This window comes from Chiloscyllium plagiosum, chromosome 22 (genome assembly GCF_004010195.1).
Source record: "Chiloscyllium plagiosum isolate BGI_BamShark_2017 chromosome 22, ASM401019v2, whole genome shotgun sequence".
NCBI classification, from domain to species: Eukaryota; Metazoa; Chordata; class Chondrichthyes; order Orectolobiformes; family Hemiscylliidae; genus Chiloscyllium; species Chiloscyllium plagiosum.
In genome coordinates, this window is record NC_057731.1 from 11,773,510 (window position 1) to 11,894,343 (window position 120,834).

At 42.4% G+C, this 120,834-nt stretch overlaps 1 protein-coding gene across 1 annotated transcript; it reads left to right on the plus strand.

Moving 5' to 3' along the window:
* The first annotated feature begins 22,216 nt into the window (after positions 1 to 22,216).
* Positions 22,217 to 96,496, plus strand: papss2b (3'-phosphoadenosine 5'-phosphosulfate synthase 2b). The gene is made up of 12 exons (XM_043712392.1): positions 22,217 to 22,482; positions 53,578 to 53,692; positions 54,562 to 54,797; positions 57,350 to 57,488; positions 59,855 to 59,973; positions 63,174 to 63,287; positions 65,415 to 65,526; positions 76,212 to 76,417; positions 78,491 to 78,626; positions 81,143 to 81,411; positions 88,921 to 89,150; positions 93,293 to 96,496. Exons 1-12 carry the CDS (start codon positions 22,456 to 22,458, stop codon positions 93,432 to 93,434), a joined length of 1,845 nt encoding a protein of 614 aa, XP_043568327.1. The 5' UTR covers positions 22,217 to 22,455; the 3' UTR covers positions 93,435 to 96,496.
* Positions 96,497 to 120,834: the final 24,338 nt, after the last annotated feature.

The window sequence follows — 120,834 nt, forward strand, 5'->3', positions numbered from 1 at the left end:
CAGGAGAATCGACGTTTCGGGCATAAGCCCTTCTTCCTGAAGAAGGGCTTATGCCCGAAACGTCGATTCTCCGTATACTTGGATGCTGCCTGACCTGCTGTGCTTTTTCAGCAACACATTTTCAGCTCTGATTTCCAGCATCTGCAGTCCTCACTTTCTCCCCAGAGAACAAACGGGACCAACACCTTCAACATACTGTCTAGCTATCACCATTGTTAACAGCTAACCCGAGAATGCAACTTTTTAAAAAAAGGTTTTGTGATTTACACATGAAAGAAGTGAAACTATCATGGTATTCAAACAGATGAAAGGCTTAACAGACAATCAATTTTTCAATGTATAATTTCAGTTACATCACACTGTCAATTTTTGCTATAAATTCTGTGTGTTAGGATTGAGCCCTCCACTACCACCTGATGAAGGAGCGTCGCTCCGAAAGCTAGTGTGCTTCCAATTAAACCTGTTGGACTATAACCTGGTGTTGTGTGATTTTTAACTTTGTACACCCCAGTCCAACACCGGCATCTCCAAATCATGACCCCTTTGTTTAACATTGACTCTAAAAGACTTTAAATGTACCACCCCAAAATTTATTTGTGGACTTCTAAAATTCTGAAGGGGAAAGCTGAGGAGATTATGGAGGCATTGGTGGTAATCTTTCAGGAAATTGGCTAATGTTACACCCTGTTCAAGAAGGAAGGGAGGGAGGCAGAAGACAGGAAACCAAAGGCTGGTGATCCTGACCTCAGTTGTTGGTAAGATTTTAAAGATCCATTATTAAGGATGAGATTGCAGAGTACTTAGAAGTGCACAGTAAAATAAGGTTGAGTCAGCACAGCTTCATCAACGGAAGGTCATGCCTGACAAATCAGTTGGACATCTTTGAGGAAGTAATGAGCAAATTAGTCAATTTGTGGACGTTGTCTATTTGGATTTCCAGAATGCCTTTGATAAGGTTCCACACTGGAGACTACTAAATAAGATGTTGTTAGGGGCAGGTTTCTGACACGGGTACAGGATTGGCTGACTAGCAGAAGGTGGAGCATAGGGATACAGGAATCTTTTTTAGGATGGCAGCCAGTGATAGGGGAGTTCCACAGGGATCAGTGTTGAGACCACAACTATTCACATTATATATTAACGATCTGGATGAATGAACTGAAGGCATTATTTGCAGATGATACAAAGATGGGTGGCAGGACTGGTAGCATTGAGGAAGCGGGAGGCTGCAGAAGAAGTTGGAGAGCTATGAGAATAGCCAAAGAAATGGCAGATGGAATACAATTTTGGAAAGTGTGCAGTTATGAACTTTGGCAGCAAAAGTAGTGGTGTAGACTATTTTCCAAAAGGCAAACACTTTGGAAATCTGAAGCATAAAGGGACTTGGAAGTCCTGGTTTAGGATTCTGTTAAGGTTAGCTTGCAAATTCAGTTGGCAGTTAGGAAGGCAAATGCAATGTTCACATTAATTTCAAGTGGACTAGAATACAAGAGCAGAAATGTACTACTAAGGCTGTATCAGGCTCTGGGAGGACTGCATTTGGAATATTGAGAGCAGTTGTGGGCCCTGTGTGAAACAAAGGACTTTTCTAGCACTGGAGGGTGTTCAGAGGAAGTTTACAAGAATGTTCCTAAGTATGAAGGGCTAATTATATGAGGAGTGGTTGACAACTTTGGGTCTGTACTCGATGGAGTTTAAAAGGATGAGGGTGGATCTGAATGAGACTGATAGAATACTGAGAGGCCTGGATAGAATAGATGTGGAAAAGATGTGTCCACTAATAGGAGAGACTAGGACCTGAGGGCAAAGCCACAGAGTGAAGGGATGACCGATTAGAACTGAGATGAGGAATTTTTTTTCAGCCAGAGGATGGTGAATCTGTGGAACTCATTGCTGCAGAGGGCTGTGGGGGCCAAGTCATTGAATGTATTTAAGACAAAGATAGATAGTATCTTGTTAAGTAAGGGGATTAAGGGTTATGGGCAAAAGGCAGGAGAATGGGGTTGAAAAACATATCATCAACGACCGAGTGCCAGAGCCAAATCACTTAATTCCGCTCCTATATCTTTCAGTCTTATAGTCTAATATATTTCCAAGTCAGGATGGTGAGTGGTTTATCTCTTCATGTTTTGTGTTCCATATTCCAATTTACCCTTGATTATCTTTGATTCCCTTGACCAATAAGAATGCAGCTACCTCCATCTTACAAGTATTCAGTGCCCCTCCTCCACTGCTTTCTGAAGCAGAGAGTTCCAAAGTCTCTCAATCGTCTGTGAGAAAGAAACGTTCTCAGTACTGTCCTAAAAGGATGACCCCTAATTTTAAAAGAGTGGCCCTGGACTGAACTGCAAGATGAAACATCCTTTCCATGTCCATTTTGCCAAGACCAATCAGGATCAAATGCATTTCAAACAAATCACTCCTCACTCTTCTAACTTCCAGTAAAAACAAACCCAGTGTGTCTAACCTTTCATCATAAGTCGATTCACTTATTCCAGGTATCAATCTAGTAAAGCTCCTCAGAACTGCCTCCAGTGCGTTTATAGCCCTTCTTAAATAAGGGGACTAAACTTCCACTCAGTGCTTGAGAGGTTATCTCACCAGTGCCTTGCATTATTAAAGCAAAGCATCCTTCCTTCAATGATTATTTTTTCTTGTAATAAAGGATCGCAATCCTTGAGTCTTCTTCATTACTTGCTGAAACTATACACTAACTTTACTTGATTGTTCCACGAGAATATCCAAATCCCTCTGCACTTAGGAAGACTTTCGTTGTTTAAGCAATTTGCTTGTGCTTTGCTTTTTTCATTTTTCTTGCTAAAGTAAATTAGTTCATATCTTCCCACTTTATATTTCATCATCAGATTTTTGTCCACTCACCTGCCCTACCTATGTCAGTCTGCAACGATGTTGTAGCCTCTTCATGACATACCAGGTAAAAACTGATGAAGGGCTTTTGCCCGAAACGTCGATTTTGCTGCTCCTCGGATGCTGCCTGAACTGCTGTGCTCTTCCAGCACCACTAATCCAAAATCTTCATGACATACCGTCCTATCTATCTTTGTATCATCTGCAAATTTAGCCATCATACCTTCACTAAGTTGAGTGCCAGCTAACCAATCTTATATCTGTGTTATTATGTTACCCTCTTCACCAAGAGTGCCCATGTTCCACAGTAACCGTTAATGTGGGACCTTGTCAAATGCCTTCTGGAAATCCAAATACTGTACATCAATGGGCTCCACTTTAACCACAGCACACATCCCCCTTAAAATTATTCCAATAATCTGCGTTTCATAAAACCCTGCTGACTTTTCACAATTACTGTGATGTTTACTAACTAACAATTAGAATTAGATTTTCTGGTCACGTTATCTCAAGTACAGAAGTACACGAGTACGGAGAAAAATGTACCATGTCAACATTCTTGGCACCATCTTATGTACAAAGTACCTTGGTACTAAATCTTTGGTAGAAAATCCAAGATACAAAGTAGAAAAGTACAGAAACAAAGTTAAAAGTTAAATATTACAGTCCTTCTTAATATAAAGTTGAAAGTTAAAATGTTGTCATTCTTAGAATAGTACAGGTTAAAGGTTAATTCAAGCACTTAATTTAAACTTAAGCAAGTATTTTCCAACTAAAATAAATCAAGTTACATGTTCAAATGAATGTCCTTCAACAGATATGACTGCCTTAATGCTCGATTCTAATAGTTTCTCCACAACAGATGCCAAGTTAACTGAATGATCATGGTGTTGTTTTCTGGCTCCCTCTCTTCTAGAATATAGGAATTATCTTTGCCACTTTACAGTGAGATGCGACATTTCCAGAATCTCATAACTTTTAGAAAATTAACATCATCGCATCAATCACCTCATTATCCACCTCTTTAAAACTCAAGGATGAAGTCCATCAGTTCCATCAATTTATTCATTACTGCTCCACTAATGAATGAAATAAGTGAGTAAGGAAAATGACTAAGGGAAAAGGACCAGGGGCACACCCCTGCAGCAACAGACACACCCTCGGCCGCGGTGCCAGCCTCCGCGAATGTCCCAGGTGACTTACCTGTGGAGCAGAGCCTGGTCTTGGAGTTTGTGAAACTCGGGAGGAGACTCGAACCAGGATGGAACCGATCTCGACCATGCTGCAGAAGCATGACCAGGAGATCCAGTGTCCCAAGCAGCGCGACGTGGAGGTGGAGCAGCGGACCGTGGCTTCCGAAACCGTGGCAGAATCCTCGGTGGGTTGGGTCCAGGCTCTCGAACCTGCAGTAGAGCAGGTTGATGATGTTAAAAATTGAGAACGTCGGAAGAACATCTGCTTGGCCGGGCTGCCGGAACGAGAAGAAGGAGGCCAGCTCGTCAGCTTCTTAGGAGCAATGGCTGCCACAAAAATGCGGGTCGAGCGGGCCCACCAGGTTGCAGTATGCATGCCCGAATCGGACCAGCATCCCCACCCGATCTTAGTGCGACTCCAGAGCACTGGGGAAGGATCCCCTGGCTATGGTATATAAAGGATCACAAATTATGTTTCTCCAAGACTTTTCTGTGGCCATGATCCACAAGAGGAAGGCCTTCGATGAAGTAAAAAGGAGGCTGAGGGACTTGAATATTCAGTACTCCTTAAGATATCCAACAATATTACTTTTCAGCCACAGAGGGTTCGTGTTTAATTTTGATTCACCGGAAAAGGCAAAGGACTTCCTGGACACCTTAAAATAGACTGGCTGGCACAAATAATATGGACAATAGTGTTCACTTAGTTTTCTCTGTGGTTTGCCTGGTTTACCTGGTTTTGGGGATTTTTTTTAATAGGTGGGGATCCCATTTTTTTCTTTCTCTCTCTTCTCCCTTCTTCCTCCCTTCCATCACCCTTTCTTTTATCATTTCCTTTCGTTTCTCTCTTTCAGTATGGGATTGGTTGGGGAGGGGGTCTATGGGGGAGGCGGGAGGATTATTTTTTTTACCAGGATTGCCTAGGGTCAAAGTATGAATAGGACAGGTTGAATGCCCATTTTTAATTTTCTTGTTGTATGATGTGTATAATCTTTTTTACTTTGTTTTGCCTGGGTTTGAGGTGCAGCTTCAGCTAAAAGGAGCCATGGAGGGGTTGATGGGTAGTATGAGTGCCCCCTGTGGACAACGGGGAGAGTCTCCTCTTATTTGTGTTGTATGTTGGTTCATTGTAGAAGTAGTTGTTATAAGTTTCGATTTGATAGTTTTGGTCGTTGTATTTTCAAGTTTATACAAACTGTTTGCTGTTTTCTCTTGGCATGCTATGAGTGGGGTTCATCCTCCCGGGGGGGGGAGTCATGAGTTGTTTCAGATGGCTATGGCTAACCGTTCATTTAAATGGTGTACCTGGAACATTAAGGGGAGTCATTCACCGACTAGGAGAAAAAAAGACACTTTCAAGCCTTAGAAAAGAAAGAGTCGATGTAGCCTTGCTGCAAGAAACACATCTAACTGATAAGGAGCACTTAAAGTTACAGCAGGGAGGGTTTGGACAGGTGTTTTTCTCATCCTTTAATTCAAAAGTAGAGGAGTTGGTATACTCATCCAGAAGAATCTCCCATTTCAGCTGTTAGAGCAAATTAAGGATGAATATGGCGGCTTATGATCCTTAAAGGTTTAATACGTGGAGAGGAGTATGAGATCTTGAATGTATATTGTCACCTGGCACGCCCCTTCAAATTTTTAATGGATGCACTTTCCAGGTTGATGGCCCTTGGGGCACGTCATACAGTTACAGGGGGAGACTCTAACTGACATACAGGCCCCAAAGTGGACTGGATGCTGAGGGGTCTTGCAGGTATGTCCCTGCAATCCAGGCAGTTGGTGGACCTGAACAGGGAGCTGGGGGTGGTGGATGTGTGGAGATGTTTTCACCCTGAGGGTAGGGATTTCACCTTTTTCTCTAAACTACTTAAGTGCTATACTAGGATTGACATGTTTTTTGCCCCATCTGCCTTTTTGAATTCTGTGCTGTCCTGCAGAATTGGGAACATAGCCATTTCTGATCATGCGGCACGGTACATGGAGGTTAAGGCCAATTGGCGCATGGATCCTTTCCTCCTGAAGGATAGCAAGTTTATTGAGTATTTTTTGTGGGAATTTAAAATTTTTTGGACATTAATTCGGGTAGGGCCAGTAATCTGTCGGTGCTCTGGGAGACTGCCAAGGCCTATGCAAGGGTTTGATTATTTCTTATTCGGCGACCCAGAAGCAGCAGAAGGGAGAGCAGCAGCATCTGCTGAAGGCTTGCCTGAAGGCAGATGAGACAGCCAGCTTTGACAGACTGTCTGTAACCAGGTTGCAGTGGATTACAGCCCTCAGGGCTACTCTGAATGCTGCACTCATCCAGACAGCAAAGAGGGAAATTTCCTTTGCAAAACAGAGGTTATTCAAGTAAGGTGATAAACTGGGTAGATATATCTAGTGTACCTGGTCAGAAAGAAGAATGCCCGCCAATCTAGCATATCCATTAGAGAGCGTGCTGGTAATCTCACTTGCGATTCCAAAAAAATTAATGCAGCATTCAGAAAGTTCTACTCTGAGCTGTACTGGTCAGAGAGCTGTGAGGACAGATTGATGAAGATGGAGTCATTTTTAAAGATCTTGGACCACCCAGGTGTAACTTCAGAGCAGGCGTCTCTTTTGAATGCCCCTCTAACAATCCAAGTGATATGGGAGGCAGCGAGGCAGCTCCAGACTGGTAAATCCAGATGGAGTTCAGAGTTTTATAAGGCGTTTATAAACATCCTGGCAGGGCCAATGTTGGATATGTACAATTATTTGTACAGTTAGGACTACCTCCCACCCTCTCTGAGAGAAGCAAATATTTCTCTTATTCTCAAGAGAGGGACAGCACCAGAGGATTGTACTTGGTTCAGGCCCATTTCATTATTAAGCATGGATTTTAAAATTTCGTCGAAAATGCTGGCGTTGAGGTTGGAGAAAGCTTTGCCCTTCATCGTAAAGGAGGACCATACAGGTTTTATTAGGGGCTGCAGGTCTTCTAATAATATTGGAAGGGTATTAAATATGGTTCAGGTATGCCAGCAAGGGTTGATTCTGGGCTTGGTAGTTCTCCCTGGATGCAGAGAATGCCTTTGATTGGGTGGATTGGCCATACCACTTTTATGTCCTGGAACGGTTTGGTCTTGGAGGGGTCTTTGCCAGGTGGGTGGCAGTGTTATACAGTGACCCTAAGGCAGCAGTTCTCACGAATGGTATAAGGTCTGACAGTTTTAGTATTGGTAGAGGCAGCCGACAAGGGTGCCCCCATTCCCTGTTACTATTTACATTGGTGATTGAGCTGTTGGCAGAGGCCATGCAGAGGGACCCCAATATAATTGCCCGGAAGTAGGATCAGGCAGGCATAAGATCAACCTTTATGCAGATGGTTAAAAATCACACAACACCAGGTTATAGTCCAACAGGTTTAATTGGAAGCACACTAGCTTTCGGAGCGACGCTCCTTCATCAGGTGATAGTGGAGGGCTCGATCCTAACTCAGAATTTATAGCAAAAATTGACAGTGTGATGTAACTGAAATTATACATTGAAAAACTGATTCTCTGTTATGCAGATGATGTTCTTCTCCTTCTAACTGACCCAACGATATCTGTGCTTTGTTTAATACAAATGATTAATCTATTTGGTTCTTTCTCAGGGTATAAAATCAATTTTATGAAGACAGAGGCCACGCCTGTGGGGGGTCTTAGAGTTTCCAATCTTGGGGGTGGAATCCAATTCTCTTTCAGGTGGTCACAGAGAGGTTTCCTGTATTTAGGCATTTTTATTACCCTAGCCTTTGATCAACTTTCTAAAGCTAGAGAAGATAAGATAGGACCTTCTGCACTGGGAAAATCTTCCGATATCCTGGTTGGTAGAATAAGCTCTGGTCAAAATCAATGTTCTTCCTCGTTTATTATATCCCAAGCGAATGCTCCCTTTGATGCTGCCTGGGCAAGCACTAGGGAGGCTTAACAGTTGGCTTGGATCTTTCATCTGGCGTCATAGGTGACCTCTTACTAAACTGGCCAAATTGCAGCTTCCGCAGGGGATGGGAGGTGTGGATTTCCCAGATTTTAAGAAATATCAATTAAGTTTCCGATTACCACATGTGGCTGACTGGGCTTGCCAGGACCAGCGGTCAATCTGGCGGGACATCGAGGCCTCCCAGACAAAATGTCCCCCTCATTAATTTGTTGTTTATGGACAAGATGAGGACTGTTATGGACCATTGCAGAAATCCGATTGTCCTTCACATGGTTAAAGCAGGGGGAATGATGCGACAAGGTGAGGGGAATTTACAAAAAAACTTCCCTTTTCACCCCCACAGTGCGAGTGTTAGAATTCCAGGCGGGATCGATGGATTCTGGCTTTAGGCTCTGGGAGTTTAGAGGAGTCTCCTGTTTGGGAGATTTATTTGGAGATCATGCTTCTTTCAAGCAGCTGAGACAGAAATATGACCTATCTAGGAGGGATCTCTTCCGTTACTTTCAGATTAGAGACTTTATACGGAAAAGAACTACATTAATGGTTAGTCCCTGTAAGTCGGATATGGAGAGGAGAGTACTTTGGTCCACGGGTACTCTCTCGGTCAGCACCCTCTATCATTTATTAGGAGGTAGTGTCTTGAAGGACATTGAGCAGCTGGGCAGAATCTGGACTCAGGAATTGGGGGTGGAGATCTCGTCAGAGGCATGGGAGGATATTTGGGAGAACGTAAGGAAGATTTTGATTTTCAATAGTACACAGGCTATGCAACTGAATGTACTCCACAGGGTTTATTTGGCACCGGAGGGGCTTGTGAAATTTAAGACAGGAGCATCCCCAGTGTGCCCCAAATGTAAAACAGATATTGGTACTCTTACTCATTGCTTGTGGTCATGCCACAAGCTTCGTAGGTATTGGGGTGCTATAGCGAGGGTTTTGGAAGGGGTCTTGGGAACCAAGGTCAAGGTAGATCCAGTGTCCCTTGTCTTGGGTCTGCCGAATCTCCCCTCTATGGATGCGCATGGGAAGAAACTGTTTAATATTCTTTCATTTTGTGTGAGGAAGAACATTCTGATGAGCTGGGTGTCAAAACATCCCCCAGGACTCTCAGTTACGGAGCACATCTCCCTGGACATCCTGGAGGGTGGCAAGGTGACTTGGTGGTTAGCACTGCTACCTCACAGTGCCAGAGACCCGGGTTCAATTCCCACCTCAGGCAACTGTCTGTGTGGAGTTTGCACATTCTCCCCGTGTCCAGGAAACTGGATCCATCAAAATTGCCACCCGAGTTGACAAGGTTATTAAGAAGGTGTATGGTGTTTTGGCTTTCATTAACAGGGAAATTGAGTTTAAGAGCTGTGAGGTTTTGCTGCAGCTCTATAAAATCCTGGTTAGATCACACTTGGAACTATGTCCAGTTCTGGTTGCCTCTCTATAGGAAGGACATAGAGGGTCTAGAGAGGGTGCAGAGGAGATTGACCAGGATGCTGCCTGGATTGGAGGACTTGTCTTATGAAGAGAGGTTGAGTGAGCTTGGGCTTTTCACACTGGAGAGAAGAAGGAAGAAAGGTGACTTGATAAAAGTGTACAAGGTAATGAGAGGCATAGATGGAGTAAATAGCCAGAGACTTTTCCCCAGGGCAGAAATGGCTGTCATGAGGGGTCATAATTGTGATTGGAGAAGGTATGGGGGGATGTCCGAGGTAGATTCTTTATTCAGAGAGTGGTGGGTGTGTGGAATGCAATGCCAGCGGTAGGACATTAGGGACATTTAAGCGACTGCTGGACAAGCACACGGACGATAGTAAATTGAGGGGTGTGTGGGTTAGGTTGATCTTAGATTAAGATAAATGCTCAGCACAACATCATGGGCTAAAGGGACTGTACTGTGCTGTACTGTTCTATGTTCAAAAATATTATTCTTGGAGCCACTTTTCTCCTTTTTCAAGCTGGATTAAAAAACTCCATTATATTATGGTCACTGCTAACTTGAGGCAATTTACTTTGAGGCAATTAATTAATCCTGTTGCGTGCCACAATACTAAATCCAACCTACTCTTTGGTTGAGTACACAGTGTGCTGCTAAGAAATTATCTTGATTGCATTCTACGAACTCTTCATTCAAACTGTCAGTGCCAATCTGATTTTTCCAGTTTGTACCAGGCTAAAATCACTCATTATTGCTGTTCCTTTTTCTTCTTGTGTACATTTTCATACCTTGTGGTTACTGTTAGCTGACCTGTAGAATGCTCCTGTTCCTTACCTCCACAAACCAATTCTACATCCTAATTTCCTAAACCAAGGTCACTTCTAACTATTAAACAAATGCCATCTTAGATTAAGCATGATACCCTTCCACCAATCTACTCTTCTTGAATGTCATTTATACCTCAAAATCCAAACATAATCTGTCACCTTGCAGCCATGTCTCTGTAAAGGCTATCAGACCATATATGTTTTCTTCGATGTGAGCTATCAGACTGTTTATAGAATCATAGAGTCACACAGCATGGAAATAGACTCTTCAGTCCAACCAATCCATGCTGACCACAATCCCAAACTAGTCCCACCTGCCTGCACTTGGCCCATATCCCTCCACACATTCCTTTTTCATGAACTTATCTAAATATCTTTTAAATGTTGTAACTGTACCTGCATCCACTGGAAGTTCATACTCCCACAGAAGAAAAAAATCAATAGTTATTTCAAACAATAGATTAAAAGCATATATGTGAATGAGTTCATGTATTTAAAATGGGTAATGTTACCATAGTGATTTAACAAGACAGTGTAACTAATACATTTAAGAATTACAGAATTGCATAATTACAGAACTAAACTACTGCTGTGAATGTATTTTTATCTATAAGCTAAATTTAAAGTACACGTTCCAGATTGAAAAAAAAATGTCTTGTTATTTCAGTATATAAGAAAAGATCCTTAATATGGAACAGCTTCCCTTTAATGCAATGTTGAGGTTTTCGATGTAGGCAGGAGCTCTATACGGGTTGAGGGAAATGAAGTAATAGAACAAATCAAAATGAACAAGTCCTACCTTGGAAAGTGTAGCAATCCATGACCATCTTTATACATCCATCTTAGCCCACTGTACTGGCAGCTTTGGGGTGAAATTTTCTCTTAGAAATTTGAAATAATTGTCCAAGATGGAACAAAGTGAATTAATTAATTGAATATGGTGTTGACTTGAGGTATTTTTGCAGTGGCTGCATAACCTATTTATTGATTTTTTAAATTCACTTATGGGATGTAGTCATCATTGGCTGGGCCAACATTTATTGTCCATCTTAGTTGCCTTGCTGAACTGCTGCAGTCCATGTGCTGTAGATTCACAATTCCCTTAGGAAGGGAATTCCAGGATTTTGACCCAGCACTGGCGAAGGAACGGCAAAATGGTTCCAACTCAGGATAGTGAATGTGTTGGAGGTGAGCTTGCAGGTTGTGGTGTTCCCATGTATCCCCTGCCCCCGTTATTCCAGATGGAAGTCATCGTGGATTTGGAAGGTGTGTCATATTTTGTTCTATAATGATCCTGTGAAGCATCTTGGGTTGTTTTATTGTGTTAAAGGTGGTAATAATAAGTATAAGGTGGTGTTGTAATGCATTAGACAGGCTTTGGAATGTCAGAACTAGGTGAGATAAAGACATTGACTGTGTTTTCCTTCCACATAACACATTGACTTTTCCACTGTCTGGGTGGACTCTGCATTTGGTCAGAAATCTATTTGGCTATGAGACCATAAGATATGCAGTTATAGAGTCATAGAGATGTACAGCATGGAAACAGACCCTTCAGTCCAACTCATCCATGCCAACCAGATATCCTAAATAAATCCAGTCCCATTTGCCAGCATTTAGCCCATATCCCTCTAAACCCTTCCTATTCACATATCTATCCAGATACCTTTTAAATGTTGTAATTGGATCAGCCTCCACCACTTCCTCTGGCAACTCATTCCCTACATGCACCACCCTCTGCGTGAAAAAGTTGCCCCTTAGTCCCTTTTAAACCTTTCCCCTCTCATCCTTAACCTATGCCCTCTAGTTTTCGACTCCCCGACCCTGGTTAAAGTCCTTGTCTATTTACCCTATCCCTGCCCCTCATGATTTTATAAACCTCTGTAAGGTTACTCCTCAGCCTCTGACACTCCAGGGAAAACAGCCCAGCTTATTCAGTCTTTCCCGATAGCTCAAACCCTCAAACCCTGGCAACATCCTTGTAAATATTTTCTGAACCTTTTCAAGTTTCACAATATCATTCCTATAGCAGGGACGCCAGAATTGCACACAGTATTCCAACAGTAACCTAAGCAATGTGCTTTACAGTCACAACATGACCATCCAACTCCTATAAACAAAGCGGGGTGGCATGGTGGCTCAGTGGTTAGCACTGCTGCCTCACAGTGCCAGGGACCCTGGTTCGATTCCAAATTCGGGCAACTCTCGGTGTGGAGTTTGCATGTTCTCCCCATGTCTGCATGAGTTTCCTTTGAGTGCTCTGGTTTCCTCCCACAATCCAAAGATGTGCAGGTTAGGTGAATTGGCCATGCTAAATTGCCTGTAGTGTTCAGACACGTGTGGGTTAGGTGCATTAGTCAGGGGAAATAGAGGATAATAGGGTAGGGGACTGGGTATGGGTGGGTTACTCTTTGGAGGGTCAGTATGGACTTGTTGGGCTGAAGGGCCTGTTTCCACACTGAAGGGATTCTATGATTCAATGTGCTGACCAATAAAGGAAAGCATTCTAAACGCCTTCTTCACTATCCTATCTACCTGTGATTCCTCTTTCAAGGAACTCTGAATCTCTTGCTCAACAACACTCCCCAGGACCTTGCCATTATAGGAACAGAATTGGGCCATTTAGCCCATTGAGTTTTCTCTGCCATTCAATCATTGCTGATATGTTTCTCAATTCCCTTCCTTGCCTTCTCTCTGTAAGGAGAAAGTGAGGACTGCAGATGCTGGAGATCAGGAAGAAGGGCTCATGCCCGAAACATCGATTCTCTTGCTCCTTGGATGCTGCCTGACCTGCTGCGCTTTTCCAGCAACACATTTTCAGCCCTTCTCTCTGTAAGCTTTGATTCTCTTGCTAATCAAAAACCTCTCAATTTCTGTCTTAAAAATTCTGAATGCCTTGGCCTTCCCAGCCTTTTGCCTCAATAGGTTCCACAGATTAATCACTCTGTGGCTGAAGAAATTCCTCCTCACCTCATTTCTAAAGAGTTGCCCCTTCATTCTGAGCCTGTGTTCTTGGGTCTTAGTCTCACCTACTAGTAGAAATATCTTCTTCCTGGACCCTCTATCCAGGCCTTTCAGTACCCTGTAAGTTTCAATTAGATATTCCCCCACCCATCCTTCTAAACACCATCGAGTACAGACCCAGAATCCTCAGCCACTCCTCATAGAACATAGAACATAGAACATAGAACAATACAGCACAGAACAGGCCCTTCAGCCCACGATGTTGTGCCGAACATTTGTCCTAGCTTAAGCACCCATCCATGTACCTATCCAATTGCCGCTTAAAGGTCACAAAGATTCTGACTCTACCACTCCCACAGGCAGCCTCGTACGACCTATTCTCCATTCCAGGCAACATCCTGGTAAATCTTCTCTGCACCCTCTCCAAAGCTTCCATATCTTTCCTAAAGTGAGGCGACCAGAACTGCACACAGTACTCCAAATGTGGCCTAACCAAAGTCCTGTACAGTTGCAACATCACTTCACGATTCTTGAATTCAATCCCTCTGCTAATGAACGCTAATACACCATAGGCCTTCTTACAAGCTCTATCCACCTGAGTGGCAACTTTCAAAGATCTATGAACATAGACCCCAAGATCCCTCTGTTCCTCCACCTCACTAAGAACCCTACCGTTAACCCTGTATTCCGCATTCTTATTTGTCTTTCCAAAATGGACAACCTCACTCTTGGCAGGGTTGAACTCCATCTGCTACTCCTCAGCGCAGCTCTGCATCATATGTAAGTCTCTTTGCAGCCGACAACAGCCCTCTTCACTATCCACAACTCCACCAATCTTCGTATCATCTGCAAATTTACTGACCAACCCTTCGACTCCCTCATCCAAGTCATTAATAAAAATTACAAACAGCAGAGGACCCAGAACTGATCCCTGCGGAACTCCACTTGTAACTGGGCTTCAGGCTGAATATTTGCTATCTACCACTACTCTCTGACTTCGACCGGTTAGCCAGTTTTCTATCCAAGCCTATGACAAGCCTACATGATCATTCCTGTAAATCTCATCTGGACTCCCTCCAAAGCCAACCTTCCTTAGATCTTGGGGCTCAAAGGCTGCTCCCGATATTTCAAATGGGGTCTGACTAGAGCTCTATAAACATGGGAATCAGGTCTGCAACCAGTTAGTGGTAATATTAGAATGGAACATAAATGTTATGAATATTATGAGCCCAAACCTGCACTTTCTCCAGTTAAGCTGATGAAAGGCTGTCAAAAGTGAGTTCATCACAGACAATGATTTCTACTGGTGCACTCACTTTCCCCAGATACTTTTTCCAGCATCTTTAACCGATATTTCAGCTCTGAATATTTCACCCACTTTATGATACTGTCGTGCTCACAGCCACAACATATTTCTCTGTTTGTGTTCATGCAGGTGTTCAAATCATACAATGGATCTAATGATTTTCTATAATTTTGTTGCACCCTTTAAATTCCATCCAAATTCTTTCCACAGGTATTTCAAAGTGAATAAGCTCCCGAAACAATAGGTGAAGAAAACTCAAAGGTCAGAGACAACCTGTAATGATATGGCAATTTAAGTTTACAAGTACCCTTAGGCTGTTGTCATGCATTGATGTATTATACTATAAAAAATTTACTTTCAATGTAAAGTTTAGTGATAAAAATCTGAGGCTTTTTATCTGAGGTTTAAAAGGAAATAAGGCAGAAGGAGGTGATCACTAGCAAAGAAAAGTAACCATTAGCCATCAAAAGTGATAACTAAGTATCAAAAGCAATCATTAGACATAAAGTGATCATTATTCCACCCCACCCACAGACTGATCCATAGCCTATATCCCATACCATGGACACCCAATCTCTCATTTACACTCACTCAATCCATTCTCTCATTCATGGTATCCCACGTGACCTGTCGTAACTGCACCTCATGGTGGGACCTTTATAGCAGTGAGAGTCACTCCATATGGAACCCTTATGTTATGAGAGCCAGTGTTTGCAGAACCCATACTTCAGTGAGAGTCAATGCATGTGGAGCTTGTACTCCAGTGCAAGTCAATGCGTTTGGAACTCATACTCTAGTCAGAGTCAATGCATGTGGCACTTGTACCCCAGTGAAAGTTAATGCATGTGGAACCCACAATCTAGTGAGAATCAATGCGTGTGGAACCCATACCCCAGTGAGAGTCAATGCATGTGGAACCCTTACTCCAGTGAAAGTCATTGTGTTTGAAACCTGTACTCCAGAGAGAGTTAACGTGGGTGGAACCCGTACCCCAGTGAGAGTCAATGCGAATGAAACCCATATTCCAGCGAGAGTTAGTGTATGTGAAACCCATACTCCAGTGAGAGTCAATGTGTGCAGAACTTGTACCCCAGTCAGAGTCAATATGTGTGGAACCTGTACCCCAGTGAGGGTCAATGTGTGTGGAACTGTACCCCAGTGAGGGTCAATGTGTGCGGAACCTGTACCCCAGTGAGGGTCAATGTGTGTGGAACTGTACCCCAGTGAGGGTCAATGTGTGTGGAACTGTACCCCAGTGAGGGTCAATGAGTGTGGAACTGTAACCCAGTGAGAGTCAATGTGTGCGGAACCTGTACCCCAGTGAGGGTCAATGTGTGTGGAACTGTACCCCAGTGAGGGTCAATGTGTGCGGAACCTGCACCCCAGTGAGAGTCAATGTGTGTGGAACTGTACCCCAGTGAGGGTCAATGTGTGTGGAACTGTAACCCAGTGAGGGTCAATGTGTGCGGAACCTGCACCCCAGTGAGGGTCAATGTGTGTGGAACTGTACCCCAGTGAGGGTCAATGTGTGTGGAACTGTACCCCAGTGAGAGTCAATGTGTGTGGAACCCGTTTCCAAGTGATAGTCGATGCATTTGGAAGTCATACCCCAGTGACAGTCAATGCGTGTGGGACCTATATCCCAGTGAGAATCAATGCATATGGAACCGATGGTGGTAAACCTCATCTTCCTGAAAGTTGCATTTTTTCCAGTCCCCTGAGTGAGTAAGAGAAATTGGAATATACCCAACCCCTCACACCACCATGCGAAAAGATTTGTTGATTCTTGTATTTATCCTTAGGCTTCCCTGTATGTCAGTCTCAGAGGAACCACTTAGATTCTGAAAAGGAGGGATATGAAATGGCTATGGCAGGAATCCAGTAAACTACTGCCTTCATGACATGATTGGTCAAGGCATCTTATTGGGATTGATCAGAATTGATGAGGTGAGACACTGGAAAAAAAAGTTGGAGTAGGTTGGGTCATGTTTGTTCTCTCATTGTTTTATGCGCTAACGCTCTGATTAACAATATATGTAATGCTTCTGTATAGCATTGTCAGCGGGATCTTACAGGGATCTGAGGAACGAGGGCTGAGGTGAGATTTCTGGCAGACTCGGGTGGGAAATGAGGTGTGGTTGGGGACATTTCACGCCATCCTTTACACTGTTGCGGAGCGGCGAGGTGAGTTCCTCGCAAGGCAGCAGATAGTTTTCAATTCAGGTGTACTAGAGATTGTTAAATTTTGTTAACAGCCATGCTCATCACATTAATTTCCAGCTTCTTAATTTACTAGATGCATCAAATGAATCATACTTCTTCTCCAGTATGATCAATACATGATCAATATGATCTGAGATTCTGAAGAAGAGTCATACCAGACTTAAATGTTAACTCTTTCTCTCTCACACTGAAGATGCTGAAAGGCCTAATGAGTTTCTCCATCATTCTATATGCTTGTGGCAGTCGATTTGCATAATTTATCATCAAATGAAATCACACAATGTTCAAGTAATGTCTCTTATGATTATTTAGAATACTCTAGTTATCTTCAATATGGAAGTCAGAGAGGGTACTTCATGACTTCAGTCAGGCTGTGAAAGACCTCCATTTTCCTCAGCACTAAATAGCACTTCATGGCACGATCCATGGGCACCAGCCGCACTCGTTCCCTCATCCACAGATATTGACATCCAGCATTAGCCAACATCTCTCAACCATCATGGCACCTCTCCAAACTACTTGTTTGCAGCTCAGGAAGACCCACTGTTAACTAAAATTGAAAGGCTGCAATGAAGACACTATGTGCAAGGACAGGCACCCAGCTCACAGATCGGATGAGGCTGCCACTCAGGGATTCTTGCTTACCCACTTAGCACCTACTTTGCCCTGTCATGCCTGTCACCACATTGGCACCTCAGCCAGAGCCAAAGGTTATCAGTACTGCCATATTGATTTGCCCTTTTGCACAAACACATGGACAGGCAGCTTGTCAAGCTGGTCAGTCAGAATCTGCCAGAGGTAGGAGTGTGAAACATGATGTAACATTAATTTAGCATCGACAGTAGATGTCAGCAGCATGGCAAACACACCACAAAAAAGACATTACTTGAACATTGTGTGATTTCATTTGATGATAAATTATGCAAATCGACTGCCACAAGCATATGGAATGCTGGAGAAACTCATTAGGTCTTTCAGCATATTCAGTGTGAGAGAGAAAGAGTTAATATTTAAGTCTGGTATGACTCTTCTTCAGAATCTCAGATCATATTGATCATGTACTGATCATACTGGAGAAGAAGTATGATCAATTCTGAAGAAAAGTCATACCAGAGGCAAATTTTAACTCTGTTTCTCTCTCCACAGAAGCTGCCAGACCTGCTGAGTTTCTCCAGCATTCTCTGTGTTTGTTTCAGATTTCCAGCACCAGCAGTATTTTGCCTTTATTCAGCTGATTGCGACTTTTCTTAGCTAATGATAGCTGAAAGGTTGCTTTTGAGTGCAATTATGTCAATGATGGTTCACCAGTACTTCTGTGCTCTGATTACTACAAATCAATACAAGTGATGGACTGTTGAATGTTCTAATGTCAAAATTTCCAGGTTTATAATGTGGAATGTAAATGTCAGTTTGATTGAATGGCCAGTTTCTGAGTTCGATTTCTACACAATCTGCTATGTCCTAAAAACAATTTCCCCTGTAAAATATGAAGTAAGAGACTACATTCAGATGCTGGTTCTCAAAGTAAAGCAAGTTTAGAAAGCAAGCCTTATAAGTGTTGCATCGTCAGGAGGCTCTGATGTAATCGAGGGACCTACTTGTAGAATCCTGCCACTTCAATGAAATGCTAAGTGAACATCTGAATTGAGTAAAAGGAACAAGAGAAGCTATAAGGGTTTTTTTTAACATGAACTATTTGAAGGTTCTTTTAAAGTTTAAAAATCCCTCTTGCTGCCCTACAAACATACAATTTGTTTCTTAATAAATTTTAGATGAAATTTTAGCCCTACCTGATTTGATTCCAACAATATTTCTCATTTTCAAGTAACAGCCTTGATATATGTTTTGAAAGTAATCGTGTCACAAGCAATTGCTGTTCTGTTCAAAATAATTATTCTGACCCTAATTTGACTTTTAATTGTTCAAAAGAACAATCTCACAGGTTCTGATAGATATCATATCACCATTTGGCTTAAGCACCTCCCAATTTAAACAAAGCACCATTTAAACTTGCCAGAGAAATTTCAAACCCAATTTTTTGCTAAATGGTGCTGAGCCCAACAGCAGCCCAGTGCCACATTGAAGAATGAATTCTTTCTTTAATTTCTGCCTTGCAACAGCCTCTTCAATTATTCCCTTAGACTGTAACTATTCTTTGAGATATTACCGCTTTGATTTGACCTGTAATTGTAATTGGCAAAAGAAGCAAAAATAGAATGAGACACAATGTCCTTTCCAGCACTGAGGAACTGGGTCTGGAATGACTAAGGTGGAAGTGATTTCAACTAATTCATTTAGAAATGAATTCGTTTATGGAAAAGGCACAATGTGCAGGGTTATGAGGAGAGGGCTGAAGAATTAACTGAAACGTTCATTTGTTGGGCGAATTTAAGTATGATGAGCTGACGGCCGCCTCTGTGCTGTCTGTGATTGAAGTAATGAAGATTTGCATTTGGCAAAATTGAGCTATCCAAACATTTGCTTGTAAACTCTTGTAAACACTTTCTTTTCACTCCCCACAAGTTCCCCTCCAAAGGTTTTTTTCCTTGTGTATAAAATATGATGAAATTGAATGATTTCTAACAGCCCCTTTTAGAGATGTACAGAACGGAAAGAGACCCATCAGTTCAGCTCGTCCATGTCAACCAGATATCCTAAATTAATCTAGTCCCATTTGTCAGCATTTGGCCGAAATCCCTCTAAACCTTCCCATTCATATACCCATCCAGATACCTTTTAAATGTCGTATTTGTACCAGCCTCCAGCACTTTCTCTGGCAACTCATTCCATACACACACTACCTTCTGTGTGAAAACGTTGCCCCTTCGGTCTATTTTAAATCTTTCCGCTCTCACTTTAAACCTATGTCCTCTAGTTAATTAGAATTCCTACACTGTGGAAACAGGACATTAGGTCCAATAAGTCCACGCTGATCCTCTAAAGAGCATCCCACCCAGACCCATTCCCCTATATATCTCCTGACTAATGCACCTAACTTGCACATCCCTGAATACTATGGGCAATTTAGCTTGGGAAGCTTAGTTTGGCCAATTCACCTAACCTGGACATCTTTGGATTGTGAGAGGAAACTGGAGCACCTGGAGGAAACCCATGCAGATATGGGGAGAATGTGCAAACCCTACACAGACATTCACACGAGGCTGGAATCCAACCTGGGTCCCTGGCGCTGTGAGGCAGCAGTGCTAACCACTGAGCCACCCCACCCCAATGGTTGGATAGTTGTGGACTCCCCCACTCCAGGGAAATGACCTTGTCTATTTATCCTATCCATACCCCTCATGATTTTATAAACCTTTATAAGGTCACCCCTCAGCCTCCGACGTTCCAGGGAAAACAGCTCTAGCCTATTCAGCTTCTCTCTATTGCTCAAATCCTCCAACCCTCACAACATCCTTGTAAATATTTTCTGAACCCTTTCAAGTTTCACAACATCCTTCCTGTAGGAAGACTAGAATTGCACACAATGTTCCAAAAGTGCCTAACCAATGTCCTGTACAGCTGCAATAAGACTTCTCAACTCCTCTACTCAAACCTTTGACCAATAAAGGCAAGCAGACTAAACATCTTCTTCGCCTTCACATTTACCTAAACTAAACTCCATCAGCATTCCTCAGCCCATTGGCCCAGCTGATCAAGATCTTGTTGTACTCTGAGGTAACCTTCTTCTCTGTCCACTATACCTCCAATTTTGCTGTCATCTGCAAACTTACTAACTGTACCTCTTATGCTCACAGCCAAATCATTTATATAAAAGTCAAAAAGCAGTGGACCAAACACCAATCCTTATGGCATACCACTGGTCACAGGCCTCCAGTCTGAAAAGCAACCCTCCACCACCACCCCCTGTCTTATACCTACAAGCCAGTCCTGTATCCAAATGGCTAGTTCTCCTGTATTCCATGTCTTACTAACCAGTCTACTATGGGGAACCTTGTCGAAAACCTTACTGAAGTCAACTATTGTTCTATTGGGTCACAGAACCCAAAACGTTGACTCTGAATTCTTTCCACAGTTGCTGCTAGACCTGCTGAGCTTTTCCAGCAATTTCTGTTTATTTTGCCTGTTTTTTTGCACAGGCCCAAATAAACCAGCTGTGCTGACAGCAATCTTCATATTGCCTTTAATTAGAAAATGATCACACAGCACTTCACTGAATAAAACAGCTCTCTGTCCTTTTGAGCGATGTGGGTGCTGACCTGATTGTAGAGATGAACTTTGTGGAAGAGAGCTGAAGAAGATGGGGGGACAGGGAAAGGAGGGAAGGAAGTTTGGTCTTGCTGAGTGAGGAATTAGCTGGAGACAATATGGTCAACTGCTTGCAAGCTCCTGCTTGCAGATTTAATTTCCCTATTTCCTACAATCGTTCTATGCTTTTTAAACTTAATAGCATATTTTCACCTGTACCTGTGTTTTTGTTTTTGCTGCTGATTACCTATTATTTACTATCTTTGCTATTTAACTCTGTGATCTGCCTGTATCGCTCGCAAGACAAAGCTTTTCATTGTGCCTCGGTACACGAGACAATAAATTCAATTAAATTCAATTCCAGTATATACTTGGTGCTTTGAATGGGGCTTAATCAAATGCAATAAGTTGTCATTACTTATTATTCCAAATAGGGGAGGTGATGGCCTAATGGTATTATTGTCAGACTGTTGATCCAGACAATATTCTGGGGACCAGGGATCAAATCCTGCCATGGCTGATGGTGGAATTTGAATTCAATTTTTAAAAGTCTGCAATTAAGGATCTAACAATAACCAAGAATCTATTGCTGATTGTTGGAAAAACCCATCTGGTTTACTAATGTCTTTTAGGGAAGGAAACTGCCATCCTTACCTGGTCTAGACTATATGTGACTCCAGACCCAGGGCAATGCAGTTGACACTTATCTGTCCTCTGGGCAATTAGGGATGGGCAATAAATGCTGGCCTAGCCAGTGATGCCCACATCCCATGAATGAATGGCTTTTTTAAAAATTCAGTGGGAGAACTGGGTGCACATTCCTTCCAGTCTGACATATGACTCACTTTACACGAAATGGTACGAGGGGAGAAACAAGTTTTTTTTTCTAAAACGGACACTTGGAAATGAAGTCTTGATCATACTAGAGCACTGTTCTGAGGTAAGCAGGAGAAGTCAGACCACTAAACGTCTTTGGCAAGTAGAGTTCCCTTGGCAAACCTTTGAGGGGCAGCCTGCACGCGAGAAAAATTAAGTTCAGTAAAATGCAGAAGTCCTGGTTCTGGGATTCAACATGAATTTCCACTGCTTTCCCGGGAGGTTCTTTGTGATTTTTCGACCTCAGCCAAACAGATTATTGCTCAGCTTTCTGAAGACCTCTTTGAAAAGCAGCCCTCTTCCTCTATTTTTTTTCTCTCCCCCTCGCTCTTTTCCAACTAGATGAGCAACTGGTTTCCTGTGTTTCAGCACAGCCGGCAATGACGTGGCTGGTGTGAATATGCAGATTGTGGCTCTGGGGCTGCTGAGAGGGCAATGCTACGTGCCTGGGTGATTTAAAAAGCAAACGGAGTCTCCATCTCTCCAACCAGCCTGCTCCATTAAGACAGGCACACACACATATACATATACACATACATACATAGATACAGACACACAGTGGGGACTGGTAGGGAGAGGAAGAGAGATTCTGTCCAAACCGCTCCTCATCCCAACATGTCAGGCAACAAGAAGCTGTGCACGGTAAGACAATGGGGGAGTATTTGTTTTATTTGGGGCGGGAGGGGGTATTCACGTTCAGCTGCCGGATGTGGCAAGGCGTTCTGCTGAAAGTTCTTCGGTTTGTGGAGCTCTCAGACAGTTATTCCCCGTCCAGCTTTGTTTACGAAGTGCCAGCGTGCTCCACCGAAGGCGCACCGGACCCACAGGTCTTCAGCAACAGCCTGCCTCGGGTTGTTTTAGACTGGGAGCTGAGACAGGAAAAAGAAATTGGCAACTTTTTTTGCGGATGCATCTGAGTACAACAGAGGACTTATTATGTGTACCATATATATTTATGATAACGCAGTGTGAATACAGGGATTAATGTGAATGTGTTTATGTTCAGAACAATGTTGGTTTGAATAGACTTTCAATGCATTAAATGTGAATATATTTAAGAATAGCAGAATAGTGTTGATGTCAAAATACACAACAGAGCAACATTCGTTTCTGAAAGTTGATTAACACTGTACCTTGTTCAGTACAGCCAGTGATCTGAACAGGTCAGTACTTCGTTAAGAATATGTCGGTGTCCATTACCTAGGCTGGTATTATCAACACAAAGTTGCTATTTGGAATAATTTCTATGCACAGATTGTGCTTGTCTGATCTATGTAGGGTGTAATTTGTATTCCCATGCACACTGCAACAAACATTGATTGTGCGTTATGAATAGTGGCTCATTCATGAATGCAAACCTTTCATAGTTTAGGATGAAATCAGACCTATTCCCCAGTGATGTTGGGACTTTTGGTATTTCTTTCCATGGATACCAAGTAGAGATTGGCTGGTGGTTAGCTACCTACTGACAAGGGGACTCATCAAGGGAAAAAATGAAGTACTTGTATAAGGGGAAAAGAAACTATGCTAAACTATAGTTTTTTTAAAATGTGAGACAGTGCTGGTTTGCCAACAGTCAGTATGGACAGTGTATCATTGTGGTGAAGCAGACAGGTCTCCTGTCTGGTGAAAAAACACTTGTCAAGAAAGTTTTACCCTTTACAATGTGCTATTCAGATCTACGGTTGTAACATGCTCTAGTTAGTTTCTCGAGTGCATTTTATCAGCCCACAGCTGAAATGTGTGTACAGTGTTTCCATTCTAACATGCCTTGGTAGGAAGGAGGGAAATAGATTTTAATTCAGCTTCTGCAAGTACACAACATGGTTTAAAAGACCATTCCATATGGTGATAAAGCATTTCTTTGAGAGCTGAAGATGCTGTCTAACTGTGGTTTTTCAATTCTTTGATCAGCCTTATTGCTGAGAAAGAGAACTCCCATCTCTTTTTGAACTGGTCATTCAGATTTAAACACTTGATTGAAAATTTGGAAACACCCACAGAGATGTATTCTTATGATCAGAGGATGCAAATTAGCAGCAGCAGCAGCAGCAGGAGGCCATTGGGCCCCTCGATGGAGCTTCACTACTTGTAGCTGACCCAATTGTGGCCCCAACTCCATATTCCCATCAACAATCTGTTTTTTGAAATCTCTCCTCTACTGCAGTGGGAAAGGGAGTTTCAAAGACTCACGAGCATCTTGAGAGGAAAAACAACTCTTGTCTCTGTGTTAAATGGGAGACTCCTTGAGAGGAAAAACAACTCTTGTCTCTGTGTTAAATGGGAGACTCCTTTTTTAAACTGTGCCCTTTAGTTCTCACAGCTCCCAAAGGAGACACATTCTTTTGGCATCTAACCTGTCGAGTCCTCAATGACCTGTATGTGTCAATACTGTCACCTCTCATTCTTCCCAACTCTACTGGATGCAGGCCCAGCCTGTCCAATCTTTCTTCTTACTGGGTAGCAGGAGAATAACCTTCTCTCCTTGAACTGTTCCTAGCTCATTTATATCCTTTCTTAAATTAAGCTGAACATTTACACAGTATGCCAGAATTTCTAATTACTAAGTGGAGTTCACATCCCTCTCTTTGCAACCCATATTGAGGTACTGAATTCAGGCTGGATACAATACCACCAGAGAGCCCTGGAAGGTGCTCCAATGTATACATGCCAAAGACGATTAAAACTTGCCTGAAGCCAAGCAATAGCCTCATAACTTGCTGAGTTTAAGTTGATTAGTTAGCCATTGTGGACAGGACAATCTTTTGGAATATGCGGCACTGGTTGTGTCTCTCCCCAAGTGGAGAAGGGGAGTTTCCAAGATTGGAAGTTGGCTGTAGAATTATATTTTACCACAATGTGTAGAGTAGCCCTGAATTACCATCACTATAATGTCAGTCTCTTGGGTAACTAAGCCAGATTCATTCACTCGGAGCAGTACCAACCACAACTGAAAGCATACAAGCAACCTGGTGACTCTTGTTTTTCAAAATAAAATCTTTAATCCTTCATCAATTGTACGAGGTGCGCATGAATTTAGAAGGTGGATTTGCCAATCCAGTATATGTATTTAACTGTTTGTTGTGCTGGTTGTAAAGAATTTGGGCGGTCAGATTTTCTTAAATAAAAGCAGAAGGTGCTAGATAAACTTGGTCTGACAGCATCTGTGGAGTGAGAACCAGAATTGATGTTTTGAGAGCAAAATTACTCTTCATTGGAATTGAAGAGGGATGGAAAGGGGTATCGCAAAAGCAGGTAAGGGAAATGTTAAGACAATGAGGGGGATTAGATATCGTAGATCAAAGGGAGTAATACCAGGTGTACTAAGAAAGAGCAAAAGTTCAAAGTGTTAATAGCAGAGTAAGATCAACTTTGACTGAAAGTAAAAGCATGAAAACAAAATGCAAACACTTGGTTGTAGTGGTGTGTTTGGAGTATGGATAAAATATCAAAATGGAACACAGAGTTCATGGTTTGAAGGAGCTGAACGCAGTGCTGACTCCAGATCGTTGTAAGATTCCTAATCAGAAATGAGGTGCTGTTCCTCCTGCTTAAGTGGGCTTCACTCGAATGCTGCAGCAGAAATGCAAGCGAGAGAGCCAGAAGGTTTTCTTATGTTTTTATCAAGGTGAAAGGTCAAATCTAATACTCTTAAGCTGACCACAGTTAAAAACAATCTGAGTCCCAAACTGCAACACGTGGACTCTAAGTACACACACGCAATTGCAGATTCAAAATATAGGTATGCAAAATTAGCCAAATTCTAAATTTGCAAGCAAGTGTTAGCTAATGGCCGGTATCCTGATCCTCTTTTAATTTGCAAGTTTTCAGTTCTCAACTTGGGTGATGTTTCCAAAAACAATTAGAATGTTTCTCTTCCTTTTGAAGACATTGCTGTAGAGATTCAAAGGCTTCTCCTGTAGTAGAATCCGCTGTCAACAATGTAGACACAATGCACAGTTCAGACAGATCTCAAAGCTTAAACTGATAGTAGCTTGTGATAAGGCAACAGCTTGCTCACCTATTTCTAGGTATGGAAAAGGCAGTAGCTATGAGGTAACTGGCTTTCAAATTGCAAGTCACGATCTTGAAGAGCATCTCATAATAATCCCATCCAACGGTTGATCACTCTCTTACCTGGAACAAAGTGTGGCTCAAGGAGCCCCAGAAAGATTGAAGTTTATTGGCATTGGGGTGATGGAGGGGCAGGTGGACCTTCCATTGGTGAGAGTCATGCCAAGCACAAAAGAAAATAGTACTTGTTTCGACGGGTGTTCATCAGGACAGTGTTGTAGGTTCAAACATCTCCAGCTGCTTCATCAATGACCTTCCAACCAAAATAAATCAGCAACAAGAGCTGAGCAACAACCAGCTGATAACATTCATGCCATGTGAATGCCAAGCAATCGCCACTTTGCACAAGGGATCTGATTATCTCTGTTTAACATTCAGTGGCATTATTGGTGCTGAATCCATCACTGTAAAACATCCTGGTGATCACAGTTGATCAGAAGCTTAACCGTCTAGTCACCTAAATGCTGTGACTTCAAAAGCAGCTTGAGGTTAGGTACCTGCCAACTGATTCCGCAAAGTCATTCCACCAACTGTAGTGCACAGGAGAGTGATTTTATTCTCTCCACTTCTTGGATGAATGCAGTTCCAAGAACTCTCAAGAAGCTAGACATTATTCATCAGCATAGTCAACAGCTCCGCCGTTTCCGCCTACTACAAACCGACCTCACCACCGGAGATATATATCCCTCCTCACCCCCATCTGTGTTTCGGAGAGACCACTCCCACCGCGACTCCCTTGTCAGGGCCACCCTACCTCTCCCCCGACCCCCCCCCCCCCTCCCCACTAACCTACACTCCATTTCCGGCACCTTTCCCTACCGCCTGCAGAAAGTACAAAACCTGCTCCTCACCTCCATCCAAGGCCCCAAAGGATCCTTCCTCATCCAGTATAAAAATTACCGGTACTTCCACATGTCATCCACTGGATCCACTGCCCCCAATGTAGTCTCCTCTAACTTAGGGAGACAGGACGCCAACTTGCAGATCGTTTCAGAGAACATCTCTGGGACACCTGCACTAACCAACCCCACTACCCCGTGGCTGAACACTTTAACTCCCCCTCCATTCTGCCAAGGACATGCAGGTCCTGGGTCTCCTCCATCACCAAACCCGAACCACCCGATGTCTGGAGGAAGAACACTTCATCTTCTGCCTTGGGACCCTCCAATGTGGATCAATGTGGATTTCACCAGTTTCCTCATTTCCCCATCCCCACCTTATCTCAGGCCCAATCTTCCAACTTGCCACCACCCTCTTAAACAGGCCTACCTGTCCATCTTCCTTTCCACCTATCCACTCCACCCTCCTCTCTGACCCATCACTTTCACCCCAACCTTCATCTACCTATTTGCATTTTCAGCTACTTTCCCCCCAGCCCCACCACCTCCTCCCATTTATCTTTCAGCCCCCTTGGCCCACAAGCCTCATTCCTGATGAAAGACTTATGCCCGAAATGTCGACTCTCCTGCCCCTCAGATGCTACCTGATCAGCTGTGCTTTTCTAGCGCCACATTCTTTGACACTAGCATCTGCAGTCCTCACTTTCTCACGGTCAACATCCCCCACTCACTATTTTAAATAAAGTTGCTCTGCAGCAACTCACTAAGACCTTTACATAAGCAACTAGCATAGCTGCAATCTCTGTCAACTAGAAGGACAATGGATGCAGACTATTGAGAACGGCACCACTGTAAGAGTCGCACACAGTCCTGACTTGAAAAGATCAATGTGTCTTCATGGTTGCTGGACTAAAATTGCAAAACTACATGCCTCCACCATGTAGATTGTAGGAGCTCAAGGCAACTGCCCATTACCACCCATTTAAATGCAGTTAGGAATAGGCAATAAATATTGGCTGCTCACATTCCACATCTGAGTAACTTAATTTGCAAAAAGGTGAGGATTTGTTGCACAAATGTGGATTGTATTCCCTTGAATTTGAGTGGTGATCTAAGCGATGTGTTGGTAATGTTTAAAATGAATCAATAAAATCAGTAAAGAGCAGGGGCCAGTTAGATTCTGTCAACAGGAGCATGGTGCCTAATAATGGGTTTAAATCCTTGACTGGCTGCACTTGGCTACCTCTTATTGACGGTGCAGAGAAGTGTGGTGTATAATTAGCAACCATTGGACAATGAGAATGCAATGTGCAATGTATAGGAGGTGGAAAAGCTATTGCTAATAATAAGGCATTCCAGAAATTCAGAGCAATTTTAGCATCTTCATTGTCATTGGTTCTTCCACCACCTACATATTTCTCCATGGCAACCCAGAAGAAGACTTCTAGAATGCTACATTTTCTTCAAATGTTGATTGAAAATAGCCCTCAATTGGGAGAAGCAAATGATGCACTTCTCTCCAAGCTTTCTGCACTGCAATAATTTCAAAACTATTTAACTTGTGTTTCCCAACCACTCCCGCACTTGCAATCTTCCAAGTGCAGTACAGTATTAGCTCATGTAACGATCAAGGTTAATGCAAAGAAAATTCTTTTTAATTGGAGGATTATGGTAGCTACATTTTCATTAGTCTAACCAATGAATGAACTCATCGCGATCAGTCTGGTGTGTCACTTCCCTTTGGAAAGCTCTGAACTAAGTACTTTTTATAGTCCCTTTATTAGGAGTGCTTTGTAGCAAATGAGCCTGATTAACTCGGGAGGGTCATGATAATCATGTTAGTGTGGAGCACTCCATATCAGAAACCAGCCGGCTATACAAAAACATGCTGCATACACCACCCCCACACCCAATGCAATCACACACCTACACACCAATCTGTGTACACCCCCTGTTTGTTTATAGCAGACAATGAATCAGCTGGTCTCATTGCTGACCAAATGAACTTTGACTCCAGTATCTTCATTTTTCTCATCTTGCTCATTTTTCTCCATCTTGATGTTTGCATGTTTTAAATGATATGATATTAATGGTGTTTGGATATATACATGGTCTACACAAGCCTGACTTCGATTTTCAAGGTAACAGCCTTATCTTGAAGAAACAGGTACATACACACACACACCAAAATATGACCTTTGCCCCTAAAGCAGCTTTCATTTAACTATTGAGCATGTTATGGACCAGGCCAGACTCCCTCAAAACATTTCAAGAAGGTAGCCCAGACCTTAACTTTTCTGGTTGTTTTAAGCAGGTGTACAGTGGATATTCCAGGAGCAATGCAGCTGGCCCAACCACTCAGTTTTAAACAAGACAGAATTTATTTGCATACAGACAAATGAAAACCAAATTTGGAATCACATAACTATTTGAAAACCCAACCAGCAGGAAAACGCAACCTAACAAAGAATTGTTCCAAATACTTGCAACATCCCCATAAACACTCTTTTGGCAAAAAAAGGCGAGATCCTACGCAGGTTCCTACAGGAGAGAGATGTCAGTGAGAGTCAGGATCAGCATGGAGCTGTTTCTTTGACCACTCGTCTCAAATCCAAAACAGCTTGCTAAAACCAAACCAAACCAACCATGAACTAGGTGAACTGGCCACTCCCCTTTCATTGTACAAATGCTTTTAAAAAAAAACACTTAATCATCTTCACGTAGATAAATCCATACATATCGGAACTTCTGGCTTTACTATCCCTCCAGAAAAAAAACAAGGACAACATAACCTTGTTCAAGGAGCAGCATTGTCACAAGCTGAATAATCAAAGATAACCATGTTGCCATTTTGATGCAGTATCCAAGAATTTAATGAATTTGCAACTTCACTTCACATTATGAATGAATTAAGAATCCTCCATGTATAGTGGAATGACGTCTGTCATGTATTACACCACATACACATTCAGAATTCTGTTCTATTCATTTGGAAATCCCATGGGTGCAACCACACAACATTGGTAAATAATTAACATGCTAGATATAAAGTAGAGAGGTTCAAAGATTAATCAATACAGAGATAACTAGGCAACTGTAAATTAACCATTTTAAATGGTGATAACAAAGCTAGAAAGTATACACTAGGTAATTATGCTAAGGCTAAAGGGAAATGGAGTGATGTAATCTAAATGGATCAAAAACCTTAAAAATATTCTCGTATTTAAAAGTGCAATGTCATTCTTCTGTTGCACAGCCGAATGAATGGGAAAGACCTTTATATTGTTTGAATTAAGCAAAAGGAGAAGTGCATCCAAAGTTTGGTTGATAAAATTGGGCCACTATAGTGCACACAGTATGTTTCCACAAATGTGATGAGATGTTTATGAATGACATGGTACAATGTGTTCTTAATGACATTTGTTCAGAGCTAAAGATTGGCCAGATCACCCCTGTTCTTTTTCAAACGTTGCCATGGGATTTTTTTCCCTCCACCTGATCACACAAATAGGACTTCAGTTCAGGACAGCATATCCAACAGTGTGATACTGCCTTCACCCTGGACTGGAATGTCAGCCTTCTTTTGTGTCCCTTTGATCAGTAAGGCAGGTGATAGCCCTCATGGTATTATCGCAAGACTGTTAATCTAGTGACCCAGGTAATGTTCTGGGTACCCAGCTTCAAATTCTGCAAAAGCTGATGGTGGAATTAAAATTCAATAAATATTTGGAATTAAGAGAGTGATGATGACTGTGAAACAATTGTCAATAGGGTGCTTTAGTTTGGAAAAAGCCATCTGGTTCACTAATGTTTTTCAGGCAGGAAGCTGCCTTCCTTACCTGGTCTGGTCTACATGTGACTTCAGACCCACAGTAATGTGGTTGACTCTTAAATTCCCCCCCTGGGGAATTAGGGATAAAGAATAAACCTTGGCCTAGCCAGTGATGCTCTCACCCTGTGTATAAATAATAAAAAGATTTCAAGCAATGGAGTATGACTGAAATTATTTTACTTTTCAACTGTTGAGGGATATGGACTGTTGAATTTCTTAAACTGTTTTGATCCAAGCCTGCTTACAGATATAGCAGCAGATAATGCAAGCATAGACATTGGTTAAGGACAAAAAGAATTCAGATAAGCTGCAGAAAATAGCGAGTGGCAGTTTTAGTTGGCTAGAAATATTGGGCAAGCACGTTAATTAAAAGACAGGTCATGTTACAAAGCTTTCACAATTGTTCAAGAAATTACAGTTATGGGGGACCTTCCAATACTTAGCAATCGGAACATTCATGAAGATTACAACATTATTTTCATTTGAACATTCAGGCGTTATAGAGTTTTCACACAAAAGGCTTGTACTACACATTGGGAGGAACCTTGTTATTTTGAGACTTAAGTGGACGTACTTCTTCAGGATCAGTTGGATATTCTCAAGTACTAATATCCTTCTTGGAATAATCATGTGTGGGTAAAATGACTAATTTTATGGGAAGGCAGGAAATTCTGCCATCTATCGGGACCTTCACCTTCCAGACTTTGTATCCCAAAGGCACCCAGACAGCATTTTATCCTCTGCAACCCTGGAGCATCATTCAGACTCTGTCAACCACCCCACTGTATGTCAAACAAACAACAAACAGCAAGATTTAGCAATGCCTCCTGTGAGGTTCTCTTGAAGGCTGTCCAGAAGAGAAGGGAAATGTTTCTTCCCCCCCAGGATAGTAACAGGAGACCAACCTGAATGAGAAAGAAAGCCTGGACAGTGGTTGATGAATAGGTCAGCGCCTGTAGATAGTTCCAGAGAACCAATGCTGCCAGATGGTGAATGATCTGCTGTTCTCTGCCAGGGTGTGTGCCACTGTCTACTCACCGCTTCATGTCCCTATGAGTTTGAGTTAGCATTACAAGCTTGCTAATGGACAGGACTATTTCAACAGTGGTTTAGGTGCCAGACACCTCCTGCAGCTATCTGTCACTTCATGGCAGCTACCTTTGTACCATTACTCACACAACAGTGGAAATGTCTCTCACACATAGTCATACAGCATGGAAACAAACACAGAACATAGTACATTACAGTGCAAGACAGGCCCTTCGGTCCTCGATAGTTTCACAGGTCGGTGCAACAATCTAAAGCCCATCTAACCTACATTATTTCATTATCATCCATAAAACTATCCAATGATCATTTAAATGCCCTTAGTGTTGGTGCGTCTACTGCTGTTGCAGGCAGGGCATTGCAAGCCCTTACTAATCTCTGAGTAAAGAACGTACGCCTGACATCTGTCCGATATCTATCACCCTGAATTTAAAGCTGTGTCCCCTCATGCTAGCCATCACGATCCAAGGAAAAAGGGTCTCACTGTCCATCTTAACTAATCCTCTGATCGTCTTGTATGCCTCGATTAAATCACCTCTTAACCTCCTCTCTAATGAAAACAGCCTCAAATCCCTCAGCCTTTCCTCATAAGACCTGCCCTCCATACCAGGCAAAATCCAGCTAAATCTCCTCTGCACCCTTTCCAAAGTTTCCATATCCTTCCATATCCATATGCGGCGACCAGAAATGTACGCAATACTCCAACTGTGGCCACACCAGAGTCTTGTACAGCTGCTATATGACCTCGTGGCACAACTTGTCCACACCGACCAAGTTTCCCAAACCAAACTAAACCGGTCCCATTTGCCTCTGCCGGGATTCGTCCTTAAAATATAAAGGGAGCTCCAACACTCAGCAGCTCACATGTCGTCACCACCTTCCACCACAACTACAACATACCCATCTTCTCGCTTCGCACCAAGAGCTGGCACAAAAGCTCGACCACGAGAGGTGTCTTCAGGTTGAACACCTCACAGTGTTCTCAGGCATACGCACATATTTCATTCCGTACTTTGTAGATTTACATCAGCTCCAGCTCTTTGATGACACTGAATCACCTACCATGCAGAATGCATTAACTCCTGTCATCCCCATTCCACATTAATTTTAGTACAAAAGCACACAACAGTCATAGTTCTGGGGATTGACATCACTCCCTGTGCCCTGGAATGCAAGGGAAGTGTTCATGCTAAAGTCTCTTAACACGTCTCTCTTTCTGCAGAAGAGCACACACATGGACTGCACCAAGAGGGGAAGATGGCATGCCTGACATTAGGCTCCTGATCCCTTAGGGAAGAAAACAATCAAACAAGGGGAGTGTGTTAATAGGAGATTGGATACCATCAGCCTTCTAGTGAGGAAGCTTCCATTTGCTGTACATCATGCAGCAGCATCTCAATAAAACCATGTGTCGGGGATAAGGGTGACAGATTGTGACTATAACAGATCTTGAACTTTCTCTACACAGCCTCTGGATCCAACTACTGGACCAGAACCAAAAGAAGAAGGGCCCAGCCCTGAGGTACATCTTTATCAGCCCCTCTGAGAGGGAACAGCCTCAAAGGTCACACTGCCAAGATCGTCTCCGCACCTTCCACCAGCATAGAGATACTTACATAGTGATTTATCTAGACTAGGCTCAGGGTCACCTTCTGGTGGGCACAGTACTGATGTGACACACAGCTATAGGAGGAAGAGACTGAGGCCTCTGACACTCTACTGAAGAATAGGCTCCTGCCAAGTCCATTACAGAGGATGAGCTTTTGGAGCCGATGGAGATGCCCGGACAAGCAAGTGGAGGTCTGGCAGAGCTGCCAGGAGTCATGTGGAGCAGAAGGCAGAGGGGTCTGCCCATGCTCTGTCTGATGACACCCGAGAGTTGGCAGCCATCTTGGACGGCCTGGTGCAGCAGAATGATCATTGTGTGCTGGGTATGTACACTCCATTCTCAAGCCACAGATGGTTTCATTCACTGACTACACAAGGGACAGTCAGGTGGTGCAACGGACTTTTTCCACCTCTAGAGGAATAGGAGGGTGCTATGCGAGCCTAAATTGAGGAGGAAATGCTGCACCATTTCCCCTCTACCTGGAACCCAAATACCTCTATCAACTCAGGCCGAGGTAGTTGCACCAGGAGATACCCTCTGGGACGTGTGCCCCTATGGTGTGCCTGCCAAGTTGTCTGAGCCAAGTTGGCAAAGCAGCCTGGAAGCTTCCTCAAGCTCAGCTGGGGCTACTGAAGTGGCACTAAGTCAGAGCCAGAGGGCAAGAAACAGCCTTGAAGTTACTTTGGATGTGTGAGTATCAACATTATACTTTACATGCTTGTAGCAATTTGTATAACAGCCCTGTGCTCATGCAATATGTTTAAGGCTTATGATTACAAGACATAAGAGTGGAAGTAAGGCCATTTGGCCCATCAAGATCACTCTGCCATTTAATCATGGCTGTTGGGCATTTCAACTCCACTCACCTGCACTCTCCCCGTAACCCTTAATTCCTTGCGAGATCAAGAATTTATCAATCTCTGCCTTGAAGACATTTAATATCTTAGCCTCCACAGCACTCCGTGGCAACTTTACATTAAAGCAAGAGTCTCATTTTTGGTTACTTAGCAGCTCCATTCTTGCCAGTGATGATCTATTTATGCGATTATTTATAATAATCATGAATCATTAAATAATCATACATACCCTAATGGGGTATTGACCATCGCACATGCTCACATTGCAAATCATGTGCAGCATTGTAAAGAGCTCTGAGCATCACATTCACTGCCGTACTCTTGGAGGAATGATGTGGAGGTGCCGGTGATGGACTGGGGTAGACAAGGTCAGAAGTCACATAACACCAGGTTATGGTCCCAACAGGTTTATTTGAAATCACAAGCTTTCTGAGCGCTGCCCATTTTGTCAGGTGAAGTAAAGAAAATCACACAAGCACAGAATTTATTGGCAGAGAGATCCAAAGGTCACACAGATGGTGTGAATGGCATGTCAATAATAAGTCTCTGCAGGTGATCAAAAGTGTCAGGCGGTGTGAGTAAACTGTCAGACAGTGAATACTAAGTGAAGGCGATAATCTATAATTCCATTAATTGAGGCAGAGAGAAAAATTACAAAATATTAATCAGAGACAAATCAAACTGCTGGAATAACATGGTAGGTATATGCCGAGGGTCTAACCAAAGCAACAAGTAATCCAAAACTGTATAAACTAGGTAAGGTAGAGAGATCATAACAAGTTATCAAAGTGATGGTGTTAAAACAGGACAATAAGGAAAATTTTACAAATACAGAACGGTATAGTGGGATTACATGTAGCATGAGATGAACCTAAGATCACTGTTGAATGTTATTCAACACTCCACTCAGACCATTTGTATGATCTTTTGATGTCTCTGCCTATATTCTTTTCGTCATTTCACCTGATGAAGGGGCAGCGCTTCGAAATCTTGTGATTTCAAATAAACCTGTTTGGACTGTAACCTGGTGTCGTGTGACTTCTGTTCTCGGAGGAACACAACCTCTGGAAAGCTACTGGATGTTACGCTTAGTGGGTGGATTCTGGAAGTCAGTCAACATAGTCATTCTTGAAGAAGGGCTTATGCCCGAAACGTCGATTCTCCTGTTCCCTGGATGCTGCCTGACCTGCTGCGCTTTTCCAGCAACACATTTTCAACATAGTTTAGTCCCTTGGTATCTCAGTGACAGGCATATGCCCCCTTGCAAGTCAAGATTTGACTCCCACGTGATCCTGCATCACTCCACACTGATGTACCGTCCAAGAAACTGAACAGAAAATTCAAAGGCAACAAATTCGTGTCCAATATATGCAAAAACAAAATGATTTTAAGGCATAAGTCAAGCATTCCCTTCAGGGTAGGCACAGCTCTGCATAATTATTAATTTATATTTTAAGAAGAATTTAGATAGACGCACGAACAGGCAGAAAATTGAGGGATAAAGACCACAGCAGTGGCTCAGTGGTAAGCACTGCTGCCTCACAGCACCAGTGACCCAGGTTCGATTCCAGCCTCAGGCGCGTGTCTGTGTGGAGTTTGCACATTCTCCCTGTGTCTGCGTGGGTTTCCTCCCACAATCCAAAGATGTGCAGGTTAGGTGAATTAGCCATGCTAAGTTGCCCATAGTGTTCAGTGAGGCCCATTAGTTAGGGGTAAATGTAGATTAATAGGTTTGGGGAATAGGTCTGGTTGGTTACTCTTCAGAGGGTGTGGACTTGTTGGGCCTGTTCCACACTGTAGGGATTCCATTCTATGAAATGCAGGCAAATGGGATTAGCTTTGACTAGATCACGGTCAGCAGACATTGTGGGCTGAAGGACCTGTTCCTATGCTGTGCTGTTCTATATGTTCTAGATTGCTAATTGGGCACACTCCTTAATGCAAAGGTGTTCGCCCTAACATCTCACTGCTCTGAAATTCTCTCAGGACTTTCTGCCTCATCTCACTATTGCTGTGACTTGACGATTGTCTTCATCATCAGCGGTGGCTCCTTTAACCTCTTCCTCAGATTCGCCTTCCTCCCTGGCTGGTCCGTTTCCCTCTCTTTCAAGTTATGGCCCATTGTTGAGTGAGGTTGTGCGGGTCACAGCAAACAACCACCATTCTGGACACCATAGTCAGTGTGTACTGGAGTACCCCTCCTGAGAAGTCCAGAAAACAGAAGCACATCTTCAGCAGACCAGTCATCTGTCCACTGATGGTCATTGTAGGTGTATGGTTAGCATTGTAGCACTGTTCAGTATCAGTCTGAGGGCTGGACACTGGGATCGTTACATCTTGCGGAAGTGCCCTTGTCATCCACAAGCCAGCCCTGGAGATGGTGTTAACAATAATTTTTTGAAGAGCCAGCGATGGGTGCTATTCCCACATCTCTGGCTGTCTGGGTCTGAGGCGAACTGGACAAACTGTCGCTTTCCTGTGAATGGTATCAATTAACTCATGAATGCATTTGAGGCTTGACAATTGGGAGATGCTACAGGTGACTCCACTTGAGATTTGAAAGGAGCCCATAGCAAGAACTTTTATAACCACCGTAATCCTCAGCGTGATAGTGCTGCCTCCCAACCCAAGCAGCTCCAGATCTACCTGCCGAAGGTGGCACATGTAGATGACAGCTACCCTCATCTTGCAATGCCACCTCCAGCACTGCCCTTCCCTCATTTACAGGTGACTGGGACCCATCGCTCTGAAGACTTCTGAATTAAGCCTTATTCCTGTCTTCAGCTGCTACTAGCTCATTCGCAGCTTTAGCCCCAAGTCTAGTGTTTCTGGTTCTGTTGACATTGTTCAGCTGCCTCTTCCTCCTCCTTTAATCGAAGTAAAGCTGATGAAGTTGCAGCATTTTCCATTTGAGATACCAGTCTGACCTCTGTGCCTTCATCAGGCAGCCCATGTGTTGGATGAAAGTCTGCCCTACAAATCCCTCTACATGGAGAGGTGGATTCTCTATGTCCCATGAGTGGTTATCCTTTTCCTCATTCTGTTCCTGGCCACGATCTTTGCATTGCTTTCCATTAGCTCGATCCAGTTCTCAGTGGCCTGCATTATCCCCTGTGATACAGACCTTCAACCCTGGAATCTGCAGGCTGCATAATAGTTTCATCCCCATGTCCTTAACTTTCAGATACATGGGTCTGGGAAAGTTCCTGCATTTTTTTAAATTGCAAAATATACTTAATTTGTTATGAATAATCTTTATGTACTAAAGCAGTTCTGTACTCAGTCTTTGGCATATAAAGAAAAAATAAACAATGAAATTTGATAGTTGCAAAACTATCATTGCCCACTTATGGAGGATACTATTTGCTTACATTGAGACAAAGAGGGGGTCTGATAACTGCTCAGACCCTTCAGCAGAAAGACCTTAAACAACGGTCTTTTCCCCTTGTGCTTGGAGGGAAGCTGCCCCAAGCTTTAGTGTGTTCCTCAGCACATAGTCCTGGACCTTGGAATGTGCCAGTCCGCAACACCTGAGGTCAAGGAAATGTTCCTATGGAATGGCCAAGCCAGGCACCATCACCACAGCTGGAGATTCTTAGGTGGCCTATTACTTCCAGTTAAAAAAGTCCTAGAGCATGGTGGGGATATCAGTGTTTGGAGTTGGAAAAGCTTATTCATGTTATTTTTGTGGTGAGTGCTTATCTTCACTACTAAGCTCTTAACCCAGAGCTGTGCAATAGTATTTTTCAGTTTGTTTCAATTCCCTTAGTTTGGTGCATTAGTGCTCTGTTGCACCATATCCAAATGGATCCCTGCCATTTGAACTGTGCGTTCTCTGTGAGGCCTCCTTTTGCGAGCTGTTTTAGAGAAAATGCTGGGTGTGAACTTTTCCTTTGAGTCATTCTCCCTCTGCCCTCCCCTGTGCAATGTAGTGTTCCCCTCATAAATGTAGGTAAGCTTTCTCCTTCCCTCTGGAGTCCCCTCTGTCCTTCTTCCGTCTCCCATGACTGACAAGCCTTTCACTATCTCCCCTGGTGTTCCTACTCTTCTCTCTCAGCCCACTCCCTCCCAGATTCTCCCCTTAGCCTTACACTACCACTTATTCAATTCACTTATTCCCCAGCATGCCTAATTCCTCTGTTGTGTTCCCCATCCTTAATGTGCCCTTCCTACCCTTCCTGTCTCCCTTACCTCATCACTTTTTGATTCTCTCCTGTGCATCCCAGTTTGTTCCCATCTTCCTTCCAATATCCCCACAACACCCTTTAAGTTCCATTTCCTCCTGTGCCATTCCATTCAGCTACCCCTTTCTGTGAAGCTATTCTCCTAAAACTCCTTTCCTAGGGAGCATCTTTTTCATTTCAGACTCTTTCTTCATTTGAGCCCCACCTACTTGCTCTGGTCGCGTTTTCTGGTGCTAGTTCGTGTGGCTGGCTTTCATGGTCAGGCTTTACCTCTTATCCTTAAGCATTTAACTACAACAAGCAAGAATGTGTATGGCTGAGACTTCATATCAGCTGATTGGTGTGTAGAGTCTTCACAACTTGATTCTGAAGGAATCAAGAAATGGAAGGAGTTTGTACTGAACAGAGCTTGAAGGAAGCAATCTATGTACATGCCTCGTATGTATAGTCAGGTTTGTGAATCTGCATGTTTCCCATTTTTAGCTAACAAGATGAACATGTTTCCAGTGGGCTGGGTCTTAATGAGTATTCATAACATGCTAATGAATTCATAAGTGTTTCCCAAAGCTCAGCTGTCTGAAAGGATCTTAAGCAAAGCTTTAACCCTCTGATTATATAGATCCCCTACTCCACCCCACAGCCGAGGATTGGTTCAGAAATGTGGTCTGCATAAAGTTTGATTCTTAACATGCCTTTATTTCATTCTGAGGATCAATCAAGGGTGGCCCAATGGCTTGGTGGTTAGCACTGCTACCTCACAGCCCCAGGGACCTGGGTTTGATTCCCTCCTTGGGTGACTGTCTGTGTGGAGTTTGCACATTCTCCCTGTGTCTGTGTGGGTTTCCTCCCACATCCAAAGATGTACAGGCCAGGTGAATTGGCTGTGCTAAATTGCCCATAGTATGGTTATACTAACCATAGTGTTAGATGGGGTGTGGCTCTGGGTGGGTTGCTCATTGGAGGGTCGGTGTGGACTTGTTGGGCTGAGGGGCCTGTTTCCATACAGTAGGGACTCTAAGCTGTACTGGATGCCCCCCTGAATTGGAGTTTTCCTCTAGGTCAGAGCCTGAGTTTTTTTTTATTGCCAAAGCAGCCAGCAGGTTTTGGTTGAATTGTAGAATATTGTAGATGCTTTAAATCTGAAGTTAAAACGCACACAGTACTGGAAATACCAAGCAGGTTATGACAGCATATAACAGTGAAGGAAACCGAATTTGCACTTTAGCTCTGTAATCTTTCCCCATTGATTTGAATCATCATTTTACTTTTGCATAAATTTACATTGAAAGGTTGAGCTGCATCACTAAGTGTAATACAAAATAGATTTGAAGTCAAGAAAATGTCACCATCTGTTTTGGGTCTAAAAAGGGACACATCAGGGTCTTTTTTCCTAAAAGATGAAATGCTTTGGGATTGAGTTACAAGTGCAGATTATCCAAAGAAGTGGGTGGCACAGTGGCTTAGTGCTTAGCACTGCTACCTCACAGCACCAGGTACCTGGGTTCAATTCCAGCCTTGGGTGACTGGCACATTCCAAGGTCCAGGACTACGTGTTGAGGGACACGGTGAAGCTTGGGGCAGCTGCTGCCAAGGCATGGTGGGGAAAGACCACTGTGTAACGCCTGCCTAAGCATAGGGGGCTGACGCAGTCAGGGGGCTCTGCTGACCCCCCTGCTAAATATGTGAATAGTAATTGTACAGACCTGTATATATGAATGATTACTCTGTCTCTATATGCAAAGAAATAGAATGTTTACATATGTATGGCATGACCAATTGTACAGATCATCAAAATATTTTATGAATAAAGTATATTTTTGAAATAAAAAAGAAATGTGCAATTTGCACATTCTTCCCCCTGTCTGTGTGGGTTTCCTCTCACAGTCCAAAGATGTACAGGTTAGTTCGATTGGCCATGGGAAACACAGGGCTGGGTCTGGATGGGATTTTCTTTAGAAGACCGGTGTACACAAAATGGGCCAAATGGCCAGTGTCCACACTGTTATGATTCTATGTTACCATTCTTGAAGGTGTGTAACCTGCTATCCTGGCAGCTGTCACCACCCCTACATTCTGGAGCACACTTGTGTACCTGGTGTGTTTGAGGGAGTCCAGGGGCCTTACGAAGCTGGTTACTGGGAGTAAGGGATACCCACTGTGCCCATGGCCCATGACACCATTGAGCACCCCCCAGGCTGATGCAGACACCGTCACAATGCTGCCCGTGCCCTGATCAGGGCCGTGTGGAGTAGACAATGGAGCTGCTGAAGATGGCGTCCCACTGCTTGGACAGGACTGGGGGGGGGGCCCACCAGGATAGTCTGGACAGAATGTGCTGCAGCATCCTGGGGTGGGGTGCTCTGCACAATTGGAGCAGGTAACATGATGATGGCGATAGATGCTGAAGGAACCAGGGGAATGGGAGCAGTCCTCTGAGGAGGAGCAGCAACATAAGGACATTGTGAAGGAGGAAGCTCTCCTTTCCATGACAGAACCCAGCTGCATTGGGTGCTATAACGCAGACAGCATCTGACTGCCACTCCAGTATAGTAGATAGGAACTGGGTGCAGCAGACCATTGTAGACTGTATTGTAGTCATTGGCCATTGTGCCAGCCTTTGGTTTTCTTTTTAACCTTAACAACAAAACTGAACAGCACTTGAGAAAAGTGAGATTTCAGAATCTGATGACCATGTCGTGTGAACAGTGCAAGTATTCAGTATTGCAGAGTATTGGATAACACTCAGAGCTGAAAGCATTAGCACCAGTTTTTCTTCTTAAAAAAAAACTTTCAAACACTGCGTTAGTGTTTCAGACACCTGGCACACCAAAGTGTCAAACTGTTTAAAATGAGATCAGCAGACTAGGTCAACAAGGACTGTCAGTGAAGTAATGACTGCAATTCTGGCTAACTCTGTAAAGAGGGAAATGCCTGCACATTTAACTTTGTTTTTGCAATGGGTGTTTTTTATTAAGTCCTTCACTGGCATTTTATGCTGGTTGCTTTTCCTGAAAGACTTGCTTTATAATTTTCCCACAAGGGAAGCTGATTCTGTGACTCAACCATCTCTGAGGTTTTCAAATGTAAAGGGCCTAGATTGTCCAAATCATCTTGAATTCTGGCCGATAAAACACTGCTACCCTCAGAAAAAAGGTTTAATTGATATTTTGCAACAGGCTCATTGATAAAAGTAAAATCAGAAAGACTTTGTCCATGAGTTAGGTTCCAGTTATAAATAACTCGGAAAATATCGCAAATTAATTTTTCAGCCATAACAAAGTAAATAAGCATAAATGTAATCTTTAGTACAGACTAATAACAAATGCTCTTGATATATGGACTATGCTTTTGTACTAAATGTATGCCTATTAAATCTAAGGAGATTAGTGCTGAGGGATGCAACATTTCCTTTTTCTGCTTTATAAAGGTCTTGAAGGTTGCTCATATAGGAAATTGAACTGTTCATCTTGGTGCAGTGAGGTTTGAGTGGAATAGTAGCTGTTGTGAGGCTGTTTGAGATGTACCTTGTTATAATCCCAAAGGCAGGAATGTCTGAGTCCGATTGAAGGGGAGGAGGTATTGGTTATGTTTTATTGAAGGGCTAATTGGGTGAGAACACAGTGTTAAATAGGAGGAACAAGTCATCACTGTGATGGAGTTTTGAGATCTGTGAACCAAATTAAAACTCATGACTAGAACATGTAAAATTGCTGCTCAACCTGACCTGTTGGCTTCCTGCAAGGTGAGTTCAATAAAAGTAATTGGCATATATGTCTCCATGGAGCATATCTGGTACAACTTGACTGATCTCCACTTAACCTGCCTTGGTCTAGCTCTCAACAGTATCCACTATTGCAGCAAGGTGAATACAGTCAGTTCTGATATAACGCAGTAGGTCTATTTTTGTGCGATCACACGTTATAACAAAATCACGCAGTAGCCGTACCATTTAAACTAATGGGGCCAGAACTGCATTATCGCCAGTACAGGTAAGGAAAGTTCGCGTTCTACAAATAACGGTCTAAATTCTTCAATCATATTAAAGCCAATTTGCGTTGAAGAAACATACATTATAGCAGAAGTGACTGTATTTCCAAATCAGCCATCTTCATCATTTTTCTGGGATTGCTTGCCAACTTTGATTGAGGTGAGGAGTCAGTTTGCCATGTGGATTGAAACTCAACCAAAACAGGTTCAGGTTAAGTCGCTTCTAAAGGGCCCTTGTTGAAGACAGAGAGAAAGGATTTTCGGTCTGTATGTCAGGGTGATGTTCAATGCAATCTCACATACAGGTGGTTAATACCAGAAAAATAATACAACTTCACAATTAGCAGTGGGGATTCAGTGGGTTCCCAGCTGGGGGTTGAATATGTTGGCTTGTTTCACACTAGCAACTCTCCACCACATTTTCACATTAGAATAGAACTAGTATGCAGACTTGGAAACTACTAATTTTGCAACTATGCTTTATCAACTTGATCAACTTTTGCCATTACTGTATCCATCCATTTTCTTTTGCTTTCCCTGAAAGAGAACTCAGCAGCATTTCATGAACCACGACCCCATGTTAGTCTGCTGAAATACTATTTTCTTTCATTCATGGGATGTGAAGGCATCACTGGCCAGGCCAGCATTTATTGCCCATCCCTAATTACCCAGAGAGCAGTTGAGAGTCAACCACATTGCTATGGGTCTGGAGTCACATGTAAGTCAGACCAGGTAAGGATGGCAGCTTCATTCCCTAAAGGACATTCATGAACCAGATGGGTTTTCCCAACAATCGACAATGGTTGTCGCTGGACTGTTAAATCCAGATTTTTATTGAATTCAAATTCCACCATCTGCCGCTGCAGAATTCATACCTGGGTCCTCAGAACATTACCTGGGTCTCTGAATTAATAGTCTGGTGAAAGGCCATTGTCTTTCCTCATTTTACTACCATGTATCCTAAAAGCCCTCCAGCTATTGCTGCCTCAGTACAGCAGGCATCTCCCTGGTCTCAAGTTTATGCGTTAGATATTTGAGCGTATGGAGAACATTCAGTTTGCTACTTTATTGCCTGAGTCATCTTGAATGAAGCAAATCTTCCAAAAGTTCAATATCAGCTCAATGAAAGTCACCCTGTCAGTACTCAGCAATGAACTGTGCTCCTGACTCTATCAGCCTCCATGCAGCTTGCTTGATGGTGCATAAACTCAGCAATGTATCGAAACCTGACCTGAAATTTCAACTCTGTACAGAATCCTCAGGAAATCTGACTGCTTTTTCTTCTAGAATCCCAGACAAGCTCTCAATTTGTCATGTCCAGTCCCTGGACAAAGTTCCCCAAATTGTTCCAGGTCCAGACAGGATACCCTGAATCATTGACCTGTCAGGTGAGGAGGAACAAACTGATTGCCCTTCATTCACCCAACCACTCGCTTTGTTGCAAAAACATTAATTTTAAAATAGGGCCCTCCCATGTGGATTGTGTTCTCTCAGACCCAAATGAACTTATGCTTTAAAAGGGGATAATTCAATATATTTTCTTGCATTAACAAAGAGTGAGGTTATTAGTTATTAAACATAAGAAGAATTAATGTGCAACACTCAGATTTGAAATTGGTGGTGACTCCAAAACAACAATGGTTAAAGAAAATATACAAATCAGTCTCTGAATAGTTCATGAAGAGTAGGTAATTGAATATTTTAACAGCTGCAATAAAGATTACTAATAGAATTGACATTGGTAGTTGAACATTTTCAAGATTGAGTTTTGCAGGTGAGTTGAGATTCTGTTGTTCTACTGAATTCCAGCATTCAGGGTGACAGTCCCTTTGCTGTCCTGTCTCCTTTTGTTTGGTTAGTTAACAAGGTGACTGCTAGCACTCATAAAAGAGAGAGTTAATTGACCTGCAACACAGGGGACACGTGGAGTAGTTCTTCAACTGTGTCCTTTATGGCACGCTAGTGCTCAGACACAGACCATACTACACATGGATATCTTAACCCACTGGCATACACCAGAAAGTGCAGTCCAACTAACAGACTCAAGTTGTGTTGAACTGGCTTTTGAACCTCTGAACTGACACCATGCATTCCCACCATGTTTGCTAGTCCTGTGGTTTCGAGCAAATCTGGAATTCTGTCTTCATCCTAAAATTGCTTCCAAAGCATGCCCCACCTTGGTAATCATTTCCAGCTGAGCATCCCAGCCCAAATTACTCACTTACTCAATTCTCAATCACTTCTGCATCTCCATTCCTTCTGGCCCACATCAAAGACTGATCTTCTGGCTGTGTCCATGTCCTCTGAAATATCCTTTCAATGCTGTCACAATACACTGTCTTACTATTTGGTGCGAAATATTGATGAACTGATTCAAAATCTCTCTTTCTTTAACATTCCAGTGCCCCTCTTTCACTCCCCACACATTCTAGCTTCCCATTGTGGTGCATCTTATCCCCATCCTATCAACCTCATTGAACCTGTGCACGTTGTTGTTAGCACTTGATATTCATTTGATATTTTGACTCTTCCGAATTAACATTGTTCCACAGGTAGTATGAATATTTGTTTAGCCATCCATTATATTTAATAAAATTCACACATTTAAGCTCAAGAATATTGTGAAGGTTAAATAACCTAGAGACAATATTGTAAACCAGTTTCTAAATGAGATTTCCATTCCCCTTCTAACCCAATGGTATAGCTGGTAGATAGAAAAGATGCAAAAATTATTTTTGTTTGCTTGCTGCCGAAACATAACATGCTTTGAATTTTTTTTGTCTCCACTTTGTTATATCTAGTCACCAGAAACTTTGGTAGGAGTACTTCTTTTGGAAACAATTAGACTGGGTTGTTCATTTAGAGTTAGTGTTCCCTTAAAGTTGGTGCAATCACATAAAATGTTTCCCAAATGTAAAATTAATCAGTTTGGAATGTTGTACTTGTTGAGCTGAATTTATAAAAAGGAGCAATTTCATGAAATTATACTCTGATGTGAAAAGTTATTGTTTCAATGATGGAAATGGTAATTCAGTTCCATTTAATCTTCGCCAGAGTGAAATTGGTGTGATATCCTAGTTCCAGTTGTTACTTATTACAGCTTTCATTTTATCACCCTATCAGTTGTCATGCAAAGGGCTCAATTTACAGTGAGCTATGACCTAGATTTTATAATGCTCAAATTAACAATATGCACAGTTGTAGACCTGAAACTTCAAGATTGTAAAACAATGGCACAGTGTAAGATCAAACTTTCTAAATGACTTAAGTGTCAGCCTCTATTCATACAGTTCCTTTGTGAAAACTGTCTTATGTTTTCAGAGACTGTTGAATGAATGCCCTCGCTTTGTTCCTACTGTGAAGTGCTTCTTGTTTAACCAATGCATTGTTCCCCAGCTTCACCTTTTTTGGATTTCTGAAATTATCACAGTGATACCAATCTCCACTTTGCTCATTGAAAACTGAGCTCTCACTCACTCACATCTTTTCAGTCTGCCGTTTCACTCTCATTTGGCACTATTTTCTATCAATATGTTGTCTGCAGCTAGGGATCGCTACAACAAGGCATAAATGAAACAGACCAGAACAATTTCTGAAACTGTAATTAGCACAAACTTCACTAACAATGACTAAGAAATTAGGTGAAGTAATAATAGCTACCATTGCAGTGCATGAACAATGCCCCAAAGTGCTTAACATGAGTATTATCAGACACGTAAGGAGATACTCGGTGTATAAAGATCTGGGCAACGGGGGAAAAAAATACACCCAATGCCACCCTCACCCTGATGGCCACCTTTGTGTGTGGTTGCATCAAGCTGTGCGTGGATCCCCGGTACGCAAACACCAAGTGTCACTACGTACTGAGGTTCTACCTGTCCCCGGTGTTGCGAAGGATGGGCCTGGCCCCGCTGCCGCGGAACGCTCCGAGTAGTTGGACCGTTCAGTATCACCTATCCTTCGTGGAGAAATTTATCAAGAAAAACACCTTTGACCACAAGTCAATCAGGAAGTGGACAGCACGTAGTGTCCTTGAGACCCTTCGGGAAAAGGAGAGGGCAGATCCTGTCGGGGACGAGACTGTCACACACTTCCTTCTGGAATGTGCCTACGCAGAGGGAGTCTGGAGAGGAATGCAGTGGTGTTTGTCGAGGTTCGTCCCGAGCAGCGCCGTGACGCGGGACTCCGTGCTCTACGGTCTGTTCCCCGGGACGCACACCGAGACGAACATCAACTGTGCCTGGAGGATCATCAACTCGGTGAAGGACGCTCTCTGGGTGGTCCGAAACCTGCTGATCTTCCAGCTGAAGGAGTTGACCCCGACTGAGTGTTGCAGACTGGCACATTCCATGGTGCAGGACTACGTGTTGAGGGACGCGCTGAAGCTTGGGGCAGCTGCCGCCAAGGCGCGGTGGGGAAAGATCACTGTGTAAAGCCTGCCTGCCTAACGAAGAACAGGGGCCCATGCAGTCATTTGGGCTCTGCTGACGCCTCAGTTAATTATATGGGCATATGATTGAAAAATGTACAGACCTGTATAAAAATGATAAGTTTTGATCTCTGTATGTACATGTTTACATATGTATGGCATGACCAACTGTACAGACCATCAAATTATTTTATGAATAAAGTATATTTTTGAAATTAAAAAAAAGTAAGGAGATACTCGGTCAGGTGGTCAAAAGCTTGGTTAGCAAGCAAGCTGAAGGCATGTCTTAAAAAAAGAATGAGGTATTGAGGATTAGCCAAGTATGTTAAATCCATGGCTGCCAGTGGTGGGGCAAAAGAAACAGGGAATATGGAAAAGATAAGAATTGAGGAATGCAGAGATCCTAGAGAGAAAGATGTCTTTTCTTACCTTCTACAACTAACTAAAGCAAGACACTTAAGATAGTTTTGTATCCTGTGTCCAGAGAGTATTGGCTTGCCACATTTTATTTGGTAGTTAGATTCAATCAATCAAAAATGTCATTTTGTATTTGTTTGTCAATGGTGTAACAATGATTAGATTCCGAAAGTCAAGGAGAAACCAGCCCCTAAACTAGTGAAGACTTAAGCTTGAAGTCACAAGCATGGTATGAGTAAATGACCTTTCATATGAAGTTATGATCCCAGCTAATGTTACTACTGGACAAGTCAGATCCTAGAATGAAATATAGCTTAATGGTTTTGTTTTGCTTAACTTAATGTGGTGGTCTTTCATTGAGCTATAAGCATGAAGCCAGGCTGCAAAACAGACGTTTATGATGTAAATGAAAGAAAAAGAAAAAGGAAACAAACTAAGATATCCATATTTAACATAATTTAAAACAGTTCCAACATCTGGCAAAACAAAATTTAATCCATTCCCCCAATACCATTGTTTTACATTAATCAAAAGCCAGTGAGATTTTCCTCCCTATCAAACCTGTAGGTTGAGTTAACTGCTTTTTTTCAGTTCCAGTAGTGTGAGCTATGAGGTCTTTTTCTTTGGCTCATACAACTGAGTCTTTAGGCTTTCTCAGCTTCAAATACTCAATGCTGATTTCTAACCAAACATCCCTGGTCTAGATGCTTTCACAAACTGCACTGATTACACTGAGCTAACATATTCCCTTAACAGCTCTGAATAAACTCCTCATCCTAGGAGAAACTATTCTTACATCTGATTTTAGTTAGCTCTCCTTTGAACTAGAGAAGCTTTTAACTAAATTTTTGCAAATTTGCTCAGACATGGCTAATGCCTTAATATTTCAACTATGTCTGCTAACACCCAAGACACGTTAAAAAAAAACTGTCAATGCGTAACAATGAAAAGAATTGCATGAAAGAATATATTCATAAATGTAAAGAAGTGTCAAGTAGACTGTTTAGAACAAAATTTTGCATTTTTTTTATTGCACATGCGCAGAATAAGAAAATCTAAAGGTGAGCATGCAGAGTCAGTAATTACCAGTTGATTGCTGGTGTCATTAAACCCCAACATATAAACAAACTCCCATTAACCTTCCAAGAGGATTTTAGTCATCTGCACTCTGACACACACTGTGACACTTGATTTTAAAATCAGGGTTTGAATAAGGCTGACCTAGTTGAAAATTAAATTCCTTCACACCCACATACCACCATAAAGTCGCAGATAGATGACTCAATGGTAGTATGTGGGTGTGAATAAGTTTACTAGAAACAACAGCAATTTTTGCGTATATCTAAATCACACATTTTTCGCAGGAGACCTGAAGTAACTCTGCATTATACCTTTAAAAAATGTGTAATTTGTGTTATGGTAACTTAAAATTATTGACAAACTGTATCCTATTTACTAGTTCCCTCCATTCCAGGCCACTCCCATTTCTCTTAATGACAACATCTATCGGAACAATGTTGCAAAACTTGAAATGGTTCAGAAAAGATTTACAAGGATGTGGCCGGGGTGGAGGATTTGAGCTATAAGGAGAGGCTGAACAGGCTGGGGCTGTTTTCCCATGAACGCCGGAGGCTGAGGGATGACCATATAGAGGTTTATGAAGTAATGAGGGGCATGGATAGGATAAATAGACAAAGTCTTTTTCTGGGGGTGGGGGCTTCCAGAGCTAGAGGGCATAGGTTTAGGGTAAGAGAAGAAAGATATAAAAGAGACCTAAGGGGCAACTTCTTCATGCAGGGGGTGGTATGTGTATGGAATGAGCTGCCGGAGGAAGTGGTTGAGGCTAGTGCAATTGCAACATTTAAAAAGCATCTGGATGGGTATATGAATAGGAAGGGTTTGGAGGATTAGGGGTCAGATGCTGGCAAGTGGGGCTAGATTGGGTTGGGATATCTAGTCGGCATGGATGGATTGGACCAAAGGGTCTGTTTCCGTGCTGTACATCTCTATGACTCTATGTTCATGGAATAACATGCAGTGCACGTTTCATAGGCGATTGCATTAGTTAAGATAACCTGACATCTCAAACTCTAACTCATTCAAAACTCATATGACAGGCTCATAACGGACAATACAGAATGAAATGTCCCAGTACATCATCCAGTGCTGACTACAAATTTCAATACATTGTAAATCTTCCACTGACCTATTTAAAAAATACCTTTTAATTTCTTTATTGCCTTTATTTTTAATCATAGTAGTCTTTAAACCCCTCAAGCAGTGATGCAATACAAATGCAATACTCATTATCTTGTTAGCACTTCCATCGTTCAACATAAGGAGCAAAATGCTCCCTATGGGTATTATTCCATCACTTATTGATTGCTACAATAAGAAATATAAGAATTCAGTTGAGAGCTGTTAAATTAAGTAGTCATGCCAAATAAAGCTTATATTTATATAACAAATTTCACAGCTTCTAAAAGCCCAATTCACAACCAGGGAATTACTTTTGAAGCTGACATACTGTTGCTTTATAGAAATATATGACAATCATTTCATGCACAACAAATTTTGCATGAAAACAAGCTTGTTGTACAAGTGAACACAGCATTAAGCTGCCCAGGAATTCAGATGGATATCCTCCTCCATGATTGTTTTATATTTTGCACCATGTTCCACACAGATTGTGATTGCACCAATATCTCCCGTGTTCTCTTGCAGTATATATTGGGAGAAGCACAGGGAAGTGAGATTTACTAGAGGAATGCTGTAAGAAGAATTTAATGATTCCATGTTTGAGTTTGATTTGATATGCACCACTAATAATTGGTTAAGAAAGCAGCAGCCTGAAGTCAAGGCTTTAAGAATTGCATTGTGGTAGAGCCCAAATGCAAAAGGGAGGAGTTAGTGCAGAAATACGATGTTATTGAAAGACCTTTTTCATTATGAAAGAATCTCATAATTAGCCATAGGTCCTGTTGCTTCAGGATGGGATTATTGAATAACAAATAAGCTTGATTGAATGGTGCCACAATGTATGTTGAAAAATCATTCTTTATCCAAAATGTTTTACCTTTGTCTTTGGTTTCTATTTAAAACTGATGAAAAGCAATCAATTTATCTTTGAAGTGTAGTCAACCAGGTGAATGTTCCATCTGAACCTTCTCCAGTGGTTCCCCCATATCACAGATACCAGTCTTCAGCCAATTCAACTCACTCCAATGATATGAAGAAATGGTTGAAGGCACTGGATACTGCAAAGGCTAAGGGCTGTGACAGCGTTCTGGTAATAGTACTAAAGGCCTGAGTTGCAGAACTGGTCACACCCTGAGCCAAACTGTTCCAGTCCAGCTACAACATTGGCATGTACCCAACAATGTGTAACATTGTCCAAGAATGTCTTGTGCGTGAAAAGTTGGAAAAATCCAAACCAGCAATTAGCAACCAATAAGTCTACTTTGAATCATCAACAACATGATAGAAGGAGTCGACAGCAGTGCTATCAAAAGCTACTTGCAAAGCAAGTGCTCAGAGACATTCACATTGTGTTCTGGCATTGTCACTCAGCTCCTCACCTCACTTCAGCCTTGGTCCACACATGGACAGCAAAGCTGAACTCCAGAGGAGAGGTGAGAGTGACTGCACTTCACCTTAAGACAGCATTTGACCCCGTACAACATCCAGGAAGTCTAGCAAAACTGGAGTCAATGGGAATGGGTGATGTATGGTGGATGAAATATAATGTGAATAAATATGAGGTTATCCACTGTGGTAGCAAAAGCAGGAAGGCAGATTATGTTTGGATGGCAAGGAGGCAGGACAATGAGTCCTGGATCTCCTTGTACATTAGCTGCTGAAAGTAAGCATGCAGGTGCTGTAGGTAGTGAAGGAAGCAAATGGTATGTTGGTATTCATAGCAAGATGATTCAAGTACAGAAACAGGAATGTCTTCCTGATTGTACAGGACTTTGGTGAGACCAAATCTGGTGTATTGTATACAATTTTGCTCTTATCTGAGGAAGGGCATTAGAAGGAGTGCAACAAAGATTTACCAGACAGATTGCTGGGATGTCAGGACTGACGTTTCAATAGACTAAATCTATTATAACTATATTTACCAGGTTTAGAAAGAGTGGAGATCTCCTTCTAAACCTTCATGGTAACCTATGAAATTCTAGTCCAGTTCAGTTTCTGGTGAAAGAACAGAATCATAACCCTTGATATTGGGGATGTGGACTGCTTCAGTATTTGGAGTTGCAAATGATGCTGAACATTGTCTAATGATTAGTGAACATCCCCACTTCTGACTTTAAGTTGAGGGAAGGCTATTGATAAAATAACTGAAGCTGGTTGAACCGAGAACACTACCCTAAGGAACGCTTGCAATCATATTATCCGACTGAGATGTCCAGCAAACCACAACCTTCTTCCTTTGTGCCATGTTTGACTCCAACCAGTGGAGACTTTAAACAGGGTAAATGCAGGAAGAATGTTCTCAATGAGCAGGGGTTCCAGGACCAGGGATCAGATTCTAAGGATAAGGGGGAGACCATTTAAGATGGAGACTAAGAGAAATGTCTTCACCCATGTTGTGGTGAGTCTGTGGAATTCACTACCACAAAAAGTGGTTGAGGCCAATGTATTGAATGTTTTCATGACTGAATTAGATATAGTTCTTAGGGCTATATCTTCAGATCAAAGGTTATGGGGAGAAAGTGCAGACAGAGTACTGAGTTGGATGGCTAGCCAGGATTGTAAGCTCAAAGGATCAAGTGGCCTACGACTGCTCCTATTTTCCATGTTCTATGAATCGAGGGAAAACTCTCCACAGGTTGGAGTCATACATGGCACAAAGGAAGATGGTTGTGGTTTGTTGGAGGTCACTCATCTCAGTCGGATAATATGACTGCAAGAGTTCCTTAGGTTAGTGTCCTAGGCCCAACCAGCTTCAGTTATTTTATCAATAGCCTTCCCTCAACTTAAAGCCAGAAGTGGGAATGTTCACTAATGATTAGAGAATGTTCAGCACCATTTGCAACTCCTCAAATACTGAAACAGTCCATCTCCCCCACTATCAAGCAGTAAGGCTCTATTCTGTGACCAGAAACTGAACTGGACCAGTCATATACATATTGTGGCTTCAAAAACAGGTCAAATGATAGGAATTTTGCAGTGAGGTACTCATTTCCTGTCTCTCCAAAACCTGTCAACCTTTTAGAAGGCATAAGTCAGGAGTGTGGTGGAATATGCTGCATTTGTCTGGATGAGTGCAGCATCAACTATGCTCCAAAAGCTCAACATGATCCAGGAGAATGCAGCCTGCTTGATTTGCACCTCATCCACACCATCAACATTCAGTCACTTCACCACCTATGCACAGTGACAGCAGAATGTGCCATTTACAAGATGCAACAAAGTAATTCATCAATCCTTCTTTAGACTGCACCTTCCAACCCCGTAATGTCTATCATCCAGAAGGACAAGACAAGCAGATACATGGATGCACCACCATCTGCATGTTTCCCCCAAAGCCACGTGCCATCCTGTCTTGGAAGTATATTACTGTCACTGGATCAAAATCCTGGAACTCGCTTCTTAACATCATTGCGGGTCTCCAGAATTAATCTTTTAAATCCAATATATCACTTCTTCAGAACCCTAGTCTTTGACAACATATTTATTGTCAGTCAGACAGTGCAACCATGGAATCCATTACTTGTGCCAACAATTTGGCTTAATTTACTGGAGGCAATGGTGCAGTGTTAATATCACTGGACCTAGTAATCCAGAATCCAGAGTTAATGTACTGGGGAATGAGTTCAAATCCTGCCAATGCAGATGGTGAAATTAAATGTAAAGAAAGTATCTGGAATAGATCAGAAATCTTATGGTGACCATGACACCATTGTCAAACTTTTCTTTAAAAAAACTGGTTCACTCATATCCTTTAGGGAAGGAAATCTGCTGACTTTACTTTTGTCTTGTCAACTCATGAACTCCAGAGCCATTGCAATGTGGTTGACTCTTTAACTGCGGCCCTTGATGTTTTTTAAGATTTTATGTGAACGCTTTATGTTTGTATTCGGAGACTGTAGATCTGCATGTGTTTTACACTGAAGTTGATAAGCATCCAGCATTCCTGTTTTACGATTGCAGATTAGTTTTAGTAAGTAAACATATGGGAATGGTATCTCCTAAATGACTGCATCCTGTTTTTGTTAATCAGCTAGGACAAGTTTAAACAAACAGAAGTCTTCAATCATTCTTTTTCCAGTATCATTCATCAAAGAATGTGTCTCATGATTGTGCCTTTGCTTTATTTCGGCACAAATAGAATTTTCATTTATTTTCTCTTTGTTAGTCTTCTAATATATAGTAATTCTGGAAAACTGGGTGTATTTCTGGTAAAGTGTCCTGTCAGAAAATTGCTGATATGTAACACTTTTTTTTCCCTTACAGGAAATTCACAAATCCACCAATGTGGTTTACCAGTCCCATCACGTTAGTCGAAACAAGAGAGGCCAAATAGTTGGCACCCGTAGTGGATTCCGTGGTTGTACAGTCTGGCTGACAGGTAATGCATTGTCCAAGACTAGGATTCCAAAGAGAGGTTATATTGCACTCCATGGTAATTCTGTTTCTGTCTCCACTGATACCAAGCTCTGCTGAGTTTGTCCAGCATCTTCTGTTTTAATTGTCTGTGACTATTTCTGAGCACGTGATTTTTCATCAACATAACTAAGATAAAGACGTCACATTCTTCACTCCAGAACATTTTATTAATCTTATAATGTCCAAGACACAAAGAGCCCTGTACTCTTCCAATCAGTTTATACAGTATTGTGCTGGTCCTACTCCTGCTCCTGAAACTACAGCTCAAGCCTGCAGCACCAAAACTAGAAAGGGAGGACAGTAATCTCAGATTGTAGTAAAAGTGAGAATCAATTTAATAGGAAGGAGAATGTTGCCTGGAACAATGGTGCTGGCACCACTGGGTTTTATTGTAAATGTGTGGAGTAATATAGAATCATATAACCCCTACACTGTGGAAACAGGTCCATCACTCTAATAAGTCCACACAAGCCCTTCAAAGAGTTTCCCACCCAATCCCATTTCCCCACACTAATGCTCTACATTTATTCCTGACTAATGCACCTAACCTACACATCCCTGAATACTATGATCAATCCACCTAACTTCACATCTTTGAACTGTGGGAAGAAACTCACACAGATGCAGGGAAAATGTGCAAACTCCACACAGACAGTCACCCGAGGCTGGAATCATGCTCAGGTCCCTGGCACTGTGAGACAGCACTGCTAACCAATGAGCCACCGTGCCACCCCATGGTGATATAGACATGGTGATTATACTTGTGGATCTTTCCTTTGGGAATTTTAGAAAGCTCATTCCATCTCATTGACATCAGTACTTCCTGTTCAGGTCTATCGGGTGCTGGAAAGACCACCATTGGATTTGCACTGGAGGAGTACTTGGTAACCCACGGTATTCCTTGTTACTCTTTGGATGGTGATAATATCAGACAAGGACTGAATAAAAACCTGGGGTTCACCTCTGAGGACCGTGAGGAGAATATCCGGCGTATTGCTGAGGTGGCCAAACTGTTTGCAGATGCTGGTCTTGTCTGCATCACTAGTTTCATCTCTCCCTTTGAAAAGGTAAGCTCATTGGACAGAAGTGTTCTAGACATGAAAGACCTAGCTATCTTTTCTTCCATGTCTTGACTGACTGAAGTCAATGCGTTTTAAAACAAATCTTTAACCCCTGAGTTCCATAATTTCCAGAAGCAGATAACAGACAGGTCTTCTGAAAAAGCGAAAGAACTGCGAATGCTCTAAATCAGAAACAAAGACAGAAATTGCTGGAAAAGCTCAGCAGGTCTGGCAGCATCTGTAAAGGAAAATCAGAGTTAACATTTCAGGTCCAGTGACTGTTCCTCAGAAACATTAACTCTGATTTCGCTTCATGGATGCTGCCAGACCTGCTGAGCTTTTCCAGCAACTTCTGTTTGTGTGCCACATTTTCTTGTAAGCTTTCAAGAAAGAGAAATGTTAATAAATTAGCAGCCAAATGTGTACATGACCATACCCAGTTGCACAGATAAACTCGCACTCAAGAAAAGATTGGATTTACAGAATTGGTATGCATTTGGCTTCAGGATTCCAAGCATTCTCTCTTACATTTGTTCTGGGCTAAAGATATTGCCATTTGGTTTAACGTCCTGTAGGAACGGAAATCTGCCATTCTTACCTGGCCTGACCTGCCCTACACGTGACTCCAGACCTACAGCAATGTGGTTGACACGTAGCTGCCTTCTGGACAATTAGGGACAGGCAATAAATGCTGACCTAACCCTGATCCCATGCACAAATATAAACAAAAATTATGTTTCAGGAATATATTCAGAGAGGGTATTTGTATTTAAGTGACTTCAAGAAGCCTTGACCAGACAAGATTAGCTTCGACAGTTGTAGTTCCATGTGTGCCAACGGGAAAGAAAAAGTCAACTCCATGTTCTTTTCCAGTGAAGTTTCTCTTTTGGGTTTAACCTTCGTTAGCTCATATTTAACTTGTACATTCGTGAGGGGTGAGCATGACAGAAGAAAATGACATGTTCTATTATGTAAGTTCATTTTGGTCTCCATCCTCCAGACAACCAAGGTACTTATATATTGAGGTTGCTGACCATCTTCCTCTTAAAACAATGTCTAATTCAACATATCAGCATTATACTTTTGAATCTGAAATTTAACAACCTGCATGAATTTTCTGTAAACTGTTGCTATTGGCCAAACGTTTTGAGAGGAGGGAAAATGCCTGCTGGAAAGGAATTTCTCAAGAAATTCACATCCTGGGAATAAATGAAGACGCAACATTTTATGGTGCTATGGAGTTGCCTGCAGAATAGGTTTATCCAACCTCTTAATCAAAGAGGAATGTTTGGGTCGGAGGCTCAAAAAACAGGAGAGTAGGAGAGAGAAGTGGTACACCTTTTGAAAGCTCCAGATATACTGAACTCCTCCATATACAGCTATTGTACATTGGAAAGTTAATTACCAACATACCAAAGTCCCTTTTACATGGAATATGCAGGAGACATAATGGCCTAGTAGTATTATCACTAGTTTACTAATCCAAAGATGACCCAGGAAATGTTCAGAGGACCTGGCTTCAGATCCTGCCATGGCAGATGGTGGAATTTGAATTCAGTAATAACCTGGAGTTAAGAGTCTAATGAAGATCATGAAATTGTTGTTGGTTGTTTAAAGCACCCTTCTGATTCACTAATGTCCTTAATGGAAGGGAAGCTGATGTCTTTAACTGCTCGGGTTGACACGTGACTCCAGACTCCCAGCAATCTGGTTGTCTGTTAATGTCCTCTGGACAATTAATGGACAATAAATGTTGACATAGCCAATGTTGCCCAAATCCTGTGAATGAATAAAAAAAGTTAACACTAGTTTCTATCAAAAAATGGTATGTTTCTAAAATCTACCTTTCTGTTTGAAAAATCAATGTTTTTTAGAAATATATTAATAAATGTTGGGTACATCCAATCCATTGACCCTTACTTCCTGAATTTCAGATTTGATAAATGATTGTTCACAACCAGAGATGTAATTGTTGGATGAATAAGTACATTTAACTGTTCAGAACTGTCAATTTAAAAGAAACTAATGTCCAAGCTTCTCTCTAATTGTTAAATGCCAATGCAGAAAGAAGCAAATTGATCTTTAAGATATTATTTTCAAATGTTTCAGTCAAGGTCATTTAGGAGGGAGACACCTCATTTGATGCCTTCATTACAGTGCTCACTATAATGGGTGTTTTAATTATTGAAGCCGTCACCAGCTCTTATATTAATGTGTTATCATGAAAAGCTGAAGATATGTATAAAATACATCCATAGAGATTATCAGACAGAACATTTGCTGCTGACTTCAAGTGTTGCTGTGTATTGTTAACAGGACATGTTTTAACAAAGACCACTTAAACCATATATTTGAAATACTGAGAAGGGCAATGTTATCCTAAACCATGGAGTACAATTAAAACAACCTGATTTATTATCTGAATAATTTGCTTTGCATTGACTTCAGCACAATATGGTTACTTCCTGGGCTGACTGGATCACAAGACAGCGTCAGTGGCCTCTGACAACTATCACAAATAAACAGTATTAATTTGGTATATTCATTTCCATCTTCAGGATCGTGAAAAAGCAAGAAAAATTCATGAGACCTCCAGACTTCCATTTTTTGAAGTCTTTGTCGATGCTCCTTTAGATATCTGTGAAAGTCGTGATGTGAAAGGTCTCTATAAGAAGGCTAGAGCAGGAGAAATCAAAGGTATCAATCTCGTACTATCAATGAAGAGCTGTTGTGATAATACCATTGACTCAATATTCTCTGATAGCTGTGAGACCTTTCTCTACTACTGCAAATTATAAGTTTGAGGATTGTTGATGGTTATCAGTTAAGTGAAGAGTTTCAAGAGTATCTGCACAGTAAACACGCAGCCCCATTTCGTGCAGTGAAACAGTGTTCATTTAGTTTTTTTACGTAAGACACGTAAAAAAATGTATTGGTATTTTACTTCTAATATACAGCATGACCTTGCAGTGGCTTTGCAAAGAGAATGCAGGAACATTAAACAACTGCAGCCAAAGTTGCACTGATTTTGAACTTTGAGCAGAGACAATGCAAATCTTAGAAAACTATTTGTGAGGAAATGGCCATTCCAGTTTAATGTCCAAAGGGACAAGTTCACTCTGCTGCCCCATTGCCATAATGCACAAGCATGAGTGCTCAAGTTTTCCAAACCTAGATTTTCAGTACGGGTTAATTAACCCAACTGTTTATGCTTCACTAGGCAGAAGTGGGTACTGAGATGCTGGAGATTAGAGTGGTGCTGGAAAAGCACCATAGGTCAGGCAGCATCCGAGGAGTAGGAAAATCGACGTTTCGGGCAAAAGCCCTTCATCAGGTTGTTGATTCCTGATGAAAATACCAATACATTTTCCCCGGAACATTGATTTTCCTGGTCCTCGGATGCTGCCTGACATGCTGTGCTTTTCCAGCACCACTCTAACCTTGTTTATGCTTCACATGTCTCCACTTGCCCACTCCGTCTCACAGTATGCCTTAATGGTCCTTCCACACTCATGGATAATTCTAAATATTCATGAAGTGGATCTGTACTATCGACCTCAGCCTGTCCATATGGTAGTGAGTTCCATTTTCTAAACACTCTCTGGACTAAAAGATTTCTCCTAAAATCCTGGCAGGATTTCTTAGTGCCTATCCTACTTTAATGACCCTGGGGCAGAGTGTCAGGATTTTCAGCACCAAAAAGACCATCAGACATAGGCTGAATAGCCTAATTCTGTTCCTATTTGCTCCATTATTTGATTATGGCTGATATGTCACTCACCCCACTGCAATCTCCCAGCTCTCTGGTCCCAGTACCACATTCAGGCTGATGGTCATACTGAAACTGTATCTAAGTTTCCAAGAAAAGAACTAGCTAAGGGCCTTCCACTGGGACCAAGACAGAAGACACTGCTGGAATGTGACAGGGTGAGGAACATTGTTGCAAAGGAGTTGGGGAGCGGATGGTGGTAACCTCCACGAGGTAGAGCTTGACATGATAGGGTGGTGGGGGTTGGATTCTAATTGGAAAAGGGAGCCTATGAAGCAGAAATAACTCCACTCCCTTTCCCTCTAACCTTCTGAGTGTCTGCCTCCCATCCTGGTCACCAACCTATTCCCGCTAAATAAAGATTTGTGGCCAATGTTGAGTGTCCCTTAAGTGACCTGTAATTTATCTCTTAAGAGCCTCAGTGGGGGACAGGGTGTATGGGTCACCCTTAGGCTTGTCATTTTGGCCATAGAATTGCAAGGAGATCAAGCATTGGGAAGTAGGTAGCAAGAAAACCAATTGTAGAATTTGGCAACATACCCCTCAAAAACCCTTCCACCACACCAACCACAAATACATGTCCTCAGAATTCTAACGTAAAAATGTAAAATTCTTGCATTTAGCTGGCTCCACAAGTGGAAACATCTTCTACCCAGGAAACACTTTCCCTACTAAATTAGCCCTCAGCCTTTTTTTTCAAGGATCATGAATGGAGCTCCGGTCATATCACTCCAGATGCAAACACAGGAGTTGCATGTTCTATCTTTTTAAAGTTAATAGGTGAAATATAAAGTATGAGACTCCTGAGCTTTCTAGACCATCTCAGAAATGCATCATCCTCTGTACACCACTTCTGGGGCCAGGATGTGACCTGGGCTCATGGTGCAAGCACACAAAGACGAACTAAATTGCTGCGGGGATCACAATGAAATGCTGATGGTGTTTTTAACTCACATTCACTCCGAGTACAAATTGAGAGCAGAAACACGTGTCCCCTGGCCAAGTGTCTCCAAGTTAAATTGTCATGCTTTGTCCTAATGCCCTGATTCAGACAGCTAACTCAGCACATGGGCACTTTTGGTTTATGTAATGGTACCCAGTGACCTTGTAATCCATTGGGCTTTTAGGGTAGATGAATGGTTGGTGTTATATAATGTTAGATAAGCTATTTTGTTTGGAAGTGTCTTAGGTCAATAACAAGTCTGCTAACAGTTTAGGGATTTGCATATGCATGTCTTCAAGTCACAGAGTATTCTCCACTGCTTCACCCAGTTTCTTTTATTCATTTGTTTAGGATTTACCGGCATTGATTCAGAATATGAGAAGCCAGAAAGTTCAGAGCTGGTGCTGAAAACAAACCTCACATCTGTAAATGAATGTATCCAACAACTGGTTGAGCTTTTAGAAGAGAGGGTAGGTAAAATGTCTCAGTATTGTTGAAAGTTATACCTAGCTTTCTGAAAATGAAATAGCTGCTTACAAGTCAACAGCTGTTTCAGAGAGAACATTATTTTTTTTTATATATTTCTGAAAACACACAAATAATGATAAGACAGTCTTTGCTATGAAGCTCGTTGCTCTGTATTTTACATTCCTGACCCCATCCAAAACCATGGGATCCACCTAGAAATGTGAAAATCCAAGGAAATAAAAGCAAAAATTCTCTTTCTGACCCACTTTGGCAGTCAAAACCAGAGCAATTACTCTGGCTGATGTGAGATATTGTGTTATAGGTTATCTTTGCTAACTCACTCATCAGAGCTGAAAATGTGTTGCTGGAAAAGCGCAGCAGGTCAGGCAGCTTCCAAGGAGCAGGAGAATCGACGTTTCGAGCATGAGCCCTTCTTCAGCCCTTTTCCAGCAACACATTTTCAGCTCTGATCTCCAGCATCTGTAGTCCTCATTTTCCCCCCTAACTCACTCATCAGCTCACTATATTCATTAATACTGAGCTCCTGTTCATTTATTCATAACCCTTTACTAACCCGTTCTTTAATATAACACGGTTTCATTCATTCATTCATGAAACCACGGTTCTGTAGTGTATTTTACTATTGCAAGATAGACTAAACTAACTGTCAACACAGGGCTTATGTGAAATTGCATGCATGAATGAAACTCACATTGGCAAATAGTAAACAAATCTCACATCCCAGCTGTGGTAATCAGTTTAATACCCTTTATTCATTTAAGTACAGGTACAAGTTCTAACTTATTTACAGCATATAGGCCTAGTATTTTTTACTAACATTTACTAACCTAAAAGACAAAAAGGACTAACACCTCTCCATTATACAAGCAGACTGGACAGACACTCTTAATCCCATCAAGAGTTAGCACTTAGCACCCGTTTTAACCCAACGCCTGTCTCCCAGGACAGAAGCCCCTCAGACCTTTGTGTACTATAGATAAAACAACATAACACCATAGCAATGGAATTTTGATATATGTAAGAACTGTGTATAAAGAGGCTACTGTAAAAACTATATTTCGGGATTCTATTGCCGCCCTGAACTACTGCAACTACTGAATAAAGAGGCTATTTTTGCCACTCACTAATTTTGGTCATTACTTGAACATGATCCCACACCGAAATGAACAGCACAATATTTTTCTAAGTTAAATATTATTCACCAAATGTGGGTTCAATTCCTCAACAGACTGAGAACTGTTTGTAGTAAGTCAAGCAAATGCAGTTTCAGGTAGTTCCCTCATCACCATAATCAATAATAGACTCAGTGATAAAATTTGTTCCAATAAAAATTGCAAAAAAGTTGTTAAAGAATTAATTATTTTTAGTTTCCTTCCTTTGAATGTGGAGCAGTTTAGAGAAAACAACAATTTAGTATTTCAAATTGTTTCTTGGTAATATGAACTTGCGTATTGCTGAAAAATACACATTTCATTGAAGCATTTAATCTTGAAATCATCAGGATAGTCCCAATAATATCAATGTAAAGGGGAATAAGGTATGAGGAGAGAATATTGATCAGTTGACAAATGAATGTGATTGGTAGCAGTGTTGCCATGGAGATCGCATTAGTAAATGATGATTGACAGTTAAACGCTGAACTTTGTTCATGTTTAAAGTTGGCAGATTGGCTGTGACCAATCAAAGAATTGCCCTTAGGACTGAATCAAAGAATAGCTATTACTTATTGTGTTAAGGTGAAGCAGGTCCAATGCGTGTACATTTGTTTTTCTGTACAGGGTTTTGTGCATTAATATGTGCTTAGATTTCAATCCGCAGAAGTGTGCAGGATTGTCAGTCCAACTGTCGTTCATAAATTGGTTGTCAGTGTAATTCTTAGCACACCTGGGATTGTTTGGCAGATGCTTTCCAATTGCAGAATCATGACACTCCTTCATGTACCACATTACTCATGTAGGCTATAGGCAGAACATTTATTTGGCTTGACAGCAGCAACAGCAGTTAGTGGCAAACACTACCTGTGTTGCTGCTGTGTATGTCACAATTTGCTCAACCTTTCTGAGATACATTACCTCAGATTGCCCTGGAAGGATAGATGGGACACTATTTAGGATTGAAACTGACAGCCTTAGACTCATCATGGGTTTGTACAATATAAGCCAGAAATAATCAGACCAAGGTAGCCATTACCTTGCAGGATGATTTTGAAGTGCCTTATTTCGGCATCAAGCTTTCATGGTGAGCAAATAACTCAGGCCCTAGTTAAAAATATAGAAATCCCAACTAGTGAATTAGTGAAAATAGGTTTCTAGTAATTAGTAGTAGTGAAAGGCCTTGCAGATTTCTCAACTCAGATATCAAAGAATGGGGAACTCATTTGGACTGCTGCATTTCAAAATCAATCTGCATGCAGGACGGAGCCCAGGAATGTAAACGATAGTTTTCTGGTAGTTACTCATGAATAGGTAAAAGGTCTTCACTTCCAGTTCTAAAAAGAACCAATTCATTTTATAACAAACATGAAGTGAAAGTAGTTAGAGAGTGAATGGGGAAGAGGACAGTTCATACGCATCAGTGGAGAGAAAGAGTTCAGGTATCTGTAAGCAGTGAGGAATATCTAGAACTCCCTGCTATGGATGAGATGCTGTGATTGTGGCCTTGAGCCATGAGAGTGCAGTTTGGATTTTGAGCTAGAAGCTAGAATTTTTGTTTATATAAATTCTGGGACAGCAGAGGCCACTGTAGTGATGTTAGTTTGGACCCATACACTAGTTATTCGTTCTGATTGTTAAACTGTGAACAGTTTAATGAACAACATGAGATGGACTGATTTAAAAAAAAAACAAACAAATTGCAAATGCTGGAAGTATAAAAACATGAAACAGAAACTGCTGGAAAGTCTCAGCAGGTCTGGCAGCATCTATGGGGAGAAATCAGAGTTAACATTTTGAGTCCAGTGACCCTTTTTCAGAATGGTTCTGAGGAAGGATCACTGGACCTGAAATGTTAACTCTGATTCTCTGCACAGGTCTGCTCAGCTTTTCCAGCAGTTTCTGTTTTTAATTAGATGGACTCACTCTGGAACCCATTCTGAAATGAAAATTAATTATGTGTTACATTCATAGTTTCTAGGAGGCAAGCCAGCAGAGTATAGAGCTAATGTATTTATTGTTACTCAAAGGGCATTGTACCTCCAGCTGCAAATGAAGAAGTGAAGGAACTCTTTGTCTTTGAAAACAAGCTGGACTTGGCATGTGCTGCTGCCCAAGTTCTGCCCACATTGCAGATAACACAGGTACCTTTTGCTTTATTCCACCCTTATCATTGTTCTCTTACCTAACAATGCAGTTAAACAAAAAGCAGGTGTATATTAGAACACAGAACAGTGTAGCACAGGAATGAGCCACCATGTCTGTGCTGACCATGATGTCATTCTAAACTAATCCCATCTGCCTGCATGTGATCAAAATGCAAAGAATTTTTCACAAAAAGTGATTGAACATTTACTGATGTCCGATACCTGCATGGTAACTGTTAATATTGTGCAACAGGAAGAAGCCATATTGCTTTCTACCAACTCTCTCCTATCAGTCTATATCTATAACTGTGTGATTTAACTGTGTCACTATCTGCATGTTTGAAGTATTTTGAAAGGCCTAAGATTGTGGTTACCATTATGGCATGTACAAGTATCAGACCATTATAGACCAGAGCAATGAAGTTTAAAACAGGCATTTTGTAGAAAACAAGGGGGCTTCAGTTTTATGAGGAATATTAGATTAGATTAGATTACATACAGTGTGGAAACAGGCCCTTCGGCCCAACAGGTCCACACCGCCCCGCCGAAGCGCAACCCACCCATACCCCTACATTTACCCCTTACCTAACACTACGGGCAATTTAGCATGGCCAATTCACCTGACCTGCACATCTTTGGACTGTGGGAGGAAACCGGAGCACCCGGAGGAAACCCACGCAGACACGGGGAGAACGTGCAAACTCCACACAGTCAGTCGCCTGAGGCGGGAATTGAACCCAGGTCTCTGGCGCTGTGAGGCAGCAGTGCTAACCACTGTGCCACCGTGCCGCCCACTATTGTTATATCTCAGTCATCCATTTACTGAAACAGGAGACAATCTGCCTTTTTTTTTTAAAGATTAGATTAGATTAGATTAATTGAGTGTGGAAAATGGCCCTTCGGCCCAACAAACCCACACCGACCCACCGAAGCGCAACCCACCCAGACCCATTCCACAACATTTACCCCTTCACCTAACACTATGGGCAATTTAGCATGACCAATTCACCTAACCTGCACATTTTTGGACTGTGGGAGGAAACCGGAGCACCCGGAGGAAACCCACGCAGACACGGGGAGAATGTGCAAACTCCACACAGTCAGTTGCCTGAGGTGAGAATTGAACCCAGATCTCTGGCGCTGTGAGGCAGCAGCGCTAACCACTGTGCCACCGTGCCACCCTTCCGCAACTTTTTTTTGCATTTCATTCTTCAGGGCAAATTGCAGTCTACTCTCTCCCTTTCTTGAATTACTTCCCATTACTGGAGAAAACGAGCCCTTCTTTATTGAAAAATTCACCACTGAATTAGCCAATTAACTGATGAAACAAACAACAATTAACAAAGTTAAAAATCTAGTGCTTCCAATTAAACCTGTTGGACTATAACCTGGTGTTGTGTGATTTTTAACTTTGTACACCCCAGTCCAACACCGGCATCTCCGAATCATAACAATTAACAAGTAATAGTAGTTAACTATTCACACAATCCAATCAAAGTAAGCCCCTTTATTCAATAGGTAATTAGATTAGATTCCCTACAGTGTGGAAACAGGCCCTTTTGCCCAAAAAGTTCACACTGACCCTCTAAAGAGCGACCCACTCCCCCACCCTATATTTACCCCTAACCCACGCAGACACAGGGAGCATGTGCAAACTCCACACAGTCGCCCAAGGCAGGAATTGAACTCAGCTCCCTGGCACTGTAAGGCAGCAGTGCTAACCACAGAGCCACTGTATCACCCCAAATTATTTTAACGTTAGCAGAATTTGCAATGAAGTGTTCAACCCTGTATCCATATCCAATTAAATCTAATTAGAAGTTGAAAAAATGCAGGTCACCGTATGAACTAGTGTCATAGGACAAGTAAATTTCGGGCTGTGTTCACATTACCATCAACCAAAAAGCACTGAAAAAGGAGGCAGAAGACATAATGTTATTCAAATGAAAGTTAATGAATTTCATTATTTAAAACTTAATTTAGATATTGTGATAAATTCTGGTACTAAATCTACCTCTGAATACATATGACTAGAAGAAATTGAAATCATTATGTTAATATTTGTTGTAAATACAGTGAGCTAATTGCACATTGGATTCACTCAATAGTTTGCTTTGTCTACAGTTGGATCTCCAGTGGGTGCAGGTCTTGTCTGAAGGTTGGGCCACTCCCTTATCAGGCTTCATGAGGGAAAGAGAATTCCTACAGGTTCTGCACTTTGGGACTCTGTTAGATGGTAAGAATTGCTGAATGCCACTGTAACTGCCAGTATACTGCTACAGTCAACTTCCATACTATTTGAAGTTTTCCGAGAATTCTTTTGCGTTTTTATTTACCAATGTTGAAAGGCTATTGAAAGAAAAATTAAGTTGGGGCTATAGATCAGCAGTCAAGCTCACAGATTTCATTGCACAATGATCTTTGCAAGAAGAAGAGTGTCTGATCAGTTCCTCCCTGCACCATTGGTTCTTGAAGTGAAGAATTAGCAGGTGTTTAACAAGCCACTGTTGCAGAGATGAAGACTCATGCTGTTGGAGAACTTAACTGCATGAATCAAGATTATCAAACAATCTGAAAACTGACAGTGGATTTGTCTGTGGTTTTGATTTAACTTCTGATGCCTCTCAAGGGATCAGTGCTGTGACGGCTTAACTTTCTATTTCTATGAATGATTTTCCCAAAGACACAATAGGAATGACATTGCCGAGTGCGGAAATGGCATCAAGTTGGGGATGGTGGTAAACTATGAGAAAGAGGACCAGAACACATTGCTCAGTGGGAGTTGGGAGCGAAGTATTAGATGCATAAAAACACACTGAATGCTGGAAAAGATAACATCCTAAATGGTAAAAGAAAGAAGGATGCATATAGCATTTGTCATGATCTCAGGACATCCTAAGTCAATTCATTACCGGTGAAGTATTTTAAAAATGTAATTGTTGCTGTTATGTAGACAATATTCCAGTTCACTTGCACACAATGTTGCACAAATAGTAAAGGAAAAGTATCTTTAATGGAGTTGGTTGAGCAATTAATATTGGCCAGGAAAATGAGATAATTCCATTGCTGTACTGCTGATATGTTGCCATGGAATCATTTACAATCATCCAGGAGGGAGTTTAAATCTTGGTTAAACATCTCACCTGAAAGAATGGACCTCTAGCAGTGCAGCAGTCCCCCAGAACAGCTTTAGAATGTTACAGTTTTCATTTTTCTGGTGTAGAACTTTACAATGCAAACTTCTAAGGCCAATGCGAGAGCCTGTGAGCCACAGCTGACATCTATGACTCATACTAAAGTGGAGAACTAGGGAGCAGATGGGAAAATCTAATGATCTAAACCAAGACTGACAAAAACATTCACAAAGCACAAAGATTTTCTAGGTTTCATATGTGGGAGCAGTTAGTATAACAGACAAGAAAGACACATTGGCTTTGTACAAGTCAATGGTTAGCCTCCAGGTTTATTGTCTGAGTTTCTGGACACAACATTATTGAAAGACTATTAAACCCATGGAATAGATGCAACAAAGATGAACTTGAAAAGAGTACAACTGTTTGAAAATATAGTTATGGAAAATTGTAACTGTTTGCTGTAACAGAGCAGAAATAGCCTAATAGCAGTTTATGAATTTATGAAAGGTTTTGAGAGGGTAGAGGTTGTTTCCATTGGCTGGTACATCAAAAACTAAAGCTGTGTACTCAGAGTTATAATAAAGAACAGAAGAAGCAGATTAAAAGAGTCTAATCTAGAATTCACACTTTAACACAGGCTACGCTACTGTGCAAGAGAATTGAATACATATTTGAAACTATGGAAAAATAAATGGATATGTGGAAAGGGCTGGAATTAAGATGAGAATAAATGATTTAAGTTGAAGAAATACAGCTGTTGTATTGGGTGGAATGGCCTCCTATATTATGAACACTAGAATTCAATTTCCTTATCCAACTCAATGCAGTGTAAAACTCTTGTTGGATGGAGAAAAGACTTTCACTGGAGGGAAGGTCACGTGATGAAACCAAGCAGAGCTGGTAACTCCATTTGTATGGCTTGTGAAGACAGGAAATTAATTTGAGTGACAACAGAGCAAAGAGATTGTGTAGTACATGGATATCACAAGGCAAGAGCTTAGTAAATTATTGTCATTCTGTGGGAGATTAGCAAAGAGTGGATGCGTCGCACTGTTCAGCAGGAAATACTGAGAGCAAGCTGTAAAGGTATTTAGTTAGCACATAACAATCAGCAATGTAACTATGCTCCCCATCACACTTGCCCCCAATTATATTACCTGTACATTACAATGTCTCAAACAGTTTTTTTTCCCATTGCTGGCCTTTCTGCACTCACCACAGAAGATGAAATATTGCAGAATAAAATTATCAATGCAACTTTTGATTGCCAGCTTTTGCTGTTGCTGAGGTGGGTTATATAAATGAGGAAGCAGCACTGTGAGATAATGGTATCATCTTCAACAAGTTATACATCAAATTACACAAAATAGATGGCACGGAGGTAGGCCATTTGGCCCATAATTTCCTTGATGGTATTAATGCTGCACCTCAGCAACCTACAATTTCTCTTCATTTAACCCAATCAGCAAAACTTTACTTTTCCCTCTCTGTGTTAATCTTTTCCTTAAATAATGTCAATACTATTCCATCAACTATTGCATACAATAGCAAGTTCCTCATTCTCATTACTGCCTGGGTGAAGAACCCTCATTTGAATTCTCTTTCCTCAGCAATCCCTCAGGATTATGAATCACTTGCTTCGTCAGCTCCATTTGATGGCTTCTCAGCACAACCTGCAGGCTCTCCCCCATGCAGAGCAGGTGATGCGCAAAGAGATAGGTGGATTGGATAGATAAGGGGAAAGCAGTGAATGTAATATATTTGGATTTCCAAAACGTGTTTCAAAATGTACCGCATATTAAACTACTTAATAAACTGAGAGCCTGTGGTGTTTAAGGTGGTATATTGACATGGATAAAGATTGGTTAGCTAGTAAAAGACAGAGAGTTAGGATAAAGGGGGCATTTTCAGGATGGCAGCTTGTAGCTAGTGACGTGCCACAGGAAATACTGCTGGGGCAACAACGAATACTGATGGCTTGGATGAGGAATGTGAATGTACTATAGCCAAGTTTATGGATGACACAAAAAAACGGTAGGAATGCAAGAGCTGAGGATGGAACAGGGATATAGACAGTGTAAGTGAGTGGGCGAAAACTTGCCAGAAGGAATATAATGTGGGAACACATGGGGCTATGCATTTTGGCAGGAAGAATAGTGGAGCTGAATATTGTTTAAATAGAGAGAGACTGCAGAAACCTATAGCACAGAGGGATTTGGGATTCCCCATGTATGTCACAAAAAGCTAGTATACAAGTTCATTGGCTAAGAAGTCTTCCCAAAACTTTACAAGGCACCACAGCTGGAATACTGTGATCAGTTTTGGTCCCTTTACCTAAGGAAAAATATATTGGTTATGGAAGCGGTCCAGAGAGGTTTAGTAGTTTGATCCCAAGTATGGATAGGCTGCCTTATGAGGAGAGGTTGAGTAAGTTAGGCATGTACTCAATGGAATTTAGAAGAATGAGAATGAATCTCTTTGAAAAATACAAGATTCTGTGGGGGCTTAACAGGGTGAATGCAGACTGTTTGTTTCCACTTGTTAGAGAGTCTAAGACCAGAGGGCATAATCTCAGAATAAGTGGTCACACTTTTAAGAAAGAGGAAAAGAAATATTTCTTCTCTGAAGTTTGTCAATCTTTGTCATTCTTTAGTGCAGAGAATGTAGAAGCTGAGTCATTAAGTATATTTAAGCCTGAAATAGACAGATTTTTAAAGTAAGGGTACCAAGGGTGACAGGGAAAAAAACAAGAAAGTGGAGGGGAGGATGATCAGATCAGCCATTATCTCATTGAATGGCAGAGTGGAGTCAATGGGCTGAATTGTGTGTTGCTGCTCCTACCTCTTATTGGTTGTTCATAGGTTTGTGCACTCATACTGATGCCTTACTTTGCCTCTACCCAGTCTGTCTATAAGTTGGAGCCTTCCCAAATGTATCTGCTTCATATTGATCAGTCAAAAGCCAGAGACTTCCATGAGTCGGCAAGTGTGCTTGATCTTTCAGTGATGTTTGGAAGACATCTGTAAAGTATTTCCCTGCCCTTCTGGAGTCTCCTGCTGTGACCAAGCTCCAAGTGGAACAGTTGTTTGGTATTGGGCCAATAATGACGTCTGCTCAGTGGAGCTGGTTTTGAATGATTAGTAACTCAATGCATGACACATTAGTTTGGAAGGGGACAAAAAGGGAGGTTCAGCAGATCAGGGGAACACATGAGAAAATCTCTGGGGTTTCCTCCAAACCCTTCTCTCCTGTCCCCAGGTCCCAACCAAGCCTACGCAGAGATTCCAGTGGCCTTCCTTAGTTGTGTGACTACCTGACTTTCTGATTAGAAACTGACTGGAAGTTATAGCATAAGTCACAGTATGATACATTTGCCATAATACGTTTAACCAAAATAAAGAGATTTTTCTCAGTCATTATTTCTAACTTTTTAAAGATGATTTTTTTTTGTATCTACAAACTCATTATTATTAGTGAAATATAAAGTCGTGGTTAGCTTGAAATCAGTGATAAAGTTTAAACAAATGGTTTTCAAGAACAAAGCATATACTCAATTGTGAAAGAAAGTACAAACTGTAACTTTCATCCATGAAAACCTAATCTTTCAGAAATAAAATAAGCTGGGATGTGTGTTGAACTAAAAGCAATAATTCATTATCGGGCAAAGCACACTTTTGAAAAGTTGGCAGTTAAAAAATTCAAAATAAAGAATTCCAAATATTGGGTAAAGCATAATGGCATAGATACATAAATTGCAATGACAGAAAAATTAAGGATTAGTCACAACTGCAAACAACTAGCTCTAATTTAGTCAGATAGGAATTTAAAAAGTGTCAAAATGTACAGAGAAATCTTTTTTTTTATAAATGATTTTGTTACATGCTAATTTGGTTGCCACATCTGCCAAATAACATGCTTCAAATATAACTAATTAGTTTTTGGGTGTTCAATGATTGATATTTTATAGCTTCCCAGCCCTTTCTTCTTTGAGCCAATCTTCTTATATGGATCACATATTTCACCAAGTTGCCAATGTACTGTTGCCAGCTGTCAAGACAATAACAAATCTTTTTTAAACCAAAGGCATTTCCCTTCACGAAATAGTGAAGATGTCTTCATGGAATTATTATTTAAGAAGAGACATTACTTACAAAAATTAAATAAAGAATTGTATACGTTGAAGATTTGAAAGAAAATAAAATACTGGAGAAACTCAGCAGGTCTGGCAACATCTGTGGAGAGAAAGCAGATTAAACATATCTAGTCCAGTGACCTTTCTTCAGAACTGATAGTAGCTAGAGAAAGGCGGTATTTACGCTGATGACAGGTGTTGGAGTGGGAGAAGGCATGGCTAAGGAAGTGAGCTCATGGGTAGAGAAGGAGCCCTGAGAGAGAGAAAGAAAGTTAGGCAGTTGGAGGGATGGTTGATATAAAACTGCTCATGGGGACAATGAGTGGGTGAAATGGTTTGGCTGTGCTAAAAACAGCCCATGTCATTGATAGGACCTGGGTGTGGAGTGGGTAAAATACATGGAAGGTGGTGTTCAGTTTCTAAAATTACTGAACTTGATATTGAGTCCTGAAGGCTGCAGGGTCTGCAAGTAGAAAATGAGGTGCTGTTCTTCCAGCTTGCAATGAGCCTCACTGGAGCACTGCAGCAAGACTTGGACAGAATTGTTGGCCAGGGAACACGGTGGGCTGTTGAAGTGGCAGGCAACAGGAAACTTGGGATTGGTAGCATTTGACTTCCTCGCCCCAAATGACTAGTGCAGTGACTTTTTTCTTTGGCAACATCTCTGACTGCAGTCATTGCCACTGTTAAGTTGCTGGTGGGTCTTTTGAATGAATTTACAACTGAGAGTCTGAATAGATACTTCAGAGAGCTTTAAGGATCAACCATGTAATTTTGGATTGGCACAATATGTAAGCTTGATTGGACAGGGCATCAGTGAACCAACTGAGTTTTAAATAAGAAAAATAATTTCTCCCTTCCTGATCCTCTTAGTCAGGGAGGTGAACAATGACCCAAACCCTGGCTGAGGAAGTGATTTTGAGACTTTTATTTTTTAATAGGTGCAGGTTTGCAAAGGGTTTAGAGACAGAATTCCAGACAGTAAAGTTTAACTCTGCTGCCGGCTTTTCCAATGACAATGTGGTAAATACAAGCTGGAATCATAGCAATCACTTTCATGAGTTCTAGCAGTAAAATCAATTTGCTAGCTGTGATTGAATGTATGACAACTGACTTCCATCGCAGAAGCTGCTGTCTCTAACAGTCCCACACAGCCAGATGAACATTGAAAATGGCTAACATAGGCACATGATTTTTAAAAAAATATCTCTATAATTATTCTCCCAGGCTGCTTGTACCATAAGGAATAGGAACAGGAGTAGGCCTTTCAGACCCTCAAGCCTGCTCCACCATCCAATAGGATCATCGTTGATTCCTCACGTCCTCATTACAGCCCTTTTCATATAACCCTCCATTCCCAACTGATCACAAATCTATCTCTCTCAGCCTTAAGTATACACAAAGACACAACCACCGCAGCACTCTGCGGCAAGGATTATAAAGGCAGTCAAAACTCAGAGAAGAAATTGGCACCCCTTTAATCTGAGAGTATACCATCTGGCCCTAGACTCTTCCCTGAGGGGGAACCCAGTCAAGCTCCTTAGGAATCCTATATGCTTCACTGAGATCATCTAAATTCCAGTGAGTAGAGTCCCAACTTGTTTAGGGAGAAAGTGAGGTCTGCAGATGCTGGAGATCAAAGTTGAAACTTTATTGCTGGAACAGCACAGCAGGTCAGGCAGCATCCAGGGAACAGGAGATTCGACGTTTCGGGCACAGGCCCTTCTTCAGGAACCATTCCTGAAGAAGGGCCTGTGCCCGAAACGTCGAATCTCCTGTTCCCTGGATGCTGCCTGACCTGCTGTGCTGTTCCAGCAATAAAGTTTCAACTCCCAACTTGTTTAACCTTAACTGAAAAGACAGCCCCTCCAGATGGGGATATCCTGGTGCACCTTCTCTGAACTACCTCCAATGAACTGATATCTTTCCTTAAATAAGAGGACCACACTGCTCATAGTGTTCCAGGGGCAGGCTCGCCCGCACCTTGCAAAAGACAAGGCTGAAAGCTAGAAATAAAGATCCACATTTGTTTTCTCCTCAGGTCCAGTACTACAGATCCTAGAGTGCAGCCAATTCACTCTTTGTGATATCAAGGACTGGCTACAGGCACTATATACTAAAAAGGCTATGGGCTCCTGATCATTATTCCAGCAATGTTACTGAAGGCTTGTGCTTTGCAACTTGCTGCTCCCTAGCTAAGCTATTCAGTCCTGCTTCAATACAAGCACTTTCCTGGCAATTTGAAATTATCCAAGTGTTCCTTTTCCAAACAGGCTGCCCCATCAAACTTAAACAATGTTTCCTTACTCAGGATAACCTGCAGACCAATGCTCAGTTTGTTCCTAGTATGACCATTCATTCAGATATTGATCTATTTACAGCCTTGGTCCAAACATGGGCACAAGAGCTGAACTCCAGAGACGAAGTGAGAGTGGATAACTTGAAATCAAGGTGCATCTTAACCAGGCATCACAAAGTCCTTGCCAAATTGAAGTTAGTGGGAATGAGGGAAACTCTCTCTCAGCTGGTTGCAGTCTCAGACTGGGAGTTCTGCAGAGAGTAACACAACTCCTGATTCCCAAAAGTCTGCCTACAAGGTACAAATGAGGGGTGAAATGAAATACTCTCCACTTGCCTGGATAAGCGTAACTCCAACAAATCTTGTGAACTTCCAACACCATCCAAGACTAAGTAGCCTGCCTACTAGGCATCAGCTTAAACATTCAGTGTCTTCACCCCAGCACATAATGATGGCGGGCTGTACTGTGTACAACATACACTCCAAAACTTCGCAACACTCTTTTGACAGCACCTTCCAAAACCCCTTCTGCAACCTGCAGTGTCAGTAACTGCATGTTCCTTTTCAAATCATACACCATCCTGACTTAAACCCATATCATTGTTTCTTAGTTATCATTGGATCAAATTTGTAAAACACCTCCCTACGGGGCTGAAACGTTTGGCTAAGTCCAAGTTGCATCGGGTTTTTTGGAAGGTTGGTCACCATGCGGCCTATTGGGTTTTCTTTCTCTATCTTATAAATTAAAGATGAAAATTGGGTGGTATGCTGCAAATCATTGGTCCCCTCATGAAGAGAACATCCTGACTCTGACCACTCCAAGTAGTGCCTGAACTGGTATTGGATGCTACTCTTGACTTAGTGTGTCAGGAACCCCTGAGCAAAGGCTATCTGCCTGGATATGACTGACAACCATGTCAGGCTTCTGGCTTTGTGTTTGTACTCAATGGCCCTCCAGGACACAGCCCTGCGAGCCTGGAATCTCCAGCAGAGGGGGCAAAGTGAGGCAGGTAGGCTCGGAGTGAGTGAAAGTTCCGACCGTGAGTGAAGAGTCTGGAGATAAAGCCTGGTAAAGTCCCTAAGCTGGGGGTGGGGGTGGTCCCTGAGCACACAGTGTCCTTGCCCCAGCATGGCAATGAGAGTTGTGGGTACACCATTGAAGTGCACAAGCTTTCTGTAAGTGGATCAGAGATGTGTCTTGAGGGTTCTTACAAGCTGGCACAGATCAGATGCTAATCTTCATAGAAGTGGGATGCAGTGGCTGGTGCCCATGTTGGTGCCCAGTTTCCACCATGTTGGTTGTTTGGAGCAAGCAGTAAGCTGAGTCTACCAGTTACCTGCGCTGGTTTCCTTCTCAAGTTGCCCCAGCATCGAGCTTGTTTGGTGATTTCGGTCAGATGAGAGACTGGATATTGAAGAGGTGGGCTGTCGTAACAAGGTGTTTAACAAGTTTTAATGACTGTTAATTGACATCCCACCCCCCCCTCTAATGAAAACCTTGCCAAATTACTTGAGAAAAGAGTAAAATATGCAACAAGGTGATCTTGATATCAAGTTGCTTCTCACTGCACTTGTCACTGGGTTCTCCTATACATTCGTCATCACTCAGACATTATAAGATTCCATCTGAACCCCATGGTCTGCAATAGATCAAGACATTAGCTTGCTGATATCCTCCCAAGAGCAATCAGAGATGGTCAGAAAAAACTGGTCAGCAATGGTCACATCTATGAATTAATGGAAAAAAAATTATTGATTCTTTGAAATTCCCAAGATAATGTGATTGATCAGTGTAATGGCAAGAATAAAAAAAAATGTCACCATAGTCCTGCTCTTTCATTAGAGAGAGACAACTGGTGGTAATTTAACCTGAGGATCAGCACAACCCAAGTGAGGGGATGAGTTCAGAAGGAGAATCCTTCATGGTAACCTCACCCAGTGTGGGAATGAACCCATCTGTTGGTATTGCATTACATTGCAAATCAGCTTCTAGCCAACTGAGCTAACTGACCAGTATGTCGGTCAAATGGGCCAACAGATCATTTATGATGTGTGAAATTGGGAGAAGTTGCAAAAGATACAATTTGAACATTGTCACATGTTAACATAACAAGATGGAAGGAAGACTGCTTCATACCGTCCAATGTGCCAACATGTCAAGTGGGCCACAACTGACATTTTAAGAGTCAAATAATAATTGAATTTGTTTTAAATGATTTAAAATCTCACTCTTGTATTAGACTAATTTGTTTTCAAAATCTGTGAACTAGCTTAAGTCAAGTTTTAACCCTTTTGTTGCACAGCAAAATTATATGACTGTAATGATATGAACATTTATGTGGAAAAGAATGATCAGGAGAAGGAATTGAATGTGTTAGATTGCACAAAATTGTGTTTGCACTGTCATTTGTAATGTTAGACCAGCTTTGATGTGATTCAAACAGTCTTCAAAGTAACAAAAAGTCATAAAAGTTATGTGGATTTACGAAAAAAACTTGAATAAATATTTAAAATCCAGTCAAGATCCAAGAAAAATGTCAGAAAATTGTTTACGTTTTTAAATGAGGCCCCCACATTGTTGTCTGGAGATTTGCCTGCTCACTGGATAAAATGACAGTTTGCTACAAGACTACAGGAACAGATGGGATACGTTATCAGCTAATGCTTTCTGCCAGTTCAGGTGGGAGTTCTCTCCCATACGTCACATCACAATGGACTCCACGGTTTCCCAACTGCATGACTCCCACCAGATTTAACATCTGGCCTCCTGTGGCTGAAAGTGAACTGTACCATTGCATTAGAACAGAAGATATTCATTCCCAATTATTCAAGATTAAATGATGCATAATTTATTATGCCTGACTCTTGGTCAGCCTCAGGATGCAAGTATAAGAACATGTTACACAATCTGGTTGGTATCTCCGGGAGTACAGAAGAATGGGGATGATCTGACCAAAATGTTTAAAAATTTTGATAGTTTCAGTCAATCCACCCTAGCTCCCCTGGCAAGAGTATCACAAACAGCATTGGGGGTGAGGGGAGGTGAGTTTAGTCTTAAAATTAGACCAAGGGCACTTTGGCGGAAAATTAGGAGGTGCTTATTCACACGGAATAGTATTAATTCAGGAATTCCATCCCCAGCAGCCTGTAAATTGTGGAGTTTAGGTGACTGGGTAAGTCTATGGAGCAGAATGGAGTGACGATGGGTAAATCGGGCTAAGAGACAGATCAGCCGTCAAGTAATTGCAGGCTTGAGGGATAATGACATTTCTGTATCACTAAAATAGTGATAGTTGGAGCTGTTGTTTTGCGGTAAAAGATTCTACCTGAAGGGTAACTGAGCATGTTGTCCGTAGGTGGAGTTATCAATCTGACTATTCCAATCGTCCTGCCGGTAAGCACAGAAGACAAGGAGCGTTTGGCGTGCTGCTCAGCCTTTTCCCTCGTCTACTCAGGACGGAGAGTGGCCATACTTCAAAACCCAGAATTTTATCCACACAGAAAAGAGGAACGCTGTGCACGACAATGGGGAACAACCTGCGAGAAACATCCCTACATTAAGGTATGTGATGCTGCCGGTTGTGTGGGTCATTGGTTGTTAAGTCGCTACCTGATTTGGGGAACAAGCTAGCAACACTTAACTTCACCCTGACACTGAACTTCTAACCTCACCTTGATCCAACCTCCACAGCGAACCCCCGCTTGTACAGAGCTCTGACCTGTAAACATCATGCTAACCTATAACATCATTCTGCCCCCAAACTTAAACAGCAGAAATTTGCATTCTTACAGCAGCTTTAACATTACAAAATATCCCAAGGCACTTCGGAGGAACAATGTCACAATTTGGCACCAACTCACATCAGGAGATTGCAACACATGACGAAGCTCACTCACGAAGGTTTTAAGGAAAAATACAGAGACTTGTAGTTGACTGCATGGCTGCCAACAGTGGAGCAACCAAACTTGGAGGCTGGAACTGAATGAATATGTAGATTTTAGTCACAGAAATAGGGAGGAGTGAGACCGGGTTTTGGAAGGTCACCTCTAGATCATGTACAACGCACGGGAGAGGGCCCTGCCCAGAGACTAATTTTGAACATCACACTGACCTGAACCCATAACCTCACACTGGCCCTAAACTCATAGCCTCACACTGGCCCTAAACCCATAACCTCACACTGGCCCTAAACTCATAGCCTCACACTGACCCTAAACCCATAACCTCACACTGACTCTAAACATCACACTGTGACCCCTAAACCCCTGAACTTTCACTAACCCCTAACCCTCACGCTAACACCTAACTGTATCTCTACTGGGTATAGAATGTGTTAAAACGTAAAGATTTAGTGACTTTGAATAAGCTAATGATATAGAAAGTGTTTGGTTCCTTTCCAGACTTGTATAGGCTCCTTCCGCTATATGCATGGCCATTTCTATCTGATGGTCTTTCATTTCGATATTATAGAAGTGTTTTGAGGGAGGTGATGACCTAATGATATTATCACAGGACTGTTAATCCAGAGATCCATATAACATTCTGGGCATCCAGGTTTGAAACCCTTCATGATCGATGATGGAATTTGAATTCAATAAATATCTGGAATTAAGAGTCTAATGATGACCATAAATCCATTGTCGATTGTTGGAAAAATTCATCTGGTTCACTAATGTACTTCAGGGAAGGAAACTGCCATCCTTACCTGGTCTGGCCTACATGTGACTCCAGCAATGTGGTAGACTCTGAACTACCCTCTGGACAATTAGGAATGGGCATTAAGTACCAGCATAGCTAGCGATGCCTTCATCCTGTGAATGAGTAAAGAGAAAAAACAATCTGGAGTGCAGGACTGTTTGTTACTGAGAGTTCAGCTTCAATGGGAAAGGGCAAGTGTCTGAATTCCAGGCTCCAGCCCTCCTGGACCTGACCCTAATGTCTGCCTGAATGTAAGCTCTTTCACCTAGACAATGCTGGAAGTCACCCAGGAGAAAAACAGGGAAGTTAAAAATAATGTGGTCTCACCCCTCCCTATCTCTGTGACTAAGATCTACACACTTCTTCAGTTCCAGCCACTTGAGCGCCTCCAATTGTAGTTACTCCATTATTGTGGGATCGTTAGTTTTAATAATATTGGAAATGGATGAGGTGAGAAAGCGACTGGGACTGGGGAAGGTGATTCGTTGGTCTCTGGTGAGAACCAAGAAAGGTCGCCCAGTTGTGGAACCTCCAGAGATCAAGCCAGAGTTGGCAGCCAGCCTCCAGTGACACTCCCCTGCAGTGAGTGCCAGTGTGTGTTGAGGGATCCAATTCAGGGGCAGGTGCTGACCCTCTCTGTGACGCCAATCGCAAGGACACACCTGAGCCTAGGAGAACTAGGCAACACAAGTAAGCAGCTTTAATGAGCCATGCCACTAACCCTAAACCTGGCCAAACATTCCAGTGGGTTCTAAATTACACTGTCTTGGCCAACGGTCTTGTTTTTTGCGGTAACAAAAGTTCGTCAGGCAGAAGACCGTTTCTAAAGTGTTGTGTTTTACAGATAAGTGCCGGGTAATCCCTGTCTGGAGTTAGTGGCAAGTTATTTGAAATAAAGCTCATTTCTAAACGTTACTTCAATAATACCTATTTCAGATGGTGATGGAAAGTGGAGACTGGCTAGTTGGAGGTGACCTTCAGGTCCTGGAGAGGATTCGATGGAATGATGGCCTGGATCAGTATCGTCTAACCCCTCAGGAACTCAAGCAGAAGTTTAAGGACATGAATGCTGGTATAATTTCTGTACTGCTATTAGATTTCCATTCCTTAGCTCAGTGTTAATGAAGGAACCGAGTGAATTCACTCCATTATTGTCTGTGCCAAGCCAGCCTGGCTCCTTCAGCCATCTCCAGTCCCTTCTGTGATAAATCACTCTAACCTAACCAGCACTTCCATGTTCTGCCTTTGGTCCTTATTCCATGTAGGGCTAACAAAGATAAGCTAGTTTATCCATTTTTGAATAGTGGATCTTAGATCTCCTACAAAAATGGGGTTTTGAGTCCAGGCTACACTCTTTCAATCTCCTTAATATTTCTACTAACCATGTAACAAGTACAGAATTTTAATGGATTCCAGCAATGAAATCTTACTGTAAACTCTGTCTGCAGATTATTATTGTGCAGACTGGGGAGAAGTTTTAAAATGATTTTGATAGTGATGAGGGTTCCCTGAGTGTTGGAAAGAGGGGAAATTTCTTTATGCGGAGAAATGTAGGAGTATGAGATGCTTTTTACCGGTGTTGGATCGTTGCACCACTGAAGACAAAAGTGGCTAAGTCTTTGAAATGGGGATGATACAAGATATGGGAGGGGGCAAGGCAATGGGATCAGTTTCAAATTGCACTGGCAAGGAGCCTGTAGCGAGGACCAAATAGTTTCCTGTGTTATAGGCCGGTGTGCTTCTACTGGAATTTCCAATACCAGACCAGGAGAAAATTTCCTCCAATTAAACAATGATGAGACTGCAGCCACTGGTTTGGATCCCATTTCGATCTTCATTCACTTTGCTCAGCGACATTCTGAGATTAAGGCAGTTAACTGGCTTAAACCCAATGCATTCTCATATCACAAGACAGCCACTTCCAACATCATGTCATCACTGACTTGCCCTATGTTTCTACTCATCTGTTGCTGAAACTCTTGTGAATCCATTGTCTCTGTTAGCTCCAGATTTGATTATTCTAATTTTCTTCTGCCTGGTCTCCCAAATCCCATTCTCTGTAAACTTGTGGTCATCCCAAACTCTGCTTCTTAACTCTCACCAAGTCCTGTTTCCGCATTGTCTCTGTGCTCACAGGCTTACATTGGCTCCTAGTCAACCAATGCCTTGATTTCACTATTCTCATCTTGATTGTCACCTCACAGCTCACAATCTCAGTATTCTCCTCCAGCCTCACAACTCTCTGAGAGATCTGCACTTTTCTAATTTTAACCTCCTGTCCACTCCCAATTTTAATCATTCCACTATGGGGGGGCTGCATCTTCAGTTAGATATCCCGAAGCTTGGGAATTCTCTCCCTGCACCTCCCTACCTCACTAACTGGCATTCTTCCTTTTAAAATATCCATGAAACCTGGATTTGCCAGAATGTAGCCAGGAATGGAAGCTTTGAATTATAAGGCTGGGTAGGCTGGGATTTTGTTGCACTGGACTGTAGAAGGTTGAGGGTGATCTCATAGAGGTTTATAAAGTCATGAGGGACATTGATAAGGTGAATGGCAGGTGTCTTTTCCCTAGAGTGAGGATTTCAAGACTAGGGAGCATATTTAAGGTGAGAGGAGAAAGATTTATACAAGAAATGAGGGGGCAGTGTTTTTACCCAGAGAGTGGTTCTATGTGTGGAATGAATTTCCAGAGGATATGGTGGATGTGGGTCCAGTTACAATGTTTAAAAGACATTTGAGTAAGTATATGAATAAGAAATGTTTGGAGAGATACTAACCAAGAACAGACAGGTGGGAATGGTTTAGTTTGGGATTATGGTTGACATGGGCGAGTTGGTCCAAAGGATCTATTTCCGTGCTGTGTGTCTCTGTGACTATGACTCTACCATTTTGATCTTGGATCACCTGGTTTAAAAATTCCTTATTTGACTCTTATTACACATATTCATGTTTAGTCATAGAAGGCTCCTTTGAAACATTTTACTCAGTAAAAGGTGTTATAAATATAAGTTGCTACTTGTTGCTTCTCGCTTTAGTTAACATAAGCTTTAGTTAACAGTTGCATCAAAATGTCAGAGTAGACATTTGGAACCATTTTGAAAGTAGTAAGATCACATTTTTTTTGGATAAACTTATGAGGTTGCTTTTTCACAATGATTTAACTGTTTTGCCTGTATTTCTGTACAAAAACATGGCATTACTGATTTCACATTGATGTGTAAATGTAGTCTGCTTCAGAGGATTGCTTCTGTCATTAGGTTTGGAGAATCCACAAAGTGCAGCTGGTAGTGGGAGCAATAAATAGACTATACTTTTGGTCTATGAGATTGAAATCTACCTCAACTTTTCAGCTCAACTGGAAGTTTATTTGATTAAATTGCATGCAAGCTGGTACTTTAAAGGCACGATATCAATGCATGTTATAGAGTTATTGCACTTCAAATGGGAAGAAAATAACTTACCAACTGAAGAAGGATGAATTTAAAAAATCATGATCTATTAGTCATGCCAAATAATTGCAATAAAATAGCCAGTAATTCGTTCCTTGGTAATGGAAGTGTGATCCATTCTTGTCTTTGTTGCAGATGCCATTTTTGCATTCCAGCTCCGTAACCCTGTTCACAATGGCCATGCTCTACTGATGCAGGACACTAAACGTCGGCTTCTGGAGCGAGGCTACAAGCGGCCTGTGCTGCTGCTGCACCCGCTTGGCGGCTGGACCAAAGATGACGATGTGCCACTGGACTGGCGCATGAAGCAACATGCGGCAGTTCTGGAAGAGGGGGTGTTGGACCCACAGTCAACCATTGTAGCCATCTTCCCATCACCCATGATGTATGCCGGACCAACCGAGGTAAGTCAAAGTTCAAAGACAGGATGTAAGCAGGCAAGTTATGACCACTCAGCTGCAAGGAGCTTTGGACATTAACTCATTTAGCATAGTTTGAATTTCCTTGTTGCTTTCCTCTGAAAAATGGAAGCAATTCCATTTCTGCTAATTCATTTGCTAAAGCTTTTCTGTGACCCACCCCTCAACTCTCCACCAAGTGGTTTGACCACTTTGAAAGTTTCTAACCAGCTCCTTATGATGTGAAGCCAAAATGGTATCATTTCTGCTCACAATGCACTTGGGTGAGTTGGAATGTGATTTATAAAGATACAGGTATTATGAGGATCAACTGAAATCGATGAAAGTGAGCACTATTGCAGTGTGAAGAGTTATGACAAGCACTGGAAATAATGAGGTGAATTTTGTGTTTTTATTTGTCTTTTGTGTTGTGCTTATTGGACAGTTGGTCACCATGAGTCCTCGCAAGGTATTTCACTGTATCTTACCAAATTGGCCTCATTCATTTCCTTTCCCATCCCTATGCCATTTCTCACATCTAATTTCCATCCCATCTTATCACAAACATTGCTGGAACAATTCACAACTCAGCAGATATCTCAGAATGTACCAGTATGTCCTGCATCCACACTATCTTTAAAAGCCCAGGTGAGCACTGTTAATCTGGAGCCACAATGCATGGTTCCTGACATTTGCCACTGACATGGTAGACAGGGGGGTAATCAGCACCCTGCTTTTCGGGTGAGCGGTGTGGAAGTGAGAGTGGGACTTCCTCTTCCCCTCAAGACCAGCAGTGAAGGCAACAACACCGTGCCATGTTGGCCTGTTGCAAGGTTACTGCTATTTTGCTGTGCTGTTTCCCACAGACACAAATCCAGGAAGCTTGTCATAGCTGTTTGCAAGCTCTAGTCAAATGAAAGGGGGCAGTCTTCATCTTTGGTTCCCAGCAGTAAGTCAAGGGTACCCTCTGATACCAGTCCAGACCTAACTCTGGGTAGTCACAGTCAGGATGCTGGTTGAGGACAAGATGTTGGGCAGCCCACTGCCCGTCTTGAGTCTTGCTGCTCTATTGTGCTCTGTGGAATGGGAATGAGTATTACAGCTATTACTGTTAATGCAGATGGGTCATGTCCTGAGCAAGTAGGCAGCACCAAGGAAATGCAGAGTTGATGTTGTTAGTTGGGTGACAAAGAGTGAGGGAAGATGTTGCAGGCAGTAGTGAGCATGGAAGGGCATGAGCCTTGGTACAAGGTGGTACAGTAGCAGAGGGAGAGTGAGTGTGAGCACTCAGAGAGAAGATGGTGGCACTTACCCTGTCTTGATCCTAATGCACACCAAATCCCTTGAGCCATCCATCAGTGCTTGCTGAGTCATATTAGCATGCCATCCCCTCAGCCCCTCTGTTCAATGCTCCTCCTATGAATTGCCATGGGATGTTTTATTATGTTAAAGGTTCTATATAAAGGCAGAAAGCTGAGGTGGTTCATCATGGAGCGTTTCTGCCCAAAGGTATGTAGCCTCTCTCATCTGTCCCCCATTAGCCCCACTTTAGCTGAGAGTACCCAGCATGCCCATATTTTCTGGCACAGGATTATTCTCAACATCCAGAGGAGCTCTCGAGGTAGATGCTTGACCCACTGAAGAGGAGCTGGTAAACTCTAACTTGGATCACAGTCACAGCGCAGGCTTGGCTCTGTAATCAATCACTCCCAACACAACGTGCCACTTACAACAACATTTACATGGCACCTTTACTATAGACCTCACAAGGTGCTTCACAGCACTGATGGTGGGAATAGTGACAAAAAGCTTGGTCAGAGGTTAGGTTTTAAGGAGGGTCCTAAATAAGGAGAAAGAAGTGAACAATGTTTCGGGAGTGCATTCCTGAACCCAGGACTTGGGGCAGAACCACCAACTGTGTGTGAAGAATGTACAATGGGCCAAAATTGCAAGAATGGAGAGTTCCCAGAGGGATGTAGAACTAAGTTTACTGAGAAATGGAGGTTGAGGCCTTGAAGTAATAAAGGTTAAGAATTTTTAAATGGAGTTTTTGGGAGTTGGTGTGGGTCAGTAAAAAATGAATGGAAGCAGTTTAAAATACAAGCAACAGAGCTTTGTACAAATACAAGTATCTGAAAGGTAGAAAATAGGATGCTGGTCCTAAGAATATTAGTAGAGTCATAGAGTCATACAGCATGGAAACAGAACCTTCGCTCTAACCAGTCCATGCCAACCATGTTCCCAAACTATACGAGTCCCACTTGCCTGTTCCTCGTCCATATCCCTCCAAAACTTTCCTATTCATGTACTTATCCAAATGTCTTTCAGGTGCTGTAACTGTATCTGCATCCACCACTTCCTCTGGCAGTTCATTCCATACACAAACTACTCCCTGAGTAAAGAAGTTGCTCCTTATGTCCTTTTCAAACGTTTCTCCTCTTAAAAATACGCTCCTGAGTTTTGATCTCCCATACCCTCGGAAAAGGACCATGGCTTGTCACATTATCTATGCCGCTCAGGACTTTATAAACCTCTATAAGCCTTGAGTTATCTTGTAGCAACTACTAATTTTTTTAAAAAAGTCAAGAAACTACAGTGTATGATTCTCCACCAAAATAAATTACTGGACAGAAAACTAGGAATTCACTTCAGGAAAATCCAGTTTGGAAACATGCGCACAGTCAGCATTTTAATCACTAGTATTTCGAGTCATATAGTCATAGAGATGTACAGCACGGAAACAGACCCTTCGGTCAAACCCTTCCATGCCGACCAGATATCCCAACCCAATCTAGTCCCACCCGCCAGCACCCGGCCCATATCCCTCCAATCCCTTCCTATTCATATACCCATCCAGATGCCTCCTAAATGTTGCAATTGTACCAGCCTCCACCACATCCTCTGGCAGCTCATCCTTGTAAATCTTTTCTGAACCCTTTCAAGTTTCACAACATCTTTCCGATAGGATGGAGACCAGAATTGCACACAATATTCCAACAGTCCAAACCAATGTCCTGTACAGAGGTAAAAACAATGACTGCAGATGCTGGAAACCAGATTCTGGATTAGTGGTGCTGGAAGAGCACAGCAGTTCAGGCAGCATCCAAGGAGCAGCGAAATCGACGTTTCGGGCAAAAACCCTTCATCAAACGTCGATTTCGCTGCTCCTTGGATGCTGCCTGAACTACTGTGCTCTTCCAGCACCACTAATCCAATGTCCTGTACAGCCGCAACATGACCTCCCAACTCCTGTACTCAATACTCTGACCAATAAAGGTAAACATATCAAACGCCTCTTCACTATCCTATCTACCTGTGACTCTACTTTCAAGGAGCTATGAACCTGCACTCCAAGGTCTGTTTGTTCAGCAACACTCCCTAGGACCTTACCATTAAGTGTATAAGTCCTGCTAAGATTTGCTTTCCCAAAATGCACACCTCGCATTTATCTGAATTAAACGCCATCTGCCACTTCTCAGCCCATTGGCCCATCTGGTCCAGATCCTGCTGTAATCTGAGGTAACCCCCTTCGCTGTCCACTACACCTCCAATTTTGGTGTCTTCTGCAAACTTACTAACTGTAACCAGCCCCTCATGTATTGTTAAAAATAAAGCCCACTGAACTGATTCAGTGACTATGAAGAGTTTTACTATTCACTGGAAGGTGAAAGCCCGCAATTATAGTGACTGATCCTTTGCCAGTCTACTCCTGCTGGAACGAGAAAATGGCATCTAGTGAATTTGCAGACGTCTCTGATGAATCATGTTTCACCTTTTTATCTAAGCAGGGGGAGGAGATGAACACGTTTATTTGTCTTAAGCAATCCGTGATCAACGTCATTGGTGGAATGTTAAAAGTAATCTACAAATTTCAAAATGATGATGATTTGATTAGCCCTGTCACATGGCAGAGCGTTCTAAAAGTTCATCTCTCAGTAAACTGTTAGAACAAGGAAAAGTAACAATGTTAGATTTCATTGTTCTCAATGTTACTTTGCCACAGTAGAACTTTTGGAACCAGTTTAATTGGGCTGTATTAGGGAGATGCCTGGGCTACTTCATCTGTTTTGGAAGTGGCAAAGCTTTTGCATTTTTTGTGTCTTCACTCCAAATGTTTTGGTGGATCCAGTGTTTCCTCATCTCCCTCTGAACTCGATCACACGTTTTCATGTCCAGGTGAATTCTTGAAATGCAACACTTGAGTATCGCTGAGAAAAGATACAAACCATTGAAACTTTTTGTCGTGCATTCTTCATCGAATCCCTAAGTGTGGAAGCAGGTCATTCGGCCTATCGAGTCTACACCAATCATCTGAAGAATTTCCCAGTCAAACCCATCCCCCATTTCCCTGTAACCCTGTGTTTCCCATGGCTAACCTACACATTGCTGGACGCTACGGGCAATTTAGCATGGTCAGTCCGCTGAAATTGCACATCTTTGGACTGTGGGAGGAAACTGTAGCACCCGAAGGAAACACACACAGACACTGGGAGAATGTGCAAACTTCACACAGTCAGTGACCTGAGGGTGGAATGGAGTCCAGCTGCCTGGCGCTGTGAGGCAGCAGTGCTAACCATTGAGCCACCGTGCTGCCCTAAAACTTATGCAAGAAAGCCAAATTTAAAAGTAGCTCTGATTAGTTGATGTGTTGCCATGGAGAGCTATTGTCTTCCATACTTTTATTTAACCCAAAAAAGGCACAAATTCCATTTGCTTGCAAAAGACAAGTCCTTGTGTTTGAATATATCTACCTTCTACATATGCAAGTGAGCTACACCTGGCATCATAGCAGCACTGAAATTCATATTCTATGTTAATCATTTGTGTGATAAGGCAGAATATTCTTTAGGCGTGACAGCAGCATCCTGCTAGTGAAAAATACATGTCCACTTGATGATTACAAGACTACAAGCTGCTTCATCCTATCTCTTTTTTTTAATCTGCAATACTCATTTCCTGGGAGAAAGTGAGGACTGCCACACTGTTGACTCCAATGCTCATTTCCTAGCTGATTTACAGCAAACATATGAATTCAACTCTTGTTATTGAGTGCTGGGCATATCACTGCCGTCACAGTTGGAAAACATCCTCAGACATCCTGAGGTTATAAGAAACACAATATAAATGTAAGATCTTTCTTCTTTCCTTACATTCAGCTGATCTCTGACTTTGGAAGGCAATAGAAGGAACAATATATCGCTAATGCTTTAGATTACAAACTGTCAATCAACTTAATTAAAGAGTAAATGGATAACTGAACAGCAGCAGAGACAGATTGAAGATTTACGGTACTTACAGGCTTAATTATCTTTTTGAGTAAGATAAAAAGTAACAATCAGTCAGTCCTGCTACACTATACATTATTGTGAACTGGACCATGCCCAAGGTCACTGAAAGTTGACTGTAATATAAATATTTCTCTTGCTGGCCTACTTATCTCTTTCTCATAACTATAGATGTAATGTTCAATTTAAGCAGTGCAGCCTCTGAAATATCTTTCAGAGAAGGGTAACTGGAACAGAAAAAAATGTAAAGATATAGGGTCAAATCTAAATATTTAAATTTGGTGAAGGAAGGGTCCCACACTGGCTGACAACCAGCCAGATAATTTTCTGCAGCCAGGAGGAACCATTTGTTTCTCATGTGACTGGATAATTAAAAGTTTAAGCTTTTGTTCACTTTTGTTCAATGTCTCCTTATAAGGGCAACCCATGGTGGTACAAATAGTTAGTGCACGTACAACACACTCATAAATTGGACCTTCAGTTTGTAATCTGTGTTTTATGCACATCACTAAGACTTTTTTTGCATTTGAAAAGTGAGCTCCTTCCTAGAGCAGATGAATTAGCTGAGCACTTAATGATAGCTAGCAAGCTACACAACTGCAGCCTAAGAGCAAGCTTAAAAGAGCAAAGTGGGGGGGGGGGGGAGGGGGGAGACTTGGTGATGGTCTAGTGCTCTTATTGCTGGACTGTTAATCCAGAGGCCCAGATAATGCTCTGGGGACCCAGGTTCAAATCCCACCACGGCAGATAGTAGAACTTGAATCCACCAACAAAAAAAATCCTGGAATTAGGGCTCTAATGATGACCATGACTTCATTGTCAATTGTCAGAAAACCCACCTGGTTCACTAATGTCCTTTAAAGTGAAGTAAACTGCCATCCTTGCCTGGTGTCCCCTAAACGTGACTCCAGACCCACAGCAATGTGGTCGACTCTTAACTACCCTCAGGGCAAATTATGGTTGGGCAATAAATACTGCCCTAGCCAGTGATGCCCACAGCCTGTTAAAGAATGTTTTTAAATTGCCCTCTTAACAAAAAGCTAACAAATTGAGTGTCAAACATACCTGCAAATAAGACTGACAAGATGGTTGCAGATTTGAATTGAACATTTGAGCCCTCCTTAACACAGGCTTAAGAGATCATTTTATGAGCCTTTACTGCTGAGGAGTAGTGCATCATGGGAGACCAGGGTCTTCTAGTAGGAAAACAAACTCTCAAAATCTGCCTGTACCTACTTATGTGGGTCACTTCCTGTGTGATCCTGATTCTTCACCCAGTATGTACCAAGACAGAATGATATTCAACAGCATGATATATGATTGATAGTAATACATAATTTGTTTCCCATCTATACAACTCCAGTGCCCTGCTGTCCTGCACTAACAGTGGATTAATTGTACAGTCTGACTTTATCATTGATGTACTGGGGCACTGCAAGGTTTGCTACAGCTTGTCAGTTCTCTGTGAGCTGCCTCCTTCCTTAATGCAGGAGAGGGAGGAGGGTTGGAATATTTCATGATGTTGCTCATTGCCTGTGGCTATGGGAAAGGAATATCAGTCAGTGCCTCTCTCCTTTCATCTCCAGAGATCCAGCCTTCCAATTCTATAGGTTCCCTGATATTCCTCTTGTTGGTATGGGGCAGGATGTATGACAGGCACATTTTATACACTCTGTGGGGATTGGCTCCCCTCACCTCTCTGATTTACTCTTGTGAATGGATGTGGCTACATTTTCAGTGAAAGTATGCCACAGAGTGGGAAGGAAGCTCCTCATCGAAGCAATAATAAGCCTAAAGTTAGAACTGCTGTTCAGCATCACTATCTGGATAGCTAGGTACACAAAGTCCACACATCAAAACAGAATGATGCCTGTTCTTCCTTCACTGCCTCTCCCCAGGTAACCCCATGCTGCTGTAGTGCATATCAGAGCCAGATCCTCAATAGTAGTGGGACTGGCAGGTGCTGCTTTTCCAGCAGACTAATTGCTAATGGAAAAGTGACAACAGTAAACTGTTTGGCCCCAGTAAGACTCACTCTTCCCCTACACAAATAACTGTGACCATGGCATTTACATTGAAGTGAGGGGTGAGACAGATCCCTGGAAATTCACTCCCTACTCAGTGCTTTAGCACAAATGCTGGTCACTTTGTTGGTTGGATAATTGCCACTAGGATCTTGTTGACAGTCACTGTCCTTCATCTATTTGATAACTGTGCTGTTTGTTCACAGGTTCAATGGCACTGCAGGTCTCGAATGATTGCTGGAGCCAATTTCTACATTGTTGGCCGTGACCCTGCTGGCATGCCACATCCTGTGACTAAAAAAGATCTGTACGAGCCAACACATGGAGGCAAGGTTCTGAGCATGGCGCCAGGGCTAACCTCTGTGGAAATCATACCCTTCAGAGTTGCTGCATACAATAAGGATAAGAAATGCATGGACTTCTATGACACAGAAAGGTAAGAAGTTATAAGGACAAGCCTTCAAACCTGATAAATCAAACTTAAGGAACTGTGACAGATCAGCCTTTGAATCCCTGGTGTTCCAACCATTGCTGGTCAATCTCAAGATCCTCTGTCACCACCAAAGAACAATACAGCTAACACTCAGTAAATCCAGACAAAGAAGAGAAAGCATTCAAAGCATAACACTTGCCACCAAATGATAACTATATCATTAACACGCTTGTCTTCATTGGTCAGACCATTGAATAGAGGGGTTGGGATGTCATGTTGATTGTACAGGACATTGGTGAGGCTTCTTTTGGAGTACTGTGTACAGTTCTGGTCGTCCTGCTATAGGAAGGATATTATCAAAATTGGAGAGGCTTCAGAAAAGATTTACCAGGATGTTGCCAGGACTCGAGAGTTTGAGTTATATTGAGGGGCTAGATAGGATGGAACTTTCTTCACTGGAGCGTAGGAGGTTTAGGGGTAACCTTATAGAAGTTTATAAAATCATGAGGGGCATAGGTTTTTCCTCTAGGATAGGGGAGTTGTTGCCTGACCTGTTGTGCTTTTCCAGCACCACACTTTTGTCCCCAAGTTCAATTTCAAGGTGAGAGGAGAAAGATTTAAAATGGACCTGAGGGACAACGTTTTCATGCAGAAGGTAGTTCATATGTGGAATAAACTGCCAGAGGAAGTGGCAGACGCAGGTACAGTTATAAGGTTTAAAAGACATTTTGACAGGTACATGAATGGGAAAGGCTTAGAGGAATATGAGCCAAATGCAGGCAGGTGGGACTGGTTTAGTTTGAGAAACTTGGTTAACGTGGAAAAGTTAGACCGCAGAGTCTGTTTCTGTGCTGTATGACCCAATAGCAATGGTGATAACTTTTGACTTTCTTGAGCTTCTGGGTGGATGGTGCATTTAACCATCCAAATAAAAGGGGACATGGCAGCAGGAGTAGCCCATACTTTGCCTTTCTAAATCATGGTTGACCATCTACTTCCACGTTTTCCTTCACTTTAGTTTTAGTGTCAATAGTTTTTCAAAAAAATTATTCATTCAGGGATATGATCTTCGCTATCAGGTCCAGTTCAAGTCAACGGTGGTGCTGCCAAGCCACTCTTTGTGATTGCAATTCCTAATCCAGAATACACTTTGCACCTTTGCTATTCTGTGTTCCCCCCCAAGATCTATCAATCTTCATTTTGTGGAGACTCAGTAACAGTACTTCCACAGCCCCCAGTGGTGGGATATTGCAAAGATTTGCTGCCCTCTTTCGGTTATTATTCATTATTATCATTAATCATTAGGTGATCATTTGAATGGAAGAAATGTGCGGGATTGCAGAGAAATGGAAGGAGAACAGCATAGTGCTCATTTGGAGAGCCAGAACAGACATGATGAGTTGCGTGTCCTCCTCCTACACTGTAACAGTTGTGCGATTCTGTGAGCAAAGAAATTCCTTCTCTTCTCACACCTGTGTCCCCTGATTCATGACTTATTCTGTTGCTTTCAGGAAAGAGGCATTGAATATCCCAGTTAGTATTAACATCTACTCTCCGAGATGCCAATGTGGGAGTTGGATTTGTAACTGACACAAGCGGATGAAGTCGGTGCTGAAGTGGGCCATTGGGCCCCTCTGCCATTCAATAACATCATGGCTGGACTGTTTGGGTGTCAGTTTCTACATTCCCCTTCGCCCCCAACTGTGATTCCCTTCCCCTTAAAATAATCTATCCACCTCTGCCTGAAAGATATGCGATGACCCTTCCTCTACTGTCTCCCAAGAGACAAACAAAACCTCCCTTCCCATCCCCCTACTCGCCTTCCAGCCCCTCCCCTTCCATTTCTTTGACCAACCCTTCCTTCCTGCTACCAACTGGATTCATCCCTCCCATTGACCAAACGGGTCGTACCCTCTACCCGTGCTCACCATCCCTACCTCACCATCCTGCCCCTTTCCCCACCCAAAACCCTCCCTACCCCCTTTATCTGCAGCTCCCCTTACACCCAGCCCCATCCTGAAGAAGGTTTGCACCTGAAACGTTGACTTCTTCCCCTCTTGTTGCTGTCTGGCTTGCTGTGTTCTTCTACCCTCCTGCTTGTCAACTGTCCTCTGAGGCAGAAAGATGATTTTAAGGGTATGCGACTCTCCAGAAAAGCCTTAATTGTAAATATGATACACCTTTTACTTAGGTGTGTTCCTCTCCATTATGGCATAAAGTATTGACAGTATTAGAGTGACATTCAACATGTGGAAATAAATTTCAGAAGGCCATTTTGATGACCTAGGAACTTAGTGCTGAATCGGACAGTGCTGAATCCATGTGTGAGAGATACAAGACTCCATCTTGGACCCAGAAATTGCTCATGTCTTCTCTATTTGCCAGAGGAAATCAGTACCACTGTTATACTGGTTTTGGTGCTGATTAAAATGTGGAATTCTGTATATAAATAGCAACCTTTGATAAATCTTTTTCAATTCTCTTGCACAGAAATACCTGTACAATTCTCTGCCATAGAAAGGCCAAAACATTGAATGTTTTCAAGAAGGAGTTAGATATATTTCTTAGGGCTAAAGGGATTAAAGGACATGGGGGAAAAGTGGCAACTGAGTTGGATGATCAGCCATGTTCATACTGAATGGTGGTCTAGGCTCAATGGGCTGATTGGCCTACTCCTACTCCTATTTCTATGCTTCTAGAATAAAGTCTGGCCTGAAGAAAGACATTTTGTATTTATAAAAAATATTTTTGATGTGCTCAGGTTGTTTCATAGCACTGTGAGACCAATTCAATATTTTTAAATTGCAGTCATGCAAAAGAATGTGGCTGCCAATTTGCGTGAGTTAGTTTCTACAGCGGCAATGGGACTATCATCAGATAATCCATGTTTGTTAATCTTTCTGAGGATTAAGATTAGCCAGGACAAAGGAGAGAACATGCCATCCCTGTTTCAAAACAGTGCCGTGGGTTCTTTGACACCTACTCAACAGAGTAGACAGAGCCTCAGTTTAACCTTTCACCAACAACTCAGCACAACACCAAAGCCTCAAAATCTAGCTTTTATGTTCAAATCTCTGGAGTGGGGTTCAAACCCACCCTCAAGAGGTGAGAGTTTTACTCACATGGCTTAGACAATATCACTCAGAGTTACATTAGGATGTCCATATAATTGGCTGAGGATGAGCTGCCTCTCTCCATCTTCCAGCGGAAAACATTTAACTCCACTGCATAATTTATATTAGCATACTCAAGATTAAAGACAGAGATAGCATTAACACCTCTCATTTTCTCAGGATGTCTCAAATCATCACCTCGTAAATGCAGTTTCTGTCATCACGTAATCACACTAATGTCCCTCCGATGTATATTTCCTTTTTGGTTGAGGTAAATATTGACCACAACAGAGCTTTCCTCCTTGAATAATGCCTTAGAACTGTCCCACATCTACTCAGTTAGGACATCTGTTCAAAATCTCAGTTGAATGATATCACCTCAGACAATGTGGTATTCAAATGTTAACCTCAAATATTTGCTTGTCTTTGAGATGAGCTTAAAATCAAACATTTCTGGCTCCGAGGCAAGAAAGTTGACACTAATCTAAGACTGAAGTTTATATTTACTAACTTCATCCCAAGGCCAAGAATCTCAACTAATCTCACACCATCTAAGATCAAAATTATGACTAAAACCTAGAGTCACTGAATTTTGAAAATATCAAAGTGTCTTGTATTCAATGATGAACTGAGCAGTTTTCTGACAGCTGGATAGATAATCTCTCAGGGATTCCAGGGATATGGCGAGGAGATGAATTCCTTGATTATATTGACTGTTGGAACAGGATGTATTACGTCATCTGCTCCTTTATTTCTTATGTTCTTGTAAAAGATGGTCTGAATTTATTGCAGTGGAATTCATTTTTGTACAATGGGCGAAAGCAGATCAGCAGCCCATGTCTCACAATGGGAAAAGAGCATCAAGCTGAGTGTAAAATAGGCTAGTAAATCACTATCACCAGTTCACTATCACTGCTTCAGTGTTGCTAGTTCATAATTACAGTTCATTGGGGGTCAGTTAGTTTGACTGCCATATGATGAGAATTTGAAATGCTAAGTTTGCCTAACGTATCTCCTGATTATTTATTTTAGACACCAAAGCTTTGATTTCATCTCTGGCACTCGTATGCGACAGCTTGCTCGTGAGAATAAAAATCCACCAGACGGCTTCATGGCTCCCAAAGCTTGGAGGGTACTGACCGAATACTATTCCTCACTGGAGAAGAATGATTAAAGCATGAAACAGCAGCTTTTACTTGCAGTTTTTCTTCTTTACATTACATTTCAATTGAATTTGATTTACAGTTATTAATAATTGGTTTCCAAATGGCTGGAGTGTAGGAGGTTGAGAGGTGACCTTACAGAAGTTTATGAAATCATGAGGGATATAGATAAGGTAGGTGTCTTTTTCCTAGGATTGGGGATTTCAAGACTAGGGCATGAGAGGAGAGAGATTTTAAAAAGATACCAGGGGCAGATTTTTTACACCAAGGGTGTGGCATGAACTTCTTGAGGAAGTGGTGAATGTGGGCACAATTGCAACATTTAAAAGACATTTGGATAAGTACATGAATAGGAAAAGTTTGGAGGGATATGGGCCAGGAGCAGGCAGGTGGGACTAGTTTAGTTTGGGATTATGTTCAGCATGGACTGGTTGGACTGAAGGGCCCGTTTCCGTGCTGTATTAATCTATGGCAGGATGAAAACCTAGCTGGGAAAATAGATTATTGTGCGTGGCAATTGTCTAAATGCTATTTATTCTTCACTTATTGCATTAAATAAATGTGAACCTTTTTTGGTGCATTGCTGTAGCCATTAATTTCATATATCAAGTCGCAGTCAAGCATAAATGGGAATAATTTGAGATGTTTTAACATTATACAGGGATCCTGCTCAAAATGGGTGAGTGCAACACTGTTTCCTGGTGGTGGTTTGCACAAAACAGAATTACCTCAAATGTTGACCAACTACTGTGAGACAGGACATTTTTCAGTGCAATCTACGTTTAAAGGGTCAGATTGTTGCCAGGTTCCTTGTAATCTTGTGTCGAATGTGTGAACAGTAAACTTTGTAGCAAGTATACAAGTCATTTTATTCCCTAGCATGCTCTACAAATAACACACTTTTAGCAGAATTTAATCTTCGCCGTCTGAGATTCTTTGAAGTTATTTTATATTTTCATATTTGCTTTACCTAAAGGTCCTTTTGCTTGATAAGTATACCTTTTAGAATTCCAAATAAAATGAAAGAAAATCCTTTCCTGAGCATGAATTTTGAGGATTGCGCTATCTCCCCTCCTTCAACTGTAAATAATTCTTTCTCTTAATAACCTTTGCCCTGTAGCCCATTTGATAAATGTTGACTTTGCAATTTACTGCAGGAGAAAGGGGCAGACAAAATAGACAAACCATTGACACAGGTAACAAGACACCTTTAAATCAGAATTTTTCCAATCTGAACTGAATCCCTAATTTAAAAAAAGAGTCCCTCCCCCAACTATTTGGATTTAAATTCTTAACAGGAGACTGGGGCATGCACTTGTCAGCTGTGACTCCATGTAACCTGCTAACAGTGCTGTCTTCTAACGCTGCCACAATAAATAAATGCATTGATTTTTTAAAATTAAAATCATATTTAAAACACTGTGGCATGGGGAAGGAAGTTATTTTTGCTCCCCAGCATACTAAAGCATTACAATATGCACACAATGAATAACATCAGACGTAAACCAAATCAAACTTTCTACCCATCAGAGCATTGACACTTTAGATTCTATCAGCATCAGCTGGAAATTCAGCAATCTTTATGCTACAGACAGATTCATCACTCCTGCTCACTCTCCCAGGGTTTCAGTCAGCTTGATTACACGTCATGCAAATGTAAAACAATTGTGAAACATTTTACTTTGTGACAAGTGAAAACTGGGCATTTCACTGAATTTGCGTGTGTCCTTCTTGGTAAGGTGAGGCAGCAAATCTGTATGGGGGCAAAGTCAAGAAAGAACATGAGAATGGGAGAATAAACTGACTGCTGTTTACATATGATTTCCAGTATCGACAAAATCCATGCTTAGGTTCATTCAGAAATCCGAACCAAATGAAGAAACTTTACAATTTGAGTTTCACATCAACTGCCTTTTAATAAATAATAAGGTACGCTTCCAAAGTTGCTTGATGGATTTAAATTTTACTTTTATTATGATTAATGGCTACAGCAAAAAAAATTAATCAGCAGAAGGTATATTTAGTTTCTAGGATGCTGCTTATGCTTTAATCAACTGTATCCATTAGTGCCTTTCCATTAAATGACCAGAAATATATATTTATTTTTAGATATGGAATGGTTTTTACATTGTGCCTTAACAAATGCAAACTTTCTGTGCCTTTCATGTATATCGTATAGCTCAACCTTCATCTTAATATAATCATGTTCTGTTTATATGAATAAAAATTTACCAGCATTATCTGTCTGCTACTTTATCACAATACTCATAACTTGTTGCTAATGTTATTAATTTATTGCCTCACTGTGAGTCTAATAGACATACTTCATCGACATGTGCACAAGCTGCCACCTTCACCCTGAAATATTTGCAGCTTCCTTCTTCTGCCTTTTTATTTCAAGAAGTTATTCGAGTCACTAAACAATTCCACGTGGTTTATATAATACAGATACCTCCTCCTGAGAGTGTGAAATAAAAGCAGAAAATGTTGGAAATATACAAGTCTGTTGGCATCTGAAATGTGTATGTCAAAGCAAGAGCAAACGTAATTGCATTTAGATAGAAAGTTATCCTCAGGATGTCTCAGGCACATTACTGTTGAAATGCAGTGCCTGGAAATGGATGACTGGACCAGTTTTTGATGGTGTTTTAGAATACATCAATGTCTGGCTGTTTTTGTTTTCTCAGTTGTTGAGACAACTGTGTAATTCCATAATATCAGATCTTTTTAAAATCTGGATCCTGAGCATTTAGTGTTTCTTTCTCTGCACCAGAAAAACGATGTTTTAAATTGGTGTTTTACTGGGGATTTTTTAGAGCATTTGGAAAAATTCTTCTGATCATGCATGGGCTCAATTAAGTACAAATTCTAACATCACGTTTGACCACCTTGACTTCCAGCTATCACAGAACCCTGCCCTCACTCACCATAAACAAAATATCAAAAATGAACACAGATGTCATCTGTCTCAGCACATGGAGCAAACTGAAATATTTTATTTCTTAAACTGAATCAAAGCTTCATCTTGTATCATGTTTGCTAAATATTAATAAATAGTTTATTTGCTAATTGACATTTGTGACATGTACATTATTGTATAGCACAGTAGCATCACTGTCTCTTCACTGTCACTGGGCCTTGCCCACTAACACCATTGTGGAGATCCCTGCATCCCAAGGACAGCAGCCATCACTATCTGACGGGTATTAGGGATGGGCAACAATTACTGGCCAAGCCAGCTAAGCCCGTAGCCTGTGAATGAATTTTAAACAGGTATGGATCTGAGCCTCCAGAAACATGTTCTAAAATCAGAAGTACTTTTCTGATTTTACATTTTTACATCTTTACATTTCATAATTAATATGACTGCATTCTTACCCTAGTTTTCTTTTTATATTTTATGAGATTTTTGTAGGAAATGTTTTTCTCCCTTGTGAGTCAGGAGGCGGTGGAGGATGGTGAGCAGAACTTTTATAGGGTTGAATGACTCAATTTATGATGGCAAAAGTGAGGAATGCAGATGCTGGAGATTAGAGACAGGATTACAGTGGTGCTGGAAAAGCATAGCAGGTCAAGCAGCATCTGAGGAGCATTCCTGATGAAGGGCTTTTGCCCGAAATGTTGATTCTTCTGCTCCTTGACTTGCTGTGCTTTTCCAGGACCACACTCTGGACTCTATAATCTCCAGCATCCACAGTCCTCACTTTTGCAGCTACCTGATGAAGGAGCGGTGCTCTGAAAGCTAGTGCTTCCACCTAAACCTGTTGAACTATAACTTGGTATTGTATGATTTTTTTAACTATGGAGAGGGAGACAGAGTTAAGAGGTGGAATTTCCCCCAAAATTAACAGTGTTGATTTCAGGGAGTTTTGAGTTTGGTGAGGTATTTCATGCTATTCTCCACTGCACACCTCATGCATTCCCCCCCGCAAACACACACACACAATGAACAATTCTCATGCGACCTTCCACTCACCAGTGGCAGAAGTGTTCATCCCTGCCAGGAACATTCTGGGATCTTCCAGGTTTCCCCATTGCAACAGTCATCTTTAAAGCTCAACAGCACCAGGTCAGTCTCCTCCCACCCTTCAGTTATAGCAGGAAGGAGATGAAAACCTTCTAATGGCCCAGCAATGTCATGGGGTGATCTCTGACCTTACCCTGTCAGTTTGAGATTAAAGACTCACAACTATGAACCAGCATCCTATCATTCTGTATTACACCAGTTTCATAATGTCGATAATAAAAACACTTGTTGATATACAGTAACACAGTAATGAATCCACTGAATCATGTCTGGATTGCCAGCTTTGTCACAGTCTGTCGTGATTACTCAGTGCCTTCTATCAGCTATTATCTACTTGACCAGGACTAGACGTTCCTGCTTAGACTCATCCATTTAAAATCAACAAGCCTTTTGTCATGGATAATAACCAGATTTTTCTTTAACATTACAATTGTTTTTAAAAGAGATTCCAAGTGAAGATCTCAGTTTTCCCAAAATGGTAGAAGTAGGATTACTCCTGGTCACTTTGAAGAATGCCTCAATTTCAGAGATTTCAGTTGTGCCTGAGCTATTATAGGCTGTCCCACACTCATATAACTTCGCAATAAGATTATAACAATTAAAAGAGCAGACCACCCAATCCCTGTAAGCCTGCATTCCCATGGCTAATCCACCTATCCTGCACGTCCCTGAACACTATGGGCAATGTAGTATGCACAGTCTCTCTAACCCGCACGTCTTTGGACTGTGGGAGGAAACCCACACAAATACAGGGACAACGTGCAAACTCCACACAGGCAGTCACCTGAGGGTGGAATCAAACCCAGGTGCCTGGTGCTGGGAGGCAGCAGTGCTGACCGCTGAGCCACTGTGCTGCCCTTCTAAGACAAAACAATTGTGAAGGATCAGTTACTCAAATGGGAATCAAATAATCTGCTTGGGAAATGAAAGAAAGTTGGAAGTCATCACAATACACTGTGTCAGGGGACAAAGCAAATCAGGCGACAGACCTGTTGTTTCCTGATGATGGTTGAAACTTTATTGCTGGAACAGCGCAGCAGGTCAGGCAGCATCCAGGGAACAGGAGATTCGACGTTTCGGGCACAGGCCCTTCTTCAGGAATCCTGAAGAAGGGCCTGTGCCCGAAACGTCGAATCTCCTGTTCCCTGGATGCTGCCTGACCTGCTGTGCTGTTCCAGCAATAAAGTTTCAACTTTGATCTCCAGCATCTGCAGACCTCACTTTCTCCTCGAAGGTTTCCTGATGATGGGCTTATATCCGAAACGTCGATTCTCCCGCTCCTCGGATTCTGCCTGACCTGCTGTGCTTTTCCAGCACCACACTCTGAACAAAGCAAGTCAGATGTTCAGAAGCATTTTAAGATCAATATTGACTATTGATTGCAATTTGATTGAACTTTGTGTGCCGCTCAAGTCATTGTCGTCTAGAAAGAATATCACTGCTAGAGAAAGGAAACAGAAAGAAGCTTCTAGAATGACCAAGGGCATGGAGGGTTTGAATTACAGTGAGTGGTGACCTGAAGTGGGCATGTTCTCACTGGGATAAAAACTTCAAGAAGTCTTTGCTCACTACCTTTAGAGTGATAATAGATAATGATGCAGATCTTCCTCTGAAAAAGCTCCTAAATTTGGAAGGTTACCCGATTGTTACTCAGGAAACATTAGAGATTTGATAACCTGCTCAAACTCCAAGATAACGATGGAACTAAACCCCGTAGTCTCCAAATCACCTGTGACTCCTCCCCAAACTCCAATACCCCCCAGCATGCGCCTGACTGACCTCTATTTACCTCCAATATAAACCAGAACCAGCTATCAGGCAGTCCAACCAAACCCATATTGCCCCCGACCAGACACAACAGAACCCCCCCCCCCCCACAACCTGTTAAGACCCTGACCCAACATCCGCTGAACCTGACACACCCTAACCCAATAACTCCAATTCACCCCTCTGACCAGATCTGACCCTGCACCCACTAATCTGACCACGCCCTGGCACACTGCTCCCACCCACCACGAACCTGACCCTCTGTATCCCCCACCAATGTCTCCATCAAATTAACCCCTCACCCATCTGCCACCCTACCATCTCATTCATTTATTTCCCATGTTAGCCCTCTCCTACTTTGTTTATCTTCTCTGCCAAACTTGTCAAAGTGCCTTCAGGACTTTCTTACCCCAGAATCAAGTAGTACAGAGTGGTTTGGCCTGCAGCACTGGTTCTGCTCTGCACTGACAGATTGCCAGAACAGTACACACCGCACTTCTCATGAGGCTCTATTCAGAAACCTGAGCACTTCATAGGAAGCTCCATGGTTAAGATCAAAGGAGTAGGCTGGCAACCCATCGGCAATTGTCACTCCATGGAAGATTCCTCTTTGTAACAAACTCACCCTGTATCAATCAGTCAAACAAGATGACCTGGTATAACTATAAAACTGATGTGCCGAAAATAAATTCAACTAAGAAAACAACCATGAGAGATTGGGAACAAAAGGACACTAATTGAAAAAGTGAGTGAAAGAACGTAGACTATGTGAAAAGACCAATGACTGATCTAGAAATTGGTTAGTGCAATAAAGTAACATACTTGCCTGTTGCATCTAAAACATGGATTCAAACCCAGTCCAGAAAGGGATGAGGTATGAAGCTGCCTGTCTCCAGATTGTACAAGCATCTGATAGGAACTTGATCAGTCTCTCCTGGTCCCTTGATGGTCAGCCCATCCCCATTGCACCACAGAGGGTCCATAGTATATATGATAACAGGGAGGTCCTTGTGGTGCAGTGGTAGTGTCCCTACCTCTGAGCCAGAAAGCCTGGGTTCAAGTCTCATTTGCACTAGAGATGTGTCATACACATCTGACCAGCTCGAATTATAAAAACTATAAGATGGCAGAAATGAGAAACATAAATGTCACAGATATCGTTCTCTTCAATGAATGTGCATCACTCGCCAGAACAGGAGGAATATTATTCCAGCTTCATTTTTGAAATTTTAAAGAATTCACAAGAAAATCATTCCAGCATTAGGTCACAACCTGTCACAGGCCATTGTTGAGATAGTAACCACACTCCTCCTGTGTAGGAGTTAAGTCTAGCCAGTAAGTAGTTGTGTCTCACAGATAAGGCTCTCCTCCTGTTCTGTCAGAGTTAGCGGATTCCAAGTCGAGCTAAGACTGGCACTATTGTCCTTTGGAACAATCCACTAAAGGCAGGAGAATGGATAAAATTCTGTATTTGATGGGGAGGTCCTGCAGAACATGCACAAACAAACATCAGACAAGAACAGGACTGGGTCCAACTGTGATGTTCCACATTTGAACAAAATGTCAAGACTCACACATGAAGATTGGGAATGAACAAGGCGGTCAAAATATGTAGCTTATCTGGCAATTATTATTATTACTATTATTTCCCAAAATAATAGAATTAAATAGAATATTCCTGTCATCCACAGGACACACTATTCCTCAGTCCTTACTAATCCTGAGAAAACAAGAGTAAAAATATTGGGATGAATCTTACGATTTTGTGGCGAACTCCAATTTGCATTGAGTTTTTGGAAGGACTTCTGTCACAAGGCCTACTGAATTTTCTTACCAAAGTCATCTTATTAACTCACTACCCCACCTCTACGGCACCCGTCCCATCCAATTCCAGTCCCATCTTACTGTTTCCAGAACAGCTCCCATTCAGCAGATATCCCGAAACTTATTGACATCCCTTGTGCTTATGACATCTTTGAAGCCCATTTTGTTTCCAGACAAGCACTGTTAGCCCAGAGATGCCCCTTACAGTTCCCAATGTGGCAGACAAGGGGAAATTGAGGGCAGGGCCTTGGAGATCCTGCTGAAAACCATCCTTCTCTCCTCAGGGACTAGAAGTGGAGGCCATGCCACCAGACCATGCCACCGAGATCTGAGGCTGCAACACAGGGTGAACCAGTCTCAGCTGCCTGCAAGTACCCATAGGTCAATGACCTTCTTCACTTTGCCAGTATTATTGCCACCATCGTCTCTCTGGTACGTCACACTATCTCGGCTGTACACACTTCCTACCAAGATGTGTGCTCTACCAGTCTCACTATTGCCTGCAATGTCTTCCCCACTCACTCTCACCCACCCCAGCCCCTGATGCCACTAACCCTGCTCTGCCTTCTCACTCACTGGGACACCTCCCCACCTGCACCAACAGTAATAGCTGTACCACCCACTTTCATCTTCCGGGATATCTTCCTCTGTCTCATTGCAGGAAGAAAACAGCCCACGTTTATGCAGAAAGAGTCAAGCGAAATGGTGGGCTGTGAGGTATTCAGTTTCTGACCCCCTGATGTGTAGAGGATCCTGTCTCCAACTAGATCAAGTGGCTGACTGACTGTTTCAAATGATCTAGACTGGTATCAGAGACTAGGAGATAGTGAGGACTGCAGATGCTGGAGATCAGAGTCAAGAGTGTGATGCTGCAAAAGCACAGCAGGTCAGGCAGTATCCGAGGCGCAGGAAAATCGACGGTTCCGACTTTAGCCATTCCTGATGAAGGGCTTATGCCTGAAACATTGATTCTCCTGCTCCTCGGATGCTGCCTGACCTGCTGTGCTTTTTCAGCACCACACTCGTGACACTTGGTCAGAGATTGCTTTTGATGTACTGAGCCATGACCATGTGAGTGAGTGGTATCTTGATTGGAGTGGTATCTTGACTTGACGAGACAGGAGTAACATTGGCCTGGTAGCTCTGGCTGAGCTGTGATTGGGAGAGCTGTCTCACAGCATAGTCAAGCATTCTCGTGGAATGGTACCTTTCAGATAAAGTCCCAGACACCACCATCTCCAACCCTTGGTATGTCCTGTCCCATTGCATGACCAAACCAGCAGAGGTGGCAGTATAGTGGTATACAGCCAGGAACAAATTGTCTTTACTCTCCTCAGTATTGACTTCAGACTCAATGAAGTCTCATGGCTTGAGTTCCATCACAGCCACTCAGCTCCTGACCTCATCACAACATTGGTCCAAACACAGGCAAAAGAGCTGAACTCCGGAGATGATTTCATAGAATCCCTACAGTGTGGAAACCGGCCATTTGGCCCAACAAATTCACACTGACCCTCCAAACAGTAACCCACCCAGACCTATTCCCCTACCCTATTCCTTTACCTGTCCCTTGACTAATCCACCTAACCCACACATCCCTGACCGTTATGGGCTCTTTAGCATAGCCAATTCACCTAAGCTGCAATCTTTGAATTGTGGAACGAAACCGGAGCACCTGAAGGAAACCCAGGTGGAGAGAATTTACAAACTCCTCACCTGAGGCTGGGATCAAACCTGAGTCCCTGGCGCTGTGAGGCAGCTATGCTAATCACTGAGCCACCATGCCACCTTAACTAAGAGTGGTTGTTCTTGATGTCAAGGTTGCATTTGACCGAGAGGTGTTGAAGAGCCCTCGCAAAGTTGGAGTCAGTGGGAATTGGGGGAAATATGTTTACTGGAGTTGCACCTAGTACCAAGAAGAAGATGGTTGAGGCTGTTGAAGGTCGGTCTTCTCAGCTCCAGAACATCCCTGCAGGAGTTCCTCAGAGGAGTGTCTTTGGCCCAGCCATCTTTCACTGTTTCATCAATGACCTTACCACCATCATAAGGTCAGAGGTGGGGATGCTCACCAATGGTTAAACAACATTCCAAGTTATTCACAAGTCCTCAGAATATGAAGCAGTGCATGTCCAAATTCAATAAGGCCTGAGCTGAGAAGTGAAAAATGCTGGTGCCGTACAAGTGCCTGGAGCTGACCATCTCCAACAAGACAATCTAAGCTTCTTGACATTCAATGGTGTTACCATTGTGGAATTCCCCACTATTACCACCAAGCAGAAACTCACTGAGTTGCCTACCCAGTCCAATGGACTGCAGTGGTTCAAGAGAACAGCTCACCACCACCTTCTCAAGGGCAACTAAGCACTAAATATGTTGGTCCAGCCAGTGACACTCACATCCCCAGAAAGAGTTTTTCAAGAACTGATTCCAGCATTTTCCATTGACTGATTTTCAGTTAACTTGCCAATAGCTTCCCGCTCTCGGTTTCCCTTCTTTCTTGAATGGAGATATTACATTTGCAGCTTTCCAGTCACTGGGACCTTTGCAGAATCCAGTGAAGTTTGGAAGATTACAATTCATGAATCCACTGGCTTTCCAGGCACTTTTTTCCATACCTTTAGGATGCAGAGTATCAGGTCTTGGAACTTTTTATTTCAGACGAGTGTGGGAGAGCCTCCATCTTGAGGCAGGGCTTCTCAATATTTCAAATAACATTTTAAACCTCTAAATAAAAATTAAACTCAGCAGCACGGCCCCACAAGGGAGCGCAAACAGGACTAGCGCTTCCACTCGCAGGGTGGTGGGAGTGGGGGAATCTCTCTAATTGGCTTCTCACCATAAACCCTAACTGGCTTTTAAATGCCATTAATTGATTACTAATCACTTTCTACCCTCACCCACCTCACCTCAGTGAAATATCCCAATCCCACTAAAGACTGAAAGTAGATTGTTAGTTTTTTCTGTTTGGTAAGTACATTATAGAATCAAGATGGGAAGAATGCTTGCGGATACAAAGCAGACATAATCGAATAGGAAGACAGAACAGGCCTGGGGGCCTGATAACCTATTTTTACATTTCTGTATTAAATTCAAAGTTTGTTGGGCTGGGGACAGTAACCATGAACAACTGGAATATATCCACTGCACAAAGGTGACACCTAGTGGAATTTAAGGAGTCACCTATCTCCATTGTTGATCTCATTGCAGGTCTTTTCTTTGATCACAAAGCGGTGGTTTTGTTTAATGTATGTGAACATCATAGTTCACTCGCCTCTCCATTGCACCTATTAGTTTCGAAATGATACTAATGGAATGGCAGGGCCAAGAATTTCTGCTAAGTTGCTCACAGGACTCAAGGCACAGCTGATGGTGTCTATTCATTTCAGCAAAGCTGTTGTCTTCAGCAGGAAGGTCAAGATTAAAGTGGTGCTGGAAATGCACAGCAGGTCAGGCAGCATCCGAGGAGGAGGAAAATCAATGTTTCAGGCAGGAGCCCTTCATTAGGAATGAGGCTGGAAGCCTCAGGGAGTGGAGAGATAAATGGGAGGGGGTGGGGCTGGGGAGAAGGTAGTTGGGAGTGCAATAGGTAAATAGACGAAGGGGCAAAGTGATAGGTCGGAGAGGAGGGTGGAGCGGATAGGTGGGAAGGAAGATTGACAGATGAGACAGGCCATGAGGATGGTGCTGAGTTGAAAGTTTGGAACTGGGATAAGGTGGGGGGAGGGAAAATGAGGAAACTGGTGAAGTCCACATTGATGCCCTGGTGTTGAAGTGTTCCGAGGTGGAAGATGAGGCGTTCTTCCTCCAGGCGTGGGGTGGTGAGGGAGTGGGGTTTGCCTTCAGCAGGAAGGTGTCTATCTTCGTCGAAGTGAGGTGCCCTGCAAAATAACTGACCAGGTTTTAAAGAGTGATGTCCATGATGGTTGTCTTTATTAACAGGGCATTAACAGTGGAGTGAAATGGGAAGGCTGACAAGGATGACCCAAGGATTTCATTTTAAATTAATCTGAAAGGAAGGATTATGAGGTAGTTTCTGCAAGGGTGCTCAAAACTGCTCTTTAGATTTTACTTACCATGTTCCACAGATGCAAGGCTACATTAGGCAGCAAACAATAAAAATTTACATCAACTATTTTAATCATCATTTTCAATCACTGTAAAAGTTCATGTTCCAGCATTAAACCACCCTCAGTTTCCAGTGTTGCTGGATCGAAAAGGAATTTTTAGAGGAGTTTATATTAGGGGATCACAGAGACAATTCCAAGTTGTGTTCAAGCACAAACTCACACATTGTCATGCCAACAACAGTGAAAGTCTTGATGCTGATTAAGATTAAGATAGATCCTTAATCAGTCAGGGAATCCAGGATTATGGGGGGGGGGGGGGGGGGGGGGTGGAATGGGAAAGTGGACATCTAGTCTCCCTGCTATCAGAAGTTTGTTGTGAAACTTGAAAGGGTTCAGAAAAGGTTCACAAGGATGTTGCCAGGGTTGGAGGATCTGAGCTGTAGGGAGAGGCGGAATAGGCTGGGCCCGTTTTCTGTGGAGCATCGGAGGCTGAGGGGTGAACTTATAGAGGTTTATAAAATCATGAGGGGCATGGATAGGGTAAATAGGCAAGGTCTTTTCCCTGGGGGGGGGAATCCAAATCAAGAGGGTATAGGTTTAGGGTGAGAGGGGAAAGATGTAGAAGGGACCTAAGGGGCAACATTTTCATGCAGAGGGTGGTGCGTGTGTGGAATGAGCTGCCAGAGGAAGTGGTGGAGGCTGGTACAATTACAGCATTTGAAATGCATTTGGATGGGTATATGAATAGGAAGGGTTTAGAGGGATATGGGCTAAGTGCTGGCAAATGGGACTAGATTTATTTAGGATATCTGGTCGGGATGCTTTGGACCAAAGGATCTGTTTCTGTGCTGTGCAGCTTTATAACTCTATGACATGAGCAATGTGGTCAGATCAGCCACGATCCTATTGAATGGCAGAACAGACTTGATGGGCCGAATGGCCTACTCCAGTTCCTACTTCACATGGTCTAAGCACTCAAGCTTATAAAGTTGTGGAAGAGATAGCCCAATAGTTGTCTTACAGGTGTCTTCAAAATTTATCAACAGTCAATTAGCAAAGGAAAGAGTTAGAGCAATGAAGGCTTGCACCAAAGCAGGATATAAAAATTAACCAGGAAATCCTTAGAATCAAATGTGGACAAAATTATATCCTGCCTTGTGGACCATTATCAGACCTCTTGTGAGACAAGTTCTTGAAAAGTTAGGAACGAACAAATGAGCCATCATGTTGGTGCCTCTTCAATTGGAGGCCACTGGAAGATAGAACTGAATCGGATTATTGATTTCAAACCAGCTGAACTTTTCTGATATATACATCATTCAGATCCGTCAAATGTCAAGATTAAGGAGCGTTCATTGGATTTTGGGAGTACAGGAGGTTAAGATTTCACATCAAAAATCCGATTCTTCATTCCTCAGTCCTTAGCTTTTCATCTCATTCTAGTTCTTTTATATAATTTCATCGTAGAAATTATAGGAGTTTTTCTTTTTGCTTGGGATATTTAATTCTGTGACCTTAAAATCAGAAAATGGAGTGATAGAAGGTCCCAGAAGTTGTAGACGTACAGCTCTCCTGATCTCACACGTAAACTGTTCAAAGGGTAATTGCCGCTTCACCCTGAGCCATGGTATGGACATATTTGTCAGTCATGGTTTGTCATGATTTCCATTCTCAAGGATCGGGTGAGGAAGCCTACCTCAGGCAGAAACAGAAACCAAACCCACACTGTGGGATTATCCTCAACCTCACTCTAATATTCCAACCAACTGAGCTAACCAGCCCCAATACTCAGACACCAAAAGTTAACATGCACAGATTTAGATCACAGCTGTCAGTGTAGATGGTGAACTGATGTAGAATTGAAAGGTTCTTTGAGTAGCTGGCAATTTTACAGATTTCATCTCTTGGACCTCTCTGAAGGTTAACCACACAGCTCAGGTCTTCCTCTATCAGGACATTTTGGGCACTTGGGTGTATCTGATAGATGCAACTGGGATCCCACAGCAATCCTGATGTTCTGGCTGCGTTCAAACTCCCACCTGAAATCTGGAACTCTGTGAAAATGCCCCCAACTCTGAATTGAAAACTTCAAAAGGTCTGATTCACTTACCTGAATTGTTAACCAGGAGAAGTTAGAGAAATTAAAAGCTGCTCTAATTCCTGGCCAACCATATAATTAGTAGCACCCCCAAACCGCATCTCCCCACCAATCCAGCACTGAAACCCGATGTCCCACTCACACCTAAACATTTTCTCAACCCATACAGTACATCCCCCTCTCACCAATCCCCTCTCTGACCCGACTGTTCCTGCACCTACACCAGGCACCCAAATCCTACACTAGCTGTCAGTACTCCATCCGCATTGGACACCTTACCCCTTCACCCACCTGCCACCATACTCTCACAATTGCTTTCTCGTCACCCTAAACTCTCACCCACCCATCTGCCACCGTTACCCAACTGTCACCCACACCCTTGCCCATCTGCCCCCTACACTCTCACCGATTGGCAGCACTACCTGTAACCCACATGCCAGCCGAGGCCCTCATCCATCTCCCATTGCTAACTCCTCATTCACTGAGTATATGCACTTCCAAAGTGTGAGGTGATTCACTTTGGTAAGAGTAATAAAAAGAAGAAATTTAATTTTTATATAAGGCCTATCCTTTTCCATAACTATTTTAAAACTAATAGAATTATGATTATTAGTCCCAAAGAGCTTCCCCAATAACACTCCAATCTGCCTTATTTCTCAAGAGGTCAGGTTTACTCCTTGCCTAGTATGACGTCTTCATCTTGATAAAGAAAACTTTCTTGAACACATTTAACAAGTTCCTCACGTATGGAGTCAGCTATTATGAGGGGGCATAGCTTTAAATTAAGGGGTGGTCGGTATAGGACAGATGTTAGGGGTAGATTCTTTACTCAGCGTGTCGTGAGTTCATGGAATGCCCTGCCAGTAGCAGTGGTGGACTCTCCCTCGTTATGGGCATTTAAGCGGGCATTGGATAGGCATATGGAGGATAGTGGGCTAGTGTAGGTTAGGTGGGCTTGGATCGGCGCAACATCGAGGGCCGAAGGGCCTGTACTGCGCTGTATTCTTCTATGTTCTATGTTCTATGTTCTATGTTCTCTTCTCTCAGCAGCTGTCAGTGAATCCTTGTGACCTTTAACCTGCATTTACTTACTGGAATATGGTAGCTAGTGCAATATGAATAAGGCTAGGCCTCTGTAAAGATTGCCTCTGATGTTGCCCATGCTGAACTGCATCAGTTGGGATGGATCCTGCATCAGATGTTGGGCCTGAAGAATTTTGTGAAGATAAAGGGACAGGCTTTGGTCTGATCTGAGTTGAAAAGAGGGATACGAAGCCAGATCAGATAATCTAGGTCCAGAGGATGACCAGACCAACCAGTTTAGTTATTCCATAAGAACAATATCCTATAAATACTAGCAACATTATGAATTACAAGAATATTGACAGCTACCTGATAAAAGAGTGGCACTCCAAACGCTAGTGCTTCCAAATAAACCACGCGGTATTTTGTGATTTTTAATTTTGTCCAGCCCAGTCCAAAACCAACACCTCCACATCAAGAATATTGACTTTAATCTATCCAATGGAGTGACTTTTCCCTTGTCAGCTGTTGAAAAAGTCTAACCTTAATTTAATTTTGGCAATTTCTATCAATCTCAGACATCAATCTGATCTCAATTTAACATTTGCAATCAGTGAATTCAGTGACTATTGCTCTCCTTTAAGACACTCCTGCCTTGAATAAAACTTTTGGCCATAGCCCGTCATGTGGCTGGGATTCATGTTTTGCTTGCTAATGTGCTCATGCAGTGCTTGGGGCAATTTATTATGTTAAAGGCACAGTATAAAGACAATTTATTGTGGTTGCAGTTAATGCTGAATTAAAATGACATGACCAGACTGCCTTTGTCTCCTTTGTTATTTATTTTACCAACTGATCTGATCTAACAATTATTTTAATATACAATGTTTAACTGTTGCCAACTGTAATTGTAAAGCCTTTCACACACATTGTAAACTGCGGTTATTCCCAGGCTCCAAGTTAATTGAAAGGTCCTTCTATCTCTTTCAAACCTGCATACATAGGAGAATAGAAAAATCTATATAAAGACAGACATTTCTGTCTACATTCACCAAGATAAAGTTGACTCCTGATGGGATAGGTAACAGATGCATGTCAAAAACATTGCTTCATATGTGCTAGACTTTACCAGTGTCAGACAGTTGAACTAGTCTGACAAACTCATCAGCAAATGTTAATAGTCTTAGGGGTTCTTTTAACCTTTGAACATTAATCTCTGTGTATTCCATTTTCCAACAAAGTTTTATTACTGCATCACCTGCCAGCTTATTTCAAATTCCCCTCCTTTTTGTTTTGATGGCATTAGTTTATTTAAAAAATGAATTTTCTCCCTTTATTCTGGTAATTTCTGCTTGTAATGTTCAATGACATGGAAGTCAAAATGCTTTACCCCAGTTAATGAAGATGAATTTCATGTTGATAATAATCACTCTTAATGTATTTCTGGCCTATTAAAAAATAAACCATGCTGTTGGAAATTACTTTATTATACCAGCATTGGTATAATGCTAGATTTGTTCATGAATTTAGCTCTATAGCTCTATAGGTCTGATACTAATATTCAGCCAATAATCTGAAGTGTACTTGTGATGCTATTTTCATATTACTGAAAAGGATGTACATTTGTATGAATATAATTTCAGGAATTAAAAGGCATCCTAGATTCTGCTTTTTCAAATGAACAACTTAAACAAATTTAGTTTAAACAACCCCCTAAGTGCAACGGTAACAAAATCAAAATCCCAGAAGAAGTTTACTGCATCTGAATAAAGACATCACTTAACATGGAGAGAATGCAACCGATGTGGTGCCCACCGATGACAGAAGGTCTGAGGAGTATCAGTAGACACCACATGCTTGGCCAAGATGTAAGCATGAAATCAATGCAGTCTGTCGGACACAAAGACCCCTTCCTCATCCAAGGCAGTCACATTTAGTCTAGCGATGGAAAGGGATAGGTACACGCCACAGGGCAAGAGTTATCGATGGGGCAAGGGCAATTATAATGCGATTAGGCAAGACTTAAGTTGCATAGAATGGGATAGCAAAATGCAGGGGATGGGGTCAATTGAAATGTGGAGTTGGTTTAAGGAACAGATATTGCGTGTATCTGTTGATAGGTATGTCCCTGTCAGGCAGGGAGGATGTGATAGGGTAAGGGAACCATGGTTTACAACAGAAATTGCATCTCTTGTTACGAAGAAGAAGGAGGCTTATGTGTTGATGAGACATGATGGTACAGATGAGGCGATGGAGAGTTACAGATCAGCTAGGAAGGATTTAAAGAGAGAGTTCAGAAGAGCATAGAGAAGACATAAGCAGTCTTTAGCAAATAGAATAAAGGAGAACCCTAAAGCTTTCTATAGGTATGTGAGGAATAAAAGGATGATTAGGGTAGGAATAGGGCCAGTCAAAGACAGAAGTGAGAAGGTGTGTGTGAACCTGTAGAGATCGGAGGGGTGCTAAACAAATATTTCTCATTGGTTTTCACTCAGGAAAAGGAAAATATTGGAGTGGGGAAAAATGAGATACAAGATATTAGACTAGAAAAGATCGAGGTTAGTTACGAAGAGGGGTTATCAATTCTAGAAGGAGTGAAACTAGACAAATCCCCTGGGCCGGATGGGATTTATCTGAGGATTTGCTGGGAAGCTAGGGAGCCTTTGGCTTTGATTTTTGAGTCTCCATTGTCTGCAGGTTTAGTACCAGAGGACTGGAGGATTACAAATGTTATGCCCTTGTTCAAGAAGGGCAGCAGAGATGACCCAGGTAATTATAGACCAGTGAGCCTTACTTCTGTTGTAGGAAAAGTTTTGGAAAGGATTATAAGAGATAGGATTTATAATCATCTAGCAAGCAACAATTTGATTTCAGATAGTCAACATGGCTTCATCAAGCAGGTCGTGTCTCACAAACCTCATTGAGGCTTTTGAGAAGGTGACCAAGCTTGTAGATGAGGGTAGGGCAGTTGACGTGGTGTACATGGACTTCAATAAAACCTTTGATAAGGTTCCACATGGTAGGCTGTTGGAGAAAATGCAGACTGGGATTGAGGGTGGTTTAGCAGTTTAGATTAGAAACTGGCTTTGTGAAAGAAGGCAGCAAGTGGTGGTTGGTGGAAAATATTCAGCCTGGAGTCCGATTACTAGGATCTGTTTTGGGACCACTGCTATTTGTCATTTTTATAAATGACTTAGACACAGGTATAGGTGGATGGATTAGTAAGTTTGCAGATGAAACTAAAGTCGGTGAAGTAGTGGACAGTGTAGAAGAATGTTGCAGGGGGACTTGGATAAACTGCAGAATTGGGCTGAGAGGTGGCAAATGGAGTTCAATGCAGCTAAATGTGAGGTGATTCACTTTGGGAAGAATAACAGGAAGGCAGAATACTGGATCAATGGAAAGATTCTTGGTGGTGTGGATGTGCAAAGGGATCTTGGAGTCTATGTACATAGCTCCCTGAAAGTTGCCACCCAGGTTGATAGTGCTGTTAAGAAGGTATACAGTGTGTTATTATTTATTGGTATAGGGATTGACTACTAGAGGCATAACTACAAATTGAGGGGTGATAGATGTTAGAGGCAGGTTCTTTCCTCAGAGAGTGGTAAGGGCATAGAATGCCCTGCCTGCCAATGTAGTTAACTCAACCACATGAGGGAGATTTAAACAATCCTTGGATAAGCACATGGATGATGATGAGATAGTGTAGGGAATGAGCTTAGATAAGTTCACAGGTCGGCCCAACATCGAGGGCTAAAGAGCCTGTTCTGCGCTATGTTGTTCGATATTCTATGTTCTATTCTGCTGCCTGGGCCTGTTAGTAGCCAACTTGGCCAAGCCCAAGAACAGACACAAAAGGAGGTCTTCTGATCTGCCCCTCTCCATACCCATCTAGAAAGACAAGAGCAGCAGACGTATGGGGAAACTGTCACTTGAACATTCCCTCGAGGACCCTCACCATCCTGACTTGGAACTATACCATGGTTCCTTCACTGTTGCTGGGAATCCCTGCATAACAGCATTGTAGATCTACCTTTAACAAATGGACGCAGTAGTTGTTCATTACCACAGGAAGTAGCTGATGTAAAAACTGAATGCATTCAAGAGGCGGCTAGATATAACGGAGTGAATGGGATCAAAGGTTCTGGGGAGAAAGGAGGCTTAGGCTATTGAGTTGGACGATCATCCATGATCATGACGAATGGCAGAGCAGGGGCAAAGAGCTGAGTGGCCTCCTCTTTCCCCTATCTTCTATACTTCTATGTTTCAAGAAGGCAGCTCTTCTCAAGGGCAGCTAGTGATGGGAAATAAATATTGGTCCAGCCAGTAAAGTCCACATCCCTTGAATTAATTTTAAAAATTTACCAATGTTAGTGTCATTGAATGCCAAGAGGCAAAAGTAAGATTTTCTTTTGTTGGAGGTGATCATTGCCTGCCAATTGTGTGGCATGAATGTTATTTGCCATTTGATAGCCCAAACCTTTATATGTAGGATTCCTCCAAATCTTGCTATGTAGGATTCCTTCAGTATCTAAGGAGGTGATTGGTGATTGGTGATTGGTGCTGAACATTGTACAATCAACGGCGAACATCCCCACCTTACAACAGAAGGAAGCTCATTGATGAAGCAGCTAAAGATGGTTGGGCCGAGGTCACTCCCCCTGAGGAGCTCTGACAGAGATGGCCTCAAGCTGAGGTGACTGACATCCAACAAGCAAAATAATATTCACTGCATTGGTCTGACTCCAACGTGTGGAGAATTCTTTTGGCGATTTCCCTGATTGATTGTGCAGCCTTGCTCTTGGTTGCCACTGTTGGAATCTTCCGGCATTAAACGCCATCCAAAGCCCAGCTGCCCACCGCTTCAGTCACTGCTCACCAAGAATTGCCACCCACCACTGTACTGCTCAACCATTACTAGATGGCCCAGCTCACCATCCACTCCATGGGCAAAGACCCAGAGCCCAGAGCTGTGGGGTACTGGAGAGGAGGGAAGTCCTTTTTTTTGTAGATGTTTGCCACAGCAGGACACCGTCAGCCTGGAACTATCCTTTAATGAAGCAGAATGCCAAACAGTGTAGCAAGATGGTTAATGAGATTTGGCACTCAGGAAATAGATTGGCACCATCTTCCATCGCATGGCCAGCACTCACTCTAAACCTCCCAGTGCAATCACATCACACCAACTCTCAGAGACTACAATCCTCAGTATTGCATGAATTATATCCACCTTGGATAGCAGTGGTGGACTAGGCAGTGTGTGGGCTCCTCTGGCCCATTCACTCTGTCCGCTTTTTATTTTGCCTTTTTTTATTTTTTTTCTCTTCTTTTCTTCTTTTATTATTTTTTGGGGTGGGGGCTGTAAGACAGGATGATGGTGTCTTCGTTGGGGTCCTGAGCTTGGCAGCAGCCGGTAAGCCCGGAGCAGGAGCTGGAGGACAGTGGGAAGGCAGCTAGTGAGCCTGGAAAAGGGACTCTGGAATCGCGATGGAGGAGGGGTAAGCATGGGGACCCCATATTGGTTGCTACATCAGTGGAGGTCACTGGGAGCTTTGGCATTGAGGTGATTTCAGTCTGGTATCCAGTGGCCTGGGAATGCTTTGGGGGTCTTTTAGCAATGTCTCCTTTCCCGGGACCAGCATTGAGATTGGTCCTGTCAGGTCTTGTGGTCCGGTATTCCAGAGGCCCAGTATTCCAGAGGCCCGGTATTCCAGAGGCCCAGGATTTCAGATGCCCGGTATTCCAGAAGCCTAGTATTCCACAGAGCTGGTATTCCAGACGCCCGGTATTCCAGAGGCCTAGTATTCCAGAGGCCTGGTATTCCTGAGGACAAGTATCTCACAAGCCCAGTATTCCACAGGCCCAGTATTCTAGAGGCCCAGTATTCTAGAGGCCCAGTATTCCACAGGCCCAGTATTCCACAGGCCCAGTATTCCACAGTCCCAGTATTCCACAGGCCGAGTATTCTACAGGCCTAGTATTCTAGAGGCCCAGTATTCCACAGGCACAGTATTCCACAGGCCCAGTATTCTAGAGGCCCAGTATTCTACAGGCCCAGTATTCTACAGGCCCAGTATTCTACAGGCCCAGTATTCTAGAGGCACAGTATTCCACAGGCACAGTATTCCACAGGCCCAGTATTCTACAGGCCCAGTATTCTAGAGGCCCAGTATTCCACAGGCCCAGTATTCTAGAGGCCCAGTATTCCACAGGTCGAGTATTCCACAGGCCTAGTATTCTAGAGGCCCAGTATTCTAGAGGTCCAGTATTTCACAGGCCCAGTAATCTAGAGGCCCAGTATTTCACAGTCCCAGTATTCTAGAGGCCCAGTATTCCAGAGGCCCAGCGAGGCTTGCAGCAGCACTGTCAAACTCAAGGGCCTGGAATTGAACTAAGATGGACTATGTCTTAAACCTGTTAAATATTTTTTCTTAATTACTCCTTCTGTTGTTAATACAGGCATCATGGTATGGCGACTTAAACACTTTTCACTATATATTTAAAAATACACGTGACAATAAATGACTACTCTACTTCTATCCTCCCAAGCGAGTCACCATCCCTGCCCTCTGTGTTTCCTACTCACTCTCTGGAGACACCTCACTATCTCTCCTGTTCCTACATCACCTCTAACTGCTCTTCCAATCAAACTCAATCCCTCTCTGCTACATTGGCCCATGACCCCTGGGAGATGCAGGATTGGCCTGGTGTCGGGTTGCTACCAGGGGATGGGCAGTGGTGGCTCCACACCCTTTACAGGATTAACGATGAAAGATATAGTCACATGAGGACAGGGTTGCCGAGGTGACAAATGAGTGACCTCAGTCACCAAGCAACCAGCAAGCTTCAACCTGCAGTGCGGTACTGGTCTCCCCCTTGCCACCAACCTGAACCCATTCTCAATCTGCACAACTTGCTCCTTCCTAGGTATTTGGTTCTCTCTTTTTCTTGTATGCAGGCACCTAGTAAATCTCCACCAAGAAAAGACCCGTGCCAGAGGTGCTCAGCTCCACTGTTTCCTCTGAGCAAGAAGACGCTGAGCCCTCAGAGGGTGCCCTTTAAAGCTTTGTGTGTGCAACAGCCTCCCCCATTTAGTGTGTACATTCAGGATGTATCTCAGCAGCTGGTCAGGCTAACACTGCCCCAGATCTCTGACACTCAGCAAGGCACCTGCTCAGCCCATGGTGTCAGAGCAAAATGCCTAGTCAGGCATAGGGACAACAGGCAGGGTGGTCAGAGGCAGACAGTAAACTGGGTGGGAGGGTGGAGGAGACCACCCAATGTTATCTGTACTGCGCTGATTCTGGCTCATCTGTGTTTGGTTATATCCATGGACAGGTTGGCGCTCACCATGGAGATCCAGGCCCAACACCCTGCCAGATACACACGAGGAATTGTATTCCATTACTGTGGCCACAGGTGGTCAGCGTCAATGGCAAAGAGAGAGGGAACCCAAAGACATTGACCTCATTCCAGGTGTCCCTCCCATGTAGAGAGAGAGAAAGGCTGTGCCAGAAGACATACAGAGGTAGGAGGGGCAACACCCAGGCATCACCAGTGGGGGGTTCCTCTCAGGACACTCCTGAAGTATCTGCAACCGTACCCCAACCACTCCATACCCCCCTCGCCCCCACCGCCTGCAGTCCCAAATCCTACTCAAGTTCAAGCTGAGGAGGGTGAGCCCTCATCTGACCAGGAGGTTCTCCCTCCCTCGAGGCCCAGAGGCAGCAAAGGTCGGTAGCCCAAGTCTTCATACAGCAATTGGGCCTACACCGGGAGGGCTCCCTATACTCCAGCCTGCATGTTGATGCAGTGGGAGGCAGAGGAAGAACATTCACTGATGGCTCAGGTGAAATATCCTAGTGAATAATCTTTCACTTTTATAAACATAAATCCACTTGCACAATTAAAATGATTGTTGTGATGTAGATTTTGCTGTCGGATGTAGCTGTGTGAGAGATGGGTAGCCTCTGTAGACATCCCAAGGGCATTGTAAGGGCCAAGTAGTGTTCATTTCTTACATGCAGCCCACTCCTTGACTGCAGGTGGCCTCAGACATCAGGGATCCTTGAGGTGTTCATGTTGATGACTGCAGAGAAAGTGTTGCACTTAAATGCGGGCAACGCTGTGGCTAACCCCAGAGAGCAGAGGTTGTGCTGAGGCCTGGCGTGCACACATCATTCTACAATTATCATGGGCAGCTCTGATCCCTCACAGCTCTGATGAACAAAGCTGTACAAAGCCCTGTTTTTCACAGGTTTAGTGTTGTCATCCAGGATGCTCAAGCATTTCAGGGTAACATAACAGTCTGTGCACACACTAAAACACTGAAGGGTTATGGATGATAGAAGAATCAAAGGGGGATTCCTTAGGATTCCTCTCAACTGCTGCCTATCATGAAGGATTTCACTGTACAATTCTTCAATACCATAGCCTGATGGATGCCTTAAGAGCCACCAGAACCCAGTACTAGAGGACTAAGTTCACTGTTTCATGATGATGCTGTTTTCCTGAACATTCGGTGAGTCATTTTATTTTTGGATAATTTAAATGAACCACAGATATCAAATGTGCAATCAGGTGAATCACAAGATATTCTTTCAGCAATACAATGGGTCAAGGATTGTAAATATAACAAGTTCTACATGCCCTTGACACTAACTGGTTGTTTGCCAGTTACTAACAGAATGTTACGCAATTACACCAAGTTCTAACTCAGCTCATGCATCATAGAAGCGAGTGGTGATGAGGTTATCTCAGGTCTCTCAGGTTCAATGGCACAGTGCTATGTTGTGCCTTTTTGGAATGGCCCACCTGTTCTATATGCTGATCCTCATCATTATCTTCCACAGATTGCTGTTGCTCCCTCATTTTGTTGGTATCTGGGACAGCCCCCTTTTATCAGCTCTGACTATGATTGGCACGTCAGCTCACAGTCAAGTGGGACCAGACTGGGCTTGACTCTATTGGCCTGAGGTCCTGAGGTCCTGACAAAGAGATGGAAAGAAGGGAGTACATAAGAGTCAAGAGCAAACAAAAAAGAACAAAAGAGAAGTATAGCACAGGAACATGCCCTTCGGCCCTCCAAACCTGTGCCGATCACCATGCCCTTACTAAACTAAAATAAACCTTCTGCCCTTATTCAGTCCCTATGCCTGTGTTCCTTCCCTATTCATGTAACCATCCGATGCCTCTTAAATGTTGCCAATGTGCCTGCTTCCACCTCTTCTTCTGTCAGTGCATTCCAGGCTCCTACCACTCTCTGGGTGAAATACTTCCCTCACACGTCTCCCTTAAACTTTTCCCCTCTCACCTCGAGCCCCTTTGTAATTGAAACTTGGAAGGACTAGCCAGATGAGGTAGAACAGGATGAAAGGGAGGACTCGAGGAAGTACTGAGGATCAGAGGGACTTGGTGTGTATCTTCATTGAAGGCAATAGGGCAGGTGGGTAAGATGGTTAAGATCACAAATGAGATATTGTCTTTATTAGTCAAGGCATTGAATCCAAGAATAAGGCGGTTACAATGGAGCTGTTTCTGACATTAGTTAGGCTACACCTGCAATATGGAAATGTGTTGCTGGAGAAGCGCAGCAGGTCAGGCAGCATCTAGGGAACAGGAGAATCGACGTTTCGGGCATTAGCCCTTCTTCACCTGCAATATTGTGTGCAATTCTTGTCGCCTGACTATAAGAAAGATGTGATTGAACTCGAGAGAGTCCAGAGGAGATTCACCAGGATATTGCCTTGGCTGGAGTGATGAGACACTGGATAGGCTGGGATTGGAGCACACATGGCTGCAGGGGGACCTGATTGAGATGCACAAAGGTATGAAGGGCATGGATAGGCTCAATACGAATAAACCACTTTGTAGAGAGATCAATGATTGGGGGTGGGGTGGGTGGCAGGGTGAAGATTTCAGGTAAAAAGCAGGAGAGCAGATTTAAGGAGGAATTTTTTCACCAAAAGGATAGTACCTGGAACTCGCTATTGGAAAAGGCGGTGGAGCTGAAAATGTGTTGCTGGAAAAGCGCAGCAGGTCAGGCAGCATCCAAGGAGCAGGAGAATCGACGTTTCGGGCATGAGCCCTTCTTCAGGAAAAGGTGGTGGAGGCAGGAACGATCACAAAATTTTCGCAAAATATTTTGATGATCACTTGAAGGGATATTGTACACAAGACCAAATGCTGGAAAATGGGACGAGAGTAGGTAGGTGGTTCTTGATGGCCAACACAGACACAGTGAACCAAATGGACTCTTTCTTTCCATGATATAAGCTTCTTTGACTCTATCCCCTAAATATTTATTACAAGATCTTTCCAAGCAATCACAAAAATCCATCACAGGGTTCAGTCATAAAGGTATCTACTACTGCAGATTAGATTAGATTAGATTACAGTGTGGAAACAGGCCCTTCGGCCCAACAAGTCCACACCCACCTGACCTGCACATCTTTTGGATTGTGGGAGGAAACCGGAGCACCCGGAGGAAACCCACGCAGACAAGGGGAGAATGTGCAAACTCCACACAGTCAGTCGCCTGAGGCCGGACTTGAACCCGAGTCTCAGGCGCTGTGAGGCAGCAGTGCTAACCACTGTGCCACCGTGCTGCATCAAACCTGAAGCCCATATTCACAACCTATACTTCAGCCAGAACCGGTCTCACTGCATTGTTGGATTCCCTGAGCTGAATCACAAAATTAATTGTACTAATTGTACGCAAGTATGTACATGCCAACTGCCAAGGCTTAGAGCCAACGGTTAGTGTATTTTATCCACTATTCTTGAGAGAATGATGTAGACATGCAACTAAGGTTTAAAATTTAAATGGTAAATGGAGCTTGATGGTTTAGGTGACACTTGAACCAGTATTCAACTTCGAGATTAGTTGCTTGAGTCATTGAATCATTCTGGAACGGCAACTCCCTGAGGTTTACATTGAGTGTTTTAGTGTTCTGAAGCACAATTGTGGCTTCTGTTCCCAGAAAGGATGAATCAAGAGAGTCTAAAACATACCAAGGAATCTTAATACTTCTTAAAGGTGTTCTTTGACTTGTCGTGACAAGTATGTTGGATATGTTGAATACCAGAGGCACCACATTTGAACTTGAATCTTCTCTCATGAAAGGCAGGTCAGATGTTTGGGGAGGGGCAGTATCTTGTTACTGTCACCGGACTAGTGCTCTGGTGATGTGGGTTCAAACCTTATCATAACAGCTACTGGAATTTAATCAAACTGGAATATAGAGCTCAACTCAGTTATGGTGAGTTTAGAAACCATTTACATGTTGTCAAAGCTCATCTGATTCACTAACGTCCTTCAGGGAAACAAGCCCACCATTCTTTTGGAGCCCGGCCTACACATGATGTGGTTGACTCTTAGCTGTCCACTGGAATAGGCTAGTAAGCCATTCAGTTCAAGGTCAGTTAGGGAGTGGGCTTGGAGCCATACAGCACAGAAACAGACCATTCTGTCCAACTCGGTATGCTGACCAGGTATCTGATATAAATCTAGTCCCATTTGCCAGCATTTGGCCCACACCCCTCTAAACCCTTCCTTTTCATATACCCACCCTGTTGTATTTGTACCCGTCTTCACCACCTCCTCTGGCAGCTCATTCCATACACTCACCACCCTCTGAGTGAAAAGGTTGCCCCTTAGGTCCCTTTTAAATCTTTCCCCTCTTACCTTAAACTCTCTAGTTCTGGACTCCCCTACCCTGGGGATAAGATCTTGTCTACTTACCCTATCCATGCCCCTCATGATTTTATAAATTTCAAAAAGTCACCCCTCAGCCTCCAACGCTCCATGGAAAACAGCCCCAGCCTGTTCAGTTTCTCCCTATAGCTCAAGTCCTCCAACTCTGGCAACATCCTTGCAAATCTTTTCTGAACCTTTTCAAGTTTCACATATTATTCCAAAAGTTGCCTAACCTATGTCTTGTACAGCCGCAACATGACCTCCCAACTCCTATACTCAATGCACTGACCAATAAAGGCAAGCATACCAAACACCTTCTTCACTACCCTGTCGACCTATGACTCCACTTTCACAGTTTGTCAGTGATGATGACCGCATCCATAGTTAAATAATCTAGGGAAAGGTAACAGTTCAATCCTCACTTAAAGTCATCTCATTTAACATTGTTTCACTTTAACACTGGATAAAATGAGGTAAGCCAAGTGAAGTGTACTACTGAAAGACGTCAGGTAGTTAATGGCAACCACAACATGATTCAGTTTCTTAGCAGATGTGGGAAAAAAAGGGACAATATCAAAGTAACTGCAGAGGAACTCATTTAATTAGTTACGGAGGAGACCAGCATATATAGATTGAAAAGGAGTTGCAATGCTGTAATAACATCTTGGAGTATTCAGTTGGTTCAATAAAATCCAGGTGTATCGCTTTGAAACAAAATAACATAGCATCTAACTGTCATAGAGTCATAGAGATGTACAGCATGGAAACAGACCCTTCGGTCCAACCTGTCCATGCTGACCAGATATCCCAACTCAATCTAGTCCCACCTGCCAGCGCCCGGCCCATATCCCTTCAAACCCTTCCTATTCATATACCCATCCAAATGCCTCTTAAATGTTGCAATTGT

What these genes read in the sequence shown, in the direction of transcription:
- papss2b (XM_043712392.1), top strand. Translation starts at nt 22,456, where the DNA reads ATGTCAGGCAACAAGAAGCTGTGCACG. An exon ending in TCATCTCTCCCTTTGAAAAG is followed by an intron (nt 54,798 to 57,349) that starts GTAAGCTCATTG and finishes TTCCATCTTCAG; the next exon opens with GATCGTGAAAAAGCAAGAAA. An exon ending in AGAAACATCCCTACATTAAG is followed by an intron (nt 76,418 to 78,490) that starts GTATGTGATGCT and finishes TACCTATTTCAG; the next exon opens with ATGGTGATGGAAAGTGGAGA.